The 144179-nt window shown below is 39.9% G+C and overlaps 3 protein-coding genes and 1 long non-coding RNA gene across 14 annotated transcripts; 2 read left to right on the forward strand and 2 right to left on the reverse strand.

Moving 5' to 3' along the window:
* The first annotated feature begins 20219 nt into the window (after positions 1–20219).
* LOC308385132 (homocysteine-responsive endoplasmic reticulum-resident ubiquitin-like domain member 2 protein) lies at positions 20220–29573 on the forward strand. Of its 2 annotated transcripts, none has more exons than XM_080863912.1 (9): positions 20220–20299; positions 20777–21050; positions 22728–22805; positions 24940–25053; positions 25231–25355; positions 26438–26551; positions 26650–26937; positions 27930–28044; positions 28604–29573. In XM_080863912.1, the coding sequence occupies exons 2-9, from the start codon at positions 20904–20906 to the stop codon at positions 28772–28774; spliced, it is 1152 nt and encodes a 383-aa protein (XP_080720038.1). In that variant the 5' UTR covers positions 20220–20299; positions 20777–20903; the 3' UTR covers positions 28775–29573. The 2 variants fall into 2 exon arrangements, with proteins under 2 accessions (XP_080720038.1, XP_080720039.1); XM_080863913.1 differs by having other exon boundaries at positions 20243–20312.
* A 1715-nt stretch (positions 29574–31288) lies between these two features.
* LOC308384413 (sodium bicarbonate cotransporter 3-like) lies at positions 31289–88916 on the reverse strand. 9 transcript variants are annotated; one of them, XM_080862967.1, is made up of 26 exons: positions 88769–88916; positions 59882–59963; positions 58027–58173; positions 56477–56615; positions 54518–54678; positions 54189–54338; positions 52729–53088; positions 49287–49402; positions 48344–48501; positions 46890–46977; positions 46641–46787; positions 46096–46202; positions 44845–45019; positions 43750–43883; positions 43410–43655; positions 42786–42891; positions 42047–42208; positions 41391–41504; positions 40881–41042; positions 39905–40156; positions 39597–39665; positions 39188–39361; positions 38849–38986; positions 36616–36716; positions 35296–35412; positions 31289–33692 (listed from the first exon to the last, which is right to left on the reverse strand). In XM_080862967.1, the coding sequence occupies exons 1-26, from the start codon at positions 88808–88810 to the stop codon at positions 33611–33613; spliced, it is 3729 nt and encodes a 1242-aa protein (XP_080719093.1). In that variant the 5' UTR covers positions 88811–88916; the 3' UTR covers positions 31289–33610. The 9 variants fall into 9 exon arrangements, with proteins under 9 accessions (XP_080719093.1, XP_080719092.1, XP_080719090.1 ...); XM_080862966.1 differs by having other exon boundaries at positions 49323–49402; positions 54150–54338; XM_080862964.1 differs by having other exon boundaries at positions 54150–54338.
* Positions 88917–94813: 5897 nt separating this feature from the next.
* On the forward strand, positions 94814–97947 carry LOC308384351. Its single transcript, XR_013969314.1, has 5 exons — positions 94814–95240; positions 95740–95808; positions 97449–97519; positions 97638–97675; positions 97758–97947. It is a non-coding gene; the product is annotated as an uncharacterized lncRNA (long non-coding RNA).
* A 7688-nt stretch (positions 97948–105635) lies between these two features.
* On the reverse strand, positions 105636–110040 carry eomesa (eomesodermin homolog a). Of its 2 annotated transcripts, XM_080863345.1 has the most exons (7): positions 109150–110040; positions 108544–108698; positions 107577–107698; positions 107153–107311; positions 106915–106976; positions 106066–106784; positions 105636–105939 (listed from the first exon to the last, which is right to left on the reverse strand). In XM_080863345.1, exons 1-7 carry the CDS (start codon positions 109857–109859, stop codon positions 105926–105928), a joined length of 1941 nt encoding a protein of 646 aa, XP_080719471.1. In that variant the 5' UTR covers positions 109860–110040; the 3' UTR covers positions 105636–105925. The 2 variants fall into 2 exon arrangements, with proteins under 2 accessions (XP_080719471.1, XP_080719470.1); XM_080863344.1 differs by having other exon boundaries at positions 105636–106784.
* Positions 110041–144179: the final 34139 nt, after the last annotated feature.

Here is a 144179-nt window from a genome sequence, read left to right on the forward strand (position 1 = left end):
CTGTTGAGCGATATACAGAAGGATGAGCTTCTACACAGCTTTTATTTCCAATACAGCCCAAAGCTGTTGCTTTTTAGCTTTACTGTATGTCATAGTTGAAATACCTAAACCGGAACTGCTCAGTGATGACAACTTTTAAGGAGATAAATTCAATACAGAGAAAAGCTTTGCTGGTGTATGAACCTTTCAAATGCTTATATTTTGCAGAAAGTGGATTTACCTTACTTTTCTATTATGTACATTCAAGGCATGATAAGTACTGGGCCTCTGCCCTTCTAATCTATGAATTCAGGAGTATTTAGTTGTATTGCCACAGGTGTATAAAATCACGTGCCTAGGTATGTGTCATGGTTGGCTGTGTGGCAGGCAGGAATTGGACCCAAAATGCGGGACTCACGGAGGCAAAACGTGAACTTGAAAGCAGCTTTAATGCTGACCAAAGGAAACCAAACAGAAAACCTAAACTGGAAAGCTAGAACTAAAATACAAAAGAAAACATCAGGAGGGACACAACACGAGAGAGAACTGACGTTAACGACGCGACGCAGAATGCTGGAGGACGCACACTATAAATACCCGGGCAGGAACATGAGGGAACGAGGAACAGATGGGAACACAGCCGGGAGAAATTAGACTAAACGAGACAGAGGAAGCGAAACTAGAAACACTGACATAAGATATGAACCTTCAAAATAAAACAGAAAATGAGTGCTGAGGCACATAGTGCGTAAAAGTCACCAACGCTCTGCTGACTCAATAAATGCAGAGCAAACCTCCTGTGGCATTAACATCAGCACAAAAACTGGTGCACTTCATGTCATGGGTTTACTGTATGTATGGGTGTCGCAGTGCTTTCCAGGGCAGTCCACATAGTGTATCAAAATGAACGTTTCCCATTAAGGGATGCTTTGACAGTCTAAACTCCTTTACTTTCACACCTCAGTTCTCTTTGCTTTGGATTTTGTCACGAGTTTGTGTTTTTCTCACAGCTGTTGAGATGAATTTTCTAAAAGAACAAGCAGCACCATAAAAGTATGGAAAAACAAAACTGTTTATCTTACTGCAATGATGCTAAAAAGGATGCTAGCAGTTTATCTGTGGCATCATTTCTGTATTTGGCAGGGTAGAACAAAAAGAATCAGCCTAAATGAGGTGATTAATACAGTGCGGTAGGTAACAGGGTGCAGACTTGGTGCCTAATGCGAAAGCTATCTCTCAGTCAGTTTGACTTGCCTGCAGGCTTTGTACAGTTGTGTGTGTGTGTGTGTGTGTGTGTGTGTGTGTGTGTGTGTGTGTGTGTGTGTGTGTGTGTGTGTGTGTGTGTGTGTGTGTGTGTGTGTGTGTGTGTGTGTGTGTGTGTGTGTGTGTGTGGCAATGAAACTCTAGTTTTCTTCCAAGACAGATTCGCGTGCAGTTTTCTACTAAATGTGTTTGACCTGAGCAAGTGTGGGTAAACATGCTCATTTCAAACAGTTTATAGCAGAGCTCCAGCCTGCAGTGAGGAAAACCTTTAACAAAGGGAAAGTCATCAAAGGTTCCGGAAAAACCTTGTGACTATTAGATGGTGTCAAAAAAAATGCATTTTTTTTCTAGGGGTCTGTTCTAAGCTCCAACACTTCATGTTAATTTCCTTGGTGAGCTGGTACTTCCAAGTAAGTGATTGCTGTAGGTGTTAATTTTCTGTAGTTGCTGCTTTCCTTAAAATGTCATTGACGTCAGTGGAGTTTGAAAAAAAAAAAAAAAAGCTAGCCCTAACAATTTCTCCCAAACCTTTTTCATTTCTATTCAGACACACATTAACCATGCACAGATTCACAGCCACACACAGATACACCGCACTGAGAGAGAATGAGTGGGCTGATTGCAGTTATTGAACACAATGACAACATGAATGACAGCACTTCAAAAGCCTGAGCTGAAACAGACGTCATTGAACGCTGATGGGTGAAAAGACTAAGAGAATGAAAGACAAAGGCAGTGGAACTTACTGAAAGCAAAACATTTCATGAACGCGCACATGGGGATCCAACATTACAACATGAAATTGACACCAAGAGGTAATCAATGAAATGTTGGCTTCAATAAGGTGTCAGAGTAAGCAAAGCCTTTCATATATGTATAGTACAATAACTCTGCACAATAAATGAGTTACTGAAAGTATTAGTGCACGTTGCATTCATTTATTTCTTTTTTAATTTAATTCAATTCTGCAGAGCATCTTTGATTGTGGAAAATACCTGTAAATACCTTGTGATTGCTGCTGTAACATTATTTGCAAAGTACTTCTGCTGGATCATAATGACTTTAAAAAATTGGAAGTAACAGCCAGCGAAAATGTTGTTTACACAGACTGTATCTGTCCAAATTGAAAAAGCCTCCAGGGGGCAAGGATGTGCCTGATGCTCTGCCAGGTGGTGTAATTTGCTTGAAGCAACACATGGATTTCCAGTTTTCAGTTAAAAACAGGGCAACTTTCCACAGGACAACAAGTGACATGTAGATAGGGAGCTTTGTCCTTTCCATCTAATGACTGTTATCACTGCCAGTGGTTTGGGTTCAAAGCAAGTATTGTGGCATTCAGTTTTATTGCAGTTATTGTTGTTTGTCCAAAACACAGGGAAAAAAAGATTAAGTTATATTTTGTGCCATGGCAAAAGTAACAATTTAACAACAACTATTTAAGTTTATATCCCACTTCTTCTTCTTCTAAAAACATGATAATTAATGATCATTTAAAATATAATTTTTACCAGATTTGATTTTTTCCTTTTATTTCATTCCTAGTCGTTCCTGCACCTTAAACTTAATCCAAGTCAAGAAATCACACACAACCTTTAGTATCTAGCTAAAAACTTGCTTTAGAATTGATTTTAGGCTTTAACTGATTCATTGTAAAAAATTTAATTTATGGCTATATACACTTTTCAGAGTTGCTCTAGCCCAGGGCTGCCCAATCCCAGTCCTCGAGAGCTACTATCCTGCAGCTTTTAGATGCATCCCTACTCCAACACAGCTGAATCAAATGAATGGCTTGTTATCAGGCCTTTGCCAAACACGATGGCATGCTGAAGAGGTAATCAAACCATTTGATTCAGCTGTGTTGGAGTAGGGATGCATCTAAAAGCTGCAGGACGGTAGCTCTCGAGGACCGGGATTGGGCACCCCTGCTCTAGCCCCTAGCATTAAGCAGTAAAGAAGTAGATAGATAAGCCCACTCGGGAGTGGAACAAAAAAACATCAATTTTGTTTTGTTTTTTTGACTATGCAGGTCAAATGCACTTTAATGCTTTGCAAATCAGGTCATGTTGTAGTACCAGTACCAGTTTCATGTCAGTCTGTCTTCACAATGCAGCAAGTATTTGACTTAGTCATAAGTACCCAATGACCTGATAGAGGAGAAGATGGTACTGCAGAGAGATTAGTCTCACACAGATCCAATGACGCACATCAACCTAAAAAAAAACGTCTGCTTGGTGAGGCAGAAAGTCAGGTGAACAGCAGGAATGTGAAATGCATGCTATGCTGGATTAGTTACGGTTTCTTCACCTTTCCTCAATGATAGAAGATATAAGCATGGTCTGCATGCAAAATAGTGCAATGCTCTTAGATGTGATTAATGGATTTCTGTGCTTTTTAAAATAAATAATGTTTAAAAAATCTGTTTTGTTTATATCCAATAAATGCTTCATTTGCACAATGACAAAAATCCTGTTTGCTTTTGGCCAGATCACAGATAAACACAAGCTGCAAAAGAGCTTCTGCGTCACTGAGTGAACACTAGCAATAACAATATTCTCTGCACACTGCATATGCATACAAACACGCAGTCTGAGCAAAGCATCCATCAGCACATGCATGATCTTTTTGACACAGAGTGCTCCCGGAAGGAAACACCGAATATGGAATAGTGTTTGTCAAACCTAAAGCAATTGCTCTTTTCGCTCTCTAATATAATTGTTTCACATCGAGATGCAGGGAGCTCCTCTGTGCTGGAACTTCACTGCAAAACATGTTGTCAGGGTAACGAAGCCTGACTTATGGGAGAACCCTCAGCTTGTCGTTGCCGTGTTGCTGTGGTGACGCCTTTCCTCCAAATAAATTAAATGAATCTGACATGACGAGTGTGAACTGTGAAGGCAGTAGGGTGTTCACATAAAAATCTATTAACATTAGGTAGAAAACCTGAGCAAAGCCAAAGCACAGGCACAAAATGTCAGTGCAAGCAGGCTTATGATGCTATTACATGATAAAATGCACATGCATGTTGTAAATGTGCAAACCATTTAATTGATTATCTTACCTTATCTACATATATATTATATATATAAGATCTGCAACTGCATCTGATTTCATACTGCAGAAAATGCAGTTATTCACTGCTGCACGCTCACACTGTGACTGATAACTGACTTTTTTTTGTTGGCAGCATTTTTTAAAATATTGATATCTGGAAACAATTTTTTGACTGACAAGATCAGCAGTAGTTCACGCCTCAAAAGGTGCAATTTTTGCATAAATGTGCTCTAGAGAGGGACATAGGGTATAGACGAGGTGCACCGCTTTAAGTCAAAGGTTTAACTAAAAAACTTGAAAAGCAAATTGTACAGAGTCAGAACGGAAGCTGCATGGGTTTTAGAAACACAGATGTGGAGCAGGGAGCGTCTCTGCGGTGTTGTAATTACAAAGGCTTGCACTGGCCATCGGTGTCTGTTGGAGCCTCAGCTTCCGGCAGGAGCTCAATGCAGAATACTAATGCTGCATTTAGTGTAACCCAGCAACAGGAAGTTGGCTGCCCTTGAGGGGAGGCAAGAGAATGGAGCTGAATACATCGCTCTGATACTGACAAGCTCTAGTGGCTGCTGTCAGGTGGCTTATGCTCTTTGCTTAGACCTGGGAGGAAGTCTAGAACAGTAGTTCACTGCAGAGGAGCGCTCGAGTTGACATGGCTGCAATGAGGGAGAGGTTTAAGGGCCATGTCAAGGTCAAGTACTACAGGTTCAATACAGTTAAGCCTTCATGACAACTGAGAAAAAAGCCATTTCCAAATGTTCCTGCTTCTGTTGAAAGGCTGCCCAATAGGTCATGATCCTGTCTTTGAGTTTAGAATATGTAATCTGACAAGAAGAAAAGTAAAAAAAATAATAAAAAAAAAACAACTAGAGTGAGCAATTTTGTTTTGCAGATACAGAAAAGTATTGGTGCAGCTACTACAGAGTCTGACTTCAGGAAAAACAAACCAACTGTTGCTTCCTGTCAAGGATCTGCAGATGATGTGTGATTTTTATTTGTAGACACAAGAATTACTCCCGTATAATAAAAGTCTCAGTGGAGCACCAGTTAGAGTCAGTAATATGGCTCATTTTATAATTAAACAGAATTTATGGCCACAGTGGAATTTTATAATGTCCTTAACTGAGCAAAACACAAAACCGTTGAAATATTTTAAGCAATCCAAAGTACAGGTTTACCATACAGGTTACTCTTGTCATCCTTTTTTTTTTTTAGCTGTTACTCATATGAACAGAAATGGTGTTTTTGTGACTCATATGTTAAAAAAAAATGAAGTGGACTCAAGAAATATTTTCTACATTTGAACCTGACTGTCTTTCTGTGTGGATTTTGCATAGATTGTTCTCCCAGTGTCTTTTGATTTGTCCATTTCTGCCTCTTTTTTGGTTTAGGCTTCGGCTCCCATCAACCACACAAATGAAATTGGATGGACGTACACCAAAAACCACATGAAATTAAATTTTTGCAAATGGGACTGGATTTTAATGAGATTTCTGCATACGCAAAACAATTTTGGAAAGGGCAAGCATAACAAAAGAAAAAAAGGCTTGGGATAAACAATATATCATTTACTGTGGACATTGGTCATATTTCAACCAATCAGATTAACAAACACTCAAAGCAATACAAATTTGAATAAACATAAGGAAATCATAGAAAGGATTTCCATGTGATTAAATTGCTTTATTTTAGCATTATGCAATTCTTTTATTTCAACTTAATGTACTCGAGTTGGACCAACTTAATTAATTCATAATGAATCAACGTATTTAGTGCAGTTGAGTCAACTTAATTTAATTGAGTTAATCTAACCCATGCAAATTACGTTAGTCCAACAGAAGTACTTACTGTTAATAGAAGGACATTAATTATCGTGGATATCCTGTCCATGATTATTTTAAGTTCACTTATCAGGGTCACGGGTATGGGGGCTGGACCTAACCCAGCTGTCAAAGAGAGAGAGGCAGGGTACACCCTGGACAGATTGCCAATCTATCGCTGGGCTAACACAAAGACACAGACAGCCATTTGCACTCACATTAACTATTTTAACCTAACCCCACTAACTGCAAGTCATGGGACTGTAGCCAGAACATGCAAGGCCCCGTCCAGTTGGTGGATTCGAACGTGCAAAAATGTAGAATGAGTCTTAAAAGCTAGAAAGTAGCTAGTATAACTAATTTTGTTATTATTAATGTGCACAAAAATATTGCCAAACATAAATAATAAAATATATTTGCAGGTTTGACCTTACTGGTCCAAAGTAGCTGTGGCTCTCCTATAAGTCTGAAGCCTGCCAAACTAGATTCTCTCATGATAATGCACTCTTAATTCTCTCAAGAATCCAGCTGCCTCACAAAGTAACCATAGGTTGGCGTGTCATGAACTCTTTTTAAAACTTGAATCATTGAAACCCATTATGCCCCAGTGTGATTAAGAGGTCTACAACCAGCACCCATTTATTGAAGTCACATGTGTGTCACTTGTATGATGAACAAAGTCATATAGTGATCTCCTGTGGCAGAAAGACCATTAGAAGTAACTCTCCAGACCACAGAGAAGTTACTGGATGGATGCCTGCTAATGCAACTTAATGGTACCATTTGTGACTCTGCAGAGTGCATCAATTTAAGCCGCTTGTCCCCTTTCTCACATCTCAAGTGTTGTTAGACTATACGTGTTCAGCGTTCTGATGAACCTGTAGCTATGGAAACTCATTCTGGAGTGCTAACTTGTTCAATAAAACACACTTTGAGCGCTACACAGCACTTTCACTTAAGTGCAGTTTTCCGCTTGATAGCTTATTGCAGAGGCCTTGCACCCATTATCCCAATGTTGATCGACAAGAAAATGATAGACAGTCTTTTTTTTTCTTCCTTCTTGGATACACAGCAGGGCTTGTTTTCTGAATGAGTAGTCAGACCCATTGACAGTGCTGACATGCTGCAGTCTCCATTCATGTTTTTGTTTCTTGGCTTGTGGAAAGGAGGAGCAGAAAGAAAGAAAGAAAAAGAGGGAGGTTTACTAGTTGTCATGCTTTTCTCTGCCAACGCACTTGTTGCTTATTTTATTTTTGCCTTTCCGTGGGATGGCTGTAAACACTTTTTCTCAGTTTATTGTTATTCATTAAATTTAGCTGAAGGAGGAGGATAACAAGAAGGGGAATGGGATCTGGGACAGGATGGTTATTTGAGAACCCAGGTCATGACAACCCTCAAATAAACTTGACAACTTTTTAAAAATGTATATGTTTATGTAATCTGTCACTAATTACAGAATCCTTCTATTAAAAAGGTGTAAATGCATTTTATACTAACAATCAAACTGTCTGTTTATGATTTTTGCTTCCCATATGGAGGACCACAGGCGCCTGAGGAACTGCTAGTATTTGCTTCATGCTGATAACTGATGAGGGCTGATAACAAAAACTACTCTAAACTGAACAGCAGTCTAGCTTTCATGATTACAGTTAGGGATTTGCCACGATTTCACTGCAGTAGTAGGTAGTTCAGAGAAATTGCTCCTCAACTGGAAGACTGAGTTGTATTCAGAAGGCATTCATACACATAGTCAGGAAACATCATACCCCAAATGGCTTCTAACTCTCTGTTGAAAAAAGTTTTTTTTTTTTATGAAAAAATGTAAAAGCAAAACAAGCAGTGCTTCTCTAATGAAATCTAAAGTATTTCAGATGAGCCCATCCTTAAACATGTCTGTGTAGGTTCTCAGTCATCCAAGGCATGGTAATCTAAGGAGCTTGGAAAGAAAAGCGACTTGACTTCTTTAAGTTTCTTGAAGACGTTTCACCTCTCATCCGAGAACATTCTTCAGCTCTAAGATAAAATAGTGGAGAGTCCCAGCTATTCAAGACCCGGTGGGAGTAATATTGATCCAATAACACTCACTGAGAAAAATTTTTTGCAAAATAATTACTTGTGCTTTTAATAATTTTTGCACGGTTTTAAGTGTAGATTGGGTTTTTTATAGTGCTTTATGGCTACATTTGCAAAAGGAATGGTCCCCCAAAAGAATCTCCTCCACCACTCATCATTGTCAGCTAAATATTTCACAGATTGCTAAATAAGTAATAATATTTTATTAATTCTTCAGCCAGGAAGGAGCGTAGAAAATGAAGAAGTCCAGGACGAGGGCAATATTAGGCTGTCAGCATATACAGATGAATAAAGGGCAGGACTACACAGTATCTTTTAACTCACTCTTAACCAGTTTGTCTTGTGATAGAAAAGGGGGGTAGACTGTTTTGGTGATGGTGGTGAGATGTCTTTGTCTCTACTTGCTTTTCTGTACAAGTCACAGCACAACACTGGCTTTGATATGCTGTTTTAGTGAGTCTGTGCTGGCATATTTATGTTAGCCAAAAAAGTTTATTTTATGATTTGCTCTCAAAATTAATATCTAAGCTATAATTAAGCTTGTCAAAACTGGGGGTTTGTTGCTGGTTAAGGATTAAAAGGTGGGTGGTAAAACAAATACTGGCAGATATCAAGTAGAACAGAACATTTATTGTATTTAAGTGGGCTGAGCTGTCAAATTTCCTCCCATCTTAAGTCTTTAAAAGTAAGCCAAGCCCTTACTGAAACTTTTATAGATACTTAAATAAACACAACTTTTATTCTTAGACAATGTTCCAACTCAGGGTTACAGAAAGTAGCCAATTTTTAAAAAGGAAAAGATGATGTGATCCGCTGCCAGAGGATCTTGGGTTTGAATCCACTGTCTGTCTCAGGGCTTTCCCTGTGGAGTTTGTACGTTTTCTCTGTGCCTGCAGTGGTTCTCTCTGGGGACTCCAGCCTTACAAAAGCTGTTAGGTTAACTGGCTGTGTGAGCATGAATCAATGTCTGTGTTAAAGCCATGCAATAGACTGGCCCCCTGTACAGGTTGTAAGCCACCTTTCAACCTAAGATAGATGGGACAGGAAATGGATGGAGTCTTTGTCAAATTTGCTTTATCTATTCCTAAAGTCCCACGGAAGTTGTTTAGAGAAGTCAACTAAACTTATTTTCTTTAAAAACCTAATAAAGTTAACAATGTCCCCAGCATCCCAGTCTCACAGCTGTCCAGTATGTATATTGTCACTGCAACGAGTATGTCAGTGCAAGAAATCAATAGAATCAAGTTTGGATATGATTATTTAGCTGTACTTCTCAGGTTAACGTTGGACTTTTTTGTGAATTGACAATGCCTGTGTTGTAGTCTGCTTCATGTAGTAATTCCAATGATGATAAATGTGCACGTTTCAACTCTGCAATCAAGGCAACATAGTGAAGTGTCAGTAACATCCACCCATTCACTCTCAGGCAAGACGTTTAAAGCACTTTGCAAGACATATAAAATATAAAAGCACTTTGTAAGACATATATCTTGCTGTTCCACTCTTGTATTAATGACGTGACTTTGAACAAACGTAAGACAGCTAATTAACCTGCATATGAGTTATAATTCGGAGATAGTACATAGATTTTATAAGGCCTCAAAAAATTATTTAACATTGACTTCAGCCTTAAGTTTGAAAGAAGTCCTCTGGGCTTTAGTGAGCAACTTGGTCTCGCAGTTGCCATGACATAGCTTTTTGAACTTGAGCTGTTTGAGCTTGAAAAGCAGGGCTGTATTTTCTTCATATTGAGTAATAAAATTGAGCAGGGCGACCTCTACTTTAATCCAATGTATCTTTGTTTCATATCAGATCATATAATATTATGCTATATATTAAAGAAGTCAATATTATTTCATTTTATTTGGTTTTATGGTTGCTGAATTTGAATACGACATGAACTGTACCGTTTTGGGTTGTTGTTTTTTTTGTTTGTTTGTTTTTTATTATTACTTTACAGACAATCTTGTGATGCAAATGGGTTTTTTTAACCTGCTAATTTCCAAAAGTACTATTTTCAGCTTTCCAAAGCTCCGTTTTAGGTCACACTGCCCTATAAATACATGTCTTGAAAATGAGTCATTAGCTGCACACTACTAGTTATCTGTAATGCCCGGGATTGAATTTCAGGAACTATTTGTAGTTGCTGCAACTGATAATTTACCCGAGCGGGGAACTATTTTTGAACACAATGCTTCTGTCAAGATGTTCTTGCCTGAGGGCTGCACACCCAGTGTCTGCTAAGTATGCTATTCATGGTTTGCATAGGGCTATTAGAAGCCCACCAGAAATAAGTCAGCATTACAGGAACCCACAGGTGGCACATACATCATTGGCAGGCCTATTGCAGAGACATGGCACAGGGTCAACCTGATGATGCAACCTAATGACCCACAACAAATTGATGTGATAGACAAATACCACTACAACAAATGAGCTTTTATGGGCAATTTACGCCCCCCCCCCCCCCCAGTCTTCTTCAATCATCATGTCCATTTTCACCACTAGTAGGAGGGATTTCTTCAACAAAATACCAGACAATTGACCTTTCTTAATTTGCACGTCTTTCCTTCCTGCAGGCAGAAAGCACTTTACATACAGTAAAATGCCTGCTCACTCTAATTACAGTGCTTTTATCCACAATTGCTGGTTCCTGCTCGTACACAAAGAAAACTTAAGAGTAATGCTAAAAGCACAATAGAAAAAAAAACCTGAGTTGCGTCAAGTTGGCAGATGAGTCATAAGTATACGTAACCACGTGAAGCCGGAGCAAAAGGCATGACCTCTCAATATGATACACTCAGTGTGTGCAGATGTTTATGCATCAGTGTTGCAGAACTCATAAACCGAACCCTGTCTGTCATTTCTCTCTCTCCATCCTTCTTTTGAATGTATTTTTTATTTATTTATTTATTTTATTATCAGGAAATCTCTTTATGGAGCTCCTGCAGATAGGAAACCTGTTTCCATGGGGACTGCTGTCTTTCAGACTGGCTGGATGTGTGTGCGTAAGACAGTCATGCAGCTTGAAAAGAAAAGTTTTCAGTTTGATATTTAATGTTATACTTAGCCATTGACGTAAAATAAAATTGCTGGGAGTGGTCTTAAAATTTCGCTCCAGTTAATCAATTACTCAATACGGTGCAATAGGTGCAGCACACAGAGTGTGCACAGCAGATCATAGTGCACAAGGATAAGTATCTGTTGCATCAGATATACAGCACATGGTTTCATGGTTAACAGTGACACTGGTTCAAGAGTAAATGATGCTCTTCTTTAAAATCAGGAATGGAAGCATCCACTCTTTAAAGCCTGTGATGTTAGATTAGGGTTTGCATGTTCACGTATACACGTGCACTTTGCATGACCAATGTGGACTCAAGTGACCATTGCTTTTTCATCTTCATCAGTCCAGAAGCATTGTTTTCTGCAAAGGTTACAGCATTTTTTTCGTACTCTGCTTACGCTCTTGTGCACTGATGACTATAACAATCAATGCAAAGTTGCATAATTCAAACCCTGTGATTATGAAAGTAATTATTTGTAAACATTACAGTTATATAGCAGTACTCATGCATGCTATTGAGGTTGTTTGGATTTAGTATAAAAGTGATTGCATACTGCCACCCAGTGTAGGCAGCAAGTTTGTGTAAAAGTGACAAAAGTATGACTCAGAAATTCAAGTTTTATGTTTATTAAAAACAAACAAAAACTAACAAACAAAAAACACAACACATGAGATCAGAAATTCTCCTACCTCCATGTTTGAAACGTCTGGCATCATTGTGAGGATATATAAATCGGGCTGCATGTGTTTGCTGTCAAATATATCCAGATACAATATGTTTATTTAAGTTGGCATTCTTCTAAGCAAACAACACACATAATTACACCGTGTGCATGTCAAGGCAAAGTTAAATAACACTGAGTTATTCAGGCTGGAGGATATCAAGTTAACAGCCACAAACAGAGAAGAAGCACTACTCATTAATATGGCATAATTAAAGGTTATGCCATACTAATAAGTGGTGCTTCTTCACAATACTGATGTCATTTTTAAACTAGTCAACATCAGTTAAAACTGTAGTCAAATGCCCCGCGTTTGTTCAGCGTTTGACTTTTCCCACACTGGTGAGTCACTAATTGTAGGCACCGTCATGAGTAACACAGAGGGGGCACAAGCGCTTCAGACTCTTTTCAGCTCAATACAAAAAGGAAACACAGTCAGACAGCACTGACCTAAAGATAATTGATTTTCATTATTTGTGCAAAGGGCAAAGAAGACAAGAAAATAACAAAGCTACAATATTTGATAAACATAAACATTTTTTCGGCTTAATTTCATTAAAGGTCACAAATAGATAAACTTGTTAAAATCGAATTACTTTATTCAGTCGTCAGTAGTATAGAGAAGAATCCATCTCAGTCTGACGTTATCCATTCACAGAATACAGAGCTACAGTCAAACTTTGATGACTAACTTTTTGAATTTTACCTTCATTCCTACGCCAGAGATGAGCTGCATAAGTCTGAGACTGGCAGACCTTGACAACCGATGAACTCTTGTGAAAGTGACGTCTGAGCGAGTTCCTCTGAGTCCACGTTTTAGGGCAATGAACTAATACATGAATATCAACGGCTGTCTGCTCTCCAATCATGACTACGATGTTTAAATTTTTATGCTCATGCTGCTGGTAGAGATTTAATGAATGCTTCTGCGTAAGTAAAGGATACTTCTTTAAAGTTTTATGGGATGCACCAAGAGCGCTGAGGTGCAGGTAGAATACCTAGAGTGTAGAAAGTAGGAAAGCTGTGAAACAAGAGACAAATATTTTATCGGCCAAATTTCTGGCATTTTCTTAATTTGTAATGCACCAAGAACATTAAATACCTAACTATCACCATTCCTTATACAAAACAAAGATACTTTTGTACTCAAATGTACCAAACCTTGTTTTAATTTGTTATTTTCACAAGCAAATTATATCTGCCTTCCTGGAGGAGCATCACCTTAAGTATTTTTGATTCTGAATTATCCTAGAGAATGCAACAAAAACAACATTTGTGTCATTTGAAGAACTTATTATTAAAAGACTGTAAGAACCGAAATAGCTGTGTTTATATTTCTCCATATAGTAATGTGCTAAAAGTCTTGAGTCACCCCTCAATTCATCATGTTTTGCTGGGAAAATGGGAAATAGGAGCAAAGATTTACTGAAGCATGCAAATATACATTTAAACACAAAACTAGAGTTTGAGCGAGCTTGAGAGTCAATATTTGTGTTTAAGAATACTTTTATTCTTAAACACAGCCTGAACTCTAGTACTCTTTCTTGTAATTTCCTTAAATAGTTCTCCAGGCTTCTTGAAGGACATTTAAAGCTCTTCATTGGATGTTGGCGCCCTTTAGTTCTGTTCTCTGTCAAGTTGATCCCACAATTTCCATCAGTTCTGACAAGATCTGACCACCTCCGGCTGATATGAAGCCAAAAACCATGACCGTGTTGGCTGTAGACATTCAGTGTTGTAACTTTCTCCTGAATTCCTCCAGACATACTGATGTGATGTCAAGTTCTTGTGTAATTTGGCGTGCCTCAGCCTTTTCACTACATTGCATAATGGCTTCTTGACAGCCACCCTTCCACTGGAAACGTTTCTCAATGGTAGATGGATCAACTGAAGGTCCAGATGCATCTCTCAGGTCCTGTGTCAGATTTTTTTTCTTCACTTTTTTAGGATATGACTTATTAATCTGTTGTAGATGTTTTTAGGCTTCCCACTTCTACTTTTGTTTTGGTATTTTTGGGGGTTAAAATATGCCTTTTTGCAACATTAACCCTGCACTTGAGAAGCTTTAATCATTAAAAACGGCGTCTATTTTTAGTTTGTGCTAAAACTCTAATATACAGTGTTGTATTAGAACATTCGGTAAGTTTTACTTTTTTGTAAAGTCCCTTCAGGTTATTAAATGTAAAAAAAAAATGCAGTGCGAATGATATTACTCAGCATCTAAACTATCTGTCTCTGTGAGTTTTTAAAATATTAAAAATACAACGTAGCATAATCAAAACACCCTGAAAACAGAAAATTTCATGCTGTTGGCTAATTGGGAAAAAATATACATTGGCTACAACCTTGGCTCTCAGTGTAGTCAACATTCATATTGCTGTGCAGGTTAAAAGATATTGCTTCTACAATGGATTTACTAGATTTAATATCTGTCACTTACACATCTTTTCACTGAGTAAATGATTAATTTTTCTGACCTCCCAACAGTGAGAGAGAGAGAGAGAGAGCTCTGTAATGTGAAAGTAATCTGACACACAAAGAAAGATAAATAACACTGACCTCCAAATCAAACTGCGTCACACCTTTACTTGTTACTGCTTAATTAAAACCTCCTCCAGTCGTTGCCCTTTTCACACTTTTGAATCACTAATGTAGTTGCTCATTATGAAAAAAGGGGGCGGGGGTACCCCCTCTGTTTATAATGAATCTGTTTATTTCAATAGAAAATGAAAACTAATTGCATTGTTGAGTAAATAACAGCCTCTCAGTTGTTAGATTTGTGGGATTTGTCAGAGGGCAAGAATGAGCGGACAATATTGAATTAAACTGTCAGGATTTGTGATGGTGCATTTTTGTTTTTCCATTTTATTTATTTCATGCGAAACATCATGTGAATATGAATAAAGGAAAGAGTGTTCCAGCAGCTGCATTTGTTGCTCAGGAAAACTCCAGTGTGCAGATTCACATTAAAGAAGAAGTAGTCATAAAAAGAAGGCATATCTCACAAAATAAAGCTAAAAGGTGAGTTACAACCAAAAACGAAAAACTTTATTTCCAATAACTTAACTCAGCTGAATTCACAATATATGTAAAGAAGCACACCTTGAGGTTTCCCATGTGAGTATTACAGACACTGTTGCTAAGAAAAAAAATGTGTACAGCATTCCCCAATTGGCTGTCTCTGGTTATAAGTGGCTGCTGGCTGTCACTGGGTGAAATCAGTTGCAAAGAAGTTGATGCAAAAAATACAGTTTTTTCTGCAAATATGCAGATGGTCACAGACTAGTCTCAAAGCCTGTTTGACTGGGCTTCTATTATAGAAATCTGACAACACCACGGCCAAGTACTCACTCAAGTTTCTTTGAAATTCACTACCTGGAGTACATCTATTGTTGGTGCAATGGAGTGTAAAATCCTCAGATGAGTCCACTCAATTACAAAGAAACTGCCAGACACACAAATTTAACAGGTGCTGCTTAAAAAGCACAATGCAGCACAATGCAAAGCACACCATTTACTCTCTTCACACGACCAAGGCTGACCCACTGAGAGCATGAGCAGCTTTTAAAGCAGTGTTGATTGTTGCCCACTGGCTCCACAGGAGAAAGAGGCAGTGCACCATTATTCCTTAACCCTATAGACTATATTTTCTCATGTGCTGAGGTCCATTAGCCTGTTTAACCCTTTTATGTCTGAACCATGAAATAACTGCCAGAAAATTGTTTTGTGAAACTTCTGACAAAATGTTAAAAACATATTAATTTACATATGTGAGTGTACCTTTTTCTATCATATACTACATCAGACATTTTGGGGGGTGCAATTTCTTGATAAAAAATGTACCATGCAGTTTATTTCAGTTTTTCACACCATAGTTGTCATGTTTCTAAGGACATGTTTGTTAGGCTGATTAATCTGATATTCTAAATTGACCATAGGTGTGAAAATGAATGCGAATAGCCCTGTGATACACCTGTCACTAGTTACTTGTCCCTAAGATCTTTTCCATTTCTTTTTCTTTTTATTGCATTTTCCACTTTGCAAAAGGAATCCCAATATTAAGAGTAACATGACATTAGGGGTAACCTCCATTAAGTGGCATCCTCCAGCACCAGAAATAGGACACAGGAAGCTCTTCGAGACCTCTGAGTGCAGGCTGACATTTTCTGGGATGAACAAAATGGAAAAATAAATGCAAAGAAGGCATTTTTGGCTGACTCAAGAAAACAGGGTCTGCTCATCTCTTGACATGTCAGGACAGCATAAAATGCAGTCGGTGTTGTCAAAAAAGCAGAAAAAAAATACTTGTCATAGGTGAATACATTTATTAAATTGTAGTGATTAATTAGTGGGTTACTACTTTTTTTTTTTTATCATTTTCCATTCTTGGTATTTTTACTATTATTAATATGAATTCTCTTGCATAATTTCTGTTCATGAAACTGCAGAAACATCTGTCTGCTGACTCACTACTACAAAACTTTCATAGCAGCATACATACAACAGACAACAATGCAATCACATAAAATGAGGTGTAGAAATAGAGTTTAGAGAGAGAGAAACAAATATTTGATATTCATTTATATGTGATATTTAACTGAATGAATGAATCTTAAATAGCGTTCTCAATACTTTGTCATTTGCAAAATGAAATGATTAAATAAGCTTTGTTTCTAAAGGTGTAACCTTTAGTTTCTAAATGGAAGAAATCACTGTAATGAGGGGTCAGTAATGTTCCATCAACTCCCTTTCTTATGCAAACACCCAATCAAATTGTTACTTGAGCATAAAATTCAGCTTGGCTAAATTTATTCCAATGAGGATTTTGTTTCTGCAGCAAAAACACCCACTGAACAGACAGAGTGTAAACACAATGGCAACAGCAGTGCAGGTACAAAATCAATAAAGAACGAGGGAAATATCTTCAAAGCTGTTGATGCGCACTAGCGTATCAAATGACGCATGTCACCTAATTAGAAAATGTAAAATATTATTTTCTAATGGGATGGAAAATCAGAATTTAGGTTAAAGCAGACGTAATTTCAATCCCTTCCACTTTTGAAATCACACAAACAGTGGGAACAGGTTGGTGTCCCATTTTATCACCCACGGCTAAATTGAGGCATGGTGTGAAAAACAGTCCTTTGTGACAGCGCTAATAGATGGAAACACACACAGGAAGAGGGGAAATGAAAGAAATTGGATATCTCTAATGTAGTGCCCTTAAAAAAGGAGACCCCGCTGACTGCTGCTATACTGAACACCACCTTGTCAACATGCTGCATCCACTGAGAGTGAATTAAAACGTGAAGACAAACATGATGGACGTCACAAAAAAGTGCATCACCTGCCCCGATGAGGTATGTGTTAATTGTCAGAAGTGTCTGGTTGCGTAACTCGGAGTAAGTAAATAAACAGTTGCTGAAATAATCATTCATTAAATTATTGTTTTGCAAATTATTATTTTTCCTTAAGAAAATCTTCATTTATTCTAAAGAAAATAACACATTTTGCAAAATAACAACAAAAGAGAAATTCATTTATCCATCCAACCTGCTTTCAGGTCATTTACAGGTGGAGCCAACAGACCTCTCATCCATCATGTGGTTCTGTGAAGCTGTGTGAGGTCATGTATACGCTGAGAATGTCAGTCTGTCACAGGGCTGACAGATGATCAAAATTCACATTTATACTGTAACTACTTTCTAGTTCAGTATGCTAATTTTTACTCATGCAAATAAAATGGAGAAACTTGAGGCAATATTGACCATGCAGGGGTTTACTACTCAAAGACTTAAAAAGTGCATTGCAGCTTGCTGTGCTTTTATGTGACGGCAACTGATACAAAGACAACAATGTATTTTTATCCCATACAAAAGAAACCAATAAGCTGGGACATTAGCACAGGATGAATAATGTGATGTTCTCTGCTACTCATAAAAGTAATAGCATGAGACTTGTTCTCGTCAGGGGACTGGAAGGGTCTCTTGAGTTGGCTGAGTCAATCGGAAGCTGACCCATTTCCAGAGCACGTTTATTTTCAGGTTTTCAGTGAAGGTCGAAGTAACCCAACGTAGTTTTTGTTATTATATGCAGAACTGCATGCTTTAATAGAGATCTGATCATTTAGTTTGTTTATGTATCAAAGGTATTAAGGTGATTATTTACCTTAGGTGACTTTAGGCTGCATGTAGTAACTATGAGGAAAATGTGCTGTATTTTTCCAGTCCCTGCCTCTGAGTGCACCTCCCAGAGAACTGAGGATTTAAACAATAATCTGCAACATTAAGTAAAATATTCATCTTTACATTACCTGGTCAGTCAACTATAACCTCTTTGCACAACAGTAACTCACTAAGCTTCGGTAAGTTTTGATTTATTTTACATATTTAATTTCCATTCAAGTGTTTATTTATTGCTGTGTTTGAATATGCATAAATGCTGTCTTGGCTATCTTAAGCTCTCCTGTCACGGCAGCACCCGACTTAACAGACCACTATGAATTCAGTTCCTACACGTCCATCATTTTTCTTCAGACTAATCTCACTGTTGCATAGTCCCAGCCTTGATTCCACAACTGTGCTGAATATAATTTAGATAAAAGCTGTCCAAGGATACCAAACACAATGACCATTGATGTAATGAGAAAGAGACCGGGCTGTTTCATCATGCTACCAGTAGATGGCAGTGAGAAGGCTTTCAACTGTTTTAGACTCAACTCTGATAAATGTAATAATGTTTGGGCTTCCGTTTCTTTTTCTCTTTTTCTGTTAGTTATCAATCAGTCGATTGTTTTAATTACTGATAGTGAAAAAACAGTCGGTTATTTCTGACTGTTTGTTGTCATGTTGGAGGAAGGCATAAAACAGGTAAATCATCAGCAGCATATTCATCAAAATAGGATAATTGTAAATATCTATATACTGCATTGAATGTAAGCTTTTTTGGTAAGTGTAGTGGATTTACCCCCAAAAAGTTGATTCTGTTCGTCTGGTCAGAGCGTTTTCAGCCAAACATTTCGTCACACATCTAAGTGACTTCTTCAGGCTCAGCCTTCAGCAAGTTCCCCCAACCTTATAAACAGTACCTTTGATCACAATGACTGAAACTAGCCCACTGAATAAATAATGGGCTGTGAGCTCAGTTCCTTCATCATTAATATGCAAATTGTCCTGACTTAATAGATTTAATGCAGGTAACATGCTGTGCAATAAATGGTTGTGCTTATCAAATGATCTATTTTTTGTAGGCAAATAATTTTCCATTTTCTTTATCATTTCTTTCTTGCACAACAATGTAGTTTTCTATAGTATTTTATTATGAAGTCCACATCTATTAGAAATTTTAATTAACTGCAGTAGAAAAGTACACCCTTACTGCCTCCATGGGTATTAAGAGGGAATTAGCAGCTGTGTGCTGCTAATTAAATGAGTTAATTTGCATTTGATTGGACATCCCTGCAAAGGACAAACTGACAAAAAAATCCAAGAGTTTCATGTCTGAATCTACAGGCTTAAGTTTGCAAGCTAAAGGCGACAGTTCATGACAGTGCAGTTAAAAAAGACTGAACAAGTATGGCTGGTTTGGAAAGGTTGCCAGAAAAGAATATAAACTTTAAAATGAACATTGTAGCATGGCTTATTGTCGCAAATTTCATTAACAGTTCCTTAACAAATCACAAGATTTCTGGAACAATGTCCTTTGAACAGATGACACCAAAGAGGCATCTGGGCTTATAGTACAGCACCACATATGCCAGAAACCAAACACAGCATATCACCACAAATACCTCATATCAACAACACGGTGGAGGAGGATTGATGATTTGGGGTTGTTTTGCAGCCACAAGACCTGGGCAACTTGCAGTCATTGGGTTAACCATGAACTCCTCTGTATACCAAAGTATTTAGAGTCAAACGTGAGGCCATGTCGCAGGATCTTAAGACATTAGTATATCAACAAAGGCTTGCAAACTTCAGTGACCTTAAGAAGATTTGTAAAGAAGAGAGGGCCAAAATTCCTCTTCAGCAATATCAGAGACTGATAGGGCCATACAGAAAATACTACTTGAAGAATTGCTGCTCAAGAGGTTCTACAAGCTGTTTCAAAGGACTGCAGAGACTCCTTTGAAATGTATATTAAACGTACATCTCCACAGTCTTTTTTAGCGTGTCTTTGTTGTAATGCACACTAAAGTCCAGCAGGTGGCAGTAATAAGTATAACGTCGAATGTTGACAACCTTCCGAAATCCATCAAAGAAGTATGACAACCAGGTTCAGTCCGTTCAGCCAACTAGACAACATTTTGCTGTCCGGAGGTAAACCAGGTACGTTAACCAGGTACATCATAGCTTAGTTTTACAAGAACACCGTTCTACAACTAGATCATTGTAATTTGGGCGGGTAGTTATCCAAGGCGAGAACTTTTTTAGCTTGACTTGACTGCTGTTAGTAACAGAGAACCTACTAAAGCTAACGTTAGCTTAGCCATCCATTAATTACCCCTGACAAAATGTAGCGTTAGTTTTCTGTTAGAGCATATCACTTTGTCCTTAGCGCTATTGTTTAGTTCGGGAGCTTGTTACAATGTTGTCGCGAGTGTTGTAGCTGTAATGAAATATATGTGTGGTTCAATGTGTGTCAGGGCGAATACAGGATAAAATCGAATAACTCTTCTTTCTCTGTCGGAAAATATTGAACCGTTTTTTCCCGTGCTGTTATTATTTGCTTCATTTTACTACGTAATATGTCACTATGCCACCTGGGCAACCCTAAATTCATGTTGTCATTTCTGTTTCTTCCAGCTGTGAGATTTTTTCCCCTCGATGGTGCCAGGAACCTATTTGAAAACTAACAGAGCTGGAACAAGGACACACACTTCGTAGTCCAGATCTCCTTTCTCTCTTGTTTTCCACTGAAGACAAATGAGTCATGGATCAAGCTGTTGTGGACAATCCTGTTACCCTTGTGATCAGGGCTCCCAATCAGAAATATGATGACCAGACAATCAACTGCTACCAGAACTGGACTGTGGAGAAACTCAAAGCTCACCTGTCTGATGTGTACCCGAGTAAACCTGTGAGTATCTCACCCTTATTTAATCAAAGCTGTTGATGTAAGAGGTTGACTTGCGTGTTAATTCCCTCTGATCATGGTAACACTTTCCTACTTTGCTTTTGTTATCCAAACCAGCTGATCACTGTTATTGAAGTAGGAGCAGCAGCTGCTGTTGTAATACTACTACTGTATTTGTTTTGATGGCATACAGTAATGCAGTAGTTCTCAAACGTTTTGGTATGCTTCACTTCAGAGGTTAGCAGAATTTTATTTCTGGCTATTTTAATCAAAAATTTACAATTTAAAAAGAACGATTAAAATTGAATTTTAATTAAATGGAAACTATTGCATCAGCAAACTCTTGTTTTTGTTATTCCCTTATAATGATTAAAAAAATTATTACATTCATTCAACTTCACATTTTTCTTCTGGTCGTTCATGCCCCACAGTTTGAGAAACACTGCAGTGTTGGGAGATAGTTATGTGGTTAGAAAGATACTCATAACATGGAACAAGTGTAACAAGTGTTTTCTTGCCTTTTTCAGTTAATAGTAATATGAATGACACACGCAATATGTTGGAGTTACAAAATCAACGAACATAATGGTACATAATGGTGCTGTGACATGTATTCTGCTCCATATGCTGCAGACAGTGACAGTATTGCAAACACTGCAGTGAAAGCCGCTCTGCTGGACAAACTGTGTATTGATATCATTACCAGATTTTTTTCTGCATTATGCTACACATATCAGGCAGGAAATGGCCTGCATACCCCCGTGTGTTACATATGAGCTTCACAGTTACACAGTTTTGAGAATGAATTGCATTTTTTGTTGTTTCTGTTGCCTTTTAACTGTGTTTTGATTTTTAGCTCTCACACAGTCTCAACCTTCATTTTGCTTTGCTTACTTTTGCTTTGTGAGTTCTGCTGAGTTCCCTCATGAGTCATATTATGTCACTCAGTTGAATAATCACTGAGTGACATAGATCATTAACCTTGATGTTTTTTCTGAAGGGAAAGAAATGAGGTTCCTAGAGTCTTTGTAGCTGAATGAGCCTTGGAGGCTGTAGATTTGACGTCACAATGAAGGGAAGGCGTTTATATTCCGGCTTTATTGTGCTGCTAATCTGACTTTGCTCTGCTTCCTCTGTGCTCTTGGCTTGTTTTGATGCAATCAAATTAAATACATGGGAGCAAACTGCATTCTGATAAAGCTGTAGAGTGTTCATCCAAATGCCTTTACATTTTTGTGTACCTCGGGGGAAGTTATTTCTGGAAATCTCAAAAAACAAGAAAATACTTCCACTTCCAGTTGTAAGATGGCCAGGATCTAAAAGAGAAAATGTGTTTTTTAACAACTGTAGAGTGAATGCAAGCTGTAAGAGGATCACACTCTGACCTTGTTGTAGTCAGGAGAGCTAAATCCACTCTTAAGACCCACTTATCCCAATTGAGGTTACTACAAACCAATCCTTATCACTCATTCACAGAAAGTTTCTGCCCTTTAATGCTGTGATCATGTACATTTAACCGTTAACTCTGTTTTCTTTCAGTGTATGATTGTATTTCTGGCATCTTTACCCTTTTAAAAATGTAAAACAAAACTGAGCAACCTAGATTCTTGGTGTTGTTCATTATACATAGGCTTCCTTCTTTGACCCAGTTATCGTTATCCTTTTTTTTTTTATTTTTAGAGCTCCAAAGACCAGAGGCTGGTGTATTCTGGAAAGCTCCTGCTGGATCATTTTACCTTAAAAGATGTGCTCAGAAAGGTAAGTTTGTGTAGTTATAGGCATAGGATTTATTAAAGTCCATGTAGTTTAGTAAGTCTACAGCTCACAAGATTTAAACTGCCTGATTTACAAAAATATATCAGGCAATTGTTACTTACTGTGTTTAAAATTTCAACAAAAGAGTCTCTCTGCACTCAAAGTAGAATGGAGTATGGTGTGGAAGAACTTATGTAGCCTACACAGAAACACCTTCCCACACATCTGAGATAAACTGGAATTGTACTCAAAGGACACTTTATTAGGTACACCTTGCTAGTACTGGGTTGGACATGCTTTGGCATTCAGAACTTGCATAACTCTTTGCAGCATAGATTCAACAAGGTACTGGAAACATTCCTCAGAGATTTTTTTTGTCCATGTTGACATGATGGCATCAAACGGGTGCTGCAGAATTGTCGGCTTTACATCCATGATGTGAACCTCCCATTCTACCACTACCACCCTCTACTGGACTGAGATCCAATGACTGTGGAGGCCATTTGAGTACAGTGTCACTGTGCTGTCCTGTCTAAGAAACCAATTTAAGATGATTTGGGCTTTGTGACATGGCACATTAATCTTGGTGGAAAAAGCCATTAGAGTATGGGTACACTGTGATTGGATGGATATGATCAGTACTAATACTCAGGTTGGCTGTGGTGTTTAAATGACGCTCAGTTGGTACTAAGGTTCCCAAAGTGTCACCCACACCACTACGCTACCACCAGCATTAGCCGGAACTGCTGATTAAAAAGCGGGGGAAAAACCTTTCTTTCCCATTCTGATGCTCAGTTTGAACTAAAGCCTGATTGCATGCCTAAATACACAGATTTGCTGCCGTGTGATTGGTTGGTCAGATATTTGCATTAACAAAGATCTGTACCTAATAAAGTGTCCAGTGAATGTAGTTTGTCGTGCTTATGTAATCTTTATTTATTTCACTGGAACATTCGGTGCTTGTGCAAACAAAGCCACCTTATACACAATTACTGGATGTCAATGAGTCTTCATGTTGATTCCTGCAAAATTAGGCAACTCTTAGGTTGACCCATTTTTCTGCTATCGGCACGAAGTGACTTCACTTTTGTATTTGTTGCTGTGAAGGACTTTTCCTCCTGGTTTTCTTTGTGTAACCTGCAACAATGATTATGTAACCATAGGTGGCACAGCAATGACAAAGTCTTGAGGGGAAAAAAGTTTTAATGTTCATGTTGATCTTTTTTAGGTAAATTCAAGTCTAGTGAATTGATTTTTGAAAACGAAAAACTGGCCGACATATCATCACTAAAAAGAGAGTAGAATGGAGGAGGGGGCAAAGCAAGACAGTGTGTACAGGTATATTGCAGCTCTAATGAGAGTTTGTGTTCCTTCTTTTTATGTTGTTCTCTTTTAATTGATTTTTTAATATGTTTTATTACCTAGTGTTCCACTTTTTTTTCTCTTCTTCATCTCTAGGCCACTATTAAAGTAATGCATTTTATAATGGGCTTTCCTATAATTGCATGCTGTTTTGTAAAGAAACTCAATATGTTCAAATATTATGTAGGTATTATTAATATGTTTGTGTTTGAGCAGGAACATTGCAAATCTTAAATGTCCTGTCTCTTTTGTGAAGTTGTCCTTAGCCAAAATAGGCAGCAGCTCAGTTGGCAATAGTTATGCAGCAGTAAATAAACAGCATACAAAACATGCATACATATAATGTGTACATAAATGGGGAATGGCATACAAAAAAAACCAATCGTGTATTTGTTTCAGTTATCACAGGTTAAGCTGGGATGCTGAGTTACTGCTGATTTGTTTAGAAACAGTCACTTCCCTCGTGTTAATTTTGTCTTGTTTAAACCTGAAAGCAACATTTTTAAAGTTTTCCAGCACCTGATTAAGGTATATCTAGATAAGTAATTAACAAAGATAGTAACTTGGAAAACTCTTTTGAAGGATTTAGATCTGTAGCCTTGTAGAAAAGCTTAATGTATAGTATTCTTGTCTTTGCATTAATCTAATAAAGCAAATGTCCACAAAATAGATTTAGAAGCGCTTTGAAGTGTTCTTGAGGTTTAAAAATAACAAGTCCAAAGAACATGCTGCACTTAAGCTGTGTTTAATAATGAGCTCTTATTGGCTTCTACAGCAGGACGAGTACCATATGCTCCATCTGGTGTGCGCCTCACGAACCCCTCCCAGCTCCCCAAAGCCCACCCGCAGCTGCAGTAACAAGCCCCAGGAGAGCACAGCCCGTCCCACGGTGGGTCAGCCGTGTGCTTCTTAGACCTTGCATTTCATTTCATCATCGCCATATTTTCTTTCATCAGCTCCCTAACTGCTGTAATTTGCAAATCTCTGGAGATTTAAAAACGTCACTTGCCTTTGTGTTTGGACGAGCAAGAAAATAGAACTTTTTTTTCCCCCTCTCTGGTTACAGGCCCCTCAGAACTCCAATGGAGTTGGTCAGGATAGCCACTCCTCTACGGGAGGGAGCAGTGATGGACTCAGACACCGAGCTGGATCCTTCCCTTACCACCAGATGTATCCACAATTTATGTACAGGTAAGCTACTGAACTGCAGTGCAGGTGTGAAGGGTAGTTCAGGAAACTGTTTCCCTAGACCAACTAATGATGAAAATAGAAAAACAATGCAAATACACCTGCTTATAAACTTCATTATTAAGTAGTTTTAACATGTTACTCAAGACACTTTACATAACAATCTTAATGATTTGGACTTGGCAACTTTATGCACATTGCGTCTTAAATTTTGTCAATCAAATTAGTGCTTGCATCCTAATCCTTTTTATGCTGGCAAAGAGAAACTACCAGCTGTACTCATTTATGACGATTAATCAGACCCCGCCAAAGTAAAAGACACTGTAGAACCTTCAGCACCACTTATAAAAAGGCTTTTTGAGTGTGTGTGTGTATATTTGAGCCTGTATAGATTGGAAAAAATCCCAAATAAATTAAAACTTATGCAGAAATCAGTAAAAACCCAAATTTACTGATATATAATGTTGTCATGTTGAGTGTATAAAAACTTCTCCCAACAATCCTAGTGAGGTTGTTTACACATGGATGAGTTGTTCTGGTTTAGTGAGGGTGTGTTTTCCTGCTATGTCTGGCCATGTGATAAACAAAAGCATTGGTTATATTTGACTTCATACATTCTTCATACATTCTTATATAGTTCTATATTGTGTATTGTGTATTTTGTTGTACAGTTATTTTATTTTCAACTTTAATTTATATATTTATCTTTATCTTATTCTTCCCAGTTAAATTTACCCTTCATTCTAATTTGTGTTGTACAGTTATTTCATTTTTAACCTTAATTTATATTCTATTCCTTCCTAGTTAAATTTACCCTTTTTAATTTTTCATATTTATTTCCTATCTTATTCATAGCCTTTTCCTTTTTTTGTTTTCTTTAGGTCACGAGCAGTTGTCCAAGCATTTCACTACATATCGTACTGTGTATGACTGTGTACGTGACAAATAAAATTTGAATTTGAATAAACAGTATTAACGGTAATAATTTGATTACAGTGCTGATGTTTTTCCTTTGGCTCTGACTAAAACCTCTTCTCCAAAAATGGAGAATGTCACCGTTTTCATATTGCACCCTCTTTTTCCAGCTGGAACCAACACTCTGCTCAGTCGATGCCTCCCGCAAATATGCCCGCTTATTACAACCCCATGACACTCATGTGGTGGCAGCAGCTGTATGCCAGGCAGTACTACATGCAGTAGTAAGTCCATTTGTGTTTTAGTCTCTCCATTTAAAAACACAAAGGTTTTTAGGGCTGTGTTCAAACAGTGTTACCACCATCTGTCTCTCGTCCTCTAGTCAGTTACTTGCCGCCTCCTCTCAGCACCTCAGGCCCGACCAGACCTCGACCCAGTCTAACCAGTCCCATCCCCAGAGTCAACGACCCCAAGTGGGTCGCCACGGCAACCCAGAAGTCCAGATGAATGCCCAAGGAGGGGAGATCCTGAACGAGGAAGAGCTCAATCGGGACTGGCTGGATTGGGTGTACACATTTTCACGTGCTGCCATCTTACTCAGTATAGTCTACTTCTACTCGTCCTTCAGCCGCTTTGTCATGGTGATGATGGCCATGCTGGTGCTTTACCTGTGAGTTTACTTTAAACATGTGTTTTAAATGCCCGTCATTACAATACAGTGACCCGAACTACACTAAAACAATCTTCAAACTCTGAAACTGAAATAAAGTGTATTTGCAGCACGCACGGTGACACGCTAGCTTTAACTGGGAGAGTTTCTGGTATTGTTTAATATAACAACAACAACAACAATCTTTATTTATAGAGCACATTTAAAAGCCAGACAGGACAGCACAGTGACACTGTACTCATTATAGTGGCTGACAAATGACTCAAAGGTGCTTTTATCGCTACTTTCTTGTGGTACCAGAATGCTACATCGTTCCAGGCGTAGGGAAAAACAAGAAAATGGATATTTTAAGAAACAGTCACATAAATTATCGAATTTATTTTCTATATACTCTAAGAAATACTCGAAAATCTTGCCTGTCTGTACTTACAGTAGTGTTTGTTCTGTTACTGCATTGTTGGGTCTCATGATTTTGTTAGTGCTTTTTTGGATTTGTACTTTAACAAAAGGCAGTAATTGTGGGTGATACTCGGTCTCATCTCACATCGAAATTCACAACAATAGATAAATGCTTTTCTCCGGAAAGCATTTATCTTTAAAAAATGGTTGCCTTTACAATGAAGGCCACATTGGTTGAATGCTCTCTGATTAGAGCGATTTCCTGTGTCTTCATGCGGCGCTGCATTGAAGATTCCCTGTTGTGTTTCCCCTAATATAACTGGAAAGAAGTACCTGAATTTTAAAGTTATGAAGACTCAACAGAAGTTTCGATTTTTATAATGCATTACTTTTATATATTTTGCCTTTATCTTAACATTAAAGGCTCTTAGAATTTTTATAAAACATATTTTGTAGACACGACAGGGATTTGTTATTTTCATACCACATTATAAGTACCTCAAAGATTACTCAAGAGTATAATGAATAATAAGTTGATATGACCAACACTGTGAAACATTTGTAATTTCTTTTCTCGTTGTTTCTGCCTGCAGGCATCAGGCCGGCTGGTTTCCGTTTAACCTGGAGAACGAACTTCAGCTTCCCGGAGACGGAGCCAATCAGGATGATGCCGAGGGAGAGCCACAAAACCAAGACTTACAAGAAATGGTAACTGTCTCTCTCATCCACTGGTGCTTTACTCAGAACTGATTGGATTCTTATCGGTATCATTTATTTTTTATCTGCAGTATAAGCTGTGAAATGAAGTACCAGTTTCCAGATAGCTGAAGGATATAGTACACCACTCTTCTTTAATAACTCATAACAGTGGTATTTTATTGTAGATTGCTCAATTTAAGAAAACAACAAAGATCATGAAAATGAGGTCAATTGGGGTCAATCACAGTTTTTTGACATTTACTTGATTTCAGATGGTCTGTTATTTATGTTGTTGTTCTAATTAGGTTAGAAAAAATGTAATTTGCCGGTCTAGTGGAAGGGAAAGATGAGCTAAAAACACTAAAATGGCATTTTGACTTCATAGGGGAATGAAGAAATGTTTTTTAAGTATGTAGATAAAGTGTGGGGCGTTATGCCTGAAGCTAATTTAGTGGATATCTCATTTCACAGTCAAATATGACTCATATATTCTTGCCTAATCTTGTGCACTGAGCGTCAGGGAGATATAATCTCACTTGATTCTTGTAATTTGACTTCCCTCGTATAGGAAGGAGTGTTGGATGACGGTTCTGATGATGAGGATGGGGAAAGCGGAGAGGAAGGAGCGGAAGATCCTAACAGCGCCCCCCACACAGGCTTCTTGTCCTCCACATGGTCATTCATCATAACCTTTTTCATGTCACTCATCCCAGAGGGGCCACCAAACGGCGCTAACTGAACCACAAGCACTATGTGCTGCCACAGTTCCCCACCGAAGCATTTTCTTTAAGAGGAGGGTGAATATCTCTCCAGGTTAGGGAAACTCTTTCTTTTACAATGCAGTGTTACAGTTTCCCAATAGTCTACGTGAAACTTTGAGCAGAACCACAGCAGGCCGATTTAAAAAAGGAAAAAACGGCAATTTTACGTCAAGTTGTTTTGTTTGTCTGCACAAAGACAAAAATTTTAAACTAACCAACGAGAAGTTTGTTCACGGTGTATGAATTGATTGCTATCGACGGCATGTAAACATAGGGACGACAATTAACTGCTGCGTTTTTGGCACCTAAATCTTTATTTTTTCTTTGTAAGAAGCCATTGTTGAAATAGTTGTTTTGCTCGAATTGTAATGAATTATTTGTAATTGTCGTTATATTACAATAAGACATTTTAAAAGAGCCACGTTAGTGTAAAAGCTGAATTTCAGTGATTAATAGTGAATCATGTAGCGCCTGTAATACATGAGTTATTTTGGCCCAAGACTTTATGAAACACATTTGTACTGTGTTTAAGTGAAACCCAGTGATGCTGGCTGGTAATGTGTGATTTTCTTGTTTGTTTGTTTTTTAAGGAGAAACGATGCTTTCAGACAGTCTCAGATTACTGAATGACAGAAGAAATTATTATTTTGACTGAAGTTCTGGCTGTTGAGAAGACAATAAAAAAAATCTCACTGTTTTTTGATTGCTGTGCGTCTCTGGATTTTCTGAAAATGACTAATTCTAACGTTTATTAAAATCCTTTTTATTGTAATTTAATCACGTGGTTATTCGTTTCTACCAGGTCAACACAGGAACACAAATAATGACTGAATTGTTCGCGCTGAGCAGGATTTCTGCTCTTATGAGAAGCATATCCTGAATTTATTTTTCACTGGGCTACAAATTGCAATACATTTTGTAGCCGGAAGATCCTTTTTTTTTTAATAAAGAGAAAACTTGAAGTGAATACTTACTGGAATGATTTATTGTAGCGTCTGCTGTGCAAGCTCTGGTCCGGATGCATGGGCCTGAAACAGTGCTGGGCACATGCTGCTCAAATATAATGCTCAATCAGTAGAATTAAAATTACTGTAACCATTCATTTAATAACCCGAATAAACTGCTGAGACTGATTTCATTTCTGGCAGTACTTCAAAGTGAAGTATCTGAAATCTTTTCCATGACATGGTTTCTTGCGTAAGACATTAAAGCTGATGTACACTCATGAAAAAACATGATTAAAAATAAAGTCCTGAACTAATAATACACATTTGCCCTTCCCTTGTCAAAGCTATTGTCAAACTGTCCTTTGCTCAGTTCTTGTGCTGTTCAAGGACACATCTTCAAGAGGTTTAACCTCTTTCCTCCGTGTCTCTTTTCTTTCTTTGTAACATTAAAAACAGGCTTATTGCGCGTCCTCCTTCATTCAGCGGGCACAGATGCATATAGAGTGTATTCATGTTGACTTGTACTTTACCATGAAGGAGAACATGCACAGCTGAAATGTCACATAAGGCCAAGTTTTAGTCAAACCAAATTATTAGACCATAATAAATATGCATATCCACATATCTCCACCTATTCCGGATTGCACCTCTCTTTATGCTGACCTTGCACATGAATTTATAGTTTGCAAGAAAACAAAAATGCATTTTATTTGTATTTTAACGGGCTCCTAGAAACTAAGTGGAGAAAAAGGAGCTTATTAGTCCCCAGAAGAGGTTTAATTGACCAATTAAGTGGTGAACCCACTGCTGTGTGAACTATAAAACTGAAAAAGTGCCTGCTGTATTTGTCTGCAGTGGTTTATAACAGATCTCTGCTGCCACCTTTTGTCTTCAGAATGAAAAACATCCGGTTGTCTTCAAAAACTAAAAAAAAAAAAGACTTGTGTTGATGCTCGAGAAAGCAGTTTGAGCTCGTTTGAGCACTGTGACGCCTTTTCCTGCTGGATGGAGGACAATTTGGTGAGCCTGTGTGAAATGTTGTCTCAGTTTACTGTTTTCAGCTGACAGGAGTGACACTCATCGTGGACCCTCATCTACTATGGCCTCTGTTTCAAGGTTTACCTGCTGTTCATTCAAAGATTCTGTATACCCCGGCTGTAACGAGGAGTTGCTTTTTGCCTTCTTGTCACCTTGAAGCAGTCTGCCTCCTCTGACCTCTGGTATCAACTGAACATTTTCACTCAAACAATATTTTCTCTTTTTCAGATTATTCTCTGTAAACCTCAGAGATGGTTGTGCAGAAAAGTCACAGTTTTTCCTTCATTTAAAACTTGTCCTAACTATGGTTTAAATGAGAAATAAGTGACTGCTAACAGATGTACCTAATATAGCTCCTAGTGAGTGCACTTCAGAGTTCTGGGTTTTAAATCATGTTGACTGAAAGTTATTTATCAATACAACATAAGGTAAAATGCGACCCGTAAATCCTAAACTAATGAAAAAATCTGTATTTTTTTTTTTTTTTAAATGAAGACAGAAGAAAAATCACTTTGTATTCCTTTTTATTGCTTTTCAACAATCAGTCATGACAGAAGAGTCATCGTTCAAGTTAACAACTGGACGCTGTGTGCTTCACTGATGTCTGTACAAAACAAATGCATTTTCTACTCTGTGTTGTTGGTGTGACAATAGAGGCCAGAAACTCCTTCACATTATTGATCGTTTATCCAGATTCATGCATCTTAAATCGAACCTCATAATGTGGAAAAACAAGATAAACAACAGGAATCGTAAATTCTTAGCTGGTTGGTGGACGTTAACTGTCTCTGATGATACTAATGACAACATTTTACATTTCATTTTAACGTCCACATATGTAGTGAAATAACCACACATGAATCATTTTTCCCACTAATCAAATATATAAATTAACATAGATGTCACTTCTTTCTGGATGTTGACGGCACAACACTTTGACACACACTAATCACTTAGAAAAGAAACAGTACCTCAAAATTGATTACAGAGCTTTTATGTTGTGAGCAAACACTAGCTGTGATAGTAGAACACACAAACACACTGACAAACAGTATTTAGTTACATTTTTAAATGGAAGAATAAATTGAACTACACTGTTTTGAGTCAATGGCTCAGGCTACAACCTTCACACAGACATGGCATTACACTACGACAGGGAGAGCAGTGTCCTCGTTCACTCTACGATCCGTCTTTGGGTGCCACCGCGTATGCCCGTACCTCTCTTCTGAACACTTAAACTATCAGTACTAGACTTGTACACAAAGAGCTTCAACAAGGCACATAAGCTATTGTCCGTATAGTCACTGTAGCTACACACAGACAGAGCAGATTAAACATACACAGAAGTCGTTTGATGAATAATTCCTTGCCTGAATATTAGCCAAGTTCAGGAGTCCGTCCATTGCACAGTATGGAACACTTATTGCTAAAACAGGACTGCTGTCAGCAAAATAAGAATTCGTAGAATATAATATATTCTTTTACATATACAGTAGAAATATTTTGCATAAAATGATTTATGATTTGCAACGCTAAACAAATTATCTTTATACCACACGCTCGCTCGTACTCACACACCCACGCATACAGTAATAATAATACAATAATATAGACAGTATAAAAACAGGTGCTGCTATCTGGGGGTCACAAATATTCTCTCATTTCTTCGCACCTTTGTATATGTCGTGATTTACAGCATTAGGTAAAATAGTTGTGATGACAGCCATGAGAGAAACACAGTGGCCAGAGGGTTAAAATATCAAATGACAACAGTCAGAAATCACTCAAGATTCCTGAGTTGTATAATTAAAATTTGAATGACTGATGTATAAATACAGAGGGAGGAGGAGTAACCTTTTTATTAACACACCATAATTCATCTTAGGTAAGAAACTATACTGGCAAAGTGCTTACGATACAGTACAGACTTCGTATGGCCTCTGAAGTAGATTTCTACAATATTACAAACGAAAAGAACACAGTACACATACGCGTGATATTTCAGTAAGATCACATACACTATCAACAGTGAGACTTTACAGTAAAAACTAATTTTGAGCAGCAGTATAAATACTGAGTGTTCCCCTAGAGACAGGAGAGATTATTCATGAGCAAATCTGACAAAGATGTACGCAGTAATATTAGTGTGGTGCAGTAGTAGTATCTGAATGTACCTCTGTCTGTTTTGGTTTGTGTCATTTATTGTGCCAGACTAAATATAAAATAGAATTATCTGGTGCTGACAGTACCTGAATGGCTTTAATCAAAAAGGTTTCAAAGCTGGTGTACTTTAGTGAAAGGTCTCAGTTCCACCTTAAATATATAGAAACTGAGAATGCTAACAAGAAAGAAAAAGTAGAGTAAAATGAACAGCTAAAATAACAAAAGTAAAATATAAATACAAATAAAAGTTTTGATGGTTTAAAAGTAAAATTCACACAGTTGAACACCCCCACCAGTGAGGCCCCTTCCTTTGGTGTCTGTGCTTCAAATGAGTAATAAATGGCTGCTAGACAGAGAGAATTTCTGAACAGTGAACATCGGTGGGCAGTTACAGCAGAATTCCTTTGTTTCTTGGAGTTTTATCCTTTATAGTACATCTTGGCAACCATTCGTACACATTCTGTACATGAAGGACTTCAAGACGTGTGTTGAAGAAAGACTCGCATCCTTAAGGGAGCTCATCTGCTGCCCTGAAGGAGCTCTGCAGAGAGGTTGTGCTGCTCCAGTTCAGTGTGTCCCCTTTCCTTCTAAGATTGCGTCCATCGGTGTGGTAAAAGTGTTGTGAAGGAGAAGGTATTGAGGACAAAAGGAGTTCTGCACAATTTATTACAGGAACGTCTCGGTAGTGGAGTCTCTTCCAGGTGTGTCTGGGCTGACGTCGACTCTAACGCAGGCCACCTTTTCTTGGCTGTTCAGGGATTAACAAATAGAGAGAAAATGAGTGTGTAGGCAGATTCATGGAGGTGTTAAGGGTTGTGAGCAACTACAAATGTGTGATTTCTATCAGGTAGAGGAGTGATAGGTCTTAATTACAAACACTTACAAGACTTTACCAGCTTTAGTACAACTTGGTAAGAATGGGACTTAATGAGAGAACTGTGGCAAAAGATTTGTCAACACAAAGCACTGTGCAAAGGTTTTAGAGACCGAACTTCAAGTTAGGATCTGTTTTTAAAAATCAAAACTAAACAACACAAAAAAACAAGGAAGTGGCCCACAGGGTAAGGACTTCTATTCAAGGCAAGAAGACAGTGGATAAATCTTGGGAGGCTACCTGTCTTTATTCTGTGTCTGATTGTCTTTGTCCCTAGATGTTTGAAACTTAGATTTGTGCCCAAATCTAAAGACATCTATGGATGGATGGATAAATCTAGTGAAATTAATATACACGTAACTCAAAAAAGCTGTTTACAGTGCAATGCAAAAGTCTTCAACCACCACATATTTTTGCATATTTTGGTAGTAAGATGGGAAATAGATGTAGAAAAGCATTTGGAAACCAACCAACAAATGTCAAACTGTGATAATCTTTGGGTTCTTTTTCAAAATGAACTAAATAAATGAATGAAAGCAAATTATGTGTTTATGTAATAGGTTCTTTGTCACCGGCAGTCTAACTATAAAGCTCAAAATTGATTCACATCAACACAACACTGGTTCATCCCTTCAATTAGGTACCTTTTTTATGCTTTGGTGATTCATAGATCAGTGATAAATGGATTTAAAAAAAACAAACAAACAACAAAACAAACATTCTTATGAAGAGAATGCAGATACGAGGACTGGACTGAAAGCAGCAAAAAATACAAACATTGAAATTCCTTTGGAAAGTCTGCAAAACTATTGTTCAATTCCACTTCAAAAATAACAAGGAAGTCTGTCTCCTTGAAATAAGGAAATAAGGGTAGCACAAGACCTTTGCACAGTACTGTGTTTTTCCTCTTTGCATCAACACACCTACTCAGTTTTTCAAGATACCTAAAACAAATTGTAAAAATCTTTGTGACTTTAGGAGATACACATCATGACAGCAAGTATGTTTAGGATAAATGAAACAGGGTGCAGTCTGAATGTGGGACCAATCAGAATCCAGTCCGATGGAACCAGGTGATAAATAGTAATTATTTCTAAGTGTTTCCTACCCTTTGCCTTTCCAAGGAAACCGAATCAGAGTTTGACATGCATTACTGTGCAAACTATGTCAAACTGTTATTGAGGAATGCCATTTTGCTGCAAATATATTCCTGTCAACTCAAGTCAGGTTAACAGCTATGGGATCTAAAAGGAACAGGAACTATTATCTTTGCTTTTACAGGATTAAACTGATTCCTGACACTCAAAACTGCAATCGCTGTGGACTTCCAGGCAGTAACTAGCTTCAGTTTCTGACTACAGCGTACGTTAAGATAGCACTACCAAGCAGTCCCTCTTGTTTTTAGCGAGCATATCATATTGAAGTAACAGAGTTGGGTGCAGGGGCTCTGGAAAACTCCAGGAGATGGCATAGCTACCTTCCGCTAAGCTTCACAGGTTGGACACAAGACTCTGCACTCGAGTTCACTGCTTTCCACACTGCGGTTTTGGCCATCTCATCAGAGATATTTACAACCAAGGGGTCAGTGTCAGAACTACATGCCAAAATGAAAACAAACACACACACACACAAACAGAAACAAAAAGAGAAGACAGGCATGTAGACATCAAGACAGCAGGACAGGATCAGTGCAGGAGAGGCAGACGCAAACATGCATATATTAGAGATTAAACCAAGTTAACAACACAGTATGGCTGACCAGACAGACCACAAACAAACTTCTGTGTTAACATGTATTAAGAGCTGTTTGCGTTTTAGGCAAAGGGGTATCCTGAGAGTTGACTGTATGCATATTATTAGATAAGGCAATCATTCTATCATAGACCTTTTTACCTTAAAACAAATAATAATAATAAAAACAAAAAGACAGGAATACACAAAGCAGTGTGTTTAAAGCCATCTGTTTTGAAAATCTGTTTTTTATGGTCTGAAAATTTCACCCATGCACAAACTATCAGCAGGGTTAATCGTGGGTGATCGTGGCTCAAAGAGTTGGCAGTTCGTCTTGTAACTGGAAGGTTGCCGCTTCGAGCCCTGGCTCGGACAGTCTCGGTCGTTGTCCTTGGGCAAGACACTTCACCTACTGCCTACTGGTGATGGCCAGAGGGGCCGATGGCGCGATATGGCAGCCTCGCTTCTGTCAGTCTGCTCCAGGGCAGCTGTGGCTACAACTGTAGCTGCCTCCACCAGTGTGTGAATGTGAGAGTGAATGAATAGTGGAATTGTAAAGCGCTTTGAGGGCCCCGAAAAGCGCTATATAAATGCAATCCATTATTATTATTATCATTATTAATATGCAGCAATGTGAGTCAGAGATTATTATTATTATTATTATTATCATCGTCATTGTACACACAGCCATGCTACCTCTTCTTACAATGGGACGCTGTGGGTCACTACTTCTATTCTGTAGGATCTGTTAAGATGGACATAACCACACAGCTGATGACCAGTCTTTAAATTGTCATTTCAAGCTGTAGATAAAAACATATTTTTTAAGTTTAGACACAGCAGAAGTCAAGACATACGAAATTAGTGAAATCTTTATTTATCTGGATCAAATTTTTTTAAATATATTTAGCCATGAGGCCATAAGATAAAAATATTATAGTAGTATGTGAGATTTACGGTCACTAACATGAATACACTTCACTCCCAAGTGAAAATTTACAGAAGATTCAGCTCTCCATCCCACAATCTGACATTTAAAGGATGCTTTATGGAGTGCATTACTCACCTCCCTAAGAGTTCCTTCACTGGGATCTTGAGCCGGTTCGAGTCTTCATAAGTGTCCTTAATCCCCATCTCTTCTTCTTCCTCCAGTCCGGACTCTTCATCCTAGATTCAAATGCATCTATAGTTTAAAAACCAGTTATTACTGCAGTGAGGTTCATCCTCCAACAATTGAGTCTCACATTTTTATTCATATTTACCGTAATTGTCGGGCTATAAGCCACTACTTTTTGCACAAGCTTTGAACCCTGCGGCTTTTAGTCAGGTGCGGCTTTTCTATGGATTGTCCATGATTTTTGTCATATCGTAAGACGATTTGTTTTGTGTGTTCCGCTGTTGTACGGCACTACGTTGCCTGGCGGAAGGATCGGGGTTCAAGAGTGGTATGTTAGTCACATGTCCATCCGCCAGGCAACGTAGTGCCGTACGAAGTAGCGCGAAAAACAAACTTCGAAGTAGCGGTACGCGTTCAGCGGGAGGCGTGGATGACGAGCGGCGATAAACTTGCGAAAAGCAAGTTATGCTCAACTCCACCGGTGGATTCTGACAGCGTGGAAAAGTGTGAAAACATCCACGATCACCAACGGATTTTGAAGGGCTGGACTGCTGCATGATGGAGAGGAGGACACCGCCACGGCCCTTCAGAGGGTGTTCGACTCTGACACTGACAATGAGGATTTCTTTGGTTTTGAAAGTGACAACGAAGGAGAGAAGCGGAGAGTGGATGACGAAGCCATCCTGAGCCTGTTTGTATCCGACACTGGAGGAGAGGACTTTGGTGGTTTTAGTGCGCAGGAAGAAGAGAAAGATGGTGAATGACTGACTTTTCTTCTTGTTAAAGCTGTGTCACTGCACCTGAGCCTAAAAGGTAGTCCGAATCTATTTTTCTGGTGTGCTGTAGGTTACTGTTATGTACTACATGTGCAAATATGTACCCATAACTTGTTTTTCAAAATATTAATAAAAGTGATGTCTCCAAACAGCCATCTCTTTCCTGACAATTCCCTTTGTGCATATTCTCTTACATATGATAAGTCAACATTGAAACACCTGCGGCTTTTAGTCAGGTGCGGCTAATGTATGTACAAAACAGGATTTTCCCCTGATTTTAGCTTGTGCGGCTAATATTCAGGTGCGCTTTGTAGTCCGGGAAATACGGTAAATCAGCTTTAACATCTGGCTTATTGGCCCGGGCTTATATTAAGATAAGATAAGATAAGATAACCTTTATTAGTCCCACACGTGGGACTAATAAAGGTTATCTTTTATATTGGGTTTTGGTTATCTATTATATTGGGTTTTGGTCTCCCGTGGCTGTGTAGCACTGAAAGTACTTGATTCAAAACTCTCTTCTTCCATAACAGCCATGCTTGCAAGACCAATATACCCATTTGATCTTGCCTAGTTGCCACAATTATATAGCAATTTAATTAGCAATTTGATTCGATCCACTGTTAAGGCACCCACTCGAATTGTAGTATAATTAAACTGTCTTCCAATCTGAGCTTCAGAAGGATTTACACGATCTGGAAAGCTGTTGTTTACAACAAAGACAGATGGAGCATTTGGAGAGATTTTGCAGTATTACTGTTTAAATGCAAATTAGGAAGAAAAACAAAGGATAACTACATTTTTGTCATTTCAGTGCATGTCTTGAAGTACAGTAGAAAGGAAACAAAATCTCATTTAGTAAATTTTTGTAACTGAGGAGCAGTTTTAATTTTGTATCATTTGGAAGCAGAAGTAGTTGTGACCTTCAAGTAGATATTGAAAATAGTCAGCTGTTACCCTCCAGCTCTTTCCTCTTACTTTTAAGTTCTTTCCACAGAAGGAGCACAGGCATGAGCTCTTCACAGATGCTCTGAACTCCACTCTCAGGGTCAAGGCTGTCTGCTTAATCCTTAATCCTATAAAACCTTGAAACCTTGAGTATACAGAACTAATATTTTTATTCATTAGTTCTGTATACTAGTTACTATCATTGGAAAAGGCTTGTGATTGGATACATTTCCTGTCATGGTTTAGATCTTGCTTCCTATCATTAACATCATGCTCAAAAGTTAATATGATTTTTTTTTCTGTCCAGTGATCCCAGTAAAATACCACCTTCCCCATTTTTGACACAAAATCTGCTACAGCCAACTTTCTGTTAATGCAAAGAAAAGCAAAAACTTCTTTCAAATTCAAATTACAAATAAACTTGTGATGTTCACTTATGGAAAACAGATGAGTTTTACCAGCTTTTCACGCGCTTTCTTTTTCTTATCATCCTCAGTCTTCTTTTTGCTTTCTGGCATCAAGTCATCGAGCCAGCTCAGCTCTCTCTTGGTAAAGAAAAAGTCTAGAAGCTTTCGGATAAAGACCAGCGCCAGAACCTAGAATTACAGATGAAACCAAACATAAAGTAAAGGAATGACACAATAAAAATCATATCTACTAATAAAAGAAACCCTCTGCTATACTGTTATTTGGCACAACATACAGATGAATGATCAATAACTGTGACATTAAAAACATTTCTATAACTCTTCTCCAGTAAAAATGAAGTGATAAAATAAGTAAGGCTGAGTCATTACCATCATGGGGAATACAACAGCTGCTGCAGACACCTTGATTACCCAGAGCAGCACCAAACAGCTGAGCTGTATCAGGGTGAAGATATGGACCTTCCACAGTGGCACATAGCGCAGGTAGATCAGGTCAGGCTGGTGCTTTGCAGGCATGCCAAACAGTTTGATTCTGTCAAAGAACTAGAGTAAAGAGAGTCAGTGAAACAGTTAAGAAATACAAATGCATGAAAGTACCACTTAATAGATTATTCAGAGGAGGAAACACATTTAAGAGAAGCTCCCAGGGACTCTGAATTACCATTAAAGGTTTGCAACAGCAGGGGGCAAACTTATCTTTATTAACAGCTCCAGACTCCTGCTCTGTTCTGAATAGAAGGGCAGCACTATCTTCAAAGACAGCAGGGGAGAGACTTACTTGAATGCCTTTGAGGGAAGAGACACCCATGTAGAGAAAGACTCCGTACAGAACCGGCATTGGAATAAACTGCCGAAAGCACAAATCAAACAACATATTAGAAAATATTTAACTTACGGTACATGAAGCAAAAAGCTGAAAACATCTATGACACACTTGTGCCAGGTGACAACACATTAGTTAGTTTACACGGAATTAACGCAACATTTGTCAAATAATCAAAAGACATTATTATATACAGTGATTTACAGGGGGAAGCAAATCCTCATGAAGAAGCAAATATTATTTCACTGACAACCCCATCGCACCTTGAGCACTGATGTCATGAAGACAGAACAACCCATCAGGACAAAGATCATAAATCCCGTGACTCGCTGTTCCCGGATTCCCAAAAACTTGGGCTGTTCTCCCGGTGCGGAGCAGCCAGACTCCACCTTCAGGCTGTTAACGTGGGAAATGGAGAGGACGGTTGCAGCCACAAACCACGGCAAGCCCATAATGGAGCACACGCCCAGCATTATTGCCACGAGGAGCAAGTCCAGGTGATAGCCACATCCTTTCTGTAAGATACGAGAAGTAGAGGCATGGACATACACAAACTTTCAAGACTGAAGAGAAAAATCTTTGTGACAGATTCATTCACTGTGATCAATCAGCTATTTGCCTTTTTCTGTAAAAAAAAAAAAATTAAAATAAATTTTGTGAAACTTTTTATACTTCCTCCAGCTTCTCCCTTTAGAAGTGACCACACTGAATCATCTGTCTCACCCTTTCTCTACCGTCCCTCTGCATGTCCTCCTTCTCTACATCCATAAACCCTCTCACTGCTCTTCCTCTATCTTGTAAACCCTCCATTTCACTCTTGCTGCTGTCCTTCTGTCACAAATCACCCTTGACACTTGTGTTCACGCTCTTCTTCACCTCTTTTTTGCACTGTCCATTCCTTTGGATGCTGACCCCAAGTATTTAAACTCATCCACTTTCACTAACTCTACTCCTTACATCTTTACCTTTCCACCTGCCTGACTTCATCAGTCAAACCTGTCCATCACCACTGCAAACAAGAAGGGGTTCAGAGCCAATCTCTGATGTAATCCCACCCCCACCTTGAACCAATCTGTCACTTCTACAGCAAAACCTCATCACTGTCTCGCTGTACTCATACATATGCTGCAGTACCCTAGCATACTTCTCTCACTCCGGACGTCTTCATACAGTACCGCAGTTCCTCCCTTGGCACCCTATCACAAGCTTTCTCAAAATACTTTCAGATAAAAGTCAGACCTTCAGCTTGTGCTCTTTGCGGTTGATGATGACTGCTGTGATCTGCTGATCCATAAAAATGAGGATGGTGCAGAGCATGGCAGGAAGTACTGCCACCAGCAGTGTCCACCAAGGGTTTTCTCCTAACGGATCCATTAGCCAGCCTCTGTTCTTTGAAGTTGGCTGAGGGGGAAAGTGCAAGCCACATTAAGTATATATAAGGTATGAACTAACTGAGAATATTTATCTTACACATTACTTGTAATGTGTTGGTCAGAATCTAGACTATTCCAGCAAGAGCTTTTGTATATGAAAGCCTTAAGCACACACAATCTGTACTTTTACATCTCTGAGAAGAGACTGCTACCACTGTAAAGAAACCCTTGAGTAAAATACAATAGAATTACAAAACCTTTACTTTATCTACAGATTATATACTTTATTTAAAGCTTACGGAAGATAATAGCTATGATCCGTAAAAATGTACTCAATAGTAATAAATGGAGGAATGCAGATGAACAATATGCCTACCTCAAAGCGGTCAGGAACATTCAGTTTAGGAGACGGGATCCCCATTAGGTAGTCCACTAGCACCATAATCATGATGGTTATAAACACTGCAAAGTCACTAATAGTGGATCGCACCTATGTAACACACACATATACAAAATAGATTAATTTATTTAGGGATTTGACATGTGCCTTCAGCCACCCTTTATAAATGTATTCCTAAAACAAAGAAGCGAAGCTGCTTAACTTCATATCATTTCCTTCTGTAGGTACAGCTCCATCAAAGTAATTGTTGCACATTTTACAGTTTACACAATACCAACACCGGCCTACACCGAGTGATAACACTGTAGATGGTACTATGTGGGAGGATGCAGGAAGATCTCTTCTTTCTGAACATGAGTCTGCTCCTGTACTAATGACTCAATGCAAACATTTACATAGTGTCAGAACCTTTTAGGTTAATCTGCCCACACTTGCGTGCACCAGGTGTACAAAACATATAATGACATGTGATGTTACAGATCTGATGCTTCATATTTCAAATAGTACTATTTAAACATCATTTTACATGATTAGGGATTAAACAGTGCTTTCTTTTGTCTTTTAAAAGCTTCTTTTTGCTGCGTTTTACAAAAGAAATAACATACATAAACAAATTAAGCCCAACATCTCACCCTGGTGGGGAAGTATCTTTCTGTTTTAAACTGCTTGAGGAATGATGACAAAAAGAAGGTTGTGAAGAAGAGGATAACAGACCAAAAGAGAACATCTGGGATGTACGGCCCATGGTGACCACAGGCAGGACCCACAAAGTCTCCATGGAGCAATTTGCACGTCTTTAAAGAAGAAGAAAAAGGATAAAAATTGGTAATTTAACGAATCATCTGTATGACAGAGGTAGATGTATTGCTGGGGGTTGTGCTTATGACTAAAATTGTGAATTATATAATGTAGACTATTGGCTTATAGTGGAATTGAACTTCTGTGTTAAATCTATGCTGTAGGTATGTAATGGCAAACCTTTCTGAAACCTTATGCAGTAACTTACACCCTAACCTGACACACACCTCCCTACTGATGTAACTTCACAGTACAACAGCACCACCTTTTCCTTCCATGCATTTCTGGCTACTTCTTTTGGTGCCATTTTTGAAATCAGCTAGAAGACAATGGAGCAACTCGAAGAGAGAAACTCCACTGCTAGCAAGTGTTTATGTGGGAAAATTGTAGAGCAATGGAGACACACCACACGCACACACAGGTATAAAAGCTACTTGGGGAAGCTATGGCATGTGCTCTACATAGATTCAATGCATGAAGTCAACATTAAGCTTCACTGTTTGCTCTCCAATTTTAAAACTGTGTTTGTAATTTCTGCTTTTTACACTAGAGGTCACTGTGCGCTAGTCTTACTGAAACACTGAGGCTGCTCCATTCGATAGAGTCTGGACTATATCCGGACTGGTTCCACTTCTGCATGACCTCATCTGTAGCATTTGCTGGTGGAGAGCACTGACACCTGGGGACAGAGGATCCAAAACTAAGCAAAGTCTGTACCTTGAGCCTTCTGTGAGAAATAATGTTTAAGGTTCAATTAAAGCAAACTTTAAGTACATGCTACAGTGTATCTGCCGGGTAAAATTATATTTTCCTTAAGAAGGAACTACTTTATGTGATGCTTTGGAATTTAATCTAAAGACTGTAATAGAAAATGTGGAAAGTCCCTACTTTGAGACCAGGGGCAGACAAGTCCCTCTGAGGTTGTGTCAAAGCCCGTTACAAATCAGAAATTAAATGAAAATTTAATAAGACTTTAGAGTTTTCCCAGTAAACCAGTCAGCTGAAGTAGTCGTAGAAGAAGATAATATAAATTTTAACCTCTCTCATTATCAGTTAACGCACTCTTGCAGAGACAGCAATTTGAAGAGCTAAATTTAATGCAACCTGTGCAAACAATTCAAAATATATAATACTGAGCAAACAATAATAAACAAATGGACCTTTAATCATTCATGTAACTTAAATCTCAGTACTTACGAATACAGAGTAAGGTTGTCCAAGCTGTTATGCATGTTGACAGGGTACAATTCTCCCAGATGAAAGAGCTTCTCTAGAGCTTCGTAGATGAAGATGATGCAGATCAATGCTGCAAAAGCTTCCTCTGTGAAGCGGGTAATGTAGCAAACCAGAGAGCTTGCATCTGTGGCCACGAGGAGGATACACAGGAAGGCAGTCCACAGACCAATGCTGGTCCGTAGAGACAGGTAGGACAAGCTATAGTCCCTGGGAAAGACAAAGAATTTCTATTAGACAATGGGAATCAACATAAAACACTGTTGAGCATTTTTTACTACAATGCAAACTTGCTCAAACTCACTTGCAGAACTTAAAGAGGATCTTCTCAAATACTAAAACAGGCCCCGTGCTGCCAAGAATAGTGAGGGGCTGGCCTGCAAAGAGGGAGTATGCTACTCCTGTCAGTGATGCCCCAAATAGAGACTCGATGGCGCTCTGTAGAGACAGAGGAGAGGAGTGGAGTGAGGGAATAAGAAAGGAGGGATTGGGGAGGTGAAATTGCACAAAGGAGGATACAGAGGGAAAGGCTGAAGGAGAAAAGAAACAGATGAGGAGGAGACCACAGACCAGAACATAAAGCTTTGATTAAACAGACATTATGGGCTGCGTCTGAGAGGCTAGATAAAACTGTTCAAATGTTCCCACACTGCTGACTTGTCCGAAGTCATATCTCTGTGCAGCGTGTGAGTTTATTTAGACGCATTACACACACCAGCACACAGACTGTCTGTGCCAACAGTCCCTGGCCTAGCACAGACATCTGGATGAAAGAGAAGCAGACAGTGAGAGAGAACAGAGAGAACCACAAAAAGAGACACTATACTAAACAGTTTGTATGGTAACAAAAAGAAAGAAGTGAAATGTATTAATAGTTTGATTTTATGTAACATTTTTTTTATTTTGATTGCTCATACACGTGTTTTAAAGAGGTCAGAAACATGTTGTGTGTAACATGTGTGCATTTGATCCCATCTTATTGTCTAGTGTAAGAGTGCTGCATTATTTAGCTAAAATTGTTCAAACTGTGAAATGGATTTCTTATTTGAAAACACTGATAACACTATTATGGATGGTAGAAAGAACAGATTTTTGCACTTTACAATTTTACGATGGAGCGTTTAGGATGTAAAGCGCTTTGGGGTCCTTAGGGACTAGTAAAGCGCTATATAAATACAGGCCATTTTTAGGATTCTGTGGAACTGGGGTATTTGCTTTCCGTCATTCACAATACCCTCACAGAACCCATCTGAAGTGCCAGTGCAAAAATCACAATATGTAGTAGCAATAGTCCCAAACGTTCGACTATAACACGACTAAGGGATTAGGGCTTTTACGCCCACTGGAACCCATGAAGCGATCAAATACTGACTTTTAAGTGCCAAGCTTTATGACTCACTATGTTGCCTTTTGTCGCCTCCCCAAGCAGACCCCCGAATGTGATGACAGGAGACATGCAGGCGCAGTAAAGGAAAAGGACAGAAGCGAGACACTGCAGACTGAGAGCGTCCCTGATGTCGCTCCAGTAAAAGGGCGCTTTCCGCTTGACATCCAGGACCAGACCTCCGAAAATTCTAGAAGATTCCCAGAGCAGATTTTAGTGCTTGAAATTTTCAAATTGAATGTAATGTAATTACAATTACCGTAAGAAAAAAAAATGCAAACTTCAACATATTTTCAATCAGGAAATGTGAAGAGTGGAAGCTTCAAGAGTATTACTGTCACAAAAACTCAATTAATATGAAGCTAAGTATCTAAGTGTCTGTGATGGATCATGTGACCATCTGGTTCAGAGCTTATTAGCACTAAAGAAAAGACTCTTACTGTAACAGTGTCAGCTGTAAACCGATGTTCTTAAAATGTACTAATTTAATGTTTCTGGCTTCACTGAGATGCTGTCTGATGTTACTTACTGACCACTCAGCCTCTTTCTGCCTGTTTTTCCTTTGCCTTTCTATTTCTCAAATCCATTTCTCACCTTGTATATCGTCTCCTCTCTTTTCTCTAACACCAATCCAAAAGCCTTCCTGTGAGGTCTTTTTTTATATTTACTTTCCCTCACACCTCTGAAATAACCTCTCTTGCTGTCCTTCACAGCCCCTGCTGATTCTTTCACAGAGCCCGTGTTTTCATTTTTTTTCCCTTAACATTAGCTTCTTGTACTTTCTTACGCTCAGCTTTCCCTGAGTAGCTCGCTCATAGCACAAGCCTTTTATAGTTGCAGTGAAAGGGAGCGTGACTCTGTAAATAATACAGTGCCTTCCAACAGACATGAGTGTGTGTCAGTCTGAGGTTGCCAATAAACACATTGTCCTTAGTGTGTGGCCCGTGGATAGGTGGTATCAGTTATCCATAAATGTCGACATTTCAGTTTAACAGAGTAATGTATCTGCTCAAACAAACTAATGTCGTGCTTCTAAAATTTCACATTTCATACCATTTCAAATTTTAATAAAAGCTCTGTTAGAAAAAATTATTTGGCTGATAGCTTTGAATTCACAGAAATTTCATTTTAGAGCATCCTAGAACCATAAACAAACCCCTGCAACTCAAGATGATAAACAGAACAATAAACAGAACAAGTCACTTCCATACAGGGAACAGCAGCTGACTGGATAGATGTTTAATAATGTCACCATTACATACTCACCTCCCAGTCCTCTGCAGCTCAGGCCCTGCATGATGGTCCTCCTCCTTTTCCAGTTCTCCAGCTGGAGGTGCACTGCCATTGGGCTGCAGTGGTATTTTCCTCTTTATCTGCAGGTAGGACAGTTTAAAACAATATGTTCCATATGTTTTAATTCTTTTAAGGCCTCTCTCTTCGTTTAAGGTGCCTCTCTTACTGTGATTATAATGATATAAAGCTAAATGTGACATATAAACAACATGTTACTGTTTATAAGACTTGTATATATGGAAGTACAGTATGAAAGATGTTGTATTCTTAATGACTTATCCAACTGTTTACCCAAGCTGAACTCTAGACAGGCTGCCAGTCTATCACAAGACTAACAAAGAGATCTACACCTATGGCCAGTTTTAGAATCATTAATGCATCAGTGTATCCCAGGCAATTTTCTCTATATTTTTGTTACAGTCATGTCATTTTAGGCTAGGTTTAAAATGAAAATGGACACTTAAATGTATATTCAGTAGATACACCTGATATAAAATGTGGTAGAGATCCTAACTTACCTGAGATGGGACATTCTTGGGTGGCTCAATTCGAATTGTGGGATCCCACTCTCCAGGAGGAAGGACAGTCACCTGATCAAGGAACTCATCTATCCCAGAGAGTAGATCAGTTCGGTCTTTGGCCTTGTATGCAACGTCGTGGAAAATCTAGAAAATGAAATATATTTGGAGAATGGTTGCACAATTCAATTAACATTTGAAAAAGATAAAATAAGATAAAATTCAAATAAATGGCAGTGTCCTTCTCACCTCGTCTGTCATTAGCGTGGCCATGGATCTGCCAATTTCATGGTACTGTGGTCCTTTGCCGTGAGGACCCAAAAGCAGGAAAAGAAACCTTTCAACAAGAAACAGATTAATTAAATACACTTAAACTGATGACAGTGATACAAACTGCATTCAGTCTTTCTTAAATTTTTGAGGAGCTGGTTTGTAGCTCCGAAATAAAAAAAGAAAAAAGGTGTCATCTCATGCTATGTATTTATGCTCCCTAGAGGGCACAACAACAGCACAAGCCCAGACATGTGAGATCAAGAGCAGAACCTCAGCTAACCTCACCTAAGGGAGCTACTTTACAAGTATGGAAGTACTTTGGCTATTACACCACCAATAAAGCGCAACACTTTGAAAAATGTGCAAGAAAAATAATTAAAGGTGGAAGCAAATTTGTTTCATCACTTGAGGTAAAAATACACTGTTGATTGCATCCAAGCTAAGAAGCCACATGAGGAGGAGATACCGACAGCTGGTGAGGTGCGACCCAAACATAAACAAATGACTCAACCGAGCAATGCTGGATCTGGCTATTTGCCCTCCATATGACAGACAGAGCAGACAGTGGATAGAAATTACTGATGTGGTTAACTTTTGTTTGCAGGCTTTAAGAAACTGGTCAAAGTTTTTTCAGTTTATTTTTATTTAACCAGGAAAGAATATGACTCAAGATTAAAATAGAGTGTCCTAGTAAAGAATCGGTTTATCATAAGTTGAATAAATTAAATCCACACAGCAGTTAAGTACGAGTAATAAAAATAACAGAAAACAACGAAAACACCTAAAAAACCTAGGGTACTTTTTTTTTTTTTTTTGCAATTGACTTATGTTGCATCACTACAATGGCACTGCAAGAGCCTTGCAGCAATAGATTCACACTTCAAATTAGACAGTCTGACACCAGTGACAAAAATAAGGGTGAAGAATGCCCTTCATTTTGTCTGCACTAGCTGCTACTTACTGCAATCTCCCATAAAACATTCAGTATGTTTTTCTACATCATCATTAATGTCTTTATTGCGAAGTATGATATCATTTCGGGGCTATATAGCTATATAACAATTTGCATTGTTTATGTTTGTTTGTTAAGCCATCAGCCTTGTTGTTTCTTCTTTTGATCGCTTTACTTCTTCCAGTGTTGATTAGAAAAAAACAAAACAAGCGTTGCCCACATTTTTGCACACCATGCTACTAATTTTTTGCCCAATTATATGTTTCAAGATTTGTATCCAGGCATTGCAAAGGGTTGTGTATGATCACAGTCATGGTAAATCCACAGGTTATAGTAGGTCGATGTGATAGCAGCATTAACAAATTATTTAAAAAGTCTGCTTTAAAAAAAACTAACTTTTCATATTTGGTGTGTTTTTTTAATGACAAAACTTTAGGCAAAGAAAAGACCTTATGTGATACAATTCTTAAAAACTTACCTTGTGGGCACAGGCACCTCAGTAAGGCCTGTGATAAGGACTGCAGGTGACAGTCGAACAAATGCAATTATGGGCTTCTCCAGGAAGTCCACTTCTCCCACTAGCACATTGGAAGCCTCAGCACCCGGGGGAATCTTTTTCATGAAATTCATGTCCACCTGAAGTCAGTGAAATAGTAAAATCATACATACAGATCTACACAGAAGAAAGAGCTTAAAAAAGGTATAATAGACTTGGAGCCAGTGGAAGTACAGACATGTGAAAAGAGATGAAGATATGGAAATGAAAGGAATGGCAGCAGGTCAGTTGGATGCTATGATAATAAATGAATTATAAGGGGATTTGAGAGCAGCCTATAGAACTACATAGTACTGAGCAAAGATTGTCCATTGATTTTATCCATTTCTTATTATGTTCCTCAGATAAATGGCTTTTACTGCTACGCTAAATAAAAATAGACCCGAGCATGGCAACATTTTGTTCCTCTCTGTGTAAAAGGGTCTGTGCCTTCATCTCCTGTGACTCATGCAAACACAGCACCTTATTTTTTGGCAGTTATGGATGCTTTCATATTGACAAGTGCTTATGGCAACCTGCCATTTTACTTAATGGATGCAGACCTAGAAAATGGTAGGATGAATGGGAGCCATGCTACGGATTTCCAAAACTAAACAGTTATGTAACTTTTACTTTGATGCTTATTCTGCATCCATTACAGGAGGAGCAATGATTAATGCCTTTTACTGAGCCCAGAAGAAAAGGGCTGACAGGTATGTGATGTTGGCGCTCATAGAGGCTGTTTTCAATGGAGGCCATCGAAATGACTGAACATCCAGAAACTGAAGGGGAAAAAAAAAAAAAAAAAAAAAAAAAACACTGATGGCTCAGTCATGGGTCCCTCCACCACGGACTGTTTCTGTGCTCAGTACTGGGGATAGGTTACCTTGCTGAAGTCGACACTGCTGCTTTCTCTACTGACCCCTACTTTGGATGGCCGCCTATCCATTGCCTTGTTGCTATCCAGATTGTTTGGGACGGAGTTCTGAGACACCAGTGGTCCTGGGATGCAAAAGAGGAGAGAAAAAGACAAAGCGGCGGTAGAAAACGTGTAAGTACAAGGCAGGAAATGACGGCAGGAGACCAGCTGTGAGGTCTGCCATGAACGCTATCTGTCATGTGATTAGTAATAAGATTAATAATGATAATAACAACTTTTAATAATTAAAGTAAGTGCCATTAATTTGCCTGTCTAATTATGAAGAAGATTATATAATGATATGCGTACTTCTACTTTACAGCATGGGCTCAACAAACGTGACGCAATTGTGGAATTTAATCACTCTATGCAAACAAACCTGATACAAAGCGAATCACACTTTTTAAAAAAAATTTAGTATTACAGTTTAAATAAGTGTTTCAACTTCATATTTCTATATTCAGTTTTAAAGGGAAAATTAAACACTGTATGTGCTCTTAGCTAAGTGGCCTAAGGAAATTTGCTTTAAATGTTCAACCAGATCAGTTCTGCAGTTTTTTGGCTCCAACATACTGCGCCAAATGTTTAAATAAAAAAAAAAACATATGCCGGAGCTGATTAAAGATTAGTTGAATCTATTTTATTATGTTATTTTTCTGTCAAGTGAAATGATTTCTTCCACGAAATCCACTAAATGTGATACAGAGCAGCAACGATGTGACAGCTCTTCAGAGGGAAGATGATATTTGACACTACAGTATTCCTGAATGCTCCCAGTCTGTTGAGCTCATGCTCTGGCACTGAAGTTACTCCTGCTTGGCTTGAATTCATGTCGGCTTTGCTCTAAAGGTGAATGGAAGTGTTTGATGTCCTGGCAGATCAAATGTTAAAACTGTCATTTCTGTGGACGACTGGTTGCACACTTTATGCGATCTGAGCCATACCAGATACAGGAACCGCTAGCACTTTATGCGAGATGAGAGAGGGAGATGAAATGAGGGAGTGCTGCATATAAAGCGAAGGACTACATATGCATACTGTCCTCTGAAATTCTTTTACCAGGTTTTTCTTCATTTCCACTTCCACAAAAAAATAAAAGTCATCAAGAAATAATTAAGCAAACATAAAAAACGAAATACACCACAAGTCAAAGTGAAAATGTATCATTTCTGCCAGTGATTTCTGGCCACTGATTCATACCCTTGAACTGTACCCTGGAGTAACCCCAGTGAATGCTGGGTAGCTGGGACTGCTGAACAGAAACGTGATTGCTCACATACCTGACAAAGCCTCTTGAAATATGGGAGGGATTAGTTTAGGTTGTGTCTGCCAGCACACCTCATTCAGGAAGGCTAAGCCCTGGAATGCTCCACCACACCAGCCTTTTAAACAGTGGTGTCACAGCACTACCTCATTCATATGCAAAAAAGTAGCACAGATGTCTGAAATTACCGACTGGCGGAAATTCCAATAAAAGACAAAAAGAAGATTAGAGGGTACATTTATAGCACCTGTAGGAATACATGTACAGATCTAAAATAATATAATTTGTTATATGCATGAAGGAGTTTTAAATGCAACTACTGTAATAATAACAACAACTCTCTCTTTTAACGTGTAACAAGTGGAGTGCAGTGAGTCCCTGAATGGCCCGTGTAAAGGTATTTTACACATGACACGAGCACACTCAATGGGTGCATGACATTTACACATAAATAGCCTCTTGTCAACTCAATATCTACAATACCTTCACTCTATGTATTTGTAACATGTAAGCTAGACTTCAAATAGCCTCCAGACATGGCATATACACTTATACAGCTGTTAGATAATTAGCCATTTAGCTCAACGGTACAGTTTCTACAACCTCCAGCCAACACCAGATGACATTATTAAATTTAATGATTTGAAAGTGGAAAGGCCTGAAAGCCTCCTCTGAAGCCTGCTCTTAATTCTATGTATTTCCCCAGGAGGGGGTACAATTACAGAAGCTTGTCAGCTATAATAAGACCTCCCTAACCTTTCAGATTCAGCTCCCATCAACTGAATGCGGATTCTAACAGCCCATACTTTGAAATGGAGCCATTCCCAGAATGAAACAAACACAGACGTACGTACACACATGCACACAGAGTCTAATAATAAATTAAAACCGCTTGGTTCGGGAAGAACAAAAAGTCACAGTAGGTGCCAGTGTGATGGTACATACAGTAACATCACACCAGCTCTAATCACAGGCTTATTTTTGGCCACGCTGCTGGCACACATTGCTCTCTCTACACTCTTAGACGGGTAAAAGAACGTTTATCTTTGGAACTGATGCCAAATGATGAGAATGGGTGCCAAATGATGCAATGGGAAAAGCACAAGTTGAATGACATTTCAGTGAAATCAAAGGAGCAGTCGCCTGAGGGCAAATGCTCATAGCTAAAAGGATTTAGGATGTATTGCTAGTTTTGTTAGTTCCAAAACACCACCACAAAAGCAAAAGAAATGTCCCAAGGCTTCTGCAAGATTTGCGTCAAACAACAATCAATAAGTGCTGCTCTAACTGTGCAAAAGTCCCCAATTAATTGATGGGAATGTATTCTTTATACAGTGCTGTGAGTCACTGACAACAGCAGGACAGCACAAAAAAATAAAGGCCAGCAGCTCCAGTTAACGATGCCCACACTAAGAATGGCTAAAGTGGGTTACAAAAACTAGGCAGCATTTTTCAGCTGTACCTCCACAGAAAACATACAGAACACACTATCAAAAGATTTATGTGACACCAGTGATAAGAGTTACACTTTCCCTGTTAATACATTTGGATTTTTTTATAAACATATCTAGCCTACGTAATTAATGCTGTGCAACTCTGAACTGCAGAAAACGAAGATGAACTGAATGACCTATTGGGCTGATAAACTGCTCATTGTGAAATAAACCCAATAACAAAACCCCTTCAAACAAGTTTTTCAACTAATAAATGTGAGTCATGGTGAGCAGAATGTGTAAACAAAAACATGAAAAGACAGATGACGAAGTATCGGCACAAGATTTTGGGGGTAGCTATGCAAACACAACAAGGGGAAGGTGTGAAGATGGACTCAGCTAAGCAAGGCGTAGATGCTTAGAAAATGTGTGGAGCAAAGTTTAAGGGGCAAAACAGGGATGAGAGATAGCAGAAAGGAACAGGCTGGTGGAAGAGATGAACAGAAGGGAAGGGAAGCAGAGGTTTCATCAGTGAGTAATGTCAAAACGTTTATTGATATATATACACAGTATTCAGTGAGTGAGCCTTGCTGTGGATTAATTATGAGATGGACGCAAGGTTGGAAGTTAACAGTGAGCAGAGCTTTCATGCTAGTGCTAGTGTTCTCTGTTCAAGCTGTGACTCACACTGGCAGGCTACACAGATATTTGCCTTCTAAGGGCAGCAGCTCAACACTCTGGGATGCTGAGGATGCTCGCCGGCTGAGCTGTGGTGATACCGCCTCTTCTTCTGGTGGGTCCTCATCCTCTGGAGGAGATACCACAACCTCAGGGATGCCTTGTGGGCCGAGGACTACGCCCTGTCTGTGTGATGGGCTCTGAGAACGGCGTAAAGCCTGAGGGGTGGTAAAGGGAGAAGGACCTGGGAAAAGCCCAGTGTTGGAAGAAGAAGAGGGCAGCAGGTGGTTGAGCAGAACGGAGACTCTGGACTCTCGTCTCTGGGACAGGTTGGATACGGAGGATGCTGTCCCTGGCTTGTGGAGAGAAAGACGTGAAGAGGACAGGCCCTCTCCTAACAGAGGAGACAATGGCAAAAAAAAAAAAAAAAAAAAAAAAAAAAAAAGAAATAAGGGAGGGGGGGAGGAGGAGAGGGAAAGCAAATAGGGGAAAGAGGGGATTGAGGGAGGGATGGGGTGGGACAAGGAATAAGGAATGGAACAGAAGAAAAACATGTGAAGTTGCAGTACATCACAGAAATGGTATCTGAAGGAGACAGCAAGAAAGAGTGGGCAGCGATAGGGTGACAGAGGTGTAGTTAGAGAGTCGTGCTTGCATAAACGTGAGCTAAAAGCATGGCTGTGTGCAGAAGAAGCCAAGAATGATTCAGTGAGGCATGTGGGAGGCTCTACAAGGGACAAACAACGTGTTATACTCAACTCCAAATAAGCCGGTCACACACTATGAGTGAGGCAAAGCTCCGAGTTCAGAAAGGCTTGCATGCAGGCGAGGATGAGTTAGCGCGATGTTGGTGCACTGCGAGGAAATGTGCTCTGTCACACACAGACCACTCATAAGTCCTACACAACACATTCATATAAACATACATATTTCAGACTGCAGCTGTTACCATCACAAACCTACAACGTGAGAGAATTCTGACCTCTCACATTTGCATTTCAGTTTTAATGCTGCGAAAATGCAAGCCCAACAAAAACCACAGACAGAGAAGTGGAGAATGGGATATTTCATTCATTGTTAAAACCTCAGGCATCTAACCCAAGATCCTAAAATGTGCAACACCACTGTGGCCATGCCTAGTCAAAAAACAAAAGATGCACACAATGCTGACTCCAGTTGCAGGTAAAGCGTTATTTCCTGAATGTCACACCCTGAGGAGTGAAAACAATTAATTCAAACCCCAAAGCCAGGCCAGCCATACAGGTTAGCACATAAATTAGCACTCAAATTTCTTTTTCACTAAGGGGACTGAGTGCTTCAACAATTTTACTCACTTTAAACCATCCACCTTCTACGCTGGCTTTGAGGGATTTGAACAGTGGATTTTTAAGAACAGTTCCCCAGTGGTGGAAAACATCGGAGAAAAAGAAATGTGAGTGCGCCGTAGGATCTCACCGTTCTTTTCAAGCAAGAGTGGGTCAGAATGTTTCTTGCCTATGTCAGCAATGGAGCGCACAAGTGGGATGCGATTGCTGAGCTTTCTCTCATTCTGATGATGGTGTTTCTTCAGCATTGCTTCCCGCACCTTGTCACGCAAATCCTCCTTCAGCTGCCCTGACGCCACCATGCTGTCTATCACCATGTCTGAGTCACACAATGTCAGCGGCAAAAACACAAACACACAAGAACACACAAAGAAGGTTATATATAGACCATTAAACATGTAATTATTATTGTAATAAATTCAATGCATTTCATAGTAATCGCAATGCTACCTAAAAAATATAACAATGATATGTAAAAGTCCTCTATTGTAAATTTACCTGCGATTTCCTCGATACTACTGGCCCTCATATCCAGCAAAACTGTGCCGTTAAGTATGCAGCTACGCAGTTCAAATAAGCTGTGCAAGGACAATGTGGCCACGTAAGGCTTACTCCACCTCTCACCACCATCTTCCACATCCTCTTCAAACTTCAGCCATCTGTAGGTAAGCGCCAAAAAACAGACATGTACAGAAAGACGACAATGTTTTATTTGTACCCACATACAAGCTGTATTGCAATTCAGTAAGAGTCTGTGCTGGCTTGCAAAGCCAAGATGCTATCCATCCATCCATCCATCCATTTTCTTCTGCTTATCAGAAACAGGTTCGGGGGGGGCAGCCTGAGGCAAGGATGCCCACACCTCCCTCTTCCCAGCCACCTCCTCCAGCTTATACAGGGGTAGACGTTCCCAGGCCAACCAAGAGATGTAGTCTTTCCAGTGTGTCCTGGAAAACACCTCACCCACGAGGTGCCCAGGAGGCATCCTCGTCAGATGCCCTAGCCACCTCATTGGCTCCTTTCAATGTGGAGGGTTAGTGGGTATACTCTGAGTCTCTCTCAGATGACTGAACTCCTTACCCCATCTCTAAGAGAGAGGCCAGCCACCCTTCAGAGATAGCTCATTTCCACTGCTTGTATCAGTGATCTCATTCTTTTGGTCACTATCAAGAGCTTTGCCTTTCTTCTGATCCCTTTCCTTACAACAATGAACCAATGCAGCATCAGGATTACTGCCACAGGCCCAATCTGTCTTCGAATCTCCCACTCTCTTCTCCCTTCACTTATGAACAGGAGCCCAAGCTACTTAAACTCCTCCACTTAGAACAGCAACTTGTCAGCCAAGATGCATTTTTTTTTCTAAAGCACTGCAAATTAAGTTTCAGTTCAAATTATGTCAGTCTTTGAGATGCCAGGGAAGCTAGGTCGTCATTCGTAAACTTAGCACAAAAGTTTGTATTTGGTTGATTATTTCTTTGTTGTAAAAATGCTTTTTGTCAATAAATCTGCTCAACTGACAATCTAGGTTGAGAGTTGGGTATGTGGGTTGCACACATAAGAAACTTGCCAAATGCTAAACCGTTTATTCTCTGACCAAGACAACCACACTGACTTGCGACAAATGCTGGTTAAAGAATGTGATGCCATCCCACAGCAGTGTTTGACTAAGCTGGTGACCAGCATGAGGAGATGTCAGGCTATTGTGGCAGTGTATGGTTCTTCCACGTGCTACTGAGGCCCCTGTTTGTTCAATGAATTGTTAAATTGCCAATATGTCTTGTTTCTTCAGACGTCAATCATTCAATCCAATAAATAATCCAGACAAAAAGTAGAATAGGGCGTTTGGCATTGGCAGAGAAGATTCGGCAAGTTTTTCATGGGCACAATCCACATACTCAACTCTGCGGATCAACCAGTAAATACATTTTCCTTACAAATGTGGGACCATTTATAACAAACAGGCGGTTGCCAAGAAGCATTGTAACAACAAAGGAATCATTGACCAAATTTATTTACTTTTTTTTGCCAAGTTTATTTCAAACCACAGCAAACAACCCTGGAAATGTTTATGTATGATATTAGTTTAGTTTTCTTTTAATATCAAATTAAAATTGAGATTGTTCAATGAAAGAAATGTTTCAGGATTGCTGCAGATTCTGGGGGCATTAAAAATGCTGTGAAGGCATTATGGAATTATTCAATTGTCATTTAAAGTACTTCACAGTAGAAAAATTCTAAAGTTCACAATGATTTTTTACTGAGAAATAAGCCACTTAAGCTGATAGCTGTGATTATTTGTCAAAAAGACCTTAGGTAACACCTTCCCTTTTAAATCTAACTGAAAATTAATGGGTTTTTCTTTAAAAAGCCAATAGATCTGTGCTGTGGGCTTCTGTTCTGTCTTTTTTAAACTTCATATGGTCGTTATGCTGTTCACACTTTCATCTGCCTCCTAACCTGGCAGTCTCTCTCCACTCAGTGGCAGTGCCATCTCTAAAGGACAGCTCATCCATTTCGGTGAAGAGGTCGTGAGGGACGTGCTCCAGGTCATCATCCTCTGTACCCAAGATGAACTGTACCCTCTGGGATGGCGTGTCTAAACAGAGAGTGGAACAAAAGGCCAAGGTTCATTTTTGCAATAATTATAACAATAACAATAAAATTAAAGAAACTGAACAAACTGTCAGGAAATGCAGGGAAGATAGAAGTTTCCAAAATAAAGTATAAACTCAGAGCATTTTGGTTAGTGGCCCAATGTAAACAACTTTTCTTACTTCACAAGAAAATTGCACAGGGCAGATGTCTTATTCTTAAATGTTTATTTCAACTCTAAAGGATGATGTGGGAAAATGCTCTGTGAAAGCAGAGATTAAATCTACAATTATAAAGCCGGATGGATTGCGTCTATGTGTAGCTGGTCACGACAACCATCTATGTAATTGCTTTTCTTTGAGGAAGAATACCAAGAAGTGTGCTAAAGAGAATAATAAAACTCGGACGCTTTAGCAACTTCCTTTTCATGTCTGATTGAATTAAGAGATACAGTATTAGGATATCTGAAACCACAGAGAAGAAGGAAATAGATAAAGTATATTAGAAGACTAAACTCCACAGGGAGGCAGAAATTAAATAGTTGAAGTGAAAACGGGTGAGTTACTTTCTGTTAACACAAGGGTACATTGTGTGGTGATTTGGTGTCTATTACGCACTCAATATTAACACTTGATTTCCAACTGAAAAACATTTATTTTCTGGAGCAAAAGCAGATACTGAAACATTTTTATAAACATCCCGAACACACTGAAGTGTTTTAGTTTGTCATCTCTGTATCACTGTGATAAACTGTTTTTATAAAACACATTTTTAGTCCTATCCCAAAAAGTCTACCTCAGAATATTGACACTTTAAATGATAAAACCGTGCTTTAAAAATAAAAGTATCTTTTGTTAGTTGCACTGTTACAAGGCTCAATTCAGTCTTTCATCGAGTTCAAAGTACTGCTTGGTTGCTTACGCGTCTTACAGCTGGAATGACGCAGCAACTTCAATCACAAATGCGTACGCACATCACTTAAAATGCCGGAGCCTTCAGTCTGTGAGAGGCCGTTCACAGCGGCCTTTAATGCCTTTTAGAGCTGCACTGTTTGACGTATGGAGAAAATCAGAGGGTTAAACAAAAGTAATTATCTAATTGCACACAGTGGCTACATTTTTTTTAACTTAAGCTTTTTGTGGATGCTTTACTTAAAGATTTTATGTGGAGTTTTTCATTCATTATATTAAAAGATTCTACCTATTCTAGATTATAGGAGATTCTATTTAATATGTGAAGGAAGCCCATTAGTGTGCGGTAATAGATAAGGTAAGGTTCAAAGGTACACACTAGCTGCAAGCTACAATACTGTGGGATGGGATATAAGAAAACAGAGCAGACTAGAGAAAGAAAAGTAAAAAAAAATGGCATGTGATATGGATGAAATTGCAATTAAGTTCAAAATAGTCGCCAACCATAAGTAGGAGAATCCCTGCCATCTTCTTTCCCCTCCTCGGAATCTCTATTCTTCTTCTTTCTTTGCTTGTGTCCTCTGTGGCGATGCCTCCGCTTACTCTCCCTCCCAAGAGGAACATGGACACCCACGTACACTGCTCTGTGGCCTAGGAAAAGTAAAGATGCAATATCTATTGACACACTGTATTACACTGTGACACAGCTTCTAATCTGCAAACACTTTACCAGCACCAATAATTGGATGTGAAAAAAGAGATTCATTGAAATTTTATTAATTATTGTCTGCTTGTGTAGGAAATAAAAGGAGGGGAGAAACGCCATTCAACCTCCTTATGCATGTTAACATAATCATTTGTCTGCCAGAGGACACGGTGCAACTTACCTGTTCCCAACACACCTGTTTGGAAGCCACAAACACAAAAACCAGCAGATCCAGAGTCAAGCAGAACATAAATGAGTGAATAAATAACTACACATAACAAATATTATAGAAATCTGTTTCTATTTTGTGTATCTGAAAGGAAAGAAAATATTGTTCAATATATGAGGATATGATTTTTAAATCAACAAATCCTGGCTCAAGTTTAAATGACCACAACTGCTATACATCTTGTTATAATGGATCTACATAAAATTTGAACTTTTTTTCTCTTCGGATAAAGAAGTAACAGTTCTATATCTAGCAAACCTGACAGATTCGAGGTATAACTCCTCGGGTATAACGACAGCATACAGCTCACAAACCACATGTGCAGCAACATTATTTTGTGCATTTTTTCGTGGACAATCCCGACACTGCAACTGTGCAGAGTGGAAATGCTATAGTCATTTCCTGCATATCGGTAGCTTAAATTTTTAACTTATAGAAAAAAATAATTAGATTGTGGAGCAGATCTCACGGCACATATACCATTCAAGTTCTCACTTGAAAAGGTCATCCATGCTCTCATTTCAGACTTCACTACAATAATGCACTTTACACCAACCATCAGTTACTATAAAATGTACAGGCTAGAGTTAATTAAAAATTTAGCTGCCAAGCTTTAAAAACATAGCAAAAGGAGTGATTTTCTTGTTGGCTTTTAAAGCTCTACGCTCCTCTCAGGCTCCTGCTTCACATCTGCAAGTTGCCGAGCTTATATAGGGATATAAGTGGAATTAAACACTAATATTAAAAAACACTAAACTATGTTGAAAAAGGTTTACACTGTGAAAGCAGTATCATATTTCCAGGGACACACACATTCAAGAAAAAAAGGCAATTAATTTCTTTCCTATTCTTTTGAGAGCTTCAAATAAAAAAAAAATATGGAGGAAAACCATAAACGTGACACCCCACACCAGTTTGATCTTCTCTTCATTATTGTTACTGCGACAAAGGAGCCATATTGCAAAAAGACAGCACCCCATTTTCACCCTGCATTTGCTACCAATACCCTTTTCTTTGTAGATGAGTCATCGTTCTTTGATCTGAATGGGAGGAGGATTAAAATCAAGAGAAAAGGATTGAGCGTAAGGGACACAAGCACAAGTCTAACAGATGGAGACAAACACCGAGAGCAAAGACAACAGAAAAAAGGCGCAGGAGATGAAAGAGCATGAAGAGAAGAAAAAAAATGGACAGCTTAGCTGGACAGAAAGCAGAGGGCTCCAGCAGTGCCTTAAAACTGAGATAATACTGAGAGGAAGTTATAGTTATGGATCCACTTGAAGAAAGATGCTTTTACTTGAATCTTGAAAGTGTTTCCACCTGATGAGTGCTGGCTTAATCCTACATTTCCATTACACAGTAAAGCACAAGAAATATCAATAGTTGCAAGAAAAATACTTGTGGTCTGGCAGTTTTAAACTTACTTTCAAAATCGTCTTTCTCATAGTTTGAGAGAGTGGCGAAGCTCGTCTTTCCGTGGTCAACAATCGCCTCCTCATCTAGACCCTGACAAAAAAAAAAGAAGAGGTAAGAAGCTAAAAGAGGATTGATGGTTTGCATAAGAAAAAATGTGTATTTTCACATTAGTTATGCATTTTTTGTGTTTTATTTTCCCATTTTTTATGATTTTTTTTAGAAAACTCGACCCTAAAAGCTTTTATGCTTTGATAGATGATCAAGGGACACCTTGATCACTCTGCAGGGGTTTAAAGCAGAAATAACAATGTCAGAAAATCACCTGTGAGGTGGGTGAACAAGTTGTTTTTGGATTTGTATATATACACCCCATAGTCAATAATGCTGCAGCTTTGCATTTAAGCTCATAAGTACAACAAGCTTTTTGGTTTTACACACAGCTAATAGCTCATTTCCAGACCACTTAACATGGCAGTCAAGAGAATTAACTTTGCCAATGATCTGCACAAAAGTGCAATTACGGGCACTTAATGAGCAGTAGACAGATAACACATCTTATTTTCCCTCAATGAAATAACATAGTCAAACAGGTTAAATTTAGACCAAGTCTTTAACAACCCTGTCCACTGTATAATGCAGGACGGTATCACTTGCTGTTTTATTATCTATGTGCCATTTTCCTCAAACTAATTAGTCTGTATTGTACTATATATTAATTGTTGTAGTCCATGCAATTAAGGTTATGTTTCACAGCAACATCAAGAGGCTGGCTGGAGTCATTTTAAAAAAAAAAAAGAGAGAGAGAGAGAGAACATGACCTTAGTGAACATAATTAGCTTGATATCACTAGCATGGACACATCTAGAGATAAGGAGTTTGCAACAGTGAGGACATAAAGCTGTCAGGACACATAAAAACAAAGCCACATATCATTAACATTTCTTTATCAAATAATAGCACCCATAAAATCAGTATTACAGCACAGCAGCACACATTATCACACATGTGCTATACTGGTGAGGACACAACTGCCCCATTGATCGCCCAGAGCATTAATCATTTACCAGTATAGGGGTAACCTGAACCTTCAACGTGAAGGCGGCCCAATCTTTACACTAACTTTAAACCAAACCGCACCTCAAAAAATGTGAAATGCTCTCACAAGAGCACAGGTGTAACGAGACAAATTCACACCTAAATAGACAAAAACAACAGACTTGAGAGATGCTTTGCTGGAAAAAGTCTGGGTGTGTCTAACACTGGAAAATACCAGGTGACACACATTGTACTGAGGCAACAACCACAACAATGAGAGGCGGGGGGGGGGGGGGGGGGGGGGGGGCAATTTGTCAATTGATTCTCAAATCAAACCCCCAGTGTCACTGTGAATCTATTCGGCAAATCAAACTAGGCAGATCAATTTACTTTAACCATTACACCTCTGAGACACTGCATTTGTGAAGGGGGCACCTCCGACAATTTCAATAACTTCAGCTTATTTGCAAGGGAGAAAATCAACAGAAGATGGGGTTGTCCCGTCATAACAGGAAAATATTACATTTTACCGGTACATAAAACATTACATAAATATTACATTTAAGGCTATTAAATAGCTGATTTAAATTTCACAATAGATATAAAAAGACTTCAACATCACAATGTGGCACAGGTTCCTGAGTGCTGTTGTATGTGTCAACTCACTGAGTGAGAGGTAAAAGTAAGAAAGAGCAGCTTCTGTCAGTGGTTTGACGCTACGTAAAGCAAATATTGAAACGGTTTCAAACACTTTCAATCAGTTTCACTTTTGACAAAACTAACATTAACTATAAAAAGGTATCGTGATCAGGAAGGAACAGCTTTTTTTTAGCCAGACATGCATATAGACTCAAAGAGTGAGCTAATCCTAGCTCTGACTGTCAGGCTGATACAAAACAGAGATACCCAGTATTAGGTCTGAGATAAACCAATCCTTGTAGCTAGGATAATATATTTTCTTTCAGGTTTTTTATACAAATAAGGTTGAGAAAAGGATGAAGACTATAGCAACCAAAAATCTTAAGTTAATCTAATTCCTTATTATATTTGTAATATAATTATTTTTCTGCGACCTCACAAATATGTGACCTTCAGTATCTTATGTAAGTCACGCATAACAAGAAAACATTTCAACAAATACAAATCATCTGCTCTCATGCCTTAAGGACAAACACTTTGACGCAATACAATTCCCAATTGGAGGAGCCCGTCAACCCCTTCAGCCAATCACAGAGAGGCACAGCTGCCATGCAGGAGTGAGTGGAAACAAAAGGTGATGCTAGACATATGCTGGAAAGATACACGACACCTGAATGATATCACGGCCTTGTGTGCCACAGCATCTCAGTCATCTCTGCTATTCACACTTAGTTTCTTTCATTTTGATGGAAAGCACATACTCTTCTGCTCTCCCTCGTCCGTTATTGGCCTACTTGTATGAATGCGTCTTTAATGACATTCAGATATCGACACACATTTCCACCTACAATGAATGATGCCATCTGTGACTGAGCTTGTGTGAGCACTTATAAGTTTGGGAGCTTGCGTGTTTCTCAGTTGTTGGTGAATTTATATGATAATGAGGCACACTGCTCTCTGGCAGTGCCTTGATGGGGAGCAGTAATGATTCAGCGTAGGGAGAAGCACAGCAAGAAATTAATCTGTGTCTCTCTAGTAACTGCTGTTCTTTCCAAACAGCACAGCATGAAGGTTCAGTAAAAGTGACCAACAGTGACTAAACTGGAACGGGTTTCTCCTTGTCATTCGTGATCAAAAAGTGCCAAGAAATATAACTAAGTGGGTGCCACACATCCAAGACGGAAGTTTGGCATTTAGTTGTTGACATCCTGTTTTTATATTTGTTTGTTTTATTCAGATGTGACTATTTGGAGGAAAAAGTACAGCTAAGGAGATTAGCTAATGCTAGCTGGCCTAGACAAGTTGCATCTATAATTCATTGTGATATTAAATGGAAGGCTGATTTTGGATAGCAAAAAGCAGGCTAAATATATGTACCCAATACCTCTTGGAGAAATTGGACAGCTAACTGTTTTTTTGCCAGGTGCAGAAAACCCCCAACTGGGAGCCGTGGGTGAGGCACTTTGATATTCTTTACCATGGCAACCAACCAAACTAAGGTGTTGCAAATATCTGATCAGCCAGGAGCAAAGACAATGATCCTCCAAGCATTATTTTTCTTATCAGTATTATCTTGTCTGCGGATATCATTTGTTACAGGTATGGACACTAGAGAGTAGCCATATCCAATTCTCCCATATTGTTATTGTCCCATACTGTAACATCTAGTCCTTTTACTGAATCAGAACTCTGGGGTGATCCAGTGACCGCTGCGAAAGAGCAGCTGACAATCAGGGAAAGACCAGATGACAGACTGGAAAGACTGCTGACAGGAGGGAATAGACCCTAATGGGGCTGGTGTGGGTTAGCACCTCATACCAGCAGGACCCAGCGCTTTTTAGCATACTTGGGTACACCCAATATTGCTACAGAAATCTCAAAGGAAAAGATACCCCTAGGGTCTGCCTTTCCGTATGGATTTAATGGCAATGAACCATGGAACGTAACCAATGATCAGCCAGCATTGCAAATAATGGACCATCAATGGAAAGGAAAGAATTCTGCAAAACTGCATTTGTGACTGGTCAAAACTAACAACTGACATGGGCCTTAAAATCCACCAAGGCAGGAAGAAGTGCCTCAGCAAGCTGAGAAAGGGGTCTTGCATTGACACATACTTTTTAAGAAGTCAAATTGAAGTCCAGAGGCAGGAGAATCCCCACAGTCCTTAGGGTATCAGCACCCCGTTCGAAGTTCATTGTCATACAGACCCCCCCAATAGTCTCCTGATTGGAACTCAGTCAAATCCAGCCAGTAGCAGTTCCCAAACTTGAGCTTAGCCAGCCACACCCAATATTAGATTCTAGCACAGGGCCCGGCCATTTAATATCAGCCCCTAGCTTAGAGTTTAGCCACCAACAGCTAGCAACACATTTGTGTACAGATGTAAGCCAGCCACAATCAACACCATGTTCCAGCCCAGAGCTCATCCAGAAGCAGCCAACAGAATCTTCGAACACTGAGTCTAGCCAAGCACTGCCAGCAAGGGAAAGGAAGATGGAAGGTAGGAAAGATCAGATTATGTGGCCCAGATCCAGTGAGAAAAGAAAGTGGGAAACCATTTTCTTATACTAGATGAACAAATGGGTCCAGTTTAAAGGAAGTTGGAGAACCTGGGAACCATCATCTACAGCTATGGGGCCGAGCGATTTGGGGTAAAGAACAAGACTCAGAGACAGCAGAAAGGCCCTTTAAACCAGGTAAAGTCCAGGAGACAGTAGGAAATTGACAGATTAGTGAAAGAGAGAAGACAACTGAGGAAACAGTGGAGGAGGGCCTATGAGACAGAAAGGGAGGAACTCACTGCCCTGCAGGAGGAAATAAGGCAACAACTTACTAAGCTGCGAAGAGCAGAACACCTCACACCCATACAACTTTGTTAAGGGCCTTTTTGTCAAAGAGAAGAGCGGGTGCTTCAAAATGCCCATAAAAGACCTGGAAGATCATCTGAGGAAAACTTACTCTGAGGATTAGAGGCATGAGCCAGTTACCATTCCAAGTGATATGCCGCCTATCCAGGCACCTGAACACCAAATGGACATAAGACCGCCTACATGGAGTAAAGTGGAGAAGGTAGTGAAGCAGGCAAGAGCAGCATCAGCCCCAGGACCTAATGGCATCTCATATAGGCTAAATAAAAACACCCCACAAGTTCTCAAATACCTGTGGAAGCTGATGAAGGTAGTGTGGCAGAAAGGAGTGATTCCAAAGGCTTGGCGAAAAGCAAAAGGTATTCTGATCCCTAAGGAGAAGAACTCCTCATCCATCAGCCAGTTTTGCAGATCAGCCTGCAGAACTTAGAGGGAAAGATCTTTAGTGTCTTGGCCCAAAGATTATCTACTTTCCTACAAAGAAACAACTACAGGGAGTGCAGAATTATTAGGCAAATGAGTATTTTGTCCACATCATCCTCTTCATGCATGTTGTCTTACTCCAAGCTGTATAGGCTTGAAAGCCTACTACCAACTAAGCATATTAGGTGATGTGCATCTCTGTAATGAGAAGGGGTGTGGTCTAATGACATCAACACCCTATATCAGGTGTGCATAATTATTAGGCAACTTCCTTTCCTTTGGCAAAATGGGTCAAAAGAAGGACTTGACAGGCTCAGAAAAGTCAAAAATAGTGAGATATCTTGCAGAGGGATGCAGCAGTCTCAAAATTGCAAAGCTTCTGAAGCGTGATCATCGAACAATCAAGCGTTTCATTCAAAATAGTCAACAGGGTCGCAAGAAGCGTGTGGAAAAACCAAGGCGCAAAATAACTGCCCATGAACTGAGAAAAGTCAAGCGTGCAGCTGCCAAGATGCCACTTGCCACCAGTTTGGCCATATTTCAGAGCTGCAACATCACTGGAGTGCCCAAAAGCACAAGGCGTGCAATACTCAGAGACATGGCCAAGGTAAGAAAGGCTGAAAGACGACCACCACTGAACAAGACACACAAGCTGAAACGTCAAGACTGGGCCAAGAAATATCTCAAGACTGATTTCTCTAAGGTTTTATGGACTGATGAAATGAGAGTGAGTCTTGATGGGCCAGATGGATGGGCCCGTGGCTGGATTGGTAAAGGCAGAGAGCTCCAGTCCGACTCAGACGCCAGCAAGGTGGAGGTGGAGTACTGGTTTGGGCTGGTATCATCAAAGATGAGCTTGTGGGGCCTTTTCGGGTTGAGGATGGAATCAAGCTCAACTCCCAGTCCTACTGCCAGTTTCTGGAAGACACCTTCTTCAAGCAGTGGTACAGGAAGAAGTCTGCATCCTTCAAGAAAAACATGATTTTCATGCAGGACAATGCTCCATCACACGCGTCCAAGTACTCCACAGCGTGGCTGGCAAGAAAAGGTATAAAAGAAGAAAAACTAATGACATGGCCACCTTGTTCACCTGATCTGAACCCCATTGAGAACCTGTGGTCCATCATCAAATGTGAGATTTACAAGGAGGGAAAACAGTACACCTCTCTGAACAGTGTCTGGGAGGCTGTGGTTGCTGCTGCACGCAATGTTGATGGTGAACAGATCAAAACACTGACAGAAACCATGGATGGCAGGCTTTTGAGTGTCCTTGCAAAGAAAGGTGGCTACATTGGTCGCTGATTTGTTTTTGTTTTGTTTTTGAATGTCAGAAATGTATATTTGTGAATGTGGAGATGTTATATTGGTGTCACTGGTAAAAATAAATAATTGAAATGGGTATATATTTGTTTTTTGTTAAGTTGCCTAATAATTATGCACAGTAATAGTCACCTGCACACACAGATATCCCCCTAAAATAGCTAAAACTAAAAACAAACTAAAAACTACTTCCAAAAACATTCAGCTTTGATATTAATGAGTTTTTTGGGTTCATTGAGAACATGGTTGTTGTTCAATAATAAAATTATTCCTCAAAAATACAACTTGCCTAATAATTCTGCACTCCCTGTATATTGACACATCAGTGCAGAAGGCTTGCATCCGGGGCTTCTCGGGATATCTGGAACATGCCAGCATCATCTGGCACCAGATTCAAACTGCCAAGAAAGAACAAAGAGACCTTCATGTGGTCTTTTTAGAACTTGCCAACGCCTTTGGGTCAGTTCCGTACAAGATCTTGTGGATGACTTTCAACTATTTCAGCGTACCAAACCATATCACAGGACTGGTCAAGACCTACTTTCAGGATTTACAGTTTTGTGTGACAGCTGAGAACACCACCACAGCCTGGCAGCACCTGGGAATTGGAGTTATGGTAGGCTGCACGATTTCCCCTCTGGGATTTATCATGGCAATGGAATTGATCATGCGGGAATCTCGGTGGGTAGTGGGAGGTGAAAGACTCAAGAGTGGCCTTTGTCTTCCTCCCATTGGAGCCTACATGGATGACATGACCATCATTACAACAACAAAACCATGTACTAGGCCATTGCTACAGAAGCTCCAGGAAAACATAGAATGGGCAGGAATGGAGTTTAAGCCAAGTAAATCTCGCAGCATCTGCATCATAAAAGGAAAACTGACAGCTGAGCAATTCTATATCCGTGGAGAACCAATTCCAACAGTCTTAGAGAAGCCCATAAAGAGCCTGGGACGGTGGTATAACAGAGACTTTAATGATACGTGGCAACTAGCACTCACAGACTCCCGGGACCCCATAGTGAGAGGCACTGCTCCCACCCGAGCAACGGGGAGGAAGTGGACCCCAACCTCATCTGTGCTACAGGCCAAATCTGCTCTCTGGCATCGTGACGTGGTGGGTCATGTCCAATAGGGCAGAGGATTTGGTCTTGGAGCAGTAACACCTCGGTGGCAACTGAACATCGAAAAATGGTGAAGGAGGTGCGTCGACAGGAGGAAACACCCAGACATGCCAGAGCCAAGCAGGGCCGCTGGATGAATTGGGAGAGTGTGGAAAAGAGGAAATCTGGGGAATGGAGTCTAATAGACTAATTTTCGTCATCAATGTGACATACGATGTGCCACCTTCCCCAATAAATCTGCAGCTGTGGTTTGGAAAGGACCCATCCTGCCCCCTGTGTACAGTCCCAGCCACACTCAAGCACATCTTGGTTGGTTGTACGACTAGCCTTACTCAGGGCAGATATACATGGAGACACAACCAGGTCCTCAGGTGTCTAGCAGAGAAAGTTGAGTGCAAAAGAAAATCCATCAACGCTCAACCTTTCACGAACCAAGAGGATCGTTGGCTTTCATCAACATTTGTCCAGGAGGGAGACAAGTCGAGGGCAAGCCCCTCAACCCCGGACCTGGGCCTGCTGAAGGTTGCCAGGGATTGGCAGATGCAAGTGGACTTGGATCAGAAGCAAATTTTCCAGCAGGGATTGTAACAACTACTCTGCGACCAGACCTCGTCCTTTGGTCTAGCGCCCAAAAACTTGCATACATCATTGAGCTGACAGTACCATTTGAGGAAGCATTTGAGCGTAAGAAGCTACGGTATGACAACTTGGCAGCTGAGGCAGAGGACAGAGGCTGGAGGATCAAGGTGCGCCCGGTGGAAGTGGGATGCAGGGGCTTTGTTGCCAGTAAAACAGCAACATTGCTAAGAGAGATTGGGATCAGAGGACAGGCGCAACGGCAGGCTATAAGAGAATTAGCTAACACTGCTGAGAGGACCAGTCACTGGCTATGGCTAAAAAGGGCTGACATCATTTGGGCAGCTAAGGCAGTAAGCTAACCGCGAGAGAAAAAAAAAAAATTCCGCTCTTCTCCCCTCTGCTCTTGTTCCCTTTTCTGGGAGGGAGTGGGGGGGTAGAGCGTACCTCCTGATCCGGCGGGGAGGTGTGGGAAGCCAGATTGGGCGCACCCCTTCCGGCTCTCCTCTCTCCTATCTTGTCTTTTTGTCTTACTTCTCTCTATCACCTTTTCTATCCCTTTGAGGAAGTTACCTCCTTAGTATTTATAGAGCCTAACTATTATTTCTCAGTTGCAGTGAATAGATAGTAGAAAATAACTATACAAAACTAAACAGAAGAAAGAAGAAGAGAAATAACAATTTAATATAAACTAGTGACACACTCCGGGGTAGGGCTGGGCGATATGACCCAAAATTCATATCTCGATATTTTTTAGCTGGATGGCGATATAAGATATATATCTCGATATATATTTTTTTAAGCCATAAAGTAAGAACAAAAAGAGAGTTCTTAGTCAAAGCTGTGTCCCAGATGTCACACAGGCACTTTTATTAACATACAGCACAGATGTACATGAAAAATTACTCAAAATTAAATTATGAGCATTCATTAAATAATAATGTTCCATAAATAAAAGAAAACAAGGTTGTTTTTGTGCTAAACAAAGAGCTCACAATTGTGCAGTCAAAATGTAAACTAAAAGACGCTGAGCGTAATAACAAAGACAGACAGATTTCACAGCTGCTCTGTTCCCAAGTTTTACTGTGTGACTGATAGCCTGGAGTTTGAAATCCGCTTCATAACCACGTCTCTTACAGGTGCCATTTATGGTCCTTATACACACACAATACGGTAATATTACGTTGATGCACAGTACGTATCACTCCGCGAAGCTCTTCGGTAGCCGTAATGCGCCGACAATCTATCAAGCGGTGCAGCTCCGTAGCTTACCAAAGTCGTACTCAAACATTTTTGACAGACTGCTGAGCGCCGTGTACCACATAAAATCGGTTCGCGGCCATCAAGCACAACCAGAATTCATACATAAGGCGCGCTATCAACTTTTGAGAGAATGAAAGGATTTTAGGGTTAGCGCTGTTAGCTCGTTAGCGCGGTTAGCTCGTTAGCATGTTTAGCTCGTTAGCACGTTGACGCCGTCCAGCCCCACGCATGGGGCGATGCGCAGTAACTCGTTAACGGAGATTTGCCGTGTCCGTCTTGTCGCTGCCTGCACGTGAAGCGATGGGGTAGGAGGGGGAGTTGTCTTCAGTGAAGGCGAGGCGGAGTAACGTTGCGTAGAGACAAAAGTGGACGAAAGAGAGGCAAACTTGCGGCTCCACAACTATAATTATAACGTAACATAGACTATATCGATATAAAGGATATTGTCACATCTTATATCTCGTATAAAAATATATCGATATGTTTTAAAAACTCGATATATCGCCCAGCTCTACTCCGGGGCCTGATCAACCCTGGCAGGGCCTCCTTGGATGAGGGTGTCTAGTGATAATTGTCGAAGCACCCAATGAATCCAAGGTCCACTACTGACGATGTGTCCAAATTTCAATATGATAATCTAGATCAGATCTCTAATCCCTAAACCTAATCAAGGGGAAAAAAAGATGGCATATTAGCTTGGGTAAAAGACTGAAAGTTGAGACACACAAAATGTGTGCTGCTGTTAAGTTTCTGGGCTGTCTTTCCTCATAACAGCCATCCTTCAAGCTTCTCTCCATTTAAAGCAATGCATTATCAGGGACTGTAACATCTAGTCCTTTTACTGAATCAGATTCAGCAATTTTATAGGTTGCACACAGATCAGCTGTCTATTTGTTTGTGTCAAAAACTTTATAGCTGTTAATTACCTGAAGAAAAAAAAAAGCACTAAATGCAGTGATCGGCGTGGAAGTGAGGGTCTCTATCTGATAGTGTCGCTAGAATTTTTAGCATCTTGCAAAAACAAGGCGCTCCAATTAAAAACTTAATACCATAATATGATGGTACTGTGCTTTTTGGACAAAGGAAGAAAACCTTTCAGTTTAATAAGCCGGCTAAATAACCAACACCCTGAAAGGATCAAAGTATTCAAGGTAAATGAGTTTCGATTTAACCTCCAACAATATTTTTAATATTATTATATTTTCAGTATTATCCTTCTTATCTTATCCTAAAAATCATATTACTTTTTTCTTTTGACAAAGCTGACATTACTGTTATACAATCAGCTATGTTCCAAAGGCCAATATGTTTATAACAGCTAACATTTTTAAAATGCTTAAGCTAGCATAATGTTATATATGCTATACCTCATGGAAATTATAGAAAAGTATTAAGAAACCACTTCAGTCTTTCAACAAAATATCTTTAGATATACATTAACAAATAGTCTTCCACTGCTATGTCAGTGATTTAATATGACCTTTTAATAATTATATTTTGAATTTAGAATTTCTGTAAAATGGCGTCCCTATCGCAGACTTGTCTTGAGAGACTTTACTTTACTCTGCACCTACACATGAGCCCTTCAGGCAGACTTCAAACGGATGTCAGAGAACTATAACTGGGCAGACTACCCGTGCATGGGTCTGCAGCTGTTCGTGTCTACAACTAGGGCTGCTCGATTATGGCAAAAATGATAATCACGATTATTTTCACTGAAATTGAGATCTCGATTATTTGACGATATTTATTTAACCCTTTAAGACCTACCATAGAACCAAGTCCGCCAGAGCTTATATTATATTTTTACATGTTGTAGTGCCATTTGTGGGAGCATTTCAAGTTGCTATACAACTATTATAGCCCATATTTTAATAATATGTATGCATTAAGTCCATAGTAACTACATTAATTGCAAAAAAGTGCAATAAACTACAAAAAAAAATTGAAAATCATTTTTGTTTTTTTTGCATATATTTCTACTTGGAGAAATTTAAGAGGCTTATCCTTCAAAACTTTAAATACAAAAAAGTTGCAAAAAATAGTTTACAACAGGAAATTTATTTTGAGTGTCTTCATAGTTTTATTTTGGAGATACATCAATTTTTATATACTGCAGGAAAAACGAAAAAACAATCCTATGATGCAAATTTGCAAAGAAAACAGCATCAAAATAAACTATTTCCAGCAGTGCAATTCGAGTTCTAAGCATCCCAGAAACTATTCAGAAAAGTCAAACATGACCAGTATAGGCTTTTAAGGCCTACAAGTAAAAAAACTACAATTTCCGCGAAAATGACGTCACTTCCGGTTTCGGGCAGGAAATGGCGGACATGTGACAGTTCGCGCTGACGTCTGTTTAACTGTGGGAAGTGTTACGAACAGCTGATCGGATCGGCAAAGCGTGTTTCTGGAATATTATGTTTTTGTTCCTGCAAGCGCTTTTTATGCAGTTTTTGCAAAGCTTTATGTGGAAGGAAACCGTGACCGAGGACAAGCTGATGGCATCAGATGTAAGTACAACTCCTCCGGTTTCATATGCAAAACAAATTATTGCGCTAGCTTACACGGTCCAGGTTCTACAGGGATTTAAAAATAGTTATGCAAAACGGAGAGTGCTGCTCTGACCGGATCTAAAGGGTTAACAATGACTTTAAAAAATAATATAAAATAGTGTGCAACACCACTGAAGTTTTTTTTACCTCTCTTTTCAACCAACGGCAGTCACTCTCCTCTCCAAATAACTTCTGCTTAGCTTTCCGAGCTTCCCTCGGGTCCTCTTAATCAGCGGTCTCCAACCTTTTTTGCGCCAGGGACGGTTTATGCCCGACAATATTTTCACGGACCGGCCTTTAAGGTGTCGCGGATAAATGAGGGAGGGGCCAATAATCGGCTCAGTCATTTTTAATGATCGTTGAAAGCCCAGATCGTAATCGTGATTAAAATTCGATTAATTGAGCAGCCCTATCTACAACCAAGTGTAATAACTGCCTAAAGGGATGCCAATTAGTCTCTTGTGGCCATTTGAGGCCACTAAAGACCATTTGTGGAACCTTTCATGTTAGTACATATGTGTGATGGCTTAATTTTTCATCCCCAGAGGCTTATGCTTAGCAAACGAAAGATGACTAACATATTAAAGTCACCCTATTTTTTTTTTTTTTTTGATCAAGGTCTTTTTATTGAACTAAGAATTGCTTCAGAACAGTGTAACTAAAACCCAGCCAGAGAGGAAAGAAGAGATAAAATAAAATAAAATTACAGATACAAAGTAAATAATAAAATAAATGAACAACAGCAAGGGGAAAAAAAAAAAAAAAAACACTCACACGCACACTAAGCGATAGTATCCGGACTTAATCTTTCAAAGTAAGTGAGAAAAGGTTGCCATGTGTCATAAAACCTCCGAACCGAACCTTTTACAGTGTAGCGGATCTTTTCCAGCTGAGTATAGTACATGACATCCTTAACCCATTGCCCATATACAGGTGGAAGTGGCTCTTTCCATTTCAATAATATCATTCTACGGGCCAAAAGAGTGCAAAAGGCCAGAAGATCAGAGTGTGATTTGGAAAGACTGGCATCACAAAGCGTCACCCCAAAAATAGCTATAAACGGGCAGGGTGCATTTGGAACACCAAATACGTTGGAAATGGTTTCAAATATGCTTTTCCAAAAGCTACCCAGTTTTGGACATGCCCAGAACATGTGAAAAAGGGAAGCAGGCTCTCGTTTTCACCGGTCACATGTGGGGTCAAACCAATCCTTGATTTTGCTCAGTCTAGCTTTAGACCAATGGAGACGGTGAACCACTTTGAACTGAATCACCACATGTTTAAGGCAAATAGATGACGAAGAAATTCTATTGATTATCTTATCCCAAGTCTCATCTGCAATCCGTTGGCCAAGATCACTTCCCCATCGTTCCCTAAGTGATTGCAATGTGGACAGCCTAAAATTACTTAACAGCTCATAAACATCACTTATAACCCGCTTGGCATTTGGTTTAAAATCAAAACTATCAACCAAAAGGGATGGAGGTGGACAGGACGGAAAGCACTCAGTATTAGAAGCAACAAAATTCCTGAGTTGTAGATACCTGAAAAAGTGTGACTGAGGGATCTTGAACTTGTTCACCAGCTGTTCAAATGAGGAAAAGATATTGTCTGTGAAAAGAGCAGTCACTGATGTTATTCCAAGTTTTGTCCATATGTTAAATGCCTTGTCCGTTAAGGATGGGGAGAACATGCAATGTCTATGCGGTGGTGCATTAAGAGAGAGTTCAGTCTGTTTAAAGTGCCTTCTGAGCTGATACCATAATTTCAGTGAGTGGACAACAAGAGGATTCGTGGTGAAGCTGGAGATCTGTCCCGCCAGAGGTAATCTGGCACACAGCAAAGACACCAGGGAGGATTGACTCACCGACAGCTGCTCCAGTGTTACCCATGATGATGATAAATTATCATGGTCTTTTATCCAGTACAATAATGCCCTTATATTAGCTGCCCAGTAATAAAACAAAAGATTTGGGAGTGCTAAGCCTCCTGCGCTCCGCGGTCTTTGTAATACACTCTGTTTCAGCCTAGGTGGTTTTTGTTCCAAATGAAGGAGGAGATTTGACTATTTAGATTATTAAAAAATGACTTAGTTAAAAAAATTGGAAGACACTGAAAAAGATATACAAATTTAGGAAATATAGTCATCTTAATGATATTTAATCTACCACCCAGCGAAAGAGGCAAGGACTCCCACTTTGGTAAATGGCCTGTATTTATATAGCGCTTTACTAGTCCCTAAGGACCCCAAAGCGCTTTACATATCCAGTCATCCACCCATTCACGCACACATTCACACACTGGTGATGGCAAGCTACATTGTAGCCACAGCCGCCCTGGGGCGCACTGACAGAGGCGAGGCTGCCGGACACTGGCGCCACCGGGCCCTCTGACCACCACCAGTAGGCAACGGGTGAAGTGTCTTGCCCAAGGACACAACGACCGAGACTGTCCAAGCCGGGGCTCGAACCGGCAACCTTCCGATTACAAGGCGGAAGGTTGCCGGTTCCCAACTCTTGAGCCACGATCGCCCTTTCCAAAATCCTCTTTTAGCTTAGACAATAAAGGAAGATAATTAGTTTTATACAAGTCTCTATGGTTCTGCGTAATCCAAATGCCCAAGTATTGAACTTGTTATAGCTGAGTTTGAAAGGTGCTAAAATAGTTCCCCGGTTATTGTACCTAAAGGCATTGCCTCGCTTTTCCCGAAATTCACCTTATATCCGGAAATTGTCCCGAATTCCTTAAGTACATCTAAAAGTTTAGGAAGGCTATTTGAAGGGTTGGAAATAAACAAGAGCATGTCGTCGGCATAAAGAGAGACTTTATGCTCGACATCCCCACGACGTATTCCCTCTACCTCAACAGTGTCTCAGAGCAATAGCTAGCAGTTCAATTGCGATGGCAAAAAGGAGAGGTGACAAAGGGCACCCCTGTCGTGTGCCACGCTGAAGCTGAAAAAAGGGGGACAGACTATTGTTGGTCCGAATGGCCGCTACAGGGTCACAGTACAATACTTTTATCCAGGATACAAAATTACTCCCGAGGCCAAATTTTTCAAGCGTATGGAAAAGAAAGTCCCATCTCACCCGATCAAACGCTTTCTCAGCATCAAGTGAAATAACAGTTTCCAATACAGTACCTTTGACATGGCTATAGATTATATTTAATAAACGTCTAATATTAAAAAACGAGTACCTGTTTTTGATAAAGCCTGTCTAATCGGGTGAGATAATGGAGGGCAGATGTTTCTCTAAACGGCAGGCCAACACTTTAGCAAGGATTTTGGTGTCCGTGTTCACCAAAGATATTGGACGGTATGAGCCACAATCTAAATGATCCTTATCCTTTTTTAGAATTAGGGAGATCACTGCTTGACGCATTGTTGGAGGCAAGGATTGTGAGAGGAAAGATTCTTCAAAAGTTGATTTTAACAATGGATTCAATTGGTTAGAAAACTTCTTAAAAAAAATCAGAAGGATACCCGTCGGGGCCAGGTGATTTTCCAGACTGCATACTCCATATGGCCATGTCAATTTCAGCATTAGAAATGGGCTCCTCCAAACTGGTGGCCGCATTGTCTCCTAAGGAAGGGATATCAAGTTTCTCAAAGAAATTTTCTAGTGCCAGGTCATCCTTAGCGGGGGGGAGCTGTATAAAGTCTGATAGTATTTTTAAAAAAAACTATTATTTATACCTTGGTTATCCGTGCACCTTATTCCCTGGTCATTCCGGATCTCAGGGATAGCTTGATTAGCTGTTCTTTGTCGTAGCTGATGAGCTAGCAGCTTGCCTGTTTTTTCTCCATGTTTATACGAGTAGCTACGCAACTTCGAAATTAGATACTCAGCCTGTTTTAAAGTCACCTTTTAAAGGTCAAGAGCCAAATTTGCAATTCATTTCAACAGTGAGCTTCATTTAAAAAAATCCAAATCTTGTAATACAATAATAAAGGCACCTCACTTCTGTATATAGAATTACTGTAAATTTTCAAAGCAAATGAAAAGATATTTTTCAGATTGAATATGAAATCTAACTAGCATAAAATGTGAGATATTTATTTATGAAGAACTGTCTCAAAAATTCTATTAAATAATTCTGGTAGCAGTCTAGTTAACACTATGGATGCCGCTGTCTTCAGGAATCACATGAACCAATGTTTACAAGCAAGGCATGTGAAGCTAGTTGGCTCATACATTATAATAAAATCTGTTAATTTTACTGCATAAACTACAGTTTGTATACAAACCCCCTTTGTCATGCATTCAGAGTATGTTGTTTACTGTTACATGCATGTTAGTGTTTTAAACATGTCTTTGGTGCCCTCGACCTTGCGTTGCTTGGTACAATTTAAGAACCCATGATGCAACATGTCACATAGCTTTCTTGAAAATAAACCCCACACTGTCAATCACAATCCCCAGGCTGGGGGGCGAGGGGGTTTATTCCTCCTCCGGCTCAACCACAGCTGTGCTTTGTAGCCATAATGACCAGTGTCACTGAGGAGGACTCAGAGACCAGAAGAGTAGACAGCTGAGTGAAAAAAGCCACTATATAATGTCATCAGTGTAGGGGTGTTAACAGAAGACAGATGTGTTTCTGGCTGCATCTGGCCACCATATGTACCTATAGCGTAAAGTTCTTTATCATTAAAATAAAAATGTGTGCAGTCTATAAGAGTCTAAAAGCAAAGCAACTTGAGCTTGTTTTGCTTCAGTTTTGAATCAATAAACAATATAAATCCAATATTTCATCCAGCTAGGTGATACTGGTCATCATCCAGCTCAATAATTAACAAAGCTGCTAGTAATGATTTGATGATTTATCGGTTATGAATATCTATCAAATTGCATTTTACCTTTTCTAACTCTTAACAATAAAAGGCTGGTACGGTGTGTTGTGTGTTTACATGGTAATATCACCAATGTGCAGTCAGTTTTATGGACGAGTGGAGATTTACAGCTCACATCATGCTTTAAGAGTAAACAAAAGCCATTTGTGTTGATTCAATGAGCTAGGCACACAATCTGTATGAACTCACCATTTAGAAGGGGATTTATCAAAAGGTAAAATAAAGGCAAAATGTACCAGCAAATATTCATTTATTGTTCAAGATTTTCTTTTAGGAAATTAGGGTGACTTACACACACACACACACACACACACACACAAACACACGCACACACACGCACACACACACACGCACGCGCGATCAAGATGTAAATACAATACAACAGCATTTGATAAACATTGGTTAGTTGTGCTCTATATTAATATATTACTGTAAGGTTTACCTTAAATTGCACTTCCAGCCTCAGTTGAATTAGAATATTGGACACATTGTTTGAACTAACACACTGCATTTGTTTTGTGCAAATGTTACTAATGTGACTAATGACAAAAAAAATATCTTTTTAATCCTTGAAACTTATTAAAAGTAGCACGAGTTTAAAAACGAAACTCCTCAGTAACAAAACACCAATGGAACTAGCAAACAAATTAATCTAATTAACAGATTACTAAAAAAAGAAGTCTTCTCATTCTATTTGATTCATTGCTTCACTTTAAGCCGGCAACAAATTTAAGCTAATTTCATCATTAACAACGTGCAGGGTGACCTCATTTCTTTTACTGTGTTTGTGAGGGAGTAAAATAACGGCTCGGCTGCCAAACACCTCTTCAGCAAAACAGACAGTGAATGAAACAACCACCCAACAACACAACAGACCTTGGTCCGTCTAATCTTAATTCTTTGCCAACCCTGCTGTACTGGGATCTGATCCAAAGAAGAGGAAATGACGCAAGAGTACATAGTGAGAAACCTGTCCTCAGAATACCATCTCTGTCTCACAAATGCAGCTTATAGATGGCAATGTATACTGCCGATTTGTCTCAAAACACCATAGCACAAATATTAAATATAAATAAATATATTCTGATTGGGATAATAAAATTAGAGATGCATAAAATTGAGACAGATGGCTGCTTAAAAAAAGTGGGCTCCATGATACAGTATGCCAATGAGGCCCAACATTATGACCCTGTCTGCCTAACAGGTTTTTAATAGTGTAAGTATTTAACTTGATATATCTCTAACACTAGTGATGTTATTTTGGCCAGCACCTCCTGTATTTATACACTGATATTGTGCATATATATATATATATATATATATATATATATATATATATACACATATATATACATATACATATATATATATATATATACACATATATATACATATATATATACACACATATATATATATACACACACACATACATATATACACACACATACATATATATACATACACACATACATATATACACACACATACATATATATACATATATATATATATATATATATATATACACACACACATACATATATACACACACATACATATATATATATATATATATATATATATACATATATACATACACACACATATACATATATACACACACATATACATATATACATATATATATATATATATATATTAGGGGTGCAACGATACACAAAATTCACGGTTCGGTTCGGTTCGATACTTTGGTGTCACGGTTCGATATTTTTTCGATACAAAAAAAATGTTCATGCCTTTTTAATTTGTCATTTATTAAAATTATAAATATATATTTTAACTCAAAAGTACAGTTTTTAAATTTAACCCTAACCCTTGTGCGTGTTTTTTATTTTGACAGCGAATGCGCACCTGCGGACCACTTATGTGCAGCCCTGGTTATTTAGCTCGTCATATTGCAGCCACAGAAATTATTTTGTCCATGAAACCATAAAGCTGCACTTTCTTTTTGCCTTATAGTCTGATTTGTCATAACTTCTCCTGCTGCTTTTACACACACACTCACATAAGCTCAGCGATTCTCTGCGCGATCAACCTCTCACATGTTTAAGCTTGCTGCAGGAGATTTCACTTGTCATGTTTGCATAGTAAGCTAATGATTAATAAGACGATGTCAGAGGAATTGGTGCACAAATTATCATCACTCACCAATCAGTACTGTCGCTCTCTATACACAGTTCGCACGATTGCAAAGTGAAAGCAAAAAAACAAGCGCAAATTCAAACGCGACTTCAATATGTCACATATTGACAGTGGCTCACCGATGCCAATGACATAATTACCCAGCTACATTTCTGAAAGAATGCAAAAGCATTGACATATATTTTTCCTTCCTACAATAGCCCGACGGGCAGGGAAGAGATAGATTTTGGTAGCCCGACTGAAAAATATATATACATATATATATACACACATAATAAAAATAAATAAATAAATAAAAATTAATGTAAATATAGTCTCTCTGTATCATAAATGCTTTCCTCCCTCTGTGCATCCAACCCAGTTTAACGACCCCCTTTTTACTAATTGCTCAGAGTATCATTTTTTGCCATATATGCTTTTATCCAGATTGCGGAAAACCAGCATTTCAATTAATTTCCCTTCAGTCAATAAACATTATCTCTATTGACAGCATGCTCCTTGTTTGGATCCTGCTACCTCCTCCTTTCCCTGACAGTACTTTTCCTCTCTCCTCTCTTGCTTCCTATTCTCCTTGTCCCGCTCCTTAAAGCAGCCATGACTGTCTGTCTTTCTCTCATTCGTGCTGCTTGAGGCCATTAAAACAGTAGGAAGGAAATAATTCCATTTCAAGAGGCATATCTCATGAGATAACAGCCGCTTGCCCCCTCAAACACCTTATCCCTGTCATCCTCACACCTCTGCCTTTCTCATTCTGGTCAAATGTACGGACCACCTGCCCCATTCATTTGCACAGACCACAACACCGCTGCACCGCAGAAGAACACAACCAGAAAAACCAACATCAATACAAACACACAGCATAAATGCAGCAAATTCAGAGCTGCTGGATCAAGAGCATACGGTGACAGTAAGGAACACAAACACAAATACACACAGGATCAGACGTACCGTGAGCACATGTTCCCCTTCGTTCTGTTCATCCATTTAGACTAAAACATCCACAAAGCAAAGGCACCAGGGATGTTCACCAGTTCCTTCTGTCTGGCGTTATCTATGCTATAGAAGGAGCTACGCGCGGCGGTGTCGCACTCGTCTGTTCCCTCTTCCTCGGCTCATCTCTTTATACAGAGGGAGGAAGGGAGAGAGGAAGCGAGCTGCTTCAGAACACACAGTGCTCTGCTCTACCCTGTCAGCCCGCTCTTTGCACAGCAGCCAATCCCACCATGCCTCTATGAATATTTTATTTGCCCAGCCAAGAGCTTAAAAACACACTCACACACCATCACACAGAGGACACATACACACATTTCGAGGACATACAAATGCTCACCCGCTGAGGTATTCAGGTCACAAATTAGGAGACACCACCAACACAGATAAATAGAAACAAGCACACGTGTGGGCTCGGCATTCCTCACTGGGTGCAACGGACTGAAAAAGGGCAAACTGCTGTGTATTCAAATCATCGAGATTCCAAATGCCTTTGACATTCAAAATCCTTATCATAGCTTCAAGGTTGGTCATGTTTTTCAACAACCTGTAATTTAGCAAGGAACTGTGACCCATTTGTTCCTTGTATATAACAAACGTGCTTATGATCAGGGCAAAAGACCATAATTCTGCAACCTGAGCAGCAATAAAAGGGTCTATTTTTTAATTCAAGGAAGCCCCCAGGATCCCTATCCACACCAGAGATACCCTATTAAAAGTTTAAACTAGACTAACCAGAAAACCATAATGGCAAAGTGAAGCCAAACTTAAAATTAAATTATGTATCATAAAAAGGGATTTAAAGTACACATGAAAGCAAATAGAAAGAGTGACATCTAATGGCTGAACCTACACTGAGTTGATGTTAAGGGAAATGAGAACATGAGATTTTGCAAAATTGAACTCACAGCAACATCCAGCAGTGTCACGCAGCATAATCGTTTTTAGGAGAGGCATAAGCTTAAAATCTTTCAACAAGTAACATATATTCTTATATTAGAGTTGCCATAATTATTTAACTGTTTGGTACCTGCAAAAGACAAAAAGAAAAACACCCACCAGTTCCCAGTTCTTGAGGAAATATAAACAGCACATTTATGACATTTAGGTCTCCTGTTCAATTTATTTTTAAGGTAAACACCTAATTAGCCAATTATATAGCAGCAGGTCAATGCATTTAAGAATATAGGCATGAAGATGTGGTCTAGATGTAGCGCATCAGAACGGGGAAGAAAGGTCATTTAAGTGACTTTGAATGTGGCATGATTGTTGGTGACATTCTGAGCTGAGCATTTTCAGAAGCTGCTAATCTGCTGGGATCTTCCTTCACAACCATTTCTAAAGGTTAACAGGTAGTGATCGTAGAAAAGAAAATATCCAGTGAGCGAGCTGACAATTATTTGTTCATGGCAGAGGTCAGACAAGAGTGGCCAGGTTGCTTTGAGGTGATAGGAAGACAAAGTAACTCAAATAACCACTCCACTCATTACAACCAAGGTGTGCAGAATAGCATTTCTGTTAAAACTTGAGGCAGATGGGAAGAAGGCAGCAGAAGACCACACAACAACTAAGAACAGGAAACTGAGGCTTCACAGTTCAGATGGGCTTACAAAAGCTTAACAATAGAAGATGTGAAAAACTTACTGACATCTAGATGGCAGGTCAACAGATCAGGCTGCTGCTGTTAGTGTAATGGCCTGGTTATATTTTCTTGGCACATTTTGAGCCCCTTAAAAGGTGGTCAGTTAGTAGTAAACACAACAGCCTACCTGAGCATTTTAGTTAACTATGTCCATTCCTTTTTTGCCACAGTGTACCCATCGTCCGATTGCTGCTTCCAGGAGGATAACTCACCATGTCACAAATCAAACGATCTTAAACTTATTTCTTGAACATAATGAGTTCACTGTACTCAAATGGCCTCCACAGTCATGAGATCTCAATCCAAGAGAGCACAGAAGAGGTGTAACAGGAGATTCAAATCATGGAAATTCTCTGAGGAATCTGTGTTTTCAGCATCTGATTGAATCTGTGCCACGAAGAATTAAAGGTGTACCTAATAAATTCTCCAGCTGTATTTGTCATTTCTGTGTCACATGTTAAATGTTGAACATTTCTGCCTGTCATGGCATTGCTTTCTACGCCCATGTCAGCTTTACAACTGTTAGGAGCTGACTGGTCACTCTATTAATCACTTATCTCACTGAATTAAGAAAAAATAGCTTCTTACTCTTTTCAAGTGTGAGAACATGTTTTTGTTTTGTTTTTTTCAATTCTATTCAAATGCATAAAATTATCATATAAAACAGTTACTTTCCTTGCTAGAAAGTTCAAGAAAAATGTCGAGGAGACATTCAAGACAGCCTGCCCAACTTTCATTTTTGTGTTCCTGTTCACCCTAGATTAGATTGCCAGCCAACAGTAAATGGAGTGGTGCCTATATACTGCATTTCTCCTGGAACTGGGGACTAAAATCACTTTTTACTACAAGCCTCATTTACCCAGTAACATACAGTTTTCAGTGCTTAAAATGCTGTTTTTTTGTGTCAGTTTAAAAACACAAAATGTGAAAGAATTTGATTTTCTACTACAGATAAATGCAAAAGGCATCAATTAATTCCTATGCTAATCAAGACTACAAAGTCTAAGCATACTGCTTACTAAAAGAGAAAAGTAAATAAAAAAAAATCAAATCCCCACACTGACTAAATCAAAGGAATATTTGGGACTGTTTTTCTTGGAAATCTTCAGGTTTACTATCCATTAAAATTATTCATTTTCCTGTCGGTTTGTTATGGAATCACCTAATTTCTTTAAGCTTTTCTATGATTTCTGCTTCTAAGAAAGAAAGAACCTCTGAGACACAGCATTTACTCAACCCAGGGTAGTGCTGGATCAGGAAGCTTAGCTGGATCAAGCTGATCTAAGAGCCAATTTTAGACCAGTCTACCACTCAAGACCAGTGGAACAAGTCTTTGTGATCCTGACCCAAGTAGGCAATTCTTTTTTTCTTTCATTCTTCATTCTATCCTTCCTTTCTTTCTCAAATCCTTCTAACTATAACAGGATGGCAAACACCCCTGTCATCACAGGGTGCTTGGTCTGAAACATTATTTAGGTGGACTGTACAAGTAAAATCTACATGAATGCCACGACCCAAGGTTTCCAAGCAGAACACTGCATTACAATAGATCTAACAGGTGATCATTATTAATAACTTCATCTATCAGTAGTTTTGAAGTTGATCAGTGCAGTCAATAAACAAAAACAGAAATCGGGGTGGTAATAATAGCACATTTGGATTTATTAGGCACAATATTCAAAATGGACGAGATACAAAAAAGGGAAACCCCAATGGTCTAAGTTTAGTTTGTAGACAATTTGTGGTTGATGTTTTTGTGTTGTTGTTTTTTTTCCTCAATAAATATGTTTATACACTTCAAGACATTTAAACTATCCATCCATCCATCCATTCGCTTCCGCTTATCCTTTTTCAGGGTCGCGGGGGGCACTGGAGCCTATCCCAGCTGTCATAGGGCGAGAGGCGGGGTACACCCTGGACAGGTCGCCAGTCTGTCGCAGGGCCAACATACAGGGACAGACAACCATTCGCACATTCACACCTAGTGACAATTTGGGTTAACCACTTAACCTATCCCCACTAAGTGCATGTCTTTGGACGGTGGGAGGAAGCCGGAGTACCCGGAGGGAACCCACGCAAACACGGGGAGAACATGCAAACTCCACACAGAAAGACCCCAGCCTGATGTTGGAATTGAACTCAGGACCTTCTTGCTGTGCGGCAACAGTGCTAACCACCGTGCCACCGTGCTGCCATACATTTAAACTATTGGTATAGTATTTATAGCTCTGCTATGATACAAAGGACTTACAGCAAGAGATCCTCTGTTTAAATCCACCAGCTGTGTAGAGTTTGTGTTCCTGTGTAGAGTTTGCATGCTCTCTACAGGTATTCTGGCTTCTTCTCACAGTCCAAAACCATGCATGAGTTATTTTAATTTGGCAGCCCTAAATAGGCCATAGGTGTGAATAGGGCTGCCACAAACTATTATCTCAAAAATAATCGGTGATTAGTCGACTAATCAGATCACGCATCCATTGGACGTAAAACGTACAGCTTATTGCACCAGCACGCATCTGCCCTTATATAACTATCATTAGCTTACAGCTTGAAGTGTTTAAGGTATGTGCTAATTAAAAATAAAGACAAGTTTGGGGCGACCATGGCTCAGGGGGTTGGGAAGCGTATCTGTAACCGGAAGGTCGCCGGTTTGATCCCCGGGCTCTCTGTCCTGGTCGTTGTGTCCTTAGGCAAGACTCTTTACCCTACCGCCTACTGGTGATGGCCAGAGGGGCCGTTGGCGCGATATGGCAGCCTCGCTTCTGTCAGTCTGCCCCAGGGCAGCTGTGGCTACAACCGTAGCTTGCCTCCACCAGTGTGTGAATGTGAGAGTGAATGAATAGTGGCATTGTAAAGCACTTTGAGTGCCTTGAAAAGCGCTATATAAATCCAATCCATTATTATTAAGTTGATAGTTTATTAAATTTTAATGACATTTGCAGATTGTTTCGGTGGAGTTTAATAAACTCTGCTCCTTGCTATCTAAAATATAACAGGACACCAGAGTATATTCTCGAACATCTCACACTTCTGAAAATCAGTTGTCTGCTTGACGTTTATTCGGCTGTGTAAAAACTATAACTTTATTTCTCAGCCAAACCGATTTACTCAGGAACAAATGAAATACTAAAAAAAGCCAAACAATAACATTTTTAAGTTATCTAAGTGACTTATATTACATGTTTAACCTGAGTAGTGAAAGACAGCGGTGGGTTTGAAAACAATTAGCCGGGAGTCTGGTGTTCTCGGGCTCTAGTGAGCCTTGCCCCCGGCTAGCTATCAAGCTGGTGAGTAACAGACGTCTCCAAAAACGTCGGAGCGCTTTTGAAAATATGTGGTGTCTTGATAAACTGAGCAGATATTTGAGGTTTACACAGCTACATTCTCGCCTGAAAATAGGTTAAACTTTATTTTGTGACCCAGAAAGAATAATAAGAGTAATATTAAAACTAACTAGCTGTCGCCATTGTTGACAAGTACGCTGCACCGCGCTATGAATTCTGGGACACAGCTTCTTCTTCTTCGGGATTTAACGGCAGCTGGCATCCTTGTACATGCAGTGCTGCCATCTCCTGTTTCAGTCCATTATTACACTCTTAAATCCTACTACTTATTCCTGCAGCTTTTGGGATCTTACAAAGCTTCAAACGATGCGTCGACTATTAAATTAGTCGTCAACAATTTTAATAGTCGACGTAATCGTGTCTAGACGACTAATCGTGGCAGCCCTAGGTGTGAATGTGAGTGTGAATGATTATCTATCCTGAGATATCCTCCCTGTGATAGACTAACTGGCAACCTGTCCTTTAGGGCTGGGCCATATCATACCGTTCATGGTAATACCGGTATAATGTTGGGCAACGATAAGAAAATTAAATATTGCGATAGAATATGGGTAAAACGCGCATGCGCAGTGCCTTTGTTTTCATATGCACATGGCGGAAAAAGGCATGGTGGCGACGAAGAATGAGAAGGGCGAAAGCGGATCATTGAATGAAACAGATGAACCGAATTGGTTTGTAAAAATGCTGCAAGTTCAGTGGTTTGGAACTGGTTTAGCTTTCGTCTGTCAGATACACAACAAAGCACTATTTTTGGTAGAGCATGCTAGTGGGCCGTCATTATTACCATGTTAATGAATTAATACGGCACACTTAACTCATTCACTGCCAGCCATTGGCAGTGGATGAGTTAAACCCATTGACTCATTCACTGCCATTGACGGCTATAGACGTCAATGGCAGTGAATGAGTTAAAATCAATCCTTTGATTTTTCTGAAAATCGACAGTGCCCTTTATAATCCCGTGTGCCTTATGTATGAATTCTGGTTGTGTTTACTGACCTCGAAACGATTTTATGTCGTACACGGCACTCGAAAATCTGTCAAATGTTTTAGTACGACTTTACTAAGCTACGAACCCGCACCGCTTGATGGATTGTCGGAGCATTACGGCTACCGTAGGCAGGAGCCTCACGGAGTGATACGTACTGTGCTTCAACATAATATTACTGTATTGTGTGTGTATAACCTCTTTTTAAGTTTTGTGGATATTATACATGGTTATGCTGAGGATATGTCGGCCAATTTCCATTGGAAATGCCTTTTGGTTAAACTGTCAGCGAGGAATTTGCATTTGCACTGTTAAATTTTTATATAACTTTAATGGAAAAAACAGCTGCTTGTTTAAGTGAAAATACATTGATGGTGTTTTTTGCACTAATAAAGTTGTGGAGTTGTAAAGTATTTTGTCTAGTGTCAATTATATCGTCAGTTATATCGTTATCGCAAATTTTCAAATGTATATCGTGATAAATATTTTTGGTCACATCGCCCTGCTCTACTGTCCAGGGTGTACCACATCTTTCACCCAATGACAGGTGAAATAGACTCAAGGCTATATACTCATGATAAAGATCAAACATGCAAAATATAGCCAATCATAAAATTATTCTGCCATAAAAATAAAAACATTCTCTAGCACTGAGGCTGGTCAATTAAACATGAAGTAAAACCCATGCAAAGGCCTCCCTATAAATACCACAAACACTGCCTGAGAAGAAACTAGCTTATCAGCAGAATATATTACGACACCAACTGTCTGCCATCTAAAATCCAGTTTTGTGATCCCTTCCCAGACGCCTTAACGCCCACTCACATCCTGGGCCTTTTGACCTTAGTAAATCACATGATAGGGTGAGGCTAGGTTTCACAATGGGTTCACCCAAAACCTTGACTGATTGTGACCCGCACCTGTTTTCACACCTTGGCTCATGTGATTAGGTAGAGGATCAATGGGACACTCCCATAGGCCTTAAAATCTGGAACTCTCCCCTGATTGCTCTTAGAACTGAAGAAGCTTCTCAGATGAGAGGTGAAATGTCTTTAAGGAAACTTGGAGAAGTCCAGACGCTTTTCTTTCCAAGATCCTTAGACGTTAGCCTAGCAAACGTAAGTTCAATTGGTTCAACCAAAAAAAACCATCCAACACTGGACAGACTTAGCACGACAAAGCTACCTCCTCATTCAGAGGAAGCTAATGGCTAAGTCACACAAGTAATAATAGGACAGCAAACTCCTTACAAAGAAACAATTTCAACTTGTGCTGACTGAAGTTTGATGGTATTACACACTTTTTGCTGTTTTATCAGAAGTAGAATGCATGTAATTGCCAACTTGACCGTATTCAATCACACCGATGTCAGACTGGTAGCAGACTGGCTGTCCTAAGGCAACATTTATGGCTGGTTTTAGTGACAGTGTTTGCATGCAGGACAATCTCTCTTTTCAGTAAAAGTAAATAAATAACTGAAGTGAGACGAACTCATCCAATTGGATAAAACATACTGACAAAGTCTAACTTTGAAGACATAATTTGCAGTTTAAAAAAAAAAAAAAAGTTGATTGCAGTATATATTACTTCAATAACCCTCATATTGCAAAATGTTTAAAATTAGCAATAATATCGTATCCTGAGTGAAGCATTGTGATAGCATCATATCGTGGGGTGTCTTGTTATTCCCAAGTCTACTGTATATGACAAACTCAAGAGAATAATGACCGCTCTGTGCCAGAACATAGAATGTGTGCATACTTTGCGGGACTCTAACAGCAAGTCGTTTTAACTAAACAAACTAAACAATTGCTAAGTCTTCAGTCGCAGTTAAATGAGATTATCACTGCTTAAGCACATTTCAATAAGCCTCCCAACAATAGCAGGGGTCAAACAGCAAGCCTGATAATACCATGAGCAGCTTGTTGAAACAGATTCATGCATTTAATCATACAGATGGTAGCTGAACCGAACACACTGCCCGACTCAAAGCTCACCAATGGTATGTTCTTGAGATTGGTCATGTAAATATGTAAGCACACAAAGGGGCCTAGTGTCAGAGCACATTCTGACCTCCGTGTCTAGGAAAGAAGTGCGCATATAGCTGAAAAGTCATTCTCACTGTACGGCTAGTGTGGTTGAGCTTCCTCACTTGCACGCACACTTTCTCACGCGCACAAACATGCATGCCACATAAAGACAGAAGTGGGACCCTACACCAGCCATGACGTCAGTCACCCTGCCTGCATTTTAAACTTAGCTCTTTTTGGGAGGGGGTCTTGAAAGCAGCACTGTGTGTTTGATGCGCTTATCATCCTCCTATCTTTAACACCAACAGATGTGCGACTTTAGCTTGTTCTCGCCCACAACTGCGTTTAAACATCAAATAGTCGAGAGGTGGTCCTGACTCTTTTGACGCTGTGCATTTTTTTCCTTTCACTTACGTGTTTATTTTTTCCTGTCGAGCTGCACCTTTACAGTAAGCTTTAGCAGCATTTCCTGACACGGAAACATCACAGCAGAAAGCGGCTTTCTATTCTGGGGGCATTTGATATGCAAACGAGGTTTTATTTCTGTAGACGTGCTAGCGGCAGATGTCCTCGCTTGCGGAGCTGGGGCACATAGCTTCATTTTAACGGGCAGGTTAACTTGTTGAACGTGAGAAGAAAAATGCACAACTGCCTGTACAGTCACCCGTCATCAATTACAAGCATGATAAAGTAGCCTTATGCTTGTAACCATATAAATATTCTGTTTCATAAAGTAAGCCACTTTGGCAACAAAGTAACTGATTTAGTCAATTTTTTTATATCATTTGTTCTTAATAACGGTAATAAGTTAACCGAGCAGGCCAATTAAGTCAAAGCAAACCAATTCCAGCTATGCGAATAACAACCGGGATGGTAAATAACTTTCTAAGAGAACCTGCAGCTTCGGCATGTGACACAAATAGAAAGCCGGCTAACAATAGCATTCGCCGGATGGTGCCTCACTGACTCCCACGCATCCCTGATACTTGTAGCGCTACCTGGCAAACGAGGGGCAAATACGTACAAAAGAGCCGCACAGTTACAACGGACGTCTGGGTCGTGCTGTGCGGGTACTCACTGCTCTCAACAGGGGCCTCATTTGTTCCGAAGGACAGTCCATTTTCACCTGGTTAGTGTTTTCTGCCAGCTGATAGTTGCGGTAAGTGGGAGCCTTTGCAGTTTTCCTACGAACTGGGTAAGAAACGCCTCTGAAGTGATCGACAGCGACGTGTTTCCAATTGACTTTCAACGCCCGGCATTCTCGACCAATTAAAATCCAAAAGGAAACAACAAGGGTGGGGTCTACTCCTCTGACGCGTGAAGTCCCAAACGGACCTTTTCTTATGTTTTACCTCGTCAACCCTGCTGGAGAGTAGAGGATGATTATACTCAGAATTAGACTTAATAAGGGCACTGAAAGACAGGAGAGAGAAACTGACACAGTATAAGTCAAGCAGCCCATATTTGATTGGTTAAAAGGTGAGATGGATCCATTTCACATTTGACATTTTCTTTTGTACTGGGTCTAAGTTGGACAAACAAAAAATATGTAAAGTAAATTCAGTTGTATTGTTGTATTATATACATGATTATATTTAAATTATATTTCTTCCAAATTTAAAGTGTTTTTTCCTTTTGTTATATATTGTTATTTTTATAGGTTATGCTATACACTTTGCCGCTTTAATAATGTGAATTTCCTAATTATGAATCAGGCTTATCTTACTACTATCTTATCTAATAGAAAAAAACATTCAAAGAAATAGTGTTTGAAGTGCACGCTGATTTATAAAACTAAACATGCTTGGGAAAACACAAAGTCAAACAGTTTCATCATCACCTGTATGTTTCTGGTCATTCTAAAAGTAAAAGAATATAAAGGGATAAGAACAAGCCGATATTTTTCTGATTAAATAACGTAAGCTCAGGCTTCTAAAACCATTAATCTGTAACAATCATGTAGTAAAGGCTAAGAAAAAGTTTAAATTTGTACCATCCTCTTACATATAAAATTTGACTGTGTGTTTTGAGCGAGGGATGCAGCCTTCTCCGGGCTAGCCAGGGAATTTCACATGGAGCCAGTGAAGTTCCTGAAGGACAGAGGTGATGTGTTGGTGGTGTCAAGACACTGGGTCTGTGACCCAGTATTTTGAGTTTATTTTGTCTGTCTGATTTCTTGTGATGTATTAGAGTAATGGTAAGTTCTAGTGTTATTATTACAATGTCTTAATTGGGTTTTGTTTAAAGTTTCATCCATGCTCCCTTGTTTATGTATCCTTTTGATTCCTGTGTAAGTCTCTTGTCCCCCATGTATGATTTTTAGTTATGTCTGTCCCTTGTTCCCCTTATCTGTTTCCATGTTCCTCTCCTTGTCAATCATTCCGTGTCCCCAGTCTGTTATGTGTTTCATGTCTCCGTTTTCCATGTCATATCGTCAATCTTGTGTTGTCATAGTCTTCCTCTCTTTATGTTTCCTATTTTATTTTGACAGTCTTGTGTTTCTGTGTTCAGTGTGTTTTGCTTTCTCTGTGGCGCCATGTTCATTTGTGTCAGCTGTGTTCCCCATGTGTTTCCACTTCCCTCATTAACGTTCTGTGTATTTAAGTTCTCTGTCTTCCTTTGTTTTGTGTCAGGTTGTCTGTAGAGTTCTGTCCTCGTGTTGAGTTTTTTTAAATCATGTTCAAGGTTTTGTTATTTGTCCCTTGTGTTTAGAATTTAGTTTTCCAATAGTGTTCATCTACCTTTTGGTTTCTGTCTTTTCCCAGCCAAAAATAAACGGCTCACCCTTTGTTAAATTATAGTTTTGTTCCAAGTGTCTGCATTTTGGTTCTCCTCCTCCCTCCACACGGTCTGCCCGTACAACCCATGACAGGTGGGAGGGGGTTCTGGTAATAATGCAAGCAACTGAGTTTTGAACCAATTGAAGCTTATGGAGGGATTTTTGGGGAAGACCATGTAAAAGAGAATTACAGTAGTCAATGCAGGAGGTAACGAGGCTATGAACAAGACTGGACGCAAACTGGATGGAAAGAAAAGGAAGTAATCTTCAGGGATGACACCAAGGCTCTTAACCTTAAATGATTTGATGGAGTGAGAGACAATGTCAAAGGCTGAACTCCGATCCAAAAGGACGAGAATGTTGAGAAGAGCCAGTTCTGAGTAGAAGATCATCAGTGACTTTAAATAAAGTGGTTTCTGTGCTGTCAGTGACATCAGTGGAAGATTGAAATCTCTCGTATATATTATTATGAACCAGGTGTAAATGAAGTTGAGCTGCGACTTTTCAAGTATTTTAGAAATAAAGGGTTGATTGTTAAACAGATGAAGGTTGTTAGGATCTAAGGCAGGTTTTTTCAGTATAGGAGTGACTGAAGCAATCTTGAATAAAGAAGGAACAATACCGGTGATGAGTGGGAGTAAGGAAGACAGGCAAGATTTCAACAGTCCTGTAGGCATAGGTTCAAGATGACATGTAGCGGGCTTCGATTTACATATGGACATGGAAATATCAGCTATATCAGGAACATGAAAGGTGGAAAGGGGCTCAAATTGGAGAAGAGGTTCTGAAGAGGGGGTAGAAACAGCATTCGAACTGAGTTGCTGGTGAATGTTATTAATTTTCCTATTGAAGAACAGCATCAAGGAGTTACAGGTTTCAGATGAATAGAAGTGTGGCGATAAAGTGTCAGGGGGTTGAAATGTAAGTAATGCGATTACTTAAAACCCATTGCTGTTTCTTGAAATTGTAGTTATATCTGCACCAGTGATTTAGTAAGAACCGGTTGGCTGAATCATCCAAACATCTACAGAGAGACTGTCTTTTTTTAAATAATTTTTATCTTTAGCAAGTTCAGTACAGGTAGAGACAGATACGCTTAGATCACTGTATTAATTTAAACCTTCTTTATGTTTTATAATGATTCATGCACAGGTGTAGTTCACATCCTTGCAGGTTCAGCTGAGCTGTGTCTGCCAGTTAGCAGAGTCCTTTCTTTGCAGAGCTTGTATTTTCCTCCCTGTGCCTGCATGGATTGTCTCCAGTCACACCGATGTCCTCCTATAGTCCAAAGACATGCATGTAAAGTAAACTAGTGATTTTAATTTGGCTCTAGGTGTGAATGTCAGCATGAAGGAGGAAAGAGGAGGTCTGAAATGCTGACTTTTTTTTTTGCCCTCCAGACTAATCTTAAGATCATGCCACCTCAGCTTCAGCAGCACAGCTTGGACGAGAATGATTCCTGAAAATCATCCCTGCCAAAAAAGTTAAACACAGAAATGTGTGATATATATAGAATGTGTGAGTGTCAGAGCTATTTGTGTGCAAGGGTTGATTAATTATTGATATGAACAAGTGACACACAAGCCTCAAAGCAGAATTTTCCCCTAAACAAAAGGCACAACAGTAGCCTGCTATCAAACACAACTGTCAGCTCATTGCACTCTCATGTTCACTTCTGTAGCAAAACAGACAAACGACACAAAAGGAAACAGAGGAACAAAAGGGAACTGTTGTGCAGAAGTCTTGAGCCTCACCTCATGTCTCATTATTTTGCTAAGAAACTGGTAAATATGTGCAGTTACTTATTGAAACGTGCAAATATACATGGAAATACAGTAGTATATAAAGCAAAAACAGAGTTTCTGTAGTTCTATCAAGCTTGAAAGTCAATATCTGATATGACCATCTTCATTCTTTACCACAGCCTGAACTCTTACTCATGTTTTCTTGTCATTTCTTTAAGTCTTCAGGAAAAGCTTTGCAGGCTTCTTGAAGGATGCTTAAAAGCTCTTCTTTGGATGTTGGCTGCCTTTTGTTCTGTTCTCTGTCAAGATGATCCCACACTGCTTCAATAATTTTGAGGTTCAGGCTCTAGGGACGCTCACTGTGTTCCATTCTCTTGTTTTTAATCCATGTATAGTTTTACTGCACTGGTGGTGTGTTTGGGATCATTGTCATACTGAAAAAATAGATTGTTGCTTCTCAGACATATTCTGGGTGGTCCTGCATGCTGGCTCAAGCTGTAATGCTACTTTTTGTCTCCATAATTCCCTTAATTTTGAAGATAACAGTGGCTGAAATGCAGCTGCATCATGTTTTACAGATGGCTATAAACACTTAATGTCGTACCTCTGTACTAATGATAGTTTCAACCAAAAATTTCTAACTTAGATTCATCACGCCATAAGACTTGTTGCTGCTGATTTTCAGCCCTGGCCTTGTGTTATTTGGCATCCTTCAGGCTTTTCTCCCCACATCTTTTCCTCAAGAGTTTCATCCTAAACTAATGTGGAAACATTCACGTTTTATCACCTAAACCTCAGTTGGTCATGAGCTGAGTGACCAACAACACCAATGTTCCTGTTGAGATAAAAACTGAACGGCCCTATAAGTAGAAGTTATACCACCTATAAGCAGAGATGGGCAGTAACGCGTTACTTGTAACGCGTTACTGTAATCCGATTACTTTTTTCAAGTAACGAGTAAAGTAAGGGATTACTATTGCAAAAACGGTCATTAGATTACCGTTACTTTCCCGTAGGAACGCTGCGTTACTGCCTTACTAAAACTGTGATTTTTTTTTTTTTGCGAGAATGTCTCATGACAGTGACGTAAGCAAGTGCAACGTTTGTGAAAACAGCTGTGTGCAACAATGGATACTATATGGAGTGTGGGAGAGAGTATGAGCATGCAACGTTTAAAGTGTGGAAGTACTGACCTTACTTTAAGTTTGATTCCATAAAAAGTGACAAAAACATTAACGTCCGTTGTGCGTGGGAAGAAAACTTCTTTTTACAACGAAAAAAACCCCCTAAACCTCTGAGCAAGCACCGAGTGCGCTACGATGTAATGGGAAACTCACAGAGAAACTCGCAGATTCTTCCACTGACCGCTGCGGCACACCTGCACCAGGGAAAACCTCCGCCTACTCTACTCCTGCTTTACAGGTGAAAATAGAGCAAAAGGACCGCTGAGTCTTTGACTTTATTTATTTTCTGCTGTGTTTTACTTGCATCTATTTGAAAGATTGAGTGTAAACCCGCTCAAATATATATATATATATTTTTTTATGTGCTGGAATGTGCAGAAAATAGGTTTAAATAGGTTTAAAACAAATTTCTTCCAGTCAGAGAGTGTTGCATATAATTAAATTTTTGCTTGATGCATAAAGTTAAAAGATTAAAACTAATAAAACAAGTTTTAAAAAAAGGGACTTTTCCATTTGATTACATTTTGTATGATGGATTATGCAGAAAAAGTAGCATTGGGCTGAAAGATCTATCGCTTTATCACCTATTCAGGTTGTAAATCGTGTTTTTAAAAAGTAACTAAGTAATTAATTACTTTTGAAAATAAGTAATCAGTAAAGTAACGGGATTACTTTTTGGGGGAAGTAATCAGTAATTAGTTACTGATTACTTTTTTCAAGTAACTTGACCAACACTGCTAATGATAGTTTCAACCAAAAATTTCTAACTTAGATTCATAACACCGTAAGACTTGTTGCTGCTGATTTTCAGCCCTGGCCTTGTGTTATTTGGCATCCTTCAGGCTTTTATCCCCACATCTTTTCCTCAAGAGTTTCACTTTTCTGTAATTATTCATCTTCACCAGCAGATGGCAATGTCGTATTAAACAACTCTTTCTGTTAATACAAGTCAACACAGCCAGAAATGAAGATATTTCATTCACTCTATAGATACACTGCTTTCTCTTCTGTCTGCTATTCCTCTCCCTTGTTTTATGATTTAAGGTACATATTCACTTATTTCTAGATCATGACAAATGACTGAAAATAGTGTATGGTGAACCACAAAGAAAGCCACAGTTTAAATTTACTATGTAAAGCTGATGTGCCCAAATTATCATAATAATTTTCACTATTGCAGTTTATCTAAATGATCCAGCCCTAGAAGCCCATCTTCAGCCCCACTAAACCACCAAAACTTTTATTGTTATTCCAGTGAACACCCTCAGTCATGTGCATTATTACATAATCTCCTGGTTCTCTTTCATACACTGTAAAACCCAACAGTGCATCTTACTAAAAGAAGTAAGTTGTTCTTACTCAGTTCTGAAAAATAGTTAAAGTAACTTTCATGAAGTGTGTTAGGTAGACCCAAAAGTATACATATGATATAATAACTTTATTGTAATAAGTACACATTATGTTTTTGTAACGTTTTAAGTACTGTTGCTTTAAACTGTTTAAGTTGTGCTAATTCATTTGTATTAGTCATCATCCACAGCCCCGCCCCCAGTGTTTTGCCTGGACTTGTCGGCCATGAGACAGGATCCTCGTCAAGAGAGTGGAAAGTACAAGATAAAGTTATTTTTATGTTTTTTTGTTAATGCTTACTTCTAGCATACAAAACGTACATTTATCAGACTGCTTTGTTTTAGTTGTACTTCGTTGTAATTTATCAGACTACTTTGTTGTAGTAGCTCGTAACTTAGCTTGCCAGCACACAATTCCCGCCTAGCGCTGTATGGAGTCTGCCTTCACAATTTAAAAAATTAACGGTTGGTGGCTTGTTTCAATCAATAGTTGGTAAGTAGTCTGATTTTTGCAAACTGCATGCCACAAAACCTTTGGTAAAATCAGTGTTTACGCTTTTCTGACTCTGACCTTTATCAAGTTCAAATGTAGCCTACTTTTGCACTGTGAAAATAGTAGAAAATTTATTTAGTGTTAATTTTAAGAGTTTAACGGACAAGTTCGCCTTCACAAATTTTGAATATGATGGTTAGTGGCATTTTAGTCGCGAAATAATTTACCTTTTCAAAGCTGCACTGCACCAAACCTAAACGTTTCTGACTCTGTACTTTCCAAGGGTTAGCCTATTGTGTACTTCACTTGTGTAAAATTGCTTTATTATTTTATAACGTATAGAGTAGTTGACCAACCTGAATTGAAAATGAACTGTAGTGCAAGAATAAATCTTACTGTTTTCCAAGCTTGTGTTATTCAGATTGACTGTTTTTAAGTGAAGTAAAAGTAAAAACTGTTCTGCTAGCTTTCTGTCCTCATGGCTTTTGTGTTATTACAGTCTGACGATTGAAGGAGCAGTAGCATGCCGAGAGATCATCCAGCACTGCACTAAAGACAACCAGTAAAGGTGATTTTAAAACGATTTGGTATCAAAATGTGGAATTGCAAGTTGTGTAGTTTGTCTAGTTTTTCTACTGCCATAAAAGTCATGTTGTTGAAGCATTATCGGCTCAACCATGGTCAGTACTCCACAATTTCACCCTTACCCTGTCTCTACAACACATGCATGTGTACATTTAATACATTTAATTCATTAAAGATACACATGTCAACAATGCACACTCCCACGCAAAGAAAAGACGGTTCTTATCCAGATTTGAATAATTATGGATTTTGTTGCTCTATGTGTAATTTTAAAAAGCCATTTATTGAAAGCCAAATGTTTATCCATCTGAGGGGGCATTTAAAACGAAAAGAAACTGTTCCATGTCCTTTCAAGAACTGCAATTTTAAAACCAATGTCTACTCAACCTTCAATGCCCACAAATGCAGAGACCACCAAAATTCAACAAGTTACGATGAAGGCATTGTGCAAAGTGTTATAAATGTAGAACAAAAAGATGACATGCAGCTTGATTCAATAGAGTCATCAGATGACAATCAAGTGGCATCCACCAGTGAAATCAGTGGAATTGAGGGTTTAGAAGAGCAGTTGCAATACAATCTGGCTGGATTTTTCTTGAAAATGCAGACCCTTCTCCATGTGTCCCAGAGAGCAACACAGGAGATTATTGAGCATATTGATCAGTTGTTTTTGTTATCACAACCTTTGGTTAGAAAATCAGTTGTAGATATACTGAAAAAGCACAACTGTACATATACGGACAAACTGGTGGATGAGATTTGTCAGGCAGTTTCTGATAGTAATGTTTTACATAAATGTGTCACATCTGAAGGACCACTATCTACAGCAAAGAGGAGGAAATCATATTATGAAGAAAATTTTCCATATGTCAAACCTGTGGAGTATTTAATTGAATCGTCAAAGCACACTTATATGTATGTGCCTATTCTCACATCTTTGCAATTGTTGTTGAAAAAAAATGATGTGCTTGAAGAAATTAAACAAGCACCCACACAGATTCCTGGACATTTCATGTCATTTTGTGATGGATCCTACTACCAGGAAAATGTTCTACTGTCACAAGAGGGACAGAAATTGTCAATGATACTTTATGTGGATGATTTTGATCACAAACCCACTTGGTACCTCAAAGAAAATACATAAAGTCTTTGCAGTTTATTGGACACTGGAAAACTTTCCAGTTAAATCTTGTTCTGCTCTACACTGCACCCAGCTTGCTCTGCTGTGCAATTCCAATGATGTACGCCAGTTTGGGTGTAAGGAAATGCTGTCACCACTCTTAAATGATCTGAAAACTCTTGAAGAAGTAGGTGCCTACATTGAGACTCTTGGTGAATGTCTTAAAGGCACTGTCTACTCTGTTGTGGCAGACAACCTTCTGCCCATGGACTTGCTGGTTTCAATGAGAGTTTCAGGTCTACATATTTCTGTAGGTTTTGTCATGCCACCCAAACAGAAATGCAAACAGAAAATGCTGTTACAGGGAATTATGTAATGAGAACAAAAGATGCTCATGATAATTATTGTGCAAGAGCTTCAGAATGATGACATTAAGGAAAACTATGGTGTTAAAAACACCTGTGTTCCTTCTGACCATCTCTCTTTCTTTCATCCTGTCACAGGCTTCCCACCTGACTTCCTACACGACCTGTTTGAAGGTGTCATTTCAGTGGAGTTGGCACATTGTTTAAAGGTTTGATTTCTAAGAGATATTTTAACTTAGAAGACTTAAACAGAGCAATTCTGCACTTTCCATACCAACATTCTGACAAAGTTAATCGCCCTCATCCAATAACCTCAAATTTTGCCAGGCGAGGGACCATGGCCAGCACTCTTTCATGAGACACAGGTAAGTACAACTATGTATATAACATTTGCTGCTCATATAGTATGCTGTGTTTTGCTTATAATATTTTTGGAATTCTCTTCAGCTCTACTTTGAATTTCATCGGATCACCAATCAGAATCTGCCACATGTGTTTTATGCTGCGCTGGATGATTATGCTCCTCAGCTGACTGGACTTTACAAAAAGAGGAAAACTGGACGGGTCGGTGAAAGGATGGAGCAGCTTTTGTCGGCATATGGAAAACAGGTATTTAAAAGATACTAATTATTATTCTGCTTGCTTGGCAGTTGCCATTGTTATGTGTTTGTTTATTTATTTTATATATATATATATATATATATATATATATATATATATATATATATATATATATATATATATATATATATATATATATATATTAGGGCTGCCACAAACGATTATTTTGATAGTCGACTAGTCACCGATTATTTTTGCGATTAGTCGACTAATCAGATCATCATCCACTGAACGTAAAAGTACAGCTTATTGCACCAGCAGCATCTGCTCTTATATAACTATCATTAGCTTACAGCTTTAAGTGTTTAAGGTCTGTGCTAACTAAAAATAAAGACAAGATGATAGTTAATTGAATTCTAATTAAATGTGCAGATTGTTTCGGTGGAGTTTAATAAACTCAGCCGATTTACTCAGGAACAAATAAAATACTGAAAAAAGCCAAACAATAACATTTTTAAGTTATCTAAGTGACTTGTATATGTTTAACCTGAGTAGGGCGGTGGGTTTGAAAACGATCTGCCGGGAGTCCGGTGCTCTCATGGCCCCCGGCTAGCTATCGAGCTAGTGGGTAACAGACGCCTCCGAAAACGTCGGAGCGCTTTTGAAAATATGTGGTGTCTTGATAAACTGAGCCGATATTTGAGGTTTACACAGCTACATTCTCGCCTGAAAATATGTTAAACGTTTATTTTGTGACCCAGAAAGAATAATAAGAGTAATATTAAAACTAACTAGCTGCCGCCATTGTTGACAACTGCGCTGGGCCGCGCTATGAATTCTGGGACACAGTTTCTTCTTCTTCGGGGTTTAACGGCAGCTGGCATCCTTGTACATGCAGTACTGCCATCTTCTGTTTCAGTCCGTTATTACACTCTTAAATCCTGCTACTTATTCCTGCTTTTGGGATCTTACAAAGCTTCAAATGACGCGTCGACTATTAAATCAGTCGTCGACGATTTTGATAGTCGACGTAATCGTGACTAGTCGACTAATCGTGGCAGCCCTAATATATATATATATATATATATATATAAGGACACAAACGACATCTATGCAACTAGAACAGCAGTTCTGGCCGGCCTACCAATGTACCTCAGAGATTTTCAAAACATGCAAGGTACTTTGGTATTACAATAATTTGCACATTTGAATTTAAAAAAGGTTGAAAGGAGTTTATAAGTCATCTGGACTTGGGTTGAAAGTTGAAGACGTGAAGTTGAATGACTTATAAACTTCTTTCATCCTTGATTTGACTACCTGGATGAATGAAAAATGAACCTTCACTGTCAACTTAAAACATGTTATGATATATAGAATTTGAAAAACTGAAGAAAGGTGCCTGAACATTTGTATTTATGCTTTTAACAGAGATATTACAGATGAATAATTGTGCACTCTGTATTATATCTTAGGGTGAAATTGAGTTCTATGAAGCCATAGAATTGCTCTGGTTGCTGATGTCGATGAAGAGGAGGTGCCTGGAGGAGTTCCTTTCTCACCACGCCAAGTGTTCATAGAACTTGAAGATCAGTTTGTTATGACTCATCACTCATGGACTGATGCCCTGGTGTCTTTGTTTGGGCTAATCTATGCTCTGCATCTGAGCTATCCTATGAAGTATACTGGCTTTTTTGAGTTCATTCAAGTAGTGTTGCTGAAGCTAGACGATGAGAGAAAGCAACTAAAACCAAAATTGCAGACACTAAAAAATGAGCTTGTGCAGATGATGTTTGTTTTTCACTGGTCACTATATTCGTGCTTTTTCAGTTATCTGTGAATGGCTTCAATAGTTTTATTTGTTCTGGGTAATTAGCTTTCTAAAAGGCAATGTGGAGAAAGCTAAGAATAAGGAGAAAATCCATATTTGACGTTTTGTTTGTGATTGAAAAAAATCTTCACATAGTGTGTAATCTTAAGCTTATTTCTAAAAACATATTTTAGTTACATGGAAATCTTTTGCGAGATAACTGATAATTAGTCAATATGTACAGTATACTTTCATGCTTTATTTTTTAATTGTGTGATGAGTGCCAGTTCACTCGAGGTCTGGGCAAAACTGTTGCGAAGCCACAAATACCTTTGAGAATACTTTTTGTTAGTGACATCCTTAGTTCAGCTGTTTTCTATAGTTGCATTGCTGTAGTGCATGTGATTTCATTATTATACTAAATGTTACTTAAAATTGTGATTGTTATGGCTCTAATTGCCTCTAGACTATTGTTTTTTTATGATGTACACCTATGTATCAGGTCTACATGACTAAATTTGTGTTTTGTACATTTAATCGATTTTCAAAATGCTACAAAAAACATTCAAAATTCCCTAAAAGTGCAAGTTTTAAAATGCCTAATTATTTGTTATTTGATAATGGCTTTAGCAGTCATAGGTTATGACTGAAAGTATGGTTGTATTCATTCTGTATTTTCTCTGCAGTTAAAGTTAATAAAAACTGAATGGAAAGAATAATAGCTTGGTTTTGCGTTAATAGTACTTGAACCATTTGGTGCAATCGGTTTCCCCAATTGGATTAAGTTGTTTAAATACAACTATTTAAGTTAATTTAACTTAATTTGAATATGAGCATGTAACACTTTAAATAAGTTTGAATAAATACAGCATCTTAGTACAAGAAATTTAATGGTTTAAGTTGAAACATACTAAATACAATGAGTAAATAAACATAATGCATTTGAGTTACATTATCATATTTGCTTTGGGTTCTTGGGACTCTAATAAAGTACTTAAATAACCCCAAACTGTTTAAGTTATAAAACTTGAATCAATTGGTGCAATCGGTTTCCCCAAATCATTTGAGTTAACTTAACTTGTCAGGTTTTACAGTGTAGGTGTGGCACAAAATGCACTTCGAAGATAAACCAGACAGGTGCAAACAGCCAAAGAAGTCTGCTCGTTCAGAAGTGTTCAGGGGCGTTTTCCTTTAAATAGAGCCCAATCCTCACCCACCCATCAACCTCCGGCATAATCACGCGGCAGCTCAGAAATAGAACTGCGAGGTGGGAGATCAAACTATCACCTCTTAATTGTAGCCTGAGTCTTAAAGATGCTGAGAGCCCATTAGCGCACAAAGAAGTGTGCTGTGTACTGCTCCTTAAACATGCATCAGTATAATGCAGCTGGGAGATGAGTCAGAAGTTAGACAAGTGGAAGAATCACCACAGTGGCATCCACCTGTGCTGGGACTCGCAGAAAAAGATGCAGATTGCAAGGTGTGGTGATGATGGGAAAGAAAGTTTTCTCCTTTCGCAGCTTCGGGAAAGAAGAAAGGGAGAAAACATTGCTAAAAACTTGTAGCGCTTAAAAAAACTGGAGACTTGATGCCATATTTGCAAAAAAAAAATCATAAATAAATCTTTAAAAAATATCTAACTTGTTGAATCCTTACAGAGGTCACAAAGATAGTTTTCAATTGCGCTGAGCTCCAAAAGGTGACACATTGGAGAGTGTAAAATGTTAAGTAAAACCCACCAAATGAATATTGATTGTGTCATGTTTTGTCTCAGAAGCTGTAGAAATGAAGAGTCCCTTTTCCCCAGAAGGGTTGGTGGATGTTGTTTTTCTCCAGTGGTGAGGCCTTCTGAGGGTTCCAGGAGAAAAAAGGAAGAGAATGTGAAATTCCCAAATCTGCCTGAGCGCTCCATCAAAGTGCCAATGCATTGATTTTGACCACAGATCTTTTCCACCCAGCTGCATCTATGTGCCCTACCCCAAACACTGCTCTCAAGACCAATGTCTTGCGGGAGCGTTAGTGCCCCTAAATCCTGTTCAACTCCTGTGGGACATTCGGGGGAAGGAGGAGTAGAGGCCAGTGACCAGCATGGTGTACCCAAATCGACACAGGGATGGGCAGATAGTGGGAGGGGTAGGTTGTGGAGAGGGTAAATGGTGTTGGTGATCAGAAGGAGAAGGTGGGAAGAGGGAAAAGGGTGGGGGTCTGGCCCGTCGAGGTGCGTTCCACTGCCCTCCAGAGGGAACACAGGGGTTTGAAATCAATGTGCTGTTAAGTGCAGCTTAGCTGCGGGATACTCTTTCCAGCATTATCCATGCACCAATGAGTCAAGGCCGTGCTTGTGTGCTGCATATGCAGTCTATGGGTACCAACAGGAGGCCCTTCTACGCCTCCGGTTCTTTTCACCTCCATGCTCTCTGCCAACACTCAACGGTCTTCTCCAAACAATTGTGGCCCTGCTAACTTGAGACTCATCTCACACCAGGGTCTCACTCAAGCAGACCTGTGAGCATTACATTCATACTGTAGTCAACCTACCCTCCAACCCCACATCCACTGTTGGTGAACCAGTCCAAAAGAAAGCAATGAACTAAATAAAGCCTCATGTTGTGTACATAAAACACCCTGGGAAAGACAAAAGAACACTCAAATACTGTCAATGCACTCCACTTAACAATGCATATGGTTGTTATACATAAAACAAATTACAGGACAGACATTGGTGTATAAAGGTGTCACAGTATAATCTAGTACAGTTTGTTTCCTTGCCTTTGTGCTCGTGGAGTAATCAGAAAGAAAACTGTGTTGCATCATTTCAGAAACAATTACAAGAAGTAGATGTGACTCCCTTAGACAAATGACATTAACCTCAAGATATTTAAACCAAAACCTTTAGTAAAATAAGAGTGATTAACTAGATCATGAGTGAAAGCATCACAAACAACAGAGTGGCCATATGAGACTCAAAGAGTCCCCGAGGAATAATTCTGCAGTAATTCTAAGTGGCTTGATAATCATTTAACAGAGGTGACATTTATCAACACATCAAAAGAGGAAATATAGTGTGAAGAGGAATCAAAATTGCTTCTGTCTCAGCCATGACTGTTACTTTTTAAAAGGGGCGGATATAAAACCTTGACCCAGACACGCGTCTGCCCGTGGCTGCATTTAGTCAGTGAGAGCAGTAATAGAGTGTGACTGAAGGTGAGGAAACAGCCTCAGGCCTTCATCTGTGTTTAGATGTCAGCCCTCCTTGGGTACAATATCTCCATAGCCTCCTTGGCCTTTCTTACATGGACTCTCAACATGGTCACCAAAGGACAGCCTGAGGGAAGGGCACAGACATGCGACTGTTCACCTACACACACACAAACAGACACAAACACACAAGTTTTACACATTCACTGCAAGACTCTGGTCCTCCTAGGCCTGTATTACTGACACTTCAACAAAACACAGTCAATTACTGAGAATGTAGCTAGCAGTGTTAACAGCTGTAGAGCAGAGCAGTCAATTGTTCAGGCCTTATCCCAATGCGCATATCTCTAAGTTAACACGAGTTGAATTTCTGCAAGCATGCTGCAGAGGTGTCTATTGATTACTGTACTTCTTGCTTGAATGGTTGAGAAAGACACAATCTATCGACTTGTTGTTCTTTAGAGTTGCAGGGAGCTCACAAGAATCCCCTCCTATTAACTTGTGAAACAAACTGTGAGAGGATCTTTACAAAGCTTCGGCTTAAGATTATACGTGTAGTTTAGACTCGGTCAAAGTGTCTGTGTATCATTCCGCTGCTGTTTATATCACTTCATGGACAGGAGGTTTTATTTCTGAGTGATGATGGCAGAGATTGGGCAGTAACTGCTGAACAGGGCGACATATCTTGACAAACGAGGCACTCACCTTGGAGATGGTGTGATGGTCACGACAATAGCTAAAATGGGTGTGGTGTAGTGCAAAAGTCTTAGAAAGGCATCAATCACCATCAGAAATGTGTCTGATCACTCCCAAGTTTATTCTGTAACATCACTCCAAGTGCACAGCCAGTGTCATGAAAAGCAATCTTCGGCAACACAAAAGGAGTCTTGCATCGTCTCGACTTCCCTTTTGGCACCTAAAATATGCGCGCAATGTTTTGAGCCATCGTATTATTTTTAGTTCGAGTCAAATTCTTTCTTTTTTTTTTTTTACTATGAAAGCAGCATTATGTCAGGCCTTGCAAATTTAAGAGAATACGCTAAACTTTGCTGACATAAGAAGTTACTCTGTGGCTTCTATAAGAGGGGAATGCGATGGCTGAAGTAACTGCTGTTTCCAATGAGTTACAAATGTACTGCCTTCCTCTTCTGTTGTCAGTGTATCGGTTACTCTCACATCTCGGCAACTATCCTTTCTAGAGAGTGTGGAAACTGTGGTCATACGGCTCTAATCTTGACAGCTATTCTCCACATCGCGACAACTGATGAACAGAGGTCAAGACAACATGAAAAGGAGAAGAAAAACATCATCAGATGCACTGAAATACAATTTGCTGACACGCACAAGTGCAAACATTTTTATTCTCTAGGCCCAAACCCCTCCCCCCCGAAGAGCCTTTTTCTTACAGCTTTCCTGAGAGGCCGGGGCAATCAAGCACTCTACCTTGTTAGGAGGTGTTAATTGGAGTTAGTCAGACTCCTCACTTTGTCAAGGAGTCTGACAACAGAATTAATTAGAATTCAAGTATGTAAATCAATTCAAATTGGGGTCCTTATGGGGATGGATATGAAGTATTTTCACCGAAGAAAAAACAGGCACTGAGAACATGAGCCAAGAAGTCTCGGTGTGAATATTATGACTTCTCTTTTTGCGGATTTTAGTTTCACCAATCCACTTTTGGAGAGGCCATAGATGCGCAGTATAAATAGAGGTGTTAAGCTGAACGCTGCCCTTAGATGGATGGTTTATGGACTGTTTTCCATTTAGTTTTTTTCTTCTTCGTGTTTTCTAAGTATACACATGCCTCAGATGCAGTTGCATTCTTAGGTAAATGATAAAATGTGTGAAAACGCCATGGCAACAACAGTGGAAATGGTAGTACTCCCTCCCCGCTTTGTGTGCTTTTCACCTAATTGAGTCTATGTTGTGAATCATGTCATGTAAAACTTATACTTAAATTGCACGTTGCTCACTTGAATTGTGAGCCGCTGTGTTACCTTGTAACACTTATTTGTGGCATGAAAAGGATGGCTCAGCGCTTTTATGCATACGCGCCGTGGATTCTGAGAATTTCAGCTTTACATTTCCATGGGTGAAGCGCAAAAAAATACATTATTGTTGCCTTAAAACAACCTCTAATCTATATACCATCCGATGTCATTAATATTTAGTGTTGTTTCCTCTGATTGTTCCTATTTATGGTCACAGTTGTCTGCATGTGAAATAAAAAAGAATAATTAAAATCCATATTTTTTTTAAATAAACAAGACTAAATATAGTTTATTAGTGAGATGAGTCAAATTTTAATCAGTTGAAACATACAAAGTACAGCTGGGAATGGTGTTCATTGTGTGCCTTATTCGCTTGGTTAAAACTTCTGACCTCCATCTATACCAACACAAGATAAGGCAGAATTGTCTTTCACTGATTTTTGCTGAGTTTGAGAGAACCAGCATGTTTAGATTCCTTGTGGATTTTACACACTTTATTTTGTTGCAAAGTCAACGATCATTAGGCGTGCTTTATTTTGAAGGCCAGAATTTTCAGCCATAAAAGGCAGTAGATTGTAAAAAATGAGAAACTTGCTCTTCAATTGTACTAAAATGTCTTAAATGCAGTGTTTTTATCAAACGTGGGAGCTGTTTCGTCTTAAAATGCACGCATAGATTTGTATTTGCGGCTGGTGAACATCCGAGAGCTGTTACTGATCGCTCTTCGTATAAATAAAACATACTCAGACATTTGAACAGTGCTTCATGAAAAGCTGTTTTATTATCCATTTAATAACACCTCCATGAAGACAATTTGTACAAGATACATCACATTCTAAAGTGCACAAATACTGTACAACAAAAATGACTTAAATATGCATGGGGGACGGGAGGGGGAAAAAAATCACATCTGTCAAAAAAAGTTGCAAAAATAAAGGAATTAATTGGTACATGCTTTTATTTTTAAAAAACAACAATCACTATGCATGTTTCTGCTCAGGTATGTGGGAGGGGCTGGCCTGGGAAAAAAACCTTGTGCAGCTTGCTTGGGGGGAACACTAAGCTTTGGCACCTTTAGAGAAAAGAGAAAAAAGACATTAACAAGGAATGGAGATCACTCAATAAAAACGAAAGATTTATATTTAGTTTAAATAAATAGAGTCTTAGGGGCTTGTGTAGAATGCATAATAACCCATGCCTTTTGGGTTGTCCTTGTTGTACTCCTCCGTGGTCAAGTCCTCACACTTGATGGTTGGGGAGTTCTCTGTGCTTGAGCCCCCTGGGGACATCCTGCGCCTCTTGCACACCATGGAGTACACACCAGAATCAGCAGAGTCCACTGATTTCAGTGAGTGGGACGTTTCAATCCAGGTTGAGGTGGGTGGCGCGTTCTCCTCAGACAGCTTTTCCTTAGTTGCCCCCAGCTGGTCCTCCGGGAAGGCTGGGGGGCTTGGACGAGGGGACCAAGGAAGGCCTGTGGTCATTTTGCGCTGGTAAGAGCTTCTGGTTCCCCAGCCTGCAGCCATGGAAGCGAAGGCCGAGTCTGGGTAGTAGCTGAGAGCATGGGATGTCTGCAGGGACAGGGGCTTAATGCCGTAGGACAGCAGGCTACTTGTGGAATAGTCATTCTCGTATGACAGATCCAACTTGTTGGAGCCCGGCTGCTGAACTGGGGGAACAAACCAGCGCTGGGCAGAAGCAGCTGCACTGGCATCCTCACTCTGCGGGGAGAGAAGGCTGTTGGTTTGGGGAACGGCGCGTTCGCCAGGGTAGAATCGGTTCTGAGGCAGGTTGTTGACAAACTGGTCCTGAAAGAAAGGCTGCATGGCATAGCGGGCTCCGGGCACAATCTGGGTAGAGCGCGGCGAGTCTGTAGGAGATGGAGTCAGCCTGTCACTCTCTGGAGCTGTGTACATCCTGTTTAGCAAAGAAAGAAAACAAATACAAAAATGAATTGCAATAGGCTACTACTGGTTTTGAACAAACAAATAAGGGCACCACACAAAGAAAACCAAAAACCACATTGCTTTGAATGCAAAACACGTACGAGTCATAGTTGTCCCGGAAGCCTTTTGCAAATGGGTTGTGATCTATCTTTAGCTGAGTAATCTGAAATAAAGACGAAAGCTTGTATTAATAATATGCATCTTTGGGTAAACTATTACATTAAAGACTGAAAAACAATATTAAAGATTGCGTTTTTTTCAAACAAAATTTAGAATCAAATAATTTTAATTTGTTGTATCAAAAAGGGGAAAAAATAAAGAGACTAATCGTGTGCTTACATCTGTGTTCTGATAAGCTGTGACAGCTATAAACTGGTTTTCTGGGAAGGTGAAGGTCTGAGTTCTGGCCTCATTGCTCATGTCCTCCACTCCATCTTCTGTCACCTCCACAATGTGCAACCGCGGCTGATATTTATGAAGTGACTGCAAGACTATCATCTGAAAATGAGAAGTGGTTGATAAGTGCAACGCTATGCATGCTGATACGTACGACTGCAGCTGCAAGTCTTTATGATTCAGTGGAGAGGGGCACTGTTCACAAATATTAGTCAAAGACTGGAAATATTCTGGAAATGTATCCAAGCATTTGCAGCTGATGATAAAAATATATAAATAAATAAAGCAAGAGTATTTGAAACACTATTTCACAAAAAAAAAAAGAAGAAAAAGAGAAATTCAGCCATATTTAAAAACTATATCTAACCTGTGTGTTGTTGTTGTTGGCTCCTTTATTGTTGGTCAGCTTCAACTTGCTAAAAGAGATTTCTTGCCTCATCCAGTGAGCACCAGTATTTGGGGATTCAGGATGAACATACACCTTGTTACCTAAAATTTAAAAAATGTAAAAATCAATAGACTTTTAGTAACACGACTAACTGAAAGAATATAAACACGGGTCTGTGCAAACTGCAAAAAATATTAAAAAGCACATGCAGCTTTTTAGTATTTGTTTCTTTTTTCAGAAGCAATAATTCTTCTGATCGTATTAGGCCTGTGTTACAGTAAAATCAAATAAATCCATAAAATATGACTAAAATGAAAACGTGCCTGTAACTGTAATTTAAAAATATTAAATAACCTACAAAAACTGACAGTAGTTCTGATGATGAGGATGATTTTATGAATCCTTCCCCATTTATTTGAACCAAAATGGACACTTGAAAAATGAATGCTTCCTTTATATTTTCTCACATCTCTACTCAACTTTTACATTTTAAAATGAAGGTGCTATTTTTTCATGTATTTAAAAGTTGTAACTGTTAAATATAGCACTTATTTAAAAGCCACATTTATCGAGTAATTTCACGCCTTACAGGCTCATGGCAAGGACGTGGCCATTTAAATAAAACTCCACCGAAGTTGATATGTTGCTGCGTTAAAACACTGGAAATTCCCTTTAAAAAATACGCTTCACAACAACGATCGATTTTTTTTCTTGTCAGTAAAAACTTACATATTTTTTTAACATAAGGGTTTGTTTGTTTGTTTGTTTGTTTGTTTGTTTGTTTGTTTTTTAAAAAACCTTAAAAAAAACACTTGCGACTAAATAGCATCTGTTGCATCGTTTCTAAAACGCTTTGTCATTTCTTTTTTAATTTTTTAAAGAAAATATTCACTAAAACAAAGTACAATTTTAATACTCGTAAAACTGTGTTAATTGCATTACTCACCTTGCATATTATTGTCTGCTTTTCCACAAGTGACCCACTTTCCGCCCTGAAAGCGCCAGTGATTCGGGTCAGCCAAAACAATTTCCACGAAGACATTGTAATGCGCTGTGAGGTTGAGTCCAGTGATGTTGAAACTGAGGAATGGAAACATCCGTCTGGGGGCAAAAAAAATATACAACAACAGGAAAAATTCGTTAGCTTTCAGTGCAAAAGACACAAAATTGCAAAGCAAAACTTTATTGATAAACGTCTGCACGGGTTGAATTGGCCAGAATTATTTAATCGTGCTTGCTGTTGTTTTTTTGCAGATTTAAATATACACATTTTTTGTTAGTGTCATGATTGTCCTGATGCGTAATTGGGCATTAAAACTCCCCCCAAACTAAAACTGAAACCCCACCACCCCCGACATGTTGGGTCGGGGGTGGCAGAATAATTAAAATTTTGCGCCTGCATAAAATGTTACAAAAAATGAACAGCCATTCTTGTAAATAAAAGAAAATAAATTATAATAAAATACATTATGGAGCAGATGCAAGTAAATATGACTTTAATGTTTAATTTTCTGTATTGTTAAATCCGTACTTTTTAACCAAATGTTCTTACCTGCCCTGCTTGGTGATGATCATCTCGGTCTGGTGCCGGTGGAATTTCAACCACAGGGGTCTGTTGCACAGATAGACCTGCGCTCTGGCTCCGGCGGCAGACCCCGGCAGAGACATGGAGCCAATACCCGTCCCTGTCCCGGGATAGGAGGGATACAAACAGCCCGGACCCTGACTGAACTGATACCCTCCGCTGCTAAACTGGCTCCGACCGGTACACACGGAGGAAGAGGAGAAGCCTGTCGGCGGCAGGACGGATCCGTAATGTAGTGAAGCCGGGTACCTGGAGCTGCTTGACCCGGTGTACACTGACCCGGTCTGTCCTGCGTAAGGAAAGAGTGAACAGGGGCTTGCCATGTCTGAACTCGCCTGGGATGACGAGATGAAGTATCTGTCAGAGCCAAGTTCATCTATGTTGTACCGGCGACCGTTCGTCAAATCGTCCTCACCCAGCACCGGGGAGCCTTTTCTCCCATCGGGCCCGGCTTTAGTGAAAGTGTCCCCCTCTCCCTCGCCAAGCATCCCGTTTCCCACCCCGCTCAGATACTTCTTAGGAGCGTTGCTGGACTCTGATTCCGTCCGGTCTACGTCTTGATATTCAAGCTGCGACGATGGCCTGGGGCTGTTGTTAGCGCTGTCCGACGAGGACAGATTGTAAAAGGTCTTGGGTAAATTGATATTAGCGCTGGGAAGGATGTTCTCTAACTGCATTGTTTTCAAATCTTGCAATAAATAAAGAATTTCAAGAGTCCAGGGTGAATCTCAGCCAAGGAGGTGCCACAGTCGCCCTGGTTGTCTCTGTCTCTGCAGCCTCCCTCCCTTACGAATGACGGGAGGTTGAACCCTCACCGCACCTACAGATTTTCAGATGAGATTATTGCCTGGGTAGGGGATGTTCAGCGCCTCTTATAAGACGACTTATAAGAGAGCTGAACCTCTCTGTTAGGGGAGGAGCTCTTGAGAAAGCATGAGGGGGCACCAGCCCTCTCCATAGCCAATAGCCGCACAACTCTAATTCAATTAGAAAGTGTGCGGTAGGAAGAATACGAGAGAAAGAAGAGAAAGTTTATTTTATTTATTTATTTGTCTTTTATCCCTTCGCGGCAGTAGATATGACTTATACGGAACAATGTCTTCGCGCAATTTCGTGCCGTTTCACTATAAAAACAATCATAAAAATCAGTGCACAAAAACATATTGTTTGCTGTACTAACAACGCTAAAGAGGAGAAGCGTAATTTCTGCACAAACACGAAACTGACAGCGTTTGGTCGCATTTCACAAGTTTTGCATCTCCAGTCACTGGCGGAAAATCGCTTCTGATCAGCCATCACCGATCAGCACAGAGACAAAATACGCATTCAGATATAAAGAGTCACGTTGCGGTCATTTGTAGTTATCTGTAAATACAAATCAACTGCCCGTGAAAACAACCCTAATGAGAAAAAAGAAATCGTATGTGCACCATATCAACTATAATTGGACTCCTGCGCCCCTTCAACCGGTGCCTCTTCAGTTGGTTTTAAAAAAAACTGTCAAAACCAAGTGAAAAACAAGAGAGAAAAAAACGTTTTTTAAACGTTTCGAGTATTATCAGTGAGCATTTACTGCAGATAAGCGCCTCCTTTTTATTAGATTATGCGAAAAATAATATTATGGTGCTATAGCTTTAGACACCCTCACAAATCTAAAATAAATAAACGCAAACACATTTTTAAAAAGCATCATTTAAAACCTTTACTATTTCTGTGCATGTTTTTTTTTTCATGAACTACAGCAGGTTTAAAATTGTAGTTCACTAGTTGCATAATTGCATGCATCAAACAACAAGAGGCCCATTTTATTTCATGCATTAAAGCAGTCTGCTAAATAGCAAATGAGAAAACAGGAAGGAAAAATAAGTCGGTTGCTTAATTTGATCTGCAATTAAAAAAAAATTAAATTGCTCCAATCAGGTTCTGTGGATTTAGAATATTTAAATACACATTCATAGTGACAGAGTGCAGGATTTATTAAAGCAACCCCAAAACAAAAACGTCTTTTTTTTTCTTACTTCTTGCATCTGTTGCTAGAGTTCAGCACAGTGTTTAAAATGGTGATAAATCTCTCCTAACTCCAATAACCTCCAGTTTCAGCAGGGAATGCCCAAATGGAGGACTAACACAAAACACTGCAAAAAAAGAAGAAAGAAAATCTGCATGCATGCTTGCAAAATACATAAGGAGACGGAACCAACAAAATGAAAACAGTAGAACCGCACTTGTTTGGTGACAAATAATAATAAACAAGTGAAAAACGAAACTTTTTTTCAAATATAAAGTGACTTAAAATTGTGAAAGTCTCTCTCTCTCTCTCTCTCTCTCTCTCTCACACACACACACACACACACACACTGAAACATATGAGTGTGAGACACGAAAATCTCCCGAAACCAGAAATAATGAAAGAAACGTGTCGCACAACAAACGCCGTACTGTATCCGGGCCTAATGATAAAGGGGGATCTGAGCAGTGTCACGGGGACAGCGCTCTCTAGTGACCGATCAAAACACTGGGCAACGGCTACACGACTCCTCATATTGAAGTAAAACAACGCAGATTGGTATGCAGGCCGCTAACTCTCGGATTTTCCACTTGTTTCTCACTTTACATCAGCTCGGTGTTTGCATCTGTCTCTCTGTTTGTGTGTGTGAGTGTGTGCGTGTGTTTCTGCTCGTGTGCCGGCAGTTTGTGCATGTGTGAGTCTTAAAGAAAGCTGGAGGGGGAGTATGGGGTGAGATGAATTTGGGGAAAATGGGGATACAAATCTGTGAAAAGCTGAGGGAGAATCTCGGCTGGAGGCAGATTGGCTCGTGTCATAAATGGGACAGTAAAGCTGGCTACTGGTCCATCAGGGGACCAGAGCTACATGCATACAGCGCACAATCTGTCAATCAAGATTGAGAGCCTTTCCCGGACTGAGACAGAAACAGCAAGAAAAAAAATTGACAACTGAGATCAAACATTTCTCAACTGATGAATGATGCTGAAAGCGTTTTTATTATTTATTCTGACCTGTTTCCCAACAGAGAATCTCACTTATCAGCATAAGTAACTCCTGATTTTCACCTTCCTTTTTATTCTCTCTGCAACAAATAAAATACCTCTGGGAAACCTGTTTAAAAAAAAAAGATGGCAGTGAATATTTGGGGGTTTTGAGAAACGTGTTTACTGTAAGTTGTTAATTTCATGTGAACAGAAATCAGTCGTGAATGTTCAGTTATGTGTTTTTTCCACAGAGCTGAACTGAAGCCAGTTGGATGCGGCTTGAGGATCATTTATCCAGAATGAAACACTTTTAAGTCTATGTCCTTGGTCTCTGTGTTTCCTGCTGCCCTGATGCACTGCTGCTGGAGGTTAATGCAATAGTTAGAGAGTTCTGGTTCAGAGGAAGCTGCATTTGTATTTGAAACATTGTCCAGCATTTTATAGCTGAGCTGTCAACACCTCATTGCTAAAGCCTTGCCAAAGCATTTCTATAGTCAGCAATTTACTGATTACTGTTAAGGGTAAAACTGATTTAGTATGAAATTCTGTTTTCATGGCACCTGCACAAGCCCAGACTCTCGATCCTTTATAGTCTGTCATTAAAATACGTGAAATCTCCTTTGTATTAATTTCTTCACAGCCAGTCATTGCGCTTTACAGCTTTATTTCAGAGATGATTACAAGCCCGTTGAGAGAAAATCCTGGTAAAACAGCCACGATCTTATTGTTTTAATGGCCGTTTTCCTAAAGCATGTCGGTTTTTCCTACATGACCCCAAAGACGTGGTTGCCATTTGAAAACTAGAAAACAAAATAAACTTGATTTATAGGCCGCCTATAAATAAACTAATGCCAAATGAGGTGGATGTGTAGATCTTACTCATAAAGGAGCTCCCACTTGTGACCTGTCAGCATGTTTCTTGACTACCTATAAAAGTCCAAGTGTGTCTGAGATGACCCTCTTTGGCCTCAGGCCAGGGCCCGCGCGACAGGGGAAGGGAAGTCCTACCATATTGTTGTCAGAGTAGATCATCAACACAGCACATGAAAGGAATACATTCCAGGTTTTATGGGCTAAGGTGGCTGCTGAAGCCTTTGCTCAGGAGTGAATTCATGTACCCCATTGCAAGGATTAATAACGCAAGTCTCATTAGAGATCCTCGCTACCGAGACCCCTGGAGGGAGGGGTGCTGGGAAAAGAACCGACTGCAATGTGCACCATGCCAGTGCTGCGCTCCTCCGCAAATCATCATCCTCAAGAACATTTTTATTGGAAAGAATTTATTTCACAAGTTTATCAAAGATGTCCTCCAGTATATTTTCCAGCGTCCAGGGATTGCGAACATTTAATCAAAGCAGTAGTCTTTACGCAGGGACAGCTTATGTTACAGACACGCTGCTATCTTCAAAGATGCAAAGGTGACAGCTTCATGCATTTCCATTTGGCCGCATATTGCGCTCATCAATTACTTTGTCTCTTCCTTATTTTGCTGCCTTGGCCCTTTTTCTTCAACATTTAAACAGCCCTTCAGTTTGAGAAACATTTGTATGAAACAAGAGCTTTGCATTTTTGTATGCATACAAAAGAACCTCGGAGTCAATATGTAAAATATATTCATGTTTGATGCCATTCCGGCAGAACAAATGATTGTGAAATGGAAATTTTCTCCAGCTGTAACCAGTCAGAGTGATGACCCATGGGACTCCCGTCTTTGTATACAGCATGTTTGCATTCCTCAAAATGCATTAAAATAGACTGCATGGAACCATCGGATGCCACTTTGCGTCATCTCGACAGATCAGTCCCGATGTAAGCGCGTGCATGCATGCATATATGCGTGTGCCTGTTTTGTGTGTGACCATCCTGCTGAAGGAGCGGTGGATTACTGCACAAATGTATCTAGGGAGATGTAGGCCCGATACTTTTGTGTTGTGCAGGTTTTCAGGGGGCAATGATAATCCACTGTGTTAAGACAAATCTTAGAGAAATAAGGTATACTGGTTACATTCAGGGAAATAGGATTGAAGCTGCTCTGCTACATATGATCCCCCAAGGTATGATAACATGATTTTTGGATTACTGCATTATAGGAAGTGTCGCCCAGGGCCTGTGGGGAATGCAGCAGGTACAATTATGGAGGCAGGGTGAGTTTAAAGTATTGGTGTGTATATATCTGACTTTTCCAATAAATCGTCTCTATCTTATTTGTAGCAACTGGCACAAAGACTCAAAGTTGTTGTTTTTTTTAGGACATATGCTTATATTTCTTTCATGTCTGGAGTATTTTTTAATGTCACTAAAGTAATTACCACCAACACTCAGTTTACTATGAATCACTGAAGTGAATTTGACACATCCACCCTTTTCACTTTCACTCACTGCGTCATCACGGGCAGAACATGTAGCCAGCAACACCAAAAGTGGACGGCAGTCCACTGGCCCTAGTCTCACCCTCAGCCCCATTTTAGCATCAACCTTTGTTGACCCACTTCTCGGAGCCCATCCTCCTGAAACACTAGAGGAATTGACATAAGGGACCCAAAGCAAATAGCAGGTGCTAAAAGTCTGACAGCGTAGACTGGATATATGCGTTCCCTAGAACGTGAGGTGTAAGGGAGGGTGGTGGAGTTGTATCGACTCTGCGTTAAGCTTCCAAGACAACACGCCCTCTCTGACAGACATGCTCTCCTGGCCGAGGCTGGGGTGCGCTGGGGTAGGGAGGGGAAGACTGTCCCACACTTGAGCTTCATCAACCAACCAGCGAACTGCCACCAAGACGGAGCCACTCCACCCTGCTCACCCCTTGGTTCTCTGTCCTTTCCCATAGCACTATTACTGCCAAACAAGCTGGGCTTTTATCACATTGCTAACCCTGACTCAGAAACTACATTTCAGGAGGACTCTGTATTTTTCTCTCATCTTGATTTTTTTTTTTTTTTTTTTTTTGGACAGGGAACACAAACAGATTTACACCACAGGAGTATTCTGCTGCTGTTGCTGCCTCAATGTGGTTAAATCAGTGAGTCAGAAGTGAGAAGAGTTTTAACACTTCTCTCTCCCGGTATGAAAGCTTCTAGAGCGACACAGAGGAAAGCCCTAACTGACTTACTGTCTACCAACCGGAGGCATATGCTAGTGGGGAGGGGAGGGGGGAGGGGGGGGGGTTATGGAGACATGAATAATGGTTTAAAGTTGACCCCCCAAGTGAAACAGGCATGTTGCCTTGGCATCTTCTATCTTCTCTTGGGGTTAGGGGCTACATTCACAGTGCTCGAAGCCCCTCAGATCCCCCTGTGTGTCAATAAAAAACCAAAAACAAATCCAAAAACATTATTCTATCCCTCTTTAAAGCATATTTTTATGAATGTAAGTCAGTATGATGATTTCTTTTTATTGATCTGTCTGCAAAAACTAACTGATAAATTGCCAAATTATTCAGCGAAAAGCCTCCTATCTCTGCTCTGGAGAAAAGCATCCAGCAGCCATTAGATGTAATTACGGACCACAGAATGGTTTTGTATTAAAACATTTGCAGCAATTTGGCAGCTGTATAATTTAGATGTACTGGATCATGCCATGCACATACATGAAAACACACAAGCGTGCATGCTCACACAATCATATACACTCGCCGGCGTGTAGGCGCACACGCTCATATATGCACACACAGAGGGACCTCAGTGCAGCGGACACCTTCAATATTGAACCCAGACCCAGGCCCGGTCTCTGTATTTACATGTAAATGGTCTACAACAATCTGCGGCCCTGTTCGTCTGCTCTGTCCCTACAGCCGTCTGGGCCTAGGGAAGAGAGCTGCTAGTCAGATGGGGGGACCACATCAGATGGGCTCCCGTGGTTATGGAGCCAAACGCTCCAAAGAGAGAGGGAAAAGGCTGCCTGCCTGGCAGCCACTGAAACAGCAGGGACTCCCACATAGCATGGAAGTGGTCCATGGTCTGGTCTCCTTCTCTTACTGGAAAACAGGGGAGTGACATGAAGTACGAAAGCAAAAAACCCCAAAACAAAACAAAAAAAGCCGGTCCTGTTCTTGAACTAAAGACCTGGGTAGGTGTCTTTTACATTTGAGAAAGGTACTGTAGTTTCTGGGGGATAAAACTCCCAAAACGTAGCTGGGACAATGAATACAGGTATTCTAGAAAAGGACTCAGAACCTGGTCTCTTTCTTGTGGGTAGAGGTGTCATATTTGACAAGTGTATAAGTGGATGTGGAGGGGTGGGTGTCAATGATAAGAAATTACGAACAGCAGTGTGCATGAATATCCAAGTCACATGGTGGTGGGAAGGAGCCTGCCTGTATTTGTTCCTTATGATCGTCTGTCGAGTGTTTGCGTGTCCTTCTGTGCTGGCGGGTCAGATATGGTGGAGGTCTAGACACATGGACCAAACATTCTGTCTGACGGGGAGCGCTTGTTTCGAGGTTCATCTGACTGTTGTAGACCTTGATAGAACAGACCAGCCGAGACAGGCTGGACCCAAACCCAGTGTTAATGGTCCAGACTTTGTTTGAAAAATCTGGTGTCTGCTGAGCGAATGGAGCCCCAAGTAAATGCAGACTTTTAGCTCTTTTTTCTTTTATCAGTGTTCAATGAATTAGCAGTAAAGTGAATGGAGAAACCCTTATCTTGCAACAGTTAAAAAGAAAGAAAGAAAAGGAAGCAGTGTTTCTGACTTAGTTTGCAAATATTTAGTACCTACTCTGAGAAGGCATGCACCTACTTTCATGCCAACCCGATGTGAAATGGACTCGGTGGACTGGCGTTTTGCCGTGATACTGGGTTGTTCATGCAACAGAAAACACGGTGACAGTGGTCGACAGAAACGAATCCCATTTAATTTCACTGTCTTTGAGCATTTGATAAAGTAGTACTGTGCTTTAAGAAATAAAAAAAATGTGACATTTCTTGAGATTGTGTCACAGTGGTGGAACGGACTCAGGCGCAGACTGAGAAAGCACGGTTCAACAATACTTTATTAATCACACTGGTGCGATATGTACACGTGAAGGGGGGGAAACACCAGGGTTCCGGGGATCAATAGGCTGGGGAAACACACTTCTTCGCACTTGCTCCGCTCCTTGTCCAAACAATCTCCACACAAGCAGCCCACTCACACTCACGGGGTCCAGGGGTCACAAAAGGGCTGATCCAGGTAAACTTATTAACACAGACGAGGGTAAGTCGGAGGAAAGCACAGGAACAACAGAATCGCAATGAAGCCAGGCAATACTAACAAGTTACTCAATATTCCAGCGACAAGTCGCTCGGAGCCCCTGCCTTAAGAAGAGCTGCACATCAGCTGCAGGTGCGTAGGCCAAGGGCGGGAGCCCAATCAGAGCTCCGCCCAGGCAGACAGGTAGGAGAGAGAGAGAGAGCAAGGCGAGGGGAGCAGAGAGAGAGTAAAACAACAAACACTTGTGGCCACACTGGGCTGGCCAGGGAGGCACAGGGATCATGACAGATTGCTTGCTGAAACCTACCCAGCTGTATATACAATGGAGAGTGGGTCTACTAAATGTTAATTAGTTAGCTTTAGAAGTGCTGAAAGCTGGTTTTATTACTTTCTGCCGGAGCAAAGCTTCGCTAACTTGACACAGTTTCTAACTACACTTATAATGGTTTCATCAACATCTCAGCAAGAAAGTGAATAATCAGATTTCCCCCAAGTGGTGAGCTGCAACAAATATGACTACACAGTAAGTAATAATTTTTCTTAAAATGTTTTTACCTACTTCATTGTCTTTGTCTTTTAGTTATCAGATAATGAGATCACAAATGTAATCAAGCAGACACAAACACACAACACTCCAGGGAAGCACATTTTTGGTTGGCAAAACCCACTAACTGTCCTAGACATCTGTGACGAGCGCACAAAGGGGATCCCCAATCGGGGCTAATGTTTGATTCAAAATGAAATGATATGCCAGACGAGGACACTGGACTAATACCTTCCACCCCTGGTAAAAGAATGTCCCCCCACCTCCTCAGCAGTGCAACCAACGATCACACCTTTAGCGCAGAGGCAGACAAAAGGGGAGCCCCAGGCTGATGTGGTCTTCATATATATATATGTGTGAGTGTGGGTCTACGTGTGTTTCTGGTGTGTGTGTGTGTGTATGAGAATAGCTGTGTGGGGGACAATGCAACACGTTAAACCAATGTGGGAGGTGTGAAGACAGGGGATCTGCTGCAGTCAAAATGAACAAAGAAGAGAGCTGCTTTTTTCCTTGTTTTTGTGTTTTGTGCAGTTGCAATTAATTATGTTTTTTGTTAGGCTTTTGGGGGTTTTGCTGTTTGCCTGTTGAGCTGTCAGAAATGTTAAGGGGCTGATCAACTAGTCGCAGTGTATTGCAAGCCTTTTACTAATGCTTCAACAACCCCCCCTAAAAAAGAATCTCAGCCTAATAAAATGCCTAACAAAAAAGAGGTGCAAGTGACAGAGGACAAATCAGTGTCATACGCCTGACAACTTTGACCTTTTCAGTTATTCTTTTGAAGTGAGCAGCGTAGGCGTTGGTGGGATGGAGCTATGGTTTATTTCACCTGTGTGGTTAGCGGTGGTTGGTAGTGACTCACCCAGAGCAGGGGGAGGATTTGAGTGGGTGGGCTCGTACGATGGTAAAGCAATTTTTTTTCTTTCACTTTCTCAAGTGGCTTTCACTAAATTTAATTCAACCCAACTGAGGTGGAGATGCATTTTGAAATTAAAATGTATATGAATATATATACAAACATTTTGAGCAAGGCCTGGGGTCAACTTTCAGTACTGACTACCAAAGACAAGCAAACAGCTCTGCAAAGTCGCTAAAATCTTTTTTTCTCATCCACAAACTTAAAACATGCTTTCTTTTTAAAGTACTAAACAAAAGTCATTACCCAGCCCTCATTTCTTTATTGCTAATATATATATATATATATATATCTTCCAGTCTTTCAAGCATAAAATTCCAGCTAACTCAAGGAATGGACCAATGTCTACATATAAAAAACAATTTAGCAAAAAACCACTTTGAAATGATATATTTAGGCACTTTATTACTAGCAATCTGTCGCAAAAACACCGTTTAATCTCTGAAAAACACCAAAGATAACATAGTTTTCACTTTCATTTTCATTTTCCATAGCTGAAAACTTGTCATATCTCAGTACGGTGTGCAGTGTGTTCTTAAAAAATGAGGAAACTGAATAAGTGTAGGCGTCCTGACTCTTCTGTCGATCCGTCAACTGTTTGCCAAAGTCTCATCAGAAATGGTCAGTGAAAGGCTGGCTGCCAAGAAGTCATTCTTAAGGCAGGGTATAAGAAGGCAGATGCATGCCAAAAACACAAGAGCTGGACTGAAAGTCAATTGCAACAGGTCTGATTAATCAAAATTTGAAATATTTGGTTCACATTGTCATCAATATCTACTGAATAGCCCAGGAGAGAGTTACAACTGTAACACGGTGGAGGCTCTGTCTTGGTTTGGGACTACATTTCCGTCAGTACTGTTGGGATATTGTCAAAATGATGGAAACATGAACACAAAAAAAGTAGCATTAAATCTTGACCCATCGTTAGGGATGGTAGGATAGGAATTTAGCCATTCAGATTCCATTATCAATATCACTTTTCAGTTCAATTCCTTATTGATATTCTTATCGATTCTCATTAGTTTCTCACTGGCTCCGCTTCGAAACAACATATCAAAGAGATTATATCCATGCCAATTAATTGAATGCTGAAATGTTTGTGCAAGATGGAGGTACTTCCCCTCTCTGCTGTGATCATTATTAGGGTCATTACTCAAAAAAAGTCACGTATTACACAGAACACTTTTTTTTAAAAGTAATGCAGTACCTTACTTAATTACTCCCAGGAGAAAGTACTTCGTTATACTGCTCTTTGCATTGCTTTTACATTTCTCTGTGAAATGTACTAAGACGTAATGTGTCATAATTTATGCGACAATGAGAGAATATAAACCTATAAGCTACAGTCCCATGCACAAACACAAACACATATCCCTATCCTATGATCATATGTATCCCATAAATATGATCTTTCTCTTAGTATTTAAGTATAAACACAAAGCCAACAGCACAAAGAAAAGATGAAAACTAACATAAAGAGACTTTAAAGTAATCCCACAGTGCTTCTGCTTTAAAAACATGAACAGGTAGAAACAGAGGCTTCGGCCTGACTGCTTAGCACTGCTTTTGTTACCTGTTGAAGTTTAGGGTCTGGTTGCTGGGCTGCGGTTGGCATTCAGTCAGCTTTAACATCACTCTTGAATCTTGGCTAGCATAGCGTTAGCATGCTGTTTGTGCAGATGCCTGCAAAGAGCTTCAGTTGTGTTAGCAGCATAATACAGCTGTTTCTGTTCTGAACGCAGCTTGCACCATTTTTTACCATCTCATCCTTTTGTGCAATAAAAATAAAAGTACTGTCCATATCCACGCCTTAGTCATAGATCGGTCTCCCCAGAGCCCCGACCTCAACATTATTAAAGTAGCATCATCTTGACAGGGAATGAAACAAAAAGCAGCCATCCTCCAAAGAAGAGCTTTGAATGTCCTTGAACGTCACACAAAATATTGAATTTCAAGCTCATTATAATTGTACAAGCTCTGTTTTTGCCTTAGATACTATATATGTATATTTGCACATGTTTTAATAAATTGCTACACCAGAGATATGGGGTGGTTCAAGACTTTTGCACAGCACAGTATGTTTAATTCCCCTTTTGTGTTTGGCTCCAGTGGTGGGTCAGAATGTAATGAGTTGACTGTTGCACCGTACTGCAAAACAAAGCCATAACTTTGATACACAAGCATTTAAGGCAGTCTGATCTACTCTTAATCATAATTTTTTATACAGAATTATATTGCGTAGGCAGAATCATCAGTACTGTAAGAAAAGCTGACTGAAACCTGTGATTCTTCTACTAAGGCACACCAAATACATCAAATTGAAATAATGATTTATCGTTTGCATTGCTTTTTTGTCATTTGTTGCAGTGTTTATGTGAGTTACAGCAGGAAAACCTAAATTTCTTGCAACTCTAGTGGATTTACGTCATTGTCTGGCTTGCTAAAAGATCCCTGCTTCAGGTGCATGCTTCGAGGCTGAATTTGACGTCTCATCAGTCTGTGAGAAAGACTAGTGAAGCGCATTTCACAAGATTTCACACTCATTTCTGTCAAAATGCTCAGAGCTAGCAGAATGCAGTAATTTAAACAGTGTCAAGAAGGATGTAAAGCATAACAATGTATCTTTTTTTTCACATGAGTTGTCTCTGGGACCATAGTAAATAGCAGAAACATGAAGGGGAAGAACTACAAATTAGTCGCTATATTTAACAGATGCAACAAAAACGCAACTCTTCCAAACAAGACTGCCAGGAATACAGTGTGCCAGGTGAACATAAGTAAAACTCAAATCTCAAACAGAAAAAGACCTGGGCTAGTAGTGTTTATAATGTGATTGCTGATAGAAGTAGCACAGAAGATGTGAGAATCCGGTCGTTAAGTGATGACGTGACGAATCCTACTTCCGGGCCTAAAGTAGTCTGCGTTTAATATGGCTTTTGTGTTGTTAACATGTTTAATGTTTTGTATTTTCTTCTATTTAATCTCAAAAAGCTCCTAAAACAGTCAGTGATCACTGTTGACCTCCCTCGGCTTTTATTACCACTAATCATTTATTTAAGCTCAGTTTTTAAAACCTTAGGCTGTAACTACAGCCCAGCCCATGCAGCAGTATATGAATGACTAACCTCGTATTGTGGATGGATTATTTCAGTTGTTCTCCTGGCTGAAGTTTGGTCCTTTTACAGCATCCTGCCATGCGATTACATTTGTTCCTGACCACCGAGAACACTCACGTTAACTTTTATGGAGTGGAAAAAAAGTTAGCTTGTTTATATTATGCTAACATAGCTGTGTCGCTAGCGGTCACGTAACACATTATATACCAGCTAGCCAAACTTCAGTAACCCTACAAACGTCACTGCTGTTTAGTTTTCTGTCTTCATTTATGTTGGAAGTGATAACAGAGCTGTACGTTTTAATTTGTTTCCAAAACTCCGCAGTCAGGACATGCTATATTGTATTTAGATAGAAGCTAGCGAGCTAACTCCCTGCTAACTTCTAACTCCGTTAAATGTCATAAATTCCGTTTTCACGGATGCCTGGATGTTAAACTCAATTGTTACACCTGGTAGAGCAGAACGCTGATCATTTTATTAAAGATGAAAGACTTTAGACAGTTTTTCAACTCTCAGTAATGCCATAGTGATCGTTTGATATATGGACCTGCAGCGGAGTTTAGGCCCAGACACGGCTAGTGACGTCAGACTTAACGACCGGATACCAGGAAAATGAGGGTTTTAATGATTACAATGAAACCCAGGAGCTTTCTTTGATTTGATCATCAGGTCCATCAAATGTGCAAATGGGAAAGTTTTATTTATTTATTTTATTTCATGTTTGGTTATTTGTCTCCATGTAACTTCTTTGACCTTTCACTGTGTATATGTGATTAAAAACCTGGGCTAGACCCAGATAATTTCCTAAAACAAAATGAAAAAGCAAGATAAAGAAATTTTATACCTGGGAACTGTGTACAGAAATGTTTGCAACTCGTGAACTTCTAATGCTAATGTTTTCTTTGCTAAACCTCTTAAAGCTTAAAGTCTGCACTTCAATCACAAATTGATTGTTTAATTTAAAATGCCCTGCAGTGGTTTACAGAGGCAAACCTAAAACTACCGAACTGTCAACAATGCAACATCATAACTGAAAGAAAACATTTTACGCATCCACACATCCCCACACAAACTTACAAGGTTAAACCAATAGCAGCTACACTTTCACAGCTGGCATAGAAGGCTTAAGGCCATTGTGCACTCGTGACATTTTACCAGTCTTGGCAGAGCTGACATGAGTGGGGGCTCAACACAATAGGTAAACAAGCATCAAGCAACTCATGCCAGTTAACAATGTTCCACAATCTGCTCTTTGCAGCTCTCTGATTCCTTCAAAACACTGTGTCACTTGTTCCTAGGCTCTAACCCTGAACGTAACGAGCTTAATCGCAACTCCTACTGAAGGAAAAAGAGTGTGTTTTTGAGTGCATGTGTGTGTGTGCCGTACGTGTGTGTGATGCTGCAGCCTGCTGGCCTTCCTCCCTGCCGAGGCCAGAAGGCATGCTCCCCAAGTCCTGCCAGCTTCTCCACAGTCTGGGGCCACTGATGTCAGAATGGCAGGAGCTTGTAGGCGGCTGCTATTAGTGAGTCCTCTTCACGCCGGATTCTGGAGTTCCATAAGCTGGTTGTGTAACTTGTTTCTTGTGGGACGGGGGGACGGGGGGATGTGTGTGTTACTCTGTGCATTCAAGAGGAGGGGAGGCATGACGAGTTGGGGGCTAACTTTTGGCTCTACGCTAAGCAGTGTAAGTGGACATTTAGCCGCTTTAAGCTAGCGTGAATGAGTCATTTAGGGAATCCTGAACTAAATATGAGTAAAATGAGCATTTTAAAATGAAAGAAAATTTTTGATTTCGATGACAACACCTCTGAACAGCCGTCCTCCCCGTGTCTGTGTTTATGGTTCAGTCCTGTCTCCTGTATAGTTCAGCAGCAGGGGCGAACCATCACATTTGGTGCCCAGCGTGGGGGCGGTTGGTGAGCTGTCGAGCTCCAACTATCCCATGGAGCTTTTCTTCTGTCTTTTCAGTACAATTTTGACTAACCTCATTTGCATCTGCTAATTAGATCCTGTTAGCATAATTCATACACATGACACCCTTTTGAAGCTAATGAATAGATACATCTCCAGACAACTCGCAAAGAGCTTTTAATGAGACCCAACTTACTCAAGAATGCTTGTTACTGTGAAGAAAGTCAAGGAAGAAAATCAGAGGCATTACAATTTGTACCTGAAAGTCAAGTGAGAGTTATTAAAACTTGATAATTCAATAACATCATTTAAACTATAACAAATCCGATGACCTGCCGGAAAGTGGTCCACATGCATATTCAGTGCTTCCTCTGGACTAAATTATACGTGCGCTTCTTTTCACACTGAATAAAAAGTTTGTTTTAAAAAAAAATTGTCCGGTAATTTGTAATAATATGAAAGAACACTACAGATGGTAGGATATAGATCATAACTGTGATTTTGAAGCCCTCCGCCATCCATTTCTATTTAGAAAAGCTATATGCAAAACATTACATTATGAATATTCATTAGTAAAAAAAAATGGTAAACATGATTCATCTTATACAGCTGGCCATTATTCACAGAGCCAATGTGTAGAATAGAGCAGAGCCTTCCTGTCGGCTTGTCAAAATGGAAAAAAATCACCATGTTCTTACATATTTGAGCTGCTGATCTCTCTAGAACGATGTATTTGTGATAAGAGTTCAAAGCTTCTGCAGTAATCCCCTTCAAAGCTGAGTCGAATCTAACGCAGCTTGCTGAGAGGAGAGCAACACTAGCTGCCTGTCTTTTAAGTGAGGATTGTTTTCCTTTGATAGTTACACTTACAACAGCAGAATAAGGAGAATCAGCTGTATGACCTATTCACTATCACACAAGTTTACAGTATGTGTCAAGTAATGGATCAAGTGTAGTCTTTAGACTTTAATTTTAAATATTTGTACACTTGGATGCTTCTGGGGTAATATGAGTGTAGTTAATATGAGTACACCTTAATGTGTTGCCTTTGAAATAATTGTTTACTTACTGAAAGTCATCTATTAGTTTAATTTTCCTTCTATAAATAGCAAAAATAAATGAGCAGGTTTGAGGTCGGTTCTTGGTTCTTTCAGTATGAAAGCAAGAGTTAAAATTTATAGAAATGAATTACTGAGTACAAACTCCAGCACTGCCTGATATGAAATATCATACGTTTATTATAAAATATCCCCCACATCTACTTTCATAGGCATTTCTTTATTTTTATTTTTTACTTATTTATATGCCTTTATTAACCCTTTTTGTATTTTCTATTTAGTCAACCTCCTTCTTTTGTGTATTTTGAGCTATTTCGTTTCATGATATTTTGTTTATTTCCATGAGCTTTGCTTTTTTATGTTTTGGCTGCTAAAACTCAGTAATTTCCCAACTTTTGTGATAAATAAAGTATTTCTTATTCTTGTTCTTATTTCCACACTTAGCGACTACGGCATGGAGTGTTGGAGTTGTGCTGCCATTCTGCTGTGGAGCTCCACCTGGCTGATTGAGTGAGGACTCAGCGGGGAGTCCTGAATCATCTCAGCTGAGGCCTCATGGCTTGGCCTGGCTGGAGCCCTCATGATGTGATACCACAGTGAGCCAGGCCCGAGTGTGTTTGTGTCAGAGTGTGGGTGCATTTGTCTATGTGTACGCAAAGAGATGCGTGCACACATGCACACGCGTGTGTGCAGTCGAACAAGTATGTGTGCATTTGGGAGTGTGCGTATGTGTGTGTGCTTGCTTCCGTCTGCTCCCTCCAACCGGTTGATCTTTCACATTTTGCACGGGCAGGAGGGACAGGAGGCTGCCAGGCTGCGCCCGGAGCCTGGGTACAGTACAGTTAGCAATGCCCGGCATTCATTAGCACCTCCCAAGCTGTCTGCACTTTTACCAAACGCTCTAGCTAGCTAACATGCACTGGCTCCCTGCACCCTGCTCTTGTCACCCCAGCAAAGGCCTTCACCATGCTTTGGCTGAGCTCAGCCACAGCTGAGGCCTCCAGTCTTGGCTTCGGCCATTTCAACTTTGTTACAGTTCAGCACAGTGACACAATGGGAAGCCGGGCAGATTTGTCAGAGTTCATAGAACTTTATAGAGGAGAACATAAATCCCTACTTCACTCCTTTTATTCGCTTGATTCTCTGTTCAACCAAGCACACTGCAGTACACACACACACACACACACACACACACACACACACACACACACACACACACACACACACACACACACACACACACACACACACACACACACATCTATATGTTTGTCTGCATCTCTCTCTCCCTTATTCCCCCAGTAAGTCACAGTGTTGATTAAATCTTTACCTTCTGGATGGTCAGTAACGAGTCAATCAGTAGCAGCCTATTGACACGCATCACAAAGCTGACAGCTAGAATATATGTGTGTGCTTGTGCTATAAATATGCTATAAATAGGATGCACGAGAAAAATTATCACCTATCACCAGCAAGGGTGAGGTTCACTTTCTGCTGGCGGCTTGAGGCTTTGCATGCCAAAAATCATAAGTGGCAATTTTTGTTGGTGCTAAGCCAGCAGCAAGCCAGCAAGGGATCATGAGAGAAATGCTTTTCTTTGTACACATGACAATAAACGCTTTGAATCTTGAATTACTACACTTGTAACTTCTGAGGCTAGTTTGACTTTATTATTTGTAGGAACGATGTCTAAAAAGTGTTTGAGTCACTATTCAAAAAGCAATTACACGATGCCTTATTTTTCCTTAAAAAAAAAGCACTACATTATTTTACTTATATCTTCCCCGAGGTAATTTGTTACACTTCATGTTACAGCATTCATTCATCCATTCGTGTATCTGGCATGGAGGTGGAGAACATCTTAGATCAGTGCAGGCAAGGCTTCCACGTTACATTGTTAGTGTGTTTTTCCACACGATGGCCTGACAGTGGGTATAGGCCTTACTTCTTATCACTGCTTTTGCTACCTGACTGCTTCAAAATCTTCCTGGGACCAGGCTTACTTACTACTTTCTTTCAGTACGCAACTTTTCCAAAAGTGTGTTAGCAACAGTGGATAGTTTTTTCTGGCCTGGGTGGAGATTGCACTCGGGTGCCATATTCTTGACCTTTCATGCGAAAACCATGAAAGTAATGTTCATATCTAAAATGCTTTTCTCCTTTCACTACACAAACTAAAGCCAGATGACTGTAGCATGCATGCAGGAAACTGGCACATTTGATTGTTTTTGTTTATCCACCCATCATACAAATAATCAAAGAACTTCTCTAATGTGAGTAATAATTGCTTGGTTAGTAAAATTTGTGTTACTCATTAATTTACAATACTTAATAGTATTAGGCTACAAAAAATGTTATTATAGTAATGGATTAATTGTTTGCTTAACAGTACAGGCGCATTGTTGGTAAATTGATGGAAATATTAAGAATTTTACACATGCATACAAGGATGAGAAAATCTTTTTTTCTCTCTCTTTTCGGTCCTTTCCCTTTTTTTAAGCAGAAGAAGAGGCCTTTAACACACACTCACACACACATATGGTTGGCACTCTGCTAAGTGGGTCACTTTTACACTTTACACTATCATATGACTTAATGACAGTTCTCAGGGAAGGAGAGAAACAGCAGAGAGGGAGGAGGGAGCTAAAACTCAGACCTAAGGGCTCGGGCTGTAGCAAGCGGCATACAAGGTGTGTCTTACCTCATCACGCATCTCTTTGTTTAACACTTCCATTTCTCCCCTTTCTCTCTCTTGCCCACTCTCTCTCCCATATCATATGTTCTCTCTCTCCTCCTTTTCCTCTCGTTTGGTCCTCTCTCTTTCCCTCACAAGCTCAACAGGCTGGGAATACCTCTGAGAGCTGCGACCGGGGTGCAAAGAACACAGCAGGAGTGGTATTTGCCAGTCTTGGCACTTTCCCAGCCAACTCCATTAAAGCCTGAATATACTCATTCTGAACTGCCTCTGAAAACCCCTTTAAAACAGAGTTCTTTCATGGATCCTGAAATGTATATATGCAGTCCTCCTGTATGTTTGAATATTATCTTGAGTCATTGGGCATCTATACCACTAATTAGGTATACAGCAAGAGGTGGTGAAAAGACATTTATATGATATACTGATATATATGATATGGGGGTTTTTTTTTCAGGGAAAAGATTTGTTTTGTTTCACCGAAATTAAATTTTAATTTTTGTTTGTGGTCATGGTTGAAAATAAATTGTCGGTGCAATTCTTTTTTAGCATTTGAAGTGGGATAATCCAGAAAACAAGTTTAAGAAGCACCATCTTAGATAGGAAAGCTGAATTCATAATGAAAAAAGGTTACATTTTCTATTTGGAATCAAATATGTAACATTGTCATCATGCCATATGTACTGTAAACGCTGGACAATTACCTGCTTCGAGTATGATCCCAATTGCAGACACTGCACTCATGAGCTGGCAGGATAAGGTCCGTTTAATACCTGACCCGACAAATTCAGATATTCGTGTTCTCTCACATAGAAAAGTTCAGAGGTGCACTGAGCATGTGAAAAGGGTTAGTGAAAATAACCTAACGGGATTTATCACAAGATGCTTTCTGTTTTACTCAAACACTGCAGTCTCTTAAGCATGTTTTTCTTAATGAAAACTTACGTTTATACTCTCATTACACTAAAGCACATCCTCCCCTGAAAACTAATCAAAGTCCTCATCCACCACCGCTGTCTAATATAATAAACATAGCAAGATCTAGCAGGAAGTTCAAGTTTTAAATTTAAGTATTTTTTAAAATAACCTTATTTCCTTTATCACTTTACAAATCTTGCTTAATGAATTTGTTCATAGGTTATCATCAAGTCACTTGGTTGTTATTTCTGTCACTGTGGGTACAAATCCATCACTGCCTAAGGCTATGGTAAAGGTTGCTCTTTTGGGGCACCATCATAGATTTCTTATATATTTCATCTGCTTAGAAGAAAGTGACTTGTGAAGATCAGTGATTGCTGTTCCCTCACTGCAAGACTGTCCTAGTGGCTTTTCTCTTCAAACTCCAGTTTCTCTCACTAATAAAAAACATAGTTTAATGATAGATAGATAGATAGATAGATAGATAGATAGATAGATAGATAGATAGATAGATAGATAGATAGATAGATTCATTTTGTTCAGTGCTAACAAGTTCTTCATCTGATTTCTAATGACCCACCAGCATGAAAAAGCTATCAAACAAGGCATTTAACACAACTGGAGGTTATCCGATCAATGTCTGCTCATCCATAACACTTGTAATTCACTCTCGCTGCTACTTGTCAGTCTCATTTCCTCTAGCTCCAGATGAGGCACCATAACGCGTGCCTTCGGGCAACCATAAATGTAATATGGACCGAGCATTCATGCCACGGCCTAAGCTCGTTTAAGGCACACTATGATCATCCTGTTCTTCCATGAGCAAATCCATCTGTTACTCACATTTGCTGCAGCATGCTAGGTACCCTGACAAACACTTTTGAAATATAGTTTCAGGCTAATCATCTCAATGGAAGACAACCCGATAAAAGCTGTTCGACTACATCCTGCAGTAGGAGGGGGCTAATGACATGCGATAGGGAATCTATTTAACTACTGAGCCCTGTCATTCTCAATACACTCATGATGAACATAGATGGGGAGGGAGCAGCGCATCTGAAAACTAATTAACACTTAAGTACATGACAAGGCTGTCACGTCTGTTATGTTGTGGACTGTAACAGTTTGGTTCTGACTCGATTTCTCAATTTGCATTTTCTTCGGTTCATATATATAAAATATACCGTGAGTGACTTCCTGTCGTTCTTGATTTAAGTGCATTTTATAAGTACTGTAATAGTTTGTCAGACTTGTCACTACTTTCCTCCAATGTATTCCCTCTAAGAAAAAAAAAAAAACAGGAAAGAAGGCTTGCCACAAACACGAAAAGCAAGTGAGACATGGCTGTTTTTTTTGGATCCGCAAACATCCGCAGTGGAAAAACTGCAAAACGGCCACCGCTGACTTGAACTAATTTTAGGTGATGCCATGCGCACAGGACAACCTGCTGGGCCCAAAATGGGCCTTCGCCATGCCATGACAAACAAGTAGTGGGCGAAAAGAGAAAGGGAAAATTGATAAATGCAGCAGCCCACGCCAGTTTTCTTTTCCAAGTGAACAATACCAACATTGTTCAGCAGGGGCTCTGGCACAGGCTTACATGGTGGCGGCTGATTGTTTTGTAAAATCAACAACTTAGAAAATAGATTTCTGAGATTTCTGGCTCTGGTTTGCAAAGTGAGTAGGCTACATACATCTTTTAAAACAATGTCACCTCTCCACGCAAGCTGCACAGAGGAAGCAAATAATGGCTTTAACAGGGGAAAAAAAAGCCTCAAAAGGGACTTTAATTTGCATTAACATTTTAATTTTGTATTTACATTTCTCTTAACCACTATGTCGCTTCTGGTGGGCCTTCAGCAATCTGTGGCTATAAATCTGCAGGCCGTGTCAAGCCAGCTCCCATTTTTCTTTCAGCTCAACATGAGCTGTTTAGGCAGATGCTAAACGTGAACAGCGTACTCCGTCCTTGTTCCCCATATCCACCCCTTACACCACATTCATCACACTAGCCTTTGTCTGCTTTAACTGAGCCCCCCGCTTCTTTTAATGGCCTGTTTAATACTTATTGAAACAGAGCTAGTGCTGGAGGTTAAATACATCTTAATGCACTGCGTTAATCCTTTCATTAAAAGAAATGTAAGGCTGGTTGAAAGCTGCAAGATTGCCTCCATTAATTAGGGGGTTTCTCTGCCCCGTAGCGCTGCCCGCCAAGCCGTGTGTCACCGCTTTTAAATGGTGGGAGAGGGCTGCAGAAACAGGGGGCCACCGGCCGTACAAACTGCTAATACAACTGGCAGAAATGGATAAAAGAGGAGCCAGAGTTTTATTGAGCAAGGCATCAAAAGAAAGCATGCTTGTACAAGCTTCAGTGCACTCTGCTCTTTGGTAAAAAAAAAAACTCATATGTTGGTAGGAATGAAGATGAAGACGTGATGCTTGAGAAGGAAACAGGGAAGTTTTGTTTTAAAGGTTTTAAAGTTACACTCTTTTGTTCTTTTTTTGATTTTCTTGATGCTTTCCCCACTTTTCTTCATTATTTGCCATGAGTATTATCTTTATCACGCTTACACATTAATACTTTCTCCACCTTGAGACTTCTCGCTGCAAATTGTAGTCACAGGAATTTACCAGCTAGGATAATTTGTTTGTTTTTCACAGGGTGGAGAGTTGGCACCGCGGCATTTTGATCCCCACGCTGCTGTTCCTGACTCCTGTACAGAATGGCCCTCTCTCCATAGCGAGACAGGCAGGCCCAGCATAGTCTTGTCTGGGCTCCAAGCCATGCTCTACGGGTGAGGGTGTGTGGTCACAACACTCCTGTGCCCCGCATCCCTACCCTCCTCCACCACTCTATTGCCTTCACCCAAATCCAAACGCATCTCCTTCAACCTCCCATCCTCTTCGCTTCCGCTCTAATTTGGATCGAGCCCCTGTTCTTTCTGCTCTTTAATAATAAAAAGAGAGGCCTTTTCCGTTGCTGTCGGTCTCAGCATCGCTGTAAAACAATGTCACGCGCTGCAAGTAAACTGTTGAGATCAAGAACATTTTTATTTTTACCCAAACTGTACAGACAGCATGATGTCAGTAATCTAGAGCTCGGAGGCCGCAGAGGACGGCTCCTCTCTGGAGTCACATAAGCAGATTGCCGTCATCTTGAACGCTGCTCTACTACCACCCACCGACATCCAACCAACGCCCCCCCCCCCCCCCCCCCCCAAACCCCGCGTCCCCCGCCCTGCTGCTGCACTCCGCTTTAATTTCCCGACACTTTGAAAGCTTTTCTCACTGTATATTTTATCACTTTTTCTTAAGACTTGCGCTCAGCTACGCCTCAGCTCCTTTTAAAATACAGAGCCAAAAAACAAGACAACTCGCTTCTTGGATTCTCTCTCTCTGTCTCTCCCTCACTCTCTGTCTCTCTCTCTCTCCTACTCTCTCTCATCCCATTGTGAACAGGCTTATTGGAAAGAGCGCACTTAACAGAAGAATTTCACACTGTATTAGAAAAATGCATCTTTTCACACCTGTAAATATCTTGTCTAATCTGCTTGGTAACCAGCCCCTCTGAAGGAGGGCCACATGCTGTACAGCAGAGGGGCGACGGGGGAATTTGCTTCTGCTGCCAGAATAAGAGACAGAACACACAATTATCTTGTACATAGCACTGCTTAAATTATAAAAGCGATCTTGAGCTGTACATATATATATATATGTATATATGTATGTATTTATGTATACGCATGCACAAAAACTGTTTTTGTTTCGCTGTCTAGCAATTGTGGCCGCGAGTCTTTTCATTCATCACTTGCTAAAAACGAAAAGTCAAATAAATAGCAGCAAACACCATCTATTAATTGCTAACATGCGGTTGGGTAATGTTATGTGATTGAAGTGTGACAAAAAGTTGTGAGGTTTATTTATTTTTTGTTGCTGTTGCGACGGAGCTGGTAGATCTGTGGGCGTGTAATCGCACCGAGGTAGAGACACTCGAAGAGAGGCACACATTACATCTCGCCGTGCCAACAAGTTCAGGAGTGAAATCCTGTGGATGTGAGCACATGTAAAGTCATCATAACATTGGAACAAGGTTATCTGAGAAATGGCAGTTTATACGGCAGTTTATGTTTTACCTTCATGAATAGAAAATATGCTGACTGATTGGGAGGATTTTGCACATGCGCGCACGCACACGCTCGCAAGTGAACAACACACGCTCTTATGAATACATGCCTGCAAATACACCTTGGCACACCCCCATCGACAACCACCTGGGATCCCCTTGAAATTAATAGAAATGTCACATTGTTGAATTTCTTTACAAACGTAAGCGACTCTGTTTTTCTCTCATTGTTCATCCGCGCAAGTCCTGACATGCAGCTATCATTTTATGGTGATCAATCGATCAGCTGGTAGGCTGTTGAAGAACAGGTGAAATTTCCAGTGGACGAGTGTCAGCATGCCCCGTACGCAACACTCGAGCACTACCGCTAGCTCTTCGTTAACCCCCCTCCTATGGCCTTCTGATGTCTCTAATTGCCTACAGAATACACACCCTTCCAACCTCACCCCACCCCTCCACAACCTTCCACCTTGCCCCCGGCCAGAGGAGGGCCAGGATGACGGTCGGCGGACCTTGTGAGAGAGTGGTCTCGGCTGGGACCCCCTCACTAACACTCAGCCCAATGTGTTAATAGATCCAATGCCATCTTATTTTCGCACTTCTGCGAGACGGCAAGGGGCGGCCAGGCGGGATCAGCAATCTGCCTCACTGAAAGAGCTCAAACAAGCGGGTGGAGAGGAGGAGTGGATGGAGGGAGAGGGCAGCAGAGGGTTCACAGCACTCTAGCAAGGAGGTCAACAAGAAGGCAGGGGGGCACAAGTTCAACTGTGCAACACAGAATGACGGGATCAGGAATGGAGGAGTGGAGACGTATGAATGAATGAAATAAAGTGTGGATGGATGGATAAGGGAAAACTGCATTTGTGTGAAATCTGGGCAATTTGTTGTAATTTTTCACTCTTTTGATGAGCATGGATTTCCAAGACAAACAAAGGTATCACCTGTTTCAGCAAATTTTCCCCTATGACACATGCTTATGCTGAAACTTAAATCAGAACGCCCTCACTAGAAACTGTACAAATCACGTCTCACGATGCTGGAAGTCCTGTGCCTTTGTTCCACATCGGCTGAGGCTAAAGTAATGAGAGGTAGAGCTGGGTTGGTGGGTTAAGCGGATTATCACATTTCACATGGGCGTTTTTTGCTGTTTATGACCAAAAGTTACAGATAACTGATTACTGGTTTCTCTTAATGATGACTGCAAATCATAACTGTATAGGTGGAATCATTTCTCGCATGAATCATTTTAGAACAGTCATTTGGGTATCAGGACTAATGATTTCAACATGAGGTTGAACGGATTTCTTTTCCGCAATAAATGATTAAAAAAATAAGCTGCTGTGTTCTGTGCAAACAATTTCGAATCAGTAAAAGTGGCATCAATTGACAAAAAGCTTTGGTGCAAGGGACTTTTCTGGAACAGCTCATTCTGCTTTTTCCTGTTTCCCCCCTTTTTTCAAGTTTCTGATCAATTTTATTTCTTGATTTATTTCGATAAAATCTCTTCTTTTGCCTTTTTGGAGTCCATGTTTCCTGCCCTTGTTAGGCCTGTGTCTTACCATCACTCCTTTTCTAGTATAGCTGCGCATCTCCCTTTCCTTTGTTGTCTTTATACCTTTGCTTTGCAAGTGTGGCAAACAATCAGTTATGTACCTGTTTTTTTCCTGGAATACCTGACTCTTTTCACGCTCTCTGAATTTCCCCCCGGTTTTCTGTGTATTGACTTACTCTGAATCAGGTGAATTTTTGTTTCTGAGGGGTGCTTTCGAGTATGCGATCATCCTCTGCCCAGTAGTTACCGTTTGGGTTTTCGCTTGTTAAATTGCAAATAAAATGAACAAGTCTAAGCTGTTGTTTTTGCTAGAAGTTACTACTGTTTGAGATAATAGGTTTTCACATCTCTTACTTGGTCTGAGTAATGTTTAAACAAATCACATTAACTAGTCTCACTTCTCACTTTTGCATTTAAATTAACTTTCAAAGTATGTTTTTAACAGTAAAAAAACAGTCATGCCCAATGCTGTTTTGTTTGCCAATTACCTTTATGCTAATCAGCTTCTATGTGACTTTCATTTTCAAATGCGGTGGAGTCAATTTTAAATTTTTTAAATTTTATCCTAAAATATTCTGATGTCATAAAAAGTGTTCAGCTTTGTACTTTCAGAAGAAAGTTGATCAAACAGACCACAGAAACTGGTCCACCTACAGCATTTAGATTGCCTTGCAGAAAATGTGGAATCCCTTGTTCGCATTGCAACACCCACATGGTAAAACATTAGTCATTGTCACATCTGTTAGTCCTGAGGGGTTGCTCCAGTGTCACAAGTGTTTGCTTTGTGTGTGTGCGTGTGTAGGGGTTGGTGTGTGTGTGTGTGTGTGTGTGTGTGTGTGTGTTTTCTCTCACACAGGTTTAGGTTTTCTCATATGATTTCTGATAAGTCACATGCTACCAATAATGCTAGTTTTCATTGTGGGTTTGACACCAGACTCATATGACACCCAGAGTAGTTTTACCCAGAGTTAAAAGTATTCAGTGTGTCAGATTTTTTAAAGTGCTTAAAAAAATTGTTTCTTTCTTTCAATATCTTTATCGTATATATAACAGGTATTATTTAATGTTAAAAAAACAACAACTTTCAGTTCTCAAGGTTTCAAAAAGCACGATGAGCGCTTAAGAGAGAAACTAATCAGTCTTTCGAATCCTTGATGCATTTAATCCTAAGATGTAAAGGTTAGAAATATCATAAAGTATAAAAGTTTGCATAGACACTGTGAGGTGTCAGGAAGAAAAAAAGAGGGGGAGGAGCGGAGTTTGGCTGTGAGCCAAGGGTGTCTCAAGCATTCTGGGTCCTCACCTTCCGCTGCCCCTGTCAGCCTGGTCATGGTCTCCCTCTCTAGGCGTCAGAGATGTAAAGTGACAGCCAGGGTGGCTTCCATGTCAGTGAGGTGAGACTAGCCTCTCCGGCTAGATGCCCTGACCAGGACCACCCCTTTGGGTCTGCCTCGTGTGAAAACAGAAAAAAAAAATCCTCACGCCGCAGTGTCTCGGCATGATTATATTGTCAGTGCCCCCCTTCTAACCTGTAAGATATCCCCACCCCTCTGCCTCCTCCGCTCCCTCCCTTCCTTCAGCTTCTCAGTGATCCAACAGTGGCAGATTAGGATGCTGTCATCAAAGTGGCAGAGTGCTAAAACATCCATTAAGCTTTTAATTGAAGAGACAGTAGGATGGGGGAAAGGAGCATGTGATGTTGTGTGCATTGGTATGACAGAGCTTATCTTGCAGAGGTGAGAAGTGACAGAGACTTGTCAAAGGTCACAGTCGGCCAGAGGCCAGCCCCACTACGCTGTCAATCCAAGCTGCTCTTTTGTTGCAGCGTTCATTGATGCAAAACACATCAACAGACGGATACAATGCACTCATGGTTTTATTACACCTCTCTATTTTTACCACACCTTTAGTTTACACCACATCACTGATGCATGTATAAAACCTCAAATCCACTTTCAGGATACTGGTGGTTTAAATAATCATGTATGAATTCAGAAGGTCACAATGAAAGCAAACCTGAAATTTAGTACTAATACCAGGAGGATTATATCAGTAATATCTGATGTCACAGGAAAATAAAAAAATATTAATTAAATGGATTATACCATAAACTCACTTATTAAAATGTAGTGTTTACATCACTGACATGCTGGTCAACCTGTTATTTATTAAAATGTATTTTAAAAAGTTGCTGTGTAGTGTAACAATGTTGCTAAAAGTTATAATGTTTGCAACATAATTTTATCTTGAAGATATGCATATCTAATAATTAAGCATATAAAATATTAGCCATTACAAAACAATTTTGAACACAATTGCAAATTCCTACTGTCTAAAAAAAATTGCAAATTAGATAACAAGCCAAAATACATCCATACCTGACCTTTCCCACCTTTTTAAAGCCTTGATTATACTTTCTCTATCTTATCTTATAACCAGGAAGGGTGTAACCCTATGCCCTAATCTTTCAAGTCATTCAGCCGTTGCCGGCTGCATCCACCTGACATGTAGTCAGATCACGTGGATAGTTACAGCATTGAATTAAAGGGAAGAAGTCTAAATCAGACATTAGTCATTCCTGTTAAGCCTCAATTGTACCATCCACACGTCCACCAGGCGTGACATTTTGTGTGTGCATGCCTGCTTATTTTTTGTGGCTTTGGGGACTTCTGCAGAGAATGCACCAACTTCACATGTGCCCAAGGCCTACAAGTTGAATTCAAAGATGTACACCAGGATTAACTACTCATTCATCATCTCCAGCGCTGTCTGTTTCCATGTCCGCCACTTAGGTTACGTCACACAAAGATTCAATTGAATTAAATTCAGTTCGATTCAATTTTATTTATATAGCCTGAAGTACATACACTGCCTACAGTACCTATGGTGGGTTTTCTTTTTGTTTTGTTTTTTCTTTAGACAAAGTAGGCCTAACTTAGCTTTTTTTTTTTGGGTTTGGGTATCAAAAGGTAGTAATAGTAATCAATAGTAAGTATCGGTTCCAGAAACATCCATAGTATTTACACATACAGCAATTTCTTCTTAACTGTCAGAAATTAATTTGTTGTAAGCAGGTAATTCAATTCATTTCAATTTTATTTCTGTAGCGCCAAATCACAGCAACAGGTGCCGCAATGTAGATGTCTTTCTTTCTGTGTGCTTTGTAAAGTGTCATACAGGTTCAGTTTAGCCATTTTCAAATCTGGTAGTTGTAAATGAACAAAAAGCATTTGTATAAACATAAGCAGTGGCCTTATTGGCACTCTCCCAAAAGCAAAACTTGAAGACATCAGGATCTTTTTTATATGGCGTGATGGTGTCAAATTTTGTACTACGTAAAAACTTTTGTGGTCCCCTAACACCATTAAAAGAACATTTTGAGAGAGTTGTTACTTTGAATTAATTATTCCTTTGGTGAGACCATATCTCTTCATTTGGTACACTCAGTAAATCAAAATTAAAACACTGACTAAATTAATTACATATGCACTGGCTTCATCTGTTCTCTTTTGAAAGATATTAGATTAAAAGTAAAGTGATCATGACAAGCATTACCAGTTATACATCATAGCTTTATCATTTTGACACAAGCATTGAGAGGCTGCTACTCTTTGAAGCATGGTAGACCTATCACATAAAGATCAAGTTGTGCACTTACCTGGAACGGCAATCTTTGACCTCTGCAATCTTGATGCTACAGTAAAAATTTAATTAAACTCTTTAACAAAAAACAAAACCGCAACAAATGGAGCAATAACACCTGAAAAAAATGTCCCATTTTAGCTAGTTAGCATGCCCACTTTAAACAGGCTAAGGGTTATCTGGTGTTTTAGCTTGGCTTTGTGCTACGAGGGTTATGCTCTATTTCTAGCCATGAGTAGTCCACCAACGAGCTAACAGTGTTAACAGCTTTTTACTAAATCAAAAGGTTACAGCACATTTATTGAATGTTGACTTACTTTATTACTTTAAAACTTCTTTTTTCTGCTGAATCCCAACAAGTTTCTTCCTTCTTTGTAAAAACAATTTGTATCAGCTTCAGTGCCATGCTTGCTTTTAACCACTTAGCTAGTTCAGGGTTAAAGGGAAAGTCTTAGCATTTAACAAGTTAGCGTAGCATGTGTTGCTGGGTCTGGTAGTGGAAATATTAGCACGCTGATGCATTTTTCAATTTCTGATGAATGCACACTTGCATGACTCACATAAACCCACACTGTCCTTCAGTGTTTTGTCTCCCTGCTGGGAGGAAGTAATGTCACTGTTACTGCTGGTCAGCAGGGTCTCTGTACACACAGTCAGTGGGGTTAGTGGCCCCACAGCAGGACCTGGACACTAGGAAAAACATAGGGAGGGGGTTCAGGTTCTGAGGGGTCCACTCATCTTCAAATCCAAGCCAAGGTCTCAGATGCCAAGCCAGTCTGTCAGGGCCCCCCTCTTACTGCAGTTCTGGCTTCAATATCCTGCTGTTATGGAGGCAGAAACTGGCATAGGCCAGCATAAGCTTCCTCGCGGCACTGCATATGATTAACTGGACCATTGGGCAACTTGGCCTAGAAGAGGCCCATGGCCTGGGCATGAGTCCACAGGGCAAGGACAGGCAAGGTTTTTCCAGGATGGAAGCACATCTCCCCTCTCGTTTACATTTCATTGCAAAATTGTGCTGACTTTAGGCAAAAAATAATAATTTTTGTTCTCAGTTGCATCAGATAGAGCTTTCTGCCAACATCAGCGTCTCACACTTTCTGAGGCTTATGTATCTGTGTGTAAAATTCTTCAGATGCTAGCTAGTGTGGTTTTTACAAGTAGAGAAGGTCAGAATGATGGTCCTTGGTGATGGTTAACGTGTTCCCGTGTTTAGTTTATACGCAACAATTAGTATTAAAAATGTCTCTTAAGTTTCAGTGTTTGATATTTGTGTAAATAAGAATTGTAAATAATATTGCTGACTTTCAGTTTCAGTAATTACCTTCAGGCAACAGATCCACACTAAAAGTTGACACATTTTTAAAGTGTGCTGTATTTTTTAATACTTCATTAGCGTTTGTAAAATATTTACACATATGAACTGTTTTAGAACAGAAAGAGTGGGTTTTAAAACAGCAGTCCAAAAAGCTGCCTTTAAAGATGATAAAGTTTGTCACACCTTCAAGTTCACAAGTGTGACTTCCTTCTGTTGCTTCTCTCTATCTCCATCTTGTCTCTCTGTCCCTCCTGCTTCTCTTCTTTTCCTTCCAGCACCGTTTTTCACTTCCAGTACCGCATTGGCTATGCAAGAAAGCCATCATTCACATCATCACGGTGCCCATCAAAGAATGAGTCAGAATTCAGACCATATTCACGTCAACCGAAGAAAATCAGAGAAATATTTATTTTTATTTATTTTTATATATGAGCCCTGGAAAACAAAACGAGAAACTGCATTTCCAGATGGGATAGATTTAAATGTGCTGATCCGAGGTTGGAGTGTGAGCAAAGGAACAAGGATTATTTTGTTGCTTTAAGATCATTAGCTGTTATCTGTTATTGAGCACTTCTGCATAGCAGCATTAAAAAGCTGTCTGTCATCACTCCCTTGCAATCAACTTTTAATGGGTAGTATGCATGACTGTAGTTGCTATAGATGCCTACTATTAATGCATGATTAGATGAGGATATCTAAAAGTGCATAGCCACTTACTTGTAATTTTAAAATTTGATTTGATGCCATGTGTTGCCTAGTGAGCTGTAATAATGTCAGTAATGTCGGTTATAACACCTACACCAAGCTACATAAAGACATAAAGACAAAGTGCATGTAAAAGGCAACAAAAAAAGAGCCTGCCTGGACATTGATAATATCATCCTTGTCACTAAAGTCTATCCCTGGGATGAGCCTACTCCAAAAATGAGTAAAGCTATGCAGACCAGTTTGAGTCATGCTCACTATTATAAAAAAAATCAAATATATAGCCTAATAGCTTTTTAAAAAATATAGCAAAAGAAAAACAACTGGTCAATTTCAGTTTGATTCTGGCTACAGTAGCAGATAAAGTGCGCCTGTAAATCAGGAAACCTGATGGTGTGAATGAAAAAACTTTAAAAAATTAACCATTCTTCATTTCTAGATTTACATTAATCTAATTTGTTTTGTTGAAGTCATAGGAAGTTGGACAAAAGAGCCACGTGCTGCTCCACAGCTATAGGTTTAAGAGGCCTGATCTAGCCACTCCAATTAATCAATAATAATTTTTTTGTTGAGGAGGCAGCAATGAAAACATGCAGATAGAAGCTACAACATTTATAAAGGTTTCTGTCTTCTGCTATTCAGGACCCAGACCACCCTAAACCCCACTGGTACCCCTTCTATATATTCCCCCTTTCCCCGAGCCTCCATAACCCCTCAAGTCCTTCACTTGTCTCGCCCTTCCTCCTCCACTCCCTCTCTTCCTTTCCCTGAGGGCGATGTGGCATTTCTTCCCTCAGTTGGCTGCCTCCCTGGTCCCGTGCTGTCACTCTGGATGGTTCCTAGCATGCTGTGCCCTGCTGTGATTGAGCATTACGAGGTGTTTCACGCCTCTGTGCATTAGGCGAGACGGCAGGGAGGGCAGCGGGTAAATGATACGTATGGATCGCAAGGGCGCCAGAGTTCATGGCTGGGTCAGGTCAGAGGGAGCAACGTGACAAACCACGCATGCACAAAAGGATGTGCACACCTGCATGCGCCCACCTATATTCAGTGTACACAAACTAACACACGAACAGCAGTGTAACTACAAGCACATGATCATATAGACATTTGTTCATATGCATGGACTCAAAGAAGGAGGCATTGTAGATTGATTTCTTCAGCAAAACCTGACTGTGGTTTACTTTGGCGCATGCGGCTGCAGCATGGTGTTTGTAGAGTTAACGAAAAATGGCAAACACAACCAGATTGTACTCTCTTTCCAGCCCACTCACCGAGAACCGTCACAAGGTCCACTGAGTTTGAACTACTTTTCACATTTTAAAATAGTGACTGCTCACTTCCAGGTGTGTGTCTCGAGCAACATTTGCACAACGTGGGGAGTAAATGCAGATTTTTAAACAACACACACTCAGCTATGTTCTTAATCTGTCTCATGCACGAACTGGCGAGCCTAGTTTGAGCTGGTGAGAGTGTGTAATTAATGTGCTGTGACGAGGGGCTTCTGCCCAGTGACAGACCACCTACTGGCTTTTAATACTGCCTGTCATTGTGGCCAAAGGACATTCAATACAGGCCTGTTCAGCTCAGGTTGCTGAGAAGGTGAATGCTGAGAAATAAAGAGAGAAAAAATGGAAAAACAACATGAAAATAGTACAAAATAGAAAACAGATCTGATTTTTTTAAATGAATTCTGATGCTGATTGTTTCTGATTGTTTTTTAATTGTAAGGAACAGTTGCCATTCTAATATAATTTTTTGGGGGGTGAAATAAACTGTAATGCAGCATCACCTTCCACAGCAACCATGAAATTATAAAAATCAATTAATATATCAAAAACAATATCCTACCAAATTGTTTGCTTGTGATTAGACCAATTGAATTAAAGACTTGGAGCTTAAAAGTCTTCATCTGTATTTGATTATTGTTTACAAAAGACTTTCCAATATAATTTATATGCATATGCACTGGTGTGATACAGGATATAACATCTCAGACCTTTGCAATATCCTGTGTGAATTTTACACACTGGTAGACTTCAGTGAGTATTAGAGATCTATTAAATGGTGAGACTGAACTGTCCAATCTCACTCACTTAACCCTTAAAATGAGCATTACGCAGACGTTCATGGATGCAAGTGCAAGATGAGAACCTCCTAAATTATCCTAAATACCCAAAGCCCAAAAAGTATGTGCCATGGTGATATTGTCACACATGATATATGGCCTAATACAGTGAGCGTAAAGCAGCTAATGTCACGAGTTGCTATAAACGTGAAGAGAACAGAAACAATATATCTTAAAACTTTTCAATGTTGAAGGATTGTGTGAAATAAAGCGAGGCTAGACGGGTGCCTGGTTGTTGCGTTCCCCATATCATCGTATGTCACTAAGTCCTGCTGCGGTCTGTCACTGGCGTGTTTTCAATTGTTCTACCTTTTGTTTACAGATCTCCGCACACTTCTAACATGATAATTTCAGCCTGATTAAGCACATACCCATACGCACTGGCCCAGGGTACATTTTACCATGCCACCTGTGATACAAGCAACCCAAAGTACCCTCTTGTACACATTCATCTTGTTCAGCTCTCTGTTCTGGGAAGCAGTGTATGTACTCTTCAGATCAATATAGCCATCCAGGAGCTCTGCCTGCCAGCCTGCCTGTCAACCAGCCTGAGAGTTTCTGGATGATTTTAGGTCTCTGGCTGTCTTCTCTCTTTTCTCCTTGTTTCCTTCTCTTGCCACTTTAATGGTCTTTCAATGCAATCTCTTCTCCACGTTCTTTCAATTGCTGCTCCTTCTGTTCTTTTTCCATTCACTCCCTTCCTCTGTCACTCTGTCCTACTCTCCCTAGCCGCCTGCAACCCCGGGGCTTGACAAGCTGGCCAGTCCACCGCATCTGCCAGCACATCTTTAGCGGCTTGGCAGTGAGGAGCGTCCGTCACAGGTTGTAATCAAACCTGCCTGGAAACTGAGCGGGAGGACAGAGGAGAGAAGGGGGAGAGGAGGTGGAAGAGGAGGAGGAGGGAGTGCAAGTGAGGGGGAGGGCCCCTCCTTCTGCCTGATTAATCATAATGTAATTTTAATTAAAAAGCACAGTGTCAAAGGGTTTAGCTGCCTGAGAAGTGAGCCCAGATTGCCACGCAGCAGCAGCCCCCTCAGTCTGCGGGCAGGAAATGCGTCCTGACAAATCCAGGCGCCCGGGCCAAGAAAAACAAAGGCCACCATTACCAGGATATTGTCACTGAGGGAAGAGCAGGGGTGTGGGTGAGGGTAAGGCGGGAGGAGGGGAGACACGGATGATGAGGGGATGAGGAAAAGAAGGAGAACAGATATGGGAGGGGACGAGATGTGGGTACAAGCAGAAAAAAGGTTGGGGGTCACACTGTCATGCCAATTGGTGCTCGGTGCAAACGCTAGTGTCATGCAAAGAAAAAGAAGAGGCAAAAGTGAGGTGCGAGAGGGAGTCTGGCATCGTCTTGTGTCAAGGGTGGATATTGTAAGCTTTTGTGAGCAATGCTGTAGGCTGGGGCTGTTTGATTCCTAAGTTTGTTTACATCTCAGGTGCACGTAGTGTGCACTCAGTGTCATGCCAGACTACATTTACGCTACCTGAACGAGGGTTGCTGTGTACTGTGTCGCCGGCTCCAGGCCAAACTGTGCCTGAGACGATGTAGCTGTTTGAGACAGGGCAGACGGAGACATGGTGTCACCGAGGGGAGGCCAGAGGGCTACAGCCAGGGTCAGGGAGAGTTTCTGAGGAGACGTAAGGTGTCAACATGGTTGAGTCAAGAGCAAAGCCAAAACACTTGTGGTGACATCGCATTACCTTGGGTCATAGTGACAGATTAGGAGGATTACAGACGTGGATGAATTGAGTCTTTGCAGGGGTGCCCATAAGGTGTATAGTTTTGAATATGGGGCCTGGAATTGAGTCCTCTTGTTTGTTTGTTTTTGTTTTCCTGTCATATTCTCAGTCTTTATGCGAAGAGAGACTCTGGATAGTCAAAGATCATGGTCTCCATAAATGACAGATGGGGAGTGATGGTGTAGTATACATTGCTCAAGTGTGACAACAAAGGAGATAGATACACAGCTAGAGAGGACAAGGGGCTAAAAGCTCAGTGTTCATACCCTTCATTTCGTTTCTCTCCGCGGTTTTGGGGGGTGGTGTGGGGCACCGGTGAGGGCTGGATGACCTTTGAAGAGGGAAGAAGGGGGGCGGTAGAAGAGTGGGAAGGGTGGGGGCGGTCACCAGCATCCGGGTGGGGTTGGGGGTGGTCGGTCCTGGGCTGAGGTTTTGGAGGTGAGAGACCA

The sequence above is a fragment of the Rhamphochromis sp. 'chilingali' genome (assembly GCF_963969265.1).
Source record: "Rhamphochromis sp. 'chilingali' genome assembly, chromosome: 17".
NCBI lineage: Eukaryota > Metazoa > Chordata > Actinopteri > Cichliformes > Cichlidae > Rhamphochromis > Rhamphochromis sp. 'chilingali'.

Excerpts from the sequence above, each read along its gene's own strand:
- eomesa (XM_080863344.1), bottom strand. The coding sequence starts at position 109,859 with ATGCAGTTAGAGAACATCCTTCCCAGCGCTAATATCAATTTACCCAAG. Across the intron at positions 107,699-108,543 it reads AGCAGACAATAATATGCAAG|GTAACAAGGTGTATGTTCAT; the intron begins GTGAGTAATGCA and ends TTTAAATTTTAG. Across the intron at positions 107,312-107,576 it reads CCAACAACAACAACACACAG|ATGATAGTCTTGCAGTCACT; the intron begins GTTAGATATAGT and ends TCTCATTTTCAG.
- LOC308384413 (XM_080862964.1), bottom strand. The coding sequence starts at position 88,810 with ATGGACTGTCCTTCGGAACAAATGAGGCCCCTGTTGAGAGCA. Across the intron at positions 58,174-59,881 it reads TGAGAAAGACGATTTTGAAA|GCCACAGAGCAGTGTACGTG; the intron begins GTAAGTTTAAAA and ends TACTTTTCCTAG. Across the intron at positions 38,987-39,187 it reads CTGTTGTATTCCCCATGATG|GTTCTGGCGCTGGTCTTTAT; the intron begins GTAATGACTCAG and ends CTGTAATTCTAG.
- LOC308385132 (XM_080863912.1), top strand. The coding sequence starts at position 20,904 with ATGGATCAAGCTGTTGTGGACAATCCTGTTACCCTTGTGATCAGGGCT. Across the intron at positions 25,356-26,437 it reads TATCCACAATTTATGTACAG|CTGGAACCAACACTCTGCTC; the intron begins GTAAGCTACTGA and ends CTCTTTTTCCAG. Across the intron at positions 26,938-27,929 it reads GCCATGCTGGTGCTTTACCT|GCATCAGGCCGGCTGGTTTC; the intron begins GTGAGTTTACTT and ends TTCTGCCTGCAG.